General features: G+C 42.9%; 3 protein-coding genes across 4 annotated transcripts in view; 1 reads left to right on the top strand and 2 right to left on the bottom strand.

The window, feature by feature from the left end:
• Positions 1-9,464, bottom strand: part of LOC121441189 (phosphate-regulating neutral endopeptidase PHEX-like) — a gene marked incomplete at its 3' end in the record, with an annotated part of 11,004 nt that extends 1,540 nt beyond the window's left edge. Inside the window, exons 1-2 of the mRNA XM_041642323.1 lie at positions 9,064-9,464; positions 3,929-3,997 (exon numbers count right to left, since the gene is read on the bottom strand). Of these exons, the coding sequence (XP_041498257.1) occupies positions 3,929-3,997; positions 9,064-9,181 (187 nt within the window). The remainder of the gene's footprint in view (positions 1-3,928; positions 3,998-9,063) is intronic.
• A 9,065-nt stretch (positions 9,465-18,529) lies between these two features.
• LOC121441173 (mortality factor 4-like protein 2) lies at positions 18,530-19,700 on the top strand. Its single transcript, XM_041642289.1, has one exon. The coding sequence runs from the start codon at positions 18,804-18,806 to the stop codon at positions 19,668-19,670; it is 867 nt and encodes a 288-aa protein (XP_041498223.1). The 5' UTR covers positions 18,530-18,803; the 3' UTR covers positions 19,671-19,700.
• Positions 19,701-41,186: 21,486 nt separating this feature from the next.
• Positions 41,187-95,209, bottom strand: LOC121441196 (spermine synthase). 2 transcript variants are annotated; one of them, XM_041642340.1, is made up of 11 exons: positions 95,036-95,209; positions 71,371-71,491; positions 65,783-65,876; positions 65,200-65,264; positions 58,612-58,787; positions 57,798-57,952; positions 57,246-57,335; positions 52,330-52,444; positions 50,555-50,634; positions 42,948-43,063; positions 41,187-41,709 (listed from the first exon to the last, which is right to left on the bottom strand). In XM_041642340.1, the coding sequence occupies exons 1-11, from the start codon at positions 95,082-95,084 to the stop codon at positions 41,670-41,672; spliced, it is 1,101 nt and encodes a 366-aa protein (XP_041498274.1). In that variant the 5' UTR covers positions 95,085-95,209; the 3' UTR covers positions 41,187-41,669. The 2 variants fall into 2 exon arrangements, with proteins under 2 accessions (XP_041498274.1, XP_041498272.1); XM_041642338.1 differs by lacking the exon at positions 95,036-95,209 and adding an exon at positions 74,488-74,632.
• Positions 95,210-144,179: the final 48,970 nt, after the last annotated feature.

Here is a 144,179-nt window from a genome sequence, read left to right as displayed (position 1 = left end):
CCAATATTTTTAATATTCAAAAGTGCTAGAGCACACAAAAATCTTTCTTCTGGCTTGTAGTTGCCGTCAGTCTGTGCAGTCACAGATGGAATCTGCCATGTCACACCTCAGGGACATTGAACACGTGAGTCTCAGTTGCACACAATATTTACAGTCCCATGGGGAGCTCTCGCACGCACTTTGACTCACATAAGCTCACTGCTTTCTGGCTTCCTTCCCAGCCCCCCTGGCCCCAACTCTTAAATGCCTCTTTCCCTATCTCCTTGGGTTTTCTCACAGGTACTGAGGAAAACTGCAAACTCAGCTCTGACCTCGGGGCCCCGCTAGAAAAGCGAAAGACTACATCACTCACGCTGCGTTTGGAAAGGAGCCCGCGGAGCGAGAACACTCTTCCCTCAGCCTTGCAATCCATCATTCCCTGCTCACAGTTAGGAGCAGGGCTGCCCTCTCTGTGCAGAACTGGGACTTCAAATTGCAAGGGACCATCGTTGTCAAGACACCAAAACTCCATTTTCCTACTAGCCCCATAGAGAAAACTGAGACTCTCGTTTTAATAAACATATATATAAAAGCTGTGAAGGCGCTAGCTGCGAAGCTCTCAAGTGTTGCCCATGAGGCTAACGTTGGAAGGGCTCCCACTAGTCTATACGGTACAGGTGGAAGCGTTCCTCCACAGGGACCCTCAGAGGTGTTGGTTTCAATCCGGGTTCAAAGAAACGTTTTGTAAAGGCGTGCATATTAATATTTCTATGAAATAATCAAATCACTCACATTGAACATTTCCTCTGCGCCCAGAACTATATATGCTAAGCCCTTGTTTGAGCAATAAAGCTTTTTTTTCACAAACTCTAGCGTGTGAGGCTGCTTGGGTTGGAATGACAGTAACACTATGCAAGAGCGAAATAATTGTCCTAGTTCGGTTTCCACGACCAAAAGCAACTTTTGCAAGAAAGGGTTTATTTGGCTTTAAGTGACACAGTTCATCATGGGAAAAAGACAAGGCAGGAACTGAAGCAGAGACCACAGAGGAATGCTGCTTCCCAGCTTGTTACTCGGGCTCTTGCTCATCTTCCTTCCTTAAATCTGCCCAGGGGTACCACTCCACGAAATGGGCCGGACTCTCCCACATCAATCATTTATCAAGAAAATACTCCTGCAGACTTGCCTATAGGCCATGTGATGGAGGCATTTTCTCAACTGAGTTTGTGTACACAGAGATAGCTAAACCCGGAACTACTCACATGCATGTAAGCATTTTGAAAATAAAATTCTATAAATGGTCATCTAAAACTGATACTAGATTTCCAGAGCTGGCAGATTTTCAAATTTTGCAAAAGAACGTACACCATATATAACCACAGGTGACCGAATAGCTCAGCAATGGCTGAATTGGTACCACTAAAACAAGCACATTAATATTTCTACAGGGAAATAAATGCATACTCTCATAAATGGAGTGAATAAAGTCTAAAATGGCTTCACACTGGCTACTTTTGCTTATAAGCCCAGTTTTGCCAAAGGAACTGAGATGGGGTTTGATGCTACAAATTGGGGTTACATTGCTTTCAGGGATTGAGGGTTTTGATGCAGGGGTACTATTACAATTTTTCTTTTCTTTGATTTCCACAACTCATATGAATGTTCAAAAATTCTAGTCCCATTTCACAGGTAATGAGACTGCAGTTTGAGATCATGGGACCTAGAAGTATCTGGATTGTGTATATTCCAAATCCAAGCCACCCTATCTCCATTGTTTCTCCGTAGTCTTTCTGCCGTTTGCATTGCCAAAGAGGAGTTAGGAGAAGAGATCAGGAGGACAAGAAAGAAATGCCGAGTTTTAGAGAGGAGGCATCTCACAAATGACTGCCACTTGCTCAGAAAAAAAGCGAGAGTGGGTCAGACATTTCCATGCCCAGGCCTTTCACCACTGGCACCTGTGCCTATGCACCCTTTCCCCACCCGAACACAAGCTCTTGCATAAAGCCAGACTTGACTTTAGTTCTCAGGACACGTGGACTCAACAGCCATTCCACAGCTCCCTGACCAAGCTGGCCTTGAACTCACAGTGAACCACCTGTCTCCACCTCCTGAGTCCTGAGATTAAAGGTGTGCACCATCACAACCAGCAGGTTATGAAGCCTTTCCCAGCTCAATTAACGCTACTGCTTACCATCTAAATCCTGCCTTTTCCCACAATACATCTCAACCACATGGCTACCACAATGCCTTCAGGAAGCCTCCCAGCTCCTAGATCTTTGGCAATCTCCACCTCAAATTAAGCAACATCCTCTCTCGCCTGGCCTACTGACTGCAACCTCCTTTCTGATTGTGTTTTCTGCATTTCTCCCCAAAGCCAAGTTATCTACAGAAAGACAGCTGTTGCTACTTTGAGACAGTTTCTTTCCATGCATCTCAATGCTGTCCTTGAACTCACTAGGTAACCCTGGCTGGCTTCACCTCCCAAGTACTAGGACCAGGAGCACGTGCCACCACAGCTGGCTGTCATGATCTTAATTAAGAGCTCATATGTTTTCTCCCAAAACTCTCAAGAAACGCTAGAGAACACTAAAGAAAGTCCCAAACCCATGGCACCTAGGTCACCTACAGAACCCTTCCGCCTGCACGGTGCTCCTCACCCAGAAATTGCTGCCATCCTTCAAGCTCATTCCTCTATGGCACCTTTTGCCCAAAGGAAAGCCCTTGCCTCGGTCTTCACATCCCATTTCCCTTCTCATTATTCAATGTCTTTTTGAAGCTCCTACTCCCAGAACCTTCAATCTGGCCATTCTGTCACTTATTAGCACATGAGTCTGTTTGGATATTTTCATTTTCTGATCATATGTTTGTATACTGTGTGCCTTCTATGGATTTTGATTTTGGTTTGTTTTAGCATTGTTTTGAGACAGGGTCTCGTATAATGCACACTGGCCTCAAACTTACTAAGTAGCTATGGACGGCCATGAACTCTTGATCTTCCTGTCTTTCAGTCCAGAATACTGGGGTTGCAGCCATGTATCACCATGTCCAATTTTTGTGTGCTGAGAAGTGAACTCAGAGCTTCATAAATGATAGGCAACTATTCTACAAATTGAGCTACATTCCCAGACCTGTGTGTGTGTGTGTGTGTGTGTGTGTGTGTCTGTGTGTGTGTGTCTGTGTGTGTGGTTTTATTTTTTTCCTCTCTCTAGCTATTTGTTGTGATATAAGCCTAACCATATATAAACCAAAACCTAACTCAGTCCCTGGCATGAATAATAACTATTTGTTGAATTCACGCATTAATCTCTTCTTCTCCTGTCAAGAGGAAAAGCCTGCATGTTTAATTGTCCCATGAATTTCTCTTTGGAAAATGCCCTAGGGTCCTGCCCCCTTAAAGAACTTGGGGTGGGGCTGGAGGCAAGGATTTGGCTTCTTCAAATCTAGGCCCTAAATGAATTATGGGGACGCAAGCAGGATTTACTAACCCAGAAGCATAGACTGCCAGTGTCCCTGTTTAGAACCAAATGGGCCATGCTCATTGGCCCAGAGGATACACAAAGTCTGCTTAAGACAAAGAGGAATCTGAAAAAAAAAAAAAAAAAAAAAAAAAAAAAAAAAAAGACAAAGAGGAATCTGTCCAGCAGAGTCCTGGGAGGCCCATGATCCCTGTGTGATTTAAGGGAGGGTGTCCTGGTTTGCAAGCCCTTTCCAGAGTCCCTTATCATGAGGGCTGAAATGCCGTACAGCTCGGCTTTTACAAAGAAAACAGGAAACCTAATCTCCACTACTTCACACCAAACCTTGAAAGTAAACTTGAAATACCTTCAAAATTGCATTTTGTATTTGGTCAACCTCAAGCAAACAGAACACTAAAAATACTACCTGTTTTCTCTTCCACTCCCCAAGGTACCAAAATTATAACTCGACACAGGGTGGAAAACAGACTTACCGGCTTCTATGCACTCTGGCTTCAGACAGTACTCCTGTTTAGCTTGGAAGCTTAGGAGACCTTGACTCACTGCAAAAACAGACCAAAATAAATGATTGACTTGTAGCAGACCACCATCAAGTAAAACCCATCTGGGCACATATACAAGACATTTGCCATCAGTTCACGCTTCTCAGTATTGACATGGTAGTCAAAAAATCAAGTTGGCTCGAAACCAAGGAAACACCTTGATGAATATGTAAACAGCCTTGCTAGGACTCATGGTTGTTCTAAACTCCCTCCTATCCTATGAGGAAGGAGTGGGTAGAAGGGGTAGAAGGAGCTGTGTTGAGGAGTCAGGTCACCGGGGCCACAGCTGCACCTGGAAGCTTGGTAGAGTGCACATCCTTACTCCAAATCTCCAGGTTCAGAAACTCTAAGGGAGAGGCAGAGCCATTGTATGTGTTTATGATTTGGCTGGCAGAGACTGAACCCAGAGCCTCTCACAAACTGTGCAGGCTGCATTATGGACACACACACACAAACACACACTCCTGTACAATCGAAACAGTTTTCACCAGTGTTTAATATTCCCAACTGGCAACAACCTATCAGACATTTCCAGTCCTTTGACATGGCAGTGTCTTCTACAAAGTTCAGGCTTAAGAATCATGCTGCCAAGTCACAAAATGAAAACATGTTTTTAATCTCATAATGTCTTTAGGTAAGTTAAGATTTTCGTGTCAGGCCACATGCATAGCTGTCTTCGACTACATGCGGGATGCAGACACAGGCTGGACATGAGTGCTTTTGTAAAAGCATAGAAGAATGCACCACTGGTTTTGAACTCCAGGTAGAATCTGGACATTGGCAAATATGAGCCTTAAATCTAAAAGCTTTTCGAAATCCACGTTTTTTTCCTCCATAGCTGGAGAAATTGTGAGCCTTTCATTATTGCTGCACTCCGTGAACAAAAACAAGGGATCTTTGAAGAGCTGGCCATGAAGAAATGGACAAGGGGGCTGAGAAGCGCAATCAAGAAACCTTAGCGTGTTGATGCTTCTGCTCGAGATGCAGCCCTGCAGGTCACCTGTCAGTGTGGCATGTCTTATTATTTATGAACCCACATCCTAAGAGGAGTCTGCTTTGTCTTTGTTCTTTTCTCCACTCCCATCCTCCAAACAGTCTTTTTTATCTGTGCTCCATTATAGATTCAAGAAACCTGCCTACAGAATCTCTCGGGCTTATTTTCAAAAGAAGTCTTAAAACCTGAAAGGAGTGGGAGTTTTCCTGCAAGAAAAAAAAATAGGTAAAAATATATAAACAGTTTAAAGATCAGTACAGGACATTCTAATGTACCTTGATGGTAGATCTATGGGGAGTTCTTCCTTTTTGTCAATTTTTACATATTTACCAAAAGTTCTTTTAGGAGCAGGTGGTATTTTTATAAAGGAAATACAAATTTTACTATAAATATTAATAATTTTATTATTCTAGATAATATGTTCTTGTTAGTAGCTTTATTTTTTTTTAAATCTTATAAAATGGCTAAAAAGCTATCCTTTCTCAAAACTTTGCTGAAAGAGGTGGGGAAAATCGGGGATTCAAGGACAACCAGGAATCTCACTGCAACTTTCAAGCCAGTGTGGCTTGTAAGGACTTCAAGCTAATGTCAGTTCTTTTACCTGACAGTATATATGAGGAAGGTTTTGACTTTAATCAGTTGGGACACAGACAGAGACCATATCCCTCAAAAAGAGAACATTATGCCCACATGGATTAAAGTCCTGGAAACAGACAAGGATCAACAAGCCCAAATTAAAAATTAAATAAATGAAACGGAAATGAATGAGATAGAAAATAGTTTACTATAAAACAATCAGGCATTACTTTTAACTCTTTAGAAGCTTTTTGAAAAAGTCAAGCAGCTCAACTTAGAATCCCCCCAAAGATGCGCTGGGGATATCCACAGATCAAGAGAGTAAGAGTGAAGCCAGTAACACGTCTCAGTGATAGAATACTTACAACACATGCGCAATGTCCTGATTTCCACCCCCGACACGGATTAAAAAAAAAAAAAAAAAACAGAATGGAAAGCTTGAGAAAGACCATACAGCTGAGAGAATCATCACCCAAGTACTGACTAGAACCCACAAACCAGACTGAGGTCACTTCTTCCTATCTCTGTGAAAGGCCTTTTTTGATGGGGGAGGGATCCAATGAAGGATCATATAGCTTCAATATCGAGAAAACTTATCTTCCTGGCTCCCATTCGTGCCCGTTTTGTCTAGGGATGCTTTAGTGGTACGATGAAAAAGAGTCCTGCAACAAGGAATGTATGGCAATGGGGCCAGAAATATTTACTCTCATCTGGTCTTGACAGGAAAAGCTTGCAGAGCACTGCATCTGAGAAACAGATTTCAGGAAGGAAGGAGAAGGAAGGAAGAAGAGAACACTTGAAATGATGTGTGGCTCTATTGCTATACTTGATATTTTTAAATCCCCAGGTTCTCTGAAACCACCTCGGACCACTGGCAGCCATTCTTTCTGTATATGACAAAGCCAAAGGAGAGGTGAGGCAGGATGCTAGGCATCGTAGACATATGACTGAACATGGACATGCAGAGCGCATACTGCAATGTCAACAAAGAAGCGCCTTCCAAGGAAGATCATAACTAGACTGTTGTCATGAAGAACATGGTTTTTCAGGCATTTAGCAAGCAAGATGCAGAGTTTGGGTTCTTGGGGGCAGACCGTGGAGAAAGATGTGGGGGAAACCATTGTGCTGAAATAGTTGGCAAAAATATAAAAGTTCTTAGATAGGCATGGCAGTACAGTCATGTCATCCCAGCATTTGGGAGGCAGAGGCAGGAATATCACAGTTAGTCGTAATAGTCACAGCCTGATCTACATAGTAAGTTCCAGGCCAGACAGGGATACATAGTTGATGGAGGAAGGTCATTGGTTAAATAAAAAGAAACTGCTTGGCCCTCATTGGTTAGAAGATAGGTGGGAGGAGTAAACAGAACAGAACACTAGGAGGAAGAGGAAGTGAGGTCAGACTCCACAGCCCTCCTCTCGGGAGCAGACGCCTCAGAGAGACGCCATGCTCCCAGCTCCCAGGCAGACGCACGTGATGAAGCTCCAACCCAGGATGGACATAGGTTAGAATCTTCCCGGTAAGCGCACCTAGGGGCGCTACACAGATGATTAGAAATGGGCTAAATTAATATGAGAGAATTAGCCTAGAAGAGGCTAGATAGAAATGGGCCAAGCAGTGATTAAATGAATACAGTTTGTGTGTTGTTATTTCGGGCATGAGCTAGCCAGGCAGCCGGGGTGCTGGGGACGCAGCCCCGCCACTCTTATTACTACACATAGTGGGAACGTGTTATAAATAAATAAGTAAACAAACAAACAAATAAATAAATGGGTGAATGAATGAATGAATAAACATTCCTGACTGTAGACCCTCAGATAGATGCACTCTGAAACAATGTTTTCCAGACTTGCACATGCAAATGAATCCTCTAGTGTCTTGTGAAAATACAGACTGAATCAGTAGATCTGGGGGTAGAGGAGCTCAAACTCTCAAGTGATGCTGATGTTGCCGGTTAGAAGACCACGCGGAACAACAAAAGAAGAATGAGGTCACACCCTTAGCTGGTCCTGTTTATTGTCCATCATCATTAGATGTACTCCAGATGATTCAAGGTGAGAGTCAGGTTACTAGACATACTGAAAATTTATCTTTCTTAGCCAGGCCTCCTCCAGAGTAGCGATACTTGATTTAGTAAAGTTTACTTTACCTAAAAACTTTAATGTTTGTGTCAAAATTCATTTTCTCAAGAGCAACACAATTTTGCTCTAAATGATCATCTTCTGGAATGCTATGGTCTCAAAGTGCAATGATCATAAAAGCAGAATTGAAAAAAGTTGCAAAACGCTATTAACATCCCTAAAAGGATCGCATATTGACACTTCATGATGACCACTTGGAGTATGTGTAAACCTAGCCCCTTAATCACTTCCCACATCATGAGTAGTTCCTTGGCATGCCCATAAAATTTCTCCTCCAGTTTAAAATTTCAGAAAGTTGATTGTCTAAAGCCAAGTTTGGAGAAACCTCACAATAGTTTTTAAGACCCACAAATTCAGTCCCAGGAGTAGAAGGTCCAGCTTCACCAGAAAGCAATATACTGATCTAATTTCCTAACTCTTCAGCCATAGAAAACATGGAAAGGTGGTTTGCTCGTTTTAGCAGGGATCTCAACCACACAAGCCTAACTCTTTTAAAAGTTAATTACTGGTTTTCTCTTGCCAAAATAAACATGGCCTCCCGCATCCTGTATATGCCAAGGAATGTTTCCAGGCCTGCTTCATTTCAAGATACACCTAGAAGCTCTTAAATATAGGGCTTGTTTCTAGGTGACCTTCAAGCCAATGAAATACTAGGAGTTACATAAGAAAAAAAAATAGCCAGAGGTTTGGAAACTCTAAACTCTCGAGCATCCCCTGTCCCTTTCCAACAGGTTTCATGCTTTCCCCCTCCCTGGGAAAATGCTTTTGTCTACACATTCTCTCTGAGTACAGCATTCTCACAGGAGTTAGGAAAGTGATTGAATCTCACTGCCTTTCAAATCTTTCACCTTCATTTTGAACTCTATCAGGAAGGTGGCGTTAACCATTCTGCATCTATCAAAATCACCGGATTAACAAAGATTCGAAGAATCCCATGTAAGGACTGATTTATCTTTTGTGAATTGTACTTTGTAACTTGTTCAAGCGACCATGAACAAAAGTCAAACAAAAAGAAATTCTAGTGTGGCTGTTCCCTCACAAAACAAAGGCAAGTATATAACCATGAATTCATAAAACAATCTGGGAAATGTAATACATAATGTTCCCCCCCTCAGTGCAATCGAACCCACCAGCCATTCCAAACCACTTTCTAATCCACTTTGTCTCCTGGACTATATATTTGGTGCTTTAAAAAAGCCTCCTTTTTCACTGACATATCTGGCTGAAACTAAGGGTGCATCTTTATTTTTTAGCATACACAAACAGCCTGCATTATGACAAGGGTTTCTAGAATAAAGAATTAGAAAGTTTCTCCATAGATGCCCAGTTCCTCTGGCCTCTGGAGTTCTACTTACCTAGGAAGAGCAGTGTGCCCAGGACCAGGGTGCCAACAACAAACAGGGCCAGTGCAATTCGAACGCCTCGACTGGTGCCCTTTCCGGTCTCCATGGTGCTCCCCGTTTCTGCTTCCATCGGAAGGGCCGGAGAAAAGACTCAGAAAGAAAATCACTTTTCGTGGTTTGGTAGCTAGTCTCAAGAGTTTGTCAGGCGTTGACATCCAAGACTCTCCTGCTCGTCTGCTAATAGACAGCTTTAAAAATTCCTGTCAGGAAACTTCCCCTCGACACCCTTTCTTAAATAATCTTTCACAAACGAAATAAAAGAAACCCAAAATATTGGTTGCCTTGGCTCTCCCTTGACTAGACAAAACAAACAGCAGTTGCTTTATCTTGGTGCTCTCTCTCTCTCAGCAAAGTCCCTCTCAAGCGGTCGCTTGGCAGGCTTTCTGCTCAAGCGTTCCGAGTATACATGTTTTACTAGGTTGCGGCACAGATGTTTTAGCTATTTAAATGTATAGTCACTTGGGGAGGGGAGCGCACAATTGTCTTTATCAAAACGGAATTCGCAACCTCCCCCTAACCATGATAAGTTAGGTGGCAAGGACAGTCTGCAGCCACTTCAAGATCTCAATTAGTCATGTAATTCTGCCATGCCAGCCATTCTCCTTGTCTGAACTGTCGTCCTCAAAGGCTACTCTTTCAGTGTGCTAGTCCCCTTTTAAAGCCTTCTAAGAGTTCCTAGGATATCCTGGAGCATTTTATTTTAGGAACTCTGTGTATGATAGCATGTGCCAAAAATCAGTCAAAGTCCACTGCAGTGCAAAGTAGCAATTAAGACAACCTACAGAGGCTCTTGGTTTGGACTAGAGCTTTCTATTTTCTTTTCTTTTTTTTCTTTTTTTTTTTTTTTTTTAGGAAAAGGAAGAGTACTCTTTGTGGTGCCAGAATTGTTCAAAATGACAGGTAAGTATATGAATCAGACTCATTAGCAGCCACAAAAGATACAGGAAAAGATTTTCCCCGTGTGTTTTGATGAGCACAGGGCATCCGTGTATTTTGTTCTCTAGTTCCTCCCAGGCAGTCACTGTTTACGATGTTTTTTGTGTTTCCATAAAGTGTTTCTTTCAGCAGCTTCCCCAGAATGAATTCAGACTTATTTGGTTCCACTAGAAAGATCGGTTAATCACAGTCTTTGATCATGATCAAATTCAAATCATGAAAAGCTGCCTTTCTACATGGGGAAGGGCAGTGAACATTTCAATACTATTGAAATGATTTAAATTTTATCCCTTAATGATACAGAGATCATGAATTCGCAGCACAGTGAAATGCTGCTCACCTGTTCCTGTCCAGCCAGAGGTCATAAGATGGTGGAAGTGTAGGAGGAAGGTTCAGGAACAGCTGTAAACCAGATAAACACAGTTTGTGCACATAACTTTGGCAGCAACACCGGAATTCAGCAGATACCAATGAAGGAGGCACAGCATGACTGTATTGTATATTCATGTTCTTATCTGGCCAGGCTTGGTCAGTCCTTAATCCCACACCTTGAGATTCTCCCAGCTTTAAAAATATATCCCATAGAGGGCTCAGCAGTTAAGAGCACTGAAAGCTCCTCCAGAGGACCTGGGTTCAATTCCCAGCACCCACATGGTAGCTCACAGCTGTCTGTAACTCCAGTGTGCATGAAATAAAGTTAAATTACTATATATATATATATATATATATATATATATATATATCCCATAACAGATCTTAACCTTACTTTCTGCTTGCTACATGGCGCCCCAAACACAGGCAGGTTTTGAGCAATTTAACAACATCCTAGCATGTTGGAGCCCTTCTATGCTCATTGACTGTCAACAATACTTCATTGCAGATGGATTTTCCCCAAGAATGTTTGTTCTTAGTTGCATAATACATCTTAGGAATGTGAGCTTTGTGAGACCAAGGACAGTGTCTGATTTTCAGTGTTATAGCCCTAGCAGCAACAGTTCCTGGTGTAACACAGTGAAAGAGGGGAAAAACAAAAGCAAGGAAAATGCTTCCTTATTCCTAGTTAAAAAGCACTTTCAAGAACCAGTCTTGGGGCTGGAGAGATGGCTCAGAGGTTAAGAGCATTGCCTGCTCTCCCAAAGGTCCTGAGTTCAATTCCCAGCAACCATATGGTGGCTCACAACCATCTGTAATGGGGTCTGGTGCCCTCTTCTGGCCTGCACACATACATGGAAGGAATGCTGTATACATAATAAATAAATAAATATTAAAAAAAGAAAAAAAAGAACCAGTCTTATTGCGGCCTCATAAGGGGGCGGGGTTTCTAAACACGCCACTGATAATGGGACTTCCGGTGGGCAGTGCCTTTTTGTTTTAATCTCACAGCAAACAAAATCATGTGACAGCAAATGCCTTCGTAACTCCAAGATAAAAACACAGCTTTGGGTGGTCCAGGACTAGACTTGAGAAGGGGGTGACATGGGAATCATTGTGAGACACTGCCTATCAGCAGCTGAGGGTGTACGCAGTGCACAGGGGAGAGAAGAACGGCCCAAGGAGGCCCAAAGTGCAGGCCTCTTTCTTTCTCCCCACAATCTTCTTGAGCCTCATGGCTTCCGATCCATTTGGAACGGTGACAGTGGGTTGCCAGCTGGAGTCATAGCCTTCATCTGCCTCCAAAGGTCTACCCATACATCCTTCACAGAGCAGACTTCATTCTTGAACATTAAACATCTGAGAAAAAAAAAGCAAGCCCAAAAAACGAAACCTCCTTTCAATGATAGTAATAGAAAACTTGATGCTTTTCATTCCAAACTCAGACATGTGTAGGAAAGAATGCATGGATTCATGAAAATAAGTCGATGGAAGTAAAAACACAACTCTCGAGATGTTAAAAATAGTTTTCGGAATCTAATGTAATGTAATAAAGGTTCCTTTTACTCACCACAGAAATTAAAGGAACATTTGCGAGTGGGTGGGATTGATAGAGGAGAGAGGGTGGGTGGATCGTTCCTTATAAGGTGATTCTTCAATACGTGTCACCTGCCACATGAGGTTTCAGCCTTTGGGGAAAGAGTGATTATCTTGCTCTGAAAATAAAAAGCACTTAAAAACAAATTAGGATCAAAAAAAAAAACACTTTAGGCCAAAATAAATAAGTTCAAGGTCCAGATGAATAATGAGCACTCACAAAAAGGCCGAAGAAGAGGGCTGCAGAAGGAAATACATATGAGCCTAGTCGGCTCTATCTCCTGTTTTTGTAAATAAAGTTTTGCTGGAACACTTATGACTGCATTCATGCGACAAGGGCAAAGTTCTATACTTCTGTGACAGACATTTTTGTCTGTGAAACCTAGAATGTTTTACTCTCTGACCCACTGCAGACAAAAATTGTTACCGCTTCAAATGACACACGAGACACACCTTGACCTGCAACTCCGAAATGTTCCAATCTATGTTCTTGGAACAGAAAACGTTGTGTCAAAGGAACTGACAAGTGGATCTTTACCTGAAACTACAATATTGAGACTATAGCATTATTATCCTGTGTTTGGAAATGAAAAGCCATTATCCCCGGGGAAAGGAACTGTTCAAAAAGGCTACTCCTCCGGAGCTGTGAATATGAGTTCACTGGCAAGTCACTCTGCTGGGGACATTTGTTGATAGTGTGATATACAACCACTTAATTGTTTCAAATAAAAAACATTCCACACCAGGTTGGGCCTTAAATGCAATCAGTGAATCAAAAGAAGTTCCATGAGACTTTCTCGGGTGCCTGGCCAAGAGGTCAAACAAGAAATTCAAGAACGGTCAACTGGATTCAGGCAAGAAAATACTTGAAACCTTTGGCAACTTCACCACAAATCCCTCCCTACAGCACAAAGGCCTGGTGAGAACGGCAGTATTCAAGCAGAAATCTGAGTGAGATTTCTTTAAAAGGCTTCCAAAAGCAGGGCCTGCAAGAATTAGGAGCTTGGCAGCATAAAACAGTGGTTCTCAGCCTTCCTAGCGCTGCAACCCTTGAATAGAGCTGCTCAGGTTGAGGTGACCCCAGCCATAGTTATTTTCATTTCATAACTGTAATTTTGCTACTGTTATAAATTAGAGGTATTTTTGAATATAGAGGTTTGCCAAAGGGGCTGTGGCCCACAGGTTGAGAACAAGTGGCATAAAGGAAGGCTTCTAGATGAGCCAACGCCTTTCTCGGGGTTGGGACTTGAACATTTCCCCCAGTTGCCCTGTAGGATGCACATGTGACACTGTCTTAGCCAAGCATGATGATGATGTAATCCATCCCAGTACAAGAGAATCAGGGGTTCGAGTTCATTATTGGCTATATAATGAGTTTGAGACCAGCCTGGGCTACATGAGGCTGTCTAGATAGATAGATGGATAGATAGATAGATAGATAGATAGATAGATAGATAGATAGATAGATAGATAGATAGATAGATAGACTGACAGACAAGCATTTCTCCTGAGATTACTGAATCCAGGGAGCTGAGCCCAGTAGCCAAACTGGCTGGGCTACTGGCTGAAGCCGCTTTGTGCTAAACAGGAGTGACTGTATGTGTAGGGGTTTTGGTCTCAAGCTGTAAAATCTCACGTGGGCCATTAATTTCAGGGAGAAAGAAGGAAATGATTCAAATCCTGAGCAATATTTTCATATTGTGTATTCACAATATATTCATAGGGTGTAGGGGAGAAAGACAGAAGCTGGTCAGGAGAGTTAATTAGTGAAAGCGGCATCTAGAGACCTGGTTGTTTGTTGGCTAGGAGCTTCAGACCGGCCAGGTTCAGATTCCAGGCCCCCCTCTAATGAGATGCAGTCCTTACTTCACACCGCTCTCTTGGAGCATCTTTCCAAGATAGATATTCTTATCTCCTTCTTACAGATAAAGAAATTGAAGTTTGGAACTATTAAGTGATTTGCTGAAGGTCACAGAACCACATTTGTCTGAAGGCCAACACGGTTTCAAATTCCAAATTCTTGTTCTCTCCCCTATAGGCTGATAAGTTCGCTTATCAGGTAATTAGCAAAGGTAGGCACAGCGTGTCAAAATGCCACTCGAGCTGAGGAGAAGGGATAAACTATGCTCCCTTTAATTCTCTTGTTTACAAGACTAATTATCAGACTTTAGTCCCTTACCAGGGACCGCGGCCACCACTTATTAATGTGGAGGGGGGAAGGTTCTCAGTTGGAGAGCACACAGAGCAGTACAGGAAATGGCTCCTACTGTGTTACTGCTGCTAATTGAACATTAGGAAGGACTGATAAATCTGAACCGCCACTTATCTGTGTGATGCACTTGGTCATATTTGAGCCAAGGGAGCATTTTTATCCCTTGATTTTTCTTTGTACATTTTAACCAGCTTATGAAGTATTAGGTATCCTTATGACTCTTCCTGCATCTTTCATTTTGGTTATGGTGTCCTTCCTACCCCTCTTCTCTCCCATCTCCCTAACACCACCCCTGCTTAAACCTTTCCACCCCGAGTGCTACCCCTTCCTCATTCCTATCACATGTGTTCTACTTGGCCATACAACTGTGTCTTTCAGGTCTCATTCACTTTATGAATATTCTATTCATATTCAATATTTCTGTTCTGCTGTATTCTCTAGGTCTTGAAGCTGGCTGAGGAAAGGAAGGCCACATGATGAGTAAATCGCAGAGTGAAATGGAGACTCAACTCTGTCTTACATGCACTTGGGGTTTTTCCTACTAGAGTATGGTAAGATAACAGACACAGAGGCAGCCTTTGAAAGAAGTTTAATAGATTCCGTTGGGGGGGGGGGGGGCGGGCACAATAATGCTCCAGAGATACATGGGACTGGACCAGGCTAGCTAGCTGGTACACAGAAGAGGGGAGGAGAAACCGTTAAGCATCAGGTAGGTAAGGTCAGCAGCCGGACAGGCTTCAGAGTGGGAGGTTTGAATAATTTCAGGAGGCTTCAGTCAGCAGGAACAGTCTGAAGTGCACTGGGACCCAGCCCTCAGGTGACTGGGGACAGCAAAGCAGTGTGCCCAACTGTGGTGTCTTCACACAAGAAGACGGGGATATGAGTGTAGGATTCATTGGTTTATCGATCAAAGTACCGGACAAGTCTTTTAATCTCTCTGGAAATCAGCTGACTGTGGAAGTGGTAGCCCTTCTAGGGCTCTGAACCATCCCAACATGTCGAGAATCATAAGATACAGAAACTTTTAAAAAAAATATGATGGATGCAGAGCCCAACACATTCCATTTCCAATGCATCCCTCTACATAGTACTTTTAAAAAAAAATGTAGTAGCTTTTCAGCCAATTAGCATCCTCAGACTGAGCAAGCCCACCCTGTGCCCTCACTTACACCACTAACCTAAAGAAGATGGAAGGATTTTTGTTTTTCGTCCTTTGCCTTTGACTAATAAGAGCTAATCAGGAAAACAAGAAGCCCCAAGGAATGGATGACAAATTGGAGAGGACTGGTTAAAACACACACCACCAGGATATAGCCTCGAGGTTTCTAATGAAGCAGAGGATGGGCTGAAGTGTGTATTTCTAACCACTTTCCAGAAGCCGCTGCTGGTCTAGAGACCACATTTTTGGGAGCCACTGGCTTAGAACAGCCACTAATCTCTTTACAGTGCAATAAAATGGGCTGAAGAACCCACAAAACTAAACACAGATCTGGAGTAGTGAAACCAATGATGACGCTCAAAATGTTTAACAGCCAGAGTGCATGTCACTGACCAGGTTCTAGGTTTTGGGCAAGTGTCCCCCAAAGTACCAAAGTTAAAAGACTTAGCTCCGAGGCCATGACACTTTGTGGAGATGCAGAACCTTTAAGAGGTACATGCTAGTGGGGGTTTTTCCAACCCTTGGAGTGGGGGAAGTTCCTTGAAGATGATTTGGGATTCCAACCATTTTCTCACCCTCTTCTTGGCTTCCTAGGCACGAGATAGTTTCATCATCCACCACTGCCTCACCATAGGCTTAAAGTCCTGAAACTGGGAACCAAAATAAACCATTTTCTCTTTTCAAGTTTATTTTCTGAGATGGTTTTTGTGACATTTTGGAAATCCAATGAACATACCAAAGGACTGGGGCCAGTTTCAGTGGCCCCCACTGGACCTGCATCGCTTGTCAGTTGCTGGATCTGGAGAGTCACAGAATGACTGGCATGGATCAGGCTTTAGGAGCCAGAGCTCAATGTTTAACATAAGCTGCAGCCAAACTGGTAGGATCCAAACGAGCTCAAGTCCCGAGTCAAACTTCAAAAGGGTGGGTGAAAGCCTTCAGTAGCTGGCTCACACATACAGTACTCTGAGCTCCCTTCTGGAAGACTCAATTTGTATCCTACACACCAGCCACTCTAAATACCTCCATGTGTTCAAATGGGCTGGAGAGATGACTCAGTGGTTAAGAGCTTATGGACCAAGGTGTAAGCCCTCCGGCTACTGCTCCAGCACCACGCCTGCCTGCCTGCTGCCTTGCTCCAGGCCATGATAGTCACGAATTCTCATCCTCTGAAACCTAAGGCCCAAATAAACTCTTTTGTCTATAAGTTGCCTCGGTCAGGAGGTCTTAGCACAGCAATAGAAAAGTAACATACCACAGTCATGCTAAACTTAGGCATGCAGCTGTCTCTAAATATACTCAGTGGATGGTTTCCAGATCAAAGCCTACAAAAACTACATTTTCCAGGTACCCCTGCCAACTAAATTTCTAGCAGAGTCTATCAATGGGAGTCTTTGATGGGAGACTAGGAAACAGGAAGAATACAGAAGCCAGGTTTCGTTGTTGTTTCCTGTTCCTGGTTTTATCCAAGGATCTAGACAGTAAGTAGGAACACCTACAACAGCAGCGGCGACAAATGTGACTACGGTATCTGGAGCTCAACTCTGCAGCAGTGGCATTAGAGACAAGTGCTGTAGACTTTGGGTCACATCCCCTCCCTCATTGTGCCATCTCAACCTTAACAGCAGCAACAATATTAAAGGTCTTTACCCTCTAGGTAACCACATCATCCTTGGCTCTCCCGTCACCTCCTGTAACCAATTCCCCCCATTAAACATATTGTTTGAAATACTTAGAGTGGTTTCTTTATTTGTAACCCAACACAGATGACTATCGTTGCCTTTTCTTGAAATTCCTTCCTGTTCCATTCCACGCTGGTGCATGTTGCTACACCGTCAGGCAGAGTAGCAATGATGACGTAGCGAAGGACTTGGTATCTGAGTGCAAACTGGTTGATTTTTATCACTGTTACTGCTGTGTGACCTCAGTGGAATCACCCAGTCACTCACAGTCCCAATCTTGACAGAGGTAGACATTAATAATTTCTACTCGATAGGGAAGGACTAAACATAGTGCTTGAGAAAGTGCTTGATATTATAATTGCTTAATGTTTTATATCTTATCACTCGCAGACATACTTGTAAATATTTCCCAAACTTTGTTTTTTATTTTTATTCAGAACTATCTTTGCATATGAGAAGTATTCCATACAGGGAGAGCAAGGTCAAGTAACCAAGTCTGATGTCCTGAGTTCAATCCCTGGGGCCCACATGGCAGAAGGAGCAAACCAACTCCAATAAATTGTCTTTGGACCCACACATACAGAGACATGCATTTGTGTGTACACACAGAAAAAATAAACAGAATTTTAAAAAATTAAATGACTATTCAGTGCAGACCTTGATAAGGAAATGAGAAAGGGAAGAAGGAATGAAGAAGAAATGATGGCGGGAAAGGAATGAAGGAAAAGGGATGTTTTGTGACCACAAATTTGGTACAGAATATTTGGTTGGTTTTTGCTTTGTTTGTCTGCTTGTTTTTAAGAAAGAATCTCAATTCAAAGCTCATACTGGCCTCAAACATAGTGGCCAAAGTGGCCTCAGATTTGCTGGAATCCTCCTGCCTCTGTATTGTGAGTGTTGGGATTATATATGAAGCACCATACCTGGTCAGTTATTTTTTTTAATGTCACCTCATCTGTTACAGAGCCAGAAAAGCTGACTCTTGATTGCAGACACTGGTCACCCTCCACTCCCAGCTGGTAGTAAGGACAACTAGATGTGAATACCTGTCGGCTTCCTGCTCTACAAGCCGCTTGAGAGTTGGACCAATCATTTGGACATCTTGACAGTCCTGGGATCTGACAGGGAAGGTATGTAACTCTGTAGGATGAATGTACCAAAAATCCAAGGAGATTACAGAAATCAGCCTGAAAAGGCAAAGTTCACCATGTCAATTTTGTAGCCAAGAGAAAAAAAAGAAGTGATAACAGACTTTACTTTTTTTTTTTTTTAACCTAGAGCAGCTGCCACCATCAAGGACAAGAAATCACATGCCTTTTTCAAGGTGGTGGTCACCGATCGCTGTTGCTCATATGCTTCATGGCTCACCATAATAACTTGCCTTCAGAATACTTCCCAACAAATGCTCTCTGATGTACCAACTCTCGTCTTGTTTAAGATACCCCTCTTCGACTATGGCGGTTGGAGCAGCAGCGGTGAACACACGTCGGCTGCTGGAAAGAACTGGATTCTCGCTTCAGGTCATCATCAGAAAAGCTAAGTTTGCTACACAATAAGGATCAGGAGATCTGACCCTGGTTGCAGAACCATTCCTGTTTGCAGAATACAGGGTTGTATTCTCACTTCATCCTTCCAGACCATCCTAGGAGATCTCTAAGATTCCATCTGGGAAATTACTAGGAGTCCTTGGAAGGGAAAGAAGGAAGATTGTTGGTTGGAATAAAAACAGGGTTGAATGAGTTCCAGAAAGCAGACTTCTCAAACTCGTGGACAACAATCTGCTGAAGAAGACAACTTTAAGAAGCCAACTCGAGGCAACATGCAGAGAAGCAAGATGAGGGGAGCTGCCTCCGGAAAGAAGTCAGCTGGTTCCCAGCCAAAGAATCTTGAACCAGCCCTCCCAGGAAGATGGGGCGGTCGCTCTGCTGAGAACCCCCCTTCTGGTTCTGTGCGGAAGACACGCAAGAACAAGCAGAAAGCTCCTGGTAACGGTGATGGCGGCAGCACCAGCGAAATGCCCCAGCCCCCACGTAAGAAGAGGGCACGGGCTGACCCCACTGTGGAGAGTGAGGAGGCATTTAAGAATAGAATGGAGGTGAAAGTGAAGATTCCTGAAGAATTAAAACCATGGCTGGTGGAGGACTGGGACTTGGTTACTCGGCAGAAGCAGTTGTTCCAGCTCCCTGCTAAAAAGAATGTGGATGCCATTCTTGAGGAGTATGCCAATTGTAAGAGATCGCAGGGAAATGTTGATAATAAGGAGTATGCAGTGAATGAGGTGGTGGGAGGGATAAAGGAGTACTTCAATGTGATGCTGGGCACTCAGCTGCTCTACAAGTTTGAGAGGCCTCAGTATGCTGAGATCCTTCTGGCTCACCCCGATGCGCCAATGTCGCAGATCTATGGGGCACCACACCTACTGAGATTATTTGTGAGAATTGGGGCAATGTTGGCTTATACGCCCCTTGATGAGAAAAGCCTTGCATTACTGTTGGGCTATTTGCATGATTTCCTTAAGTATCTGGCAAAGAATTCTGCCTCTCTCTTTACTGCCAGTGATTACAAAGTGGCTTCTGCTGAGTATCATCGCAAAGCCCTGTGAAGGTCTGCTGACCGCTCACTATTGTCTGGTATCTGTAAACACTTCTGTTTAGTCCTTTCATTGTATAATTGATGTTCCTTAAAACTGTCAGTGTAAAACAGGGCTTATGTTTCAGTTTGTTTGCTGTTCTGTTGTAAACAGAAAATAAAAGGAGTGCTCGGCTCCTTTCCTCATTTCAGAGTTGCTACCAGTGTATGCAGTAATTAGACAAAGAAGAAATTCAGTAGAACATTTTATTGCCTAGTTGACAACATTGCTTGAATGCTGGTGGTCCTATCCCTTTGACACTACACAGTTTTCTAATATGTGTTAATGCTACGTGATAAGATGCCCTGGTTCCTAGTGCCAAAGGTTCAACTTAATGTATATACCCGCAAACCCATGCATTTGTGCTTCTTTTTTTTTGTGCTTGATGTAAACAGCCCATCCTCTGCAATCCATCTTTGTTGTTCCTTAGGCATTCATTCTCTCTTTGCTCAAATTGTGGAAGGATGGTGATTTGTTTTCTGGCTTTTGTGTTTGAGTCTAATGCACGTTCTAACATGATAGAGGCAATGCATTAGTGTGTAGCCACAGTTTTCTGAAAAGTTGATATTTTAGGAATTGTATTTCAGATCTTAAATAAACTTGTTTCTAAATTTCAAAGCAAAAAAAAAAAAAGATACCCCTCTTCTCTGCAACTTTCTTCTAATACAATACTTGGCCAAAAAAAAAAAGAACAAAAAGAATGGATGGGTATCTATAAAGTAAGGAATTATCTAAAACAAGTAACGGGAACTAATATTTCTACATTTTAATCGTTCATTTTCCATTTTGTAGTACATAAGAAAGTTTTCGGGTCTAAATGAGCTGGCTTACCACCAGGTACTAGTTGCCATTATTCTTCTAAGTATAGCTACACAAGTCTTCACTAGCCATATATGTTGGCAATATAGGAAATCAAATTCAATACTGTTCATATAATTTTAAAAGAGCACTATAATATAGCTCCTTAATCCAATCCCTACATTCTAGGTATGATACAGAAGAAACAAACAAAACCCAAATAGTAATTCAGTCCCCTGCCATTTGAGGCTGTAAATCATGCTGCTGGCTATAAAATAACATACATCCTCCTTCACTACACATTTATCTCACGGCCACCTGCCAGATCTCAATTCAGAATTCTCAAATTCCATGGAGTTCTGGGGAGAAAAAAAGTTAGTGAGCTGACACTGGCTAGCAGCCTACCCTTTCTCTAGCCACACTTACCCAGCAGCCTAGACAATGCGCACTACAATGATAAACTGGGAAAGAGAACTTATTGGCCACTAAAAGTACCAGTTGGCGGATATGACATTTTAAGTCCTGTAGATACATTTGTACATACAGTTTTGTGTTTTAGAAGGGGACATATGTGTTCCACATTAGCCATAAAGACCCTTTGCTCCATGGCAAGGGACATAGCTCAAGGATAGCCACCATGGAGCCCTGCTGAAGCTCAGGACTAGATCATAGCTCCCACCCAACATACCAAAAGAGATTGAAGCTACAAGATGATTTTCCAGCAGAGAAGTATAGATCTCAGGTGCCAGAAAAGAACTATCAAGGACCCTGAGAGCTGAAGAAGAAAGGAAGAGACTTCGGTTATGAGTTCTTCAAGTCATTTATGCAAGCTTGTTTCTTTAAGTCAACAATGTTTCTCAAATATGAAATTCTAGGAATATTTTATTATGGTACTCATATAGAGAGTACACCAGGTGCTGTATGAATCTCAGAAATGTAGTACATTAGGCAAGACAGAGAATAGCATTTGTCTTTGGAAGGAGGTGAGAAATAGTACAATCACACAATAAGCGGCTTTGCTCGGATTCGAGGCCACGGATTCCATCTGAAGTTTACTGTTGTTTCCAAAGCTTAGCATTACTTAGTGGCCATAATTCCCAGCCATGACCACTCAGATGATCGATCCTATCTAATCGCCGATGTTGGTGAGAAAGCTGTAGTATTTGTGTTTGAAGCCAACACACTAAGTCCCATGGCATACTATAATTAAGAACAACTGTTTACTTTTTCTTAAATACAATACCCCGCACCCCCACCTCAAAAGCTAGACATTAAAGTACTAAATATAATGATCTCGGTAAGCCAAATTGCTATGTTCCTGGCAGCCCTTCCCTACTGTTTCCCTTAAACATTTCTATCTGAAATGATCGAAAAAGAAGAAAATAGAAACCTGGAAAACATACAGTTATGTACTTTGACCGTATCTTCCACCTAACCACCAGCGTTTCCATCTGAACATTTAAAAAAAAAAAACAGTCACTGCTCTCTCTATGTCCTTTGTCCCAATTGAAGCATCTTTGTTTTGTTTTGCACTCATACTGCTTTAGATCCCCACGTGTATACCTTGCAGGACCATGAAACAAACAGCAGCCCTGATTTTCATGTCGGTGAAAGCAGTCTCCCTGAAAGATGGGCAAATGGTGAAAATTTGTTGACTTTAAGTCTTCTTTGCCCCCTTAGTAGACATACAGAAAGAATCAGAATATTACTGTATAAATGAATGGTCACTTCAGAATGGTCTCCATAAACTATGTAAGATAAATTATACATTCTGAATCCAAAAAGCTGAAATCTGGAATGCTGCAAAACATAAAATTGTGAGCAACATCAAACAAAATGGAAAATTCCAAGGTTGAAAGGGCACAGTCGGGATGCAGATGGGCTAAAAATCTTGTACAAAAGTTCCTTCAAGCTATGTGTATGGCATGTATATGAAGCATAACTTTTTAATACAGCTCATGGGACCTGGATTAACATATTTTATCAGTCTTTTTGAATGGCTATGACAAACTAGCTTTAGACAGGCTCAAGAATATGGTGCTGACTTTTGCTCAGTCCCGTTGAGGGCCTTCTGGCTATGGCACAGCGTGGCAAATGGCATCATGTATGCAATGGGAGAGATTAGATGGTAAGCCAGGAAGGCAAGAAATGAAGGCTCACTCTTTTATAGCAACCCCTTGTCTTCAGAACCAATTCATTCCAAAAGACGAACATATTAGTGTCTTTCAGAGGCAGCATAATTAATAACCTCATAACATCCCAGTAAGCCTGCCTCTTAAAGGATACCCCAACTCTACACGTCCAAGAACAAGCCCTTAGAGAAAAAAAAAAAAACACCATCCAAACCACAGCATTCATGTATCTATATTTACCTGTTTCTAGGGTACACTTCTTTTGGGGAGTGGATTTCATATGCTTAAGTATTCAGTCCACAAATCTAAGAACCTCAGATGTAACTGTAACATTTGATAAAATGTGTCGTTCACAGCCAAGATCAAAAACTCTGATGACAGCTTATGCTGGACACTCCTCCAATGCTGGTGGGAGTGAACACTGGTACAGCTGCTTTGGAAATCAGTATGATGATTTCTCAGAAAATTAGGAAACAAGCTTCCTCAAGATCCAGTAATACCACTTTTGAGTATATAGCCAAAGGATGCTCAATCATACCACAAGGACATGTACTCAACTATGTTCATAGCAGCATTGTTTGTCATAGCCAGAACCTGGAAACAACCTAAATGCCCCTTGACTGAAGAATGGATAAGGAAAATGTGGTACATTTACACAATGGAGTACTACACAGCAGAAAAAAATAACGATATCTTGAAATTTGTGGGCAAATGGATGGATCATATTGAGTGTGTAACCCTGACCCAGAAAGACAAATATCATATGTATTCACTCATAAGTGGCTTTTAGACATAAAGCAAAGAAAAAGCAGCCTACAATTCACAATCCCAGAGAACCTAGACAACAAAGAGGACCCTAAACATACTTGGATCTACATGGGAAGTAGAAAAAGACAAGATCCCTGAGTAAATTGGGAGCGTGGGGATCATGGGAGAGGGTAGATGGGGAAAGGGAGGAAAGGAAGCAGAGAAAAATATCTAGCTCAAGAAAAAAAACATCAACAATCCCTAAAACATAATAGTGTCATTCACAGCGTCTTCACTAATTTACTTCAATGTAAGCATTTAGCCTGAGTCCACATAATTTAGTAGTGACTTCATATTCAAAGCTAATGATTATGAAGAAACTTTGTAGTTTAGCTCAGTTTGAGAAATCTTTCCGAGTGGCATGCAGTGGTGGCCACTTGCAATCCCAGCACTTGGGAAATAGAGAATGATCAGGAATTCAAGGCCAGTCTTGGCTGCATAATAACTCTAAAGTCAGCCTAGGCTGTGTGAGATCTTTTTTAAAAAATAATTTATTTAGATTCATTTTATGTGCATTGGTGTGAGGGTGTCAGATCCCCTGGAACTGGAGTGATAGACAGTTGTGAGCTGCCATGTGGGTGCTGGGAATTGAACCCAGGTCCTCCGGAAGAGCAGTCAGTGCTCTTAACCACTGAGCCATCTCTCCAGCCCCGCTATGTGAGCTCTTGTCTCAAAGAAGGAATGGAAAGATGGAGGGAGAAAGGGAGGGAGGGAGGAAGGGAGGGGTGAAAGGAAGGCAGGAAAGAAGGCAGGCAGGAAGGAAGGAAGAAAGGAAAGAAGGAAATCATTCCAGCTATGCAATGGTCACCATCTTTTTCCTTTTTGAAGACATTTTAAGATAAAATATTAGCTGGGCAGTGGTGGCACATGCCTTTAATCCCACACTCAGGAAGTAGAGGCAGACAGATGTCTCTGAGTTTGAGGCCAGCCTGGTCTACAGAGTGAGATTCAAGACAGCCAGGGCTACACTACACAGTGAAAACCTGTCTCAAAAAATATATAAAAAAAGATAAAATATTATCCAGTAACATTTTGTTAATGTAGAAGCCCACTCCTATATATTTTAAAAGTATTTTTTACCCAGCACTCGGGAGGCAGAGGCAGGCAGATCCCTGTGAGTTCAAGACCAGCCTGGTCTACAGAGCTAGTTCCAGGACAGGCTCCAAAGCCACAGAGAAACCCTGTCTCGAAAAACCAAAAAAAAAAAAAAAAAGTATTTTTTAGTGCAAACTCATCAACTGTCACTTTCCTGAAGTTCAAAGCAACTGCTGGACCCAAATACATGTCCATAAAAAAAATGAGTGGTTTTGGTTTGGAGAGTTGTTTTCTTTTGTTTGCAGAGCTGGGAATGAAAGCCAGATTGTTGGGCATGCTGGGCAAGCATGGGCCTATATTCCCAGCCACAAATACAAACAAATGCACCTCAATCATGGAAAGATAACTTAATCAAACATTTTTGTAATGAGTGGTACGCTCGATAGAAAAAGAATGTTTTTACAGCTCAAAGCAACAATAAAAAGAGAGAAAGAACGAGCGGGTAAGCAAAAGCCCCAATTATCAAATGCAGAAACTTAAGACACTGAAAAAATACATATGGAAAATCAATCCAGGGAACGGTTTCTAAAATAGGACACAATAGACACAAACCACAAGAAACAGAGTGACAAGTTTGACTACATCAAAATTTTTTAAAATGTTGCATCCAAAAATATGGTAAAAAATGAAGACAACTACAGACTGAAAGAAGGCATGCCAAACTGTAAACAAGGAGTATTTGGGGCTAGGGAGATGGCTCAGTCAACAAAGTGAAGGGCTTGCTGCTAACAGGCGCAAGCGTTGCGAACGGGGGGCACCAGCAGATCTTGCCACCCCCTCCCCCTTCACTTCCCCTTGCCAAACCATTAGATTGCAGTCCTAAAGTTAGTCCCCAAGGTCTTTTCCCTTATTTGGCCACTCCCTTGCGCCTGACTAAAATTCCAAGGTACACCAGTCAAAATCCATTATTTGGCTACACAGACTAACACTTCCAATCAGGTCTTACCAACTCACCCTAGCACCTTTTCTCCTGAAGAACCAATTCTAGAAAGACACGTGATGATCCAGAGACACTCCCCCACCCTGTTGTCCCTGTTTGTCCCTTCGGGGGATAATAAAACCTCATTTGCTCGAGAATTTGGTGTCTGGGTGTGTTTTGGGTCAAATCCAACGCCCCTCACACTGAGCAAGCAAGAAGACCTAAGTTTGGATGCTCAGAACCCACATAAAAAGCTGGCATGGAAGAACTCCCAGTACTGGAAAGGTAGAGAAAGGAGGGTCCCTGGGACTTCCTACCCTGTTAGTCAAGCCTATTCAGTGACTAATCACTAAGACTCAAAAATTCGTGGGGGAGAGATCAAGAAGGACACCTGTTATAGCCTGTGACTCTACACACGTGAACGGACACCCATACACACTCACACAGATACAAACACACTTAATATAATCCCAAAGATCTCAAGAAAAACATATCAATAGAAAATAAAGCCAAGGCCGAATGATGACCTGTGACTTAGCTGAGGCAGAGGGAGCTTTGAGTTCTAGGCCAGGGAGATAAAAGGACACAATTGTAGGTCGCCTCTGGTGATTTTTGCCAAGTGCTGTGATCATTTCTGATGCTTATTGGCCCTTCTCATGAGATAACTGGTAGGATTTTTTTTAAGATTTGTTTTTATTTTTTAATTATATGTATGCATGTGGTCTGTGGGTTATGGACATATAAGTGCAGCTGCCTATAGGGAGGCCGGAAGAGGATGTTGGATCCCCTGGAGCTGGAGTTACAGGTCTGGTAGAATACTCTTTAGTGCATAACAAATCCCTGGTAATGTGACCATTCCCTAGCTTCTGGTTGTTAAAATTCCTTCCTGGGTGTGGAAGATGGGAGCGGGAATATAAATGTCTATCCTTACTCCTAATGACAAATCCAGGTCCAATTCCATCCAAGTTCACTCTGGGGAACCAGTGAATTTATTGAGTTTCCTTACAGCACGTTGGTGCCTCCCCAAGCAAAAGGCCGGCCACACTGGCAATTCTCCACCCAGCAGGGATGGTGGCTTGTCTATAACCACACAGCTGAGCTCTCCTCCCCTAGTATTCGCCAGCCTAAATACGCCAGTCCCTCCCTGATGTCAGATATAGTTAGGGCAGCACTGCATAAAGCAGGGGGCGGGGAGCCACCGGATCCTCCAGTAAGGGTCTCATTATCCTCCCTTCTTCTCTATGGGGAGGGAGGTAACAATCAACAATCAACAAACGTAACTGGGATGACCCTTTCCAAGTGGGCACAGTTCAACTCCCAAAGATGGCAATTGCTTGCCTCGGAGGATAGTTCTGCACAGCACCTCTTCACTGCTATTTTTCCAGTAGCGGGGTGGCAAACGCATTCTCCCATGAAGATGTCTGCATTCATCACCTGAGTTCAAATGCCTTTCTTTGCATTTAGGCTTGATGAAATGCCCTTGTTCAGCAAAGAGAGCGCCATCCATCCATTTGGTGGTTCCGTTCCTTCTTGATGCCAGTGCCCAACTGGAACTTAAATTGCTCATTATTCTTACTGCTAGCTTGAACTGCCTTCTAAGTCTTCGCATGCTCCTGAGTCGCCCATAGGCAAATCTCCAAACCTGTCACCTTTTGGATGGTTTCTATTTCATATTATCTCTTCGATCGTTTATTTTTTTTTCCGTTTCCTTGTTATAGAATACTAACTGTATGCCTATCAGCTCGAGATTGTGAAGCTCAACAGGGCACAGGCTTGACTACCCGAGAGCTCATACAGTTCTCACTATGTATAACTAACCTTAACCAATTGTAGCATACAAATGGAAGATTGCCCAACTCTCCCTTAAAGGAGCCCTTCTAGGATAGTCAAGAGTGTCTAACATCTTTACTGCTCTCATTTAATTATCTTTTAACAGCCAATTAACTCGGGGATGGAAGAAACTGAAGTGAAAATCCTGAGCATGTCGGAAGAATGGCAGTGGCAGCGATTGCGACATCTTTGGACACCGCCAGCAGTATTCTGCGGGCTCTACTGCTTGGTTTCTGCTAAATGACAGAATAGAGGAGGCAGTCATTGTAGCTGTGCCCTGGTACAAGTCCTGCCTCTGTGTAAGCAAGTTTTAAAATCTGATACTTGCTAATGATAACAGAAAATAATCTCTGAGCACTTGCTCCGTGCCAAGCACCAATCGAAGCTTGGGTTCTGTCACTGGGCTGGAAAACTGACAGAAGTGCCGCCAGTTTTCTTCCTCTGTGGATGCACACACAGGGGACTAAGGTGCAGCTCGGCAGGGCCAGGAATCCCATGTCCCCCCTCCCAACACTCACCAGTGGAAGGGGAAGTCAAGAGAGGGCAATGGGGGAGTGAAGAGAATGAAATCACATTATATTCATGAATTAAAAACATCACAGTGAACGGCAAACAAAACCCCCAAACAAAAGCACCTCATACCTATACTTGCTGTCATGCCAGCTACTCCTTCCAAGACTCCTTCCAAGGGGTTTAGGGTGTAAAAGTAGTTTTAAGCAAAGGGTCTTGGCCCAGACCATTGGCTCGATTCCTGGCCCTGCCGAGCTGCACCTTAGTCCCCTGTGTGTGCATCCACAGAGGAAGAACACTGTTGATGGGAACAAACTGAAAACAGAGAGAAATGCAAACTGATGCAGCCAATATGGAAATTGGTATGAAAGGTTAAAAAAAAAACCTGAAAGCCGGGCGGTGGTGGCGCATCCCTTTAATCCCAGCACTCGGTAGGCAGAGGCAGGCGGATCTCTGTGAGTTCGAGGCCAGCCTGGTCTACAAGAGCTAGTTCCAGGACAGGAACCAAAAGCTACGGAGAAACCCTGTCTCGAAAATCCAAAAAAAGAAAAAAAAAACCTGAAAGTATTATATAAATCCAGTTCTACCTACCACTTTGAGCAATATCCCAAAAGGACTCTAAGTCAGCATACTCCAAAGGCACCTGCACATTCACATTCATGTTTCGTTCATACTTACTGAGGCAATGCTCACAACAGCCAGGCTATGAAAGCAGCCAAGGTGCCCACAAACAGATGAAGGGATACAAAATGCTGTCTTACCTCCATTTGTCAAAGACAAGTTAGAGTACCAGTATCCCTGAAAGATAATTTTTCTTTATTCCCTTCAACGTCATTAGTTTTGAATTGAGGACATTAAGTAGTCCTTGTGAAAGACCCCCACAGTATAGACAAACAGCTAAGCAGCAGCAATGCCAGGCTTAAACTTTGGAGCAACACAAGTAACATTAGAGCAGGGAAGTTCGACTTGAGAACAAGGGCGGAGAAGCCAGGCAAGATATCTGCGGTCAGCCGGTCAGCCATCTGGCCCCAAGCGATAAGGAACCCGCAGCTGGCCTGCTCTAATGAGAACATCCCGTTTGCTTAGGGAAACGGGATGCCTATAGTCAGCACATGTGCCCCACTTAGAATATCAGTAATTCACAGAAGAGACAACTCCCCCTATGAAAGATCCCAGCTTAGCTGCTGTAACGTCATTTCACAAAGCTTTTGACGAACGACTGTAAGTGCAGAGTAAGGTCAGGGTCCCTGGCTGCAAAACAGGATATTTATATCCATAGATTCGGACAGGACATCAATTAACAGGATATCTGTTCCCATACATCTGTGCTGGGAGAGGAAAAACCACGTGTGCCCCTTGCCCCATTCCAACTGACCACTAACGATGCATTTGCTTCTGTAATCTGCTTCTGCTGCCCTCTTTCCTATAAAAAGACCTTCCCCCAGTCTGCAGGCGCGCTTTGTCTTTTGAGAGACTAAGTCGCCCCAGGTACCTGTGTACTGAATAAAGCCTCTTGCTGTTTGCATCCGAAGAGTGATCTCGCTGTTCCTTGGGAGGGTCTCCTTAGCCTGAAAGACTGCCCACCACTGGGGTCTTTCACTTGGATTTCAGATACAATTCTCACGTAAAACGTGGCTGAGTTCAATTCAGCTTCCCAACTCTTCCCTCCGCTACCATGCATCTCCCTGCTCTGACTTCATGATTGGCAGAGAATTCTGTTCCTTGACCTTGGGTTTGTCCAAACAATAGGCCAGTGGGACATTAGCATACATGGCACACATAAAGGACGGAGCTTAGCTTCTCCCGTGTGCTTGACCTCTTGCCCATCTGCCTGTCAGCAGATGTCTCAGGCAGCCACTGCTCTACGGGAAACGAGAGACACGTGGAGCAGACCTAGCTCCACTACACAGCTTAGAACAGCAGTCCGTCAGGCCCACCCTAGCTTAACCCCAGTCCACCCCATAGCGGGCTGAGAAGGAAACCAATACTTGCTTCTAGAAGCAGCTGGAATTTCAAGTTTGCTTCTTATGAAATAGTAAACCTTTGATAAATTAAATCTTCCATCGGCTATGTGTTAGTTCCCTTCATATTATTATAACAAAATACCCAATTAACTTCTGAGAAAGGTTTATTGGAGCACATGGTCCTGAAGGTTCTACTCCACGATCCGATCCAGTAACCACTTTGGGCTTCTAGAGAGAATGAGTCATCCCAGCAGGAGGGTGTTACAGGGCAAATCACTCATCTCATGAGCCAAAAAGCAGAGAACAGGATCATTAGGAGGGTCCCACAAGCCCTTTTGGGGACATGCCTCCATCACACAAGGGCCTCCAAGTAGGCACTACCTCTCAGAGGTTCGCAGCGCTTCCCAGCTGTGCCACTCTTAAGACCACACCTCCAACACAGAAAACCTTAGGATACACTCATTCAAAAACCACAGCAAGAATCTTAAAGGGCATTAGTATTGATTTCTTAGAGATATTCTAAGAATAGACCATAAACTGGGTCACTTCAGCAACGGAAAAATGATTTTCTCATAGTTGGGGAGGTTAGAAGTCTAAAATCGAAGTGACGGCAAGGTTGCTTCTTCTAGAAACTGTGAGGGGAAATCAGTTTGATGTGTTTCTTCAGGCATTCCTCGCCTTGCCAAAGAGCATTCTTCTCTTATCTTCACAGTGCGCAAACACCCCTTTTCCAATAGACCGTCAGCCAAATCGGTAAAAAGTCCACCCGAACATTTTCATCTCATCACCTACCGTGATACTAGTTCTAAACAACGCTGCATCTGTAGGCACTGTGGGCAAGGTGGGACTCCAACATCTTTAAGGAAGAACACAATTCACCCCAGAACACCATCCCTGATCTTTCAGAGGGTAGGAGGGAAAATAACACTGGAAGGGTCTGATAGCTTTCGGGCAGCAGGACATAGAAGCATCCATCTTTCTGTATAGTTATAGTGAGCTGTAAAACATGTTAGGTTTGCTATGGCTGCTAAACACTAAGCACTTAAAAATCGATGCCGTTTCCATTTAGTATGCTTGTATGCAGCTGTGCATGTGTGACAGCTGGAAAACAGCGCAACATGCAAGTGGAGGTCAGAGGACAAGCTGTGGGAGTTCCTTCCACCATGTGAGTCCTGAGGTTCAAACTGAGATTAGGCTTGGCAGAAAGCGGCTCCGCCGGCTGAGCCATCCCTCCCCCAGCCCCAACGTCAAACATTTTATCATGCACATGTAATAAATTCCCTTGGCCCTGCACATCCCTTAAACTGTAAGCTGTGCGCCGCCTTTCCAGCTCTCACCATATTAAGGCTACACTTCCCTTCGTGTGCCTGTTTCCCGCAGTCTCCTAATGCCCTCTTACTGTGGGCTGGTGGGTCACACTTCTTTTTCTTTTGCTGCTAAAGAGGCTGCCTACACGTTCTTTTCTTGCCATGTTCCCCCGGCTGCACTCAACACTTGTCTCCTCTGACCCCCTAGCCAGCTACTGCAGCCAGAGTGCTTTAATAAGTGCTGGGGAGAGCTGTTCTAGTATGCCAGAATAGAATTGTATGACCTCCAACCTTTCCCTTTAGGACTCTTTGTATCTTCAATAAACCTGCAAAAGACCGAAGCACAAATTGAAATTTGTTCCAGTTTTTACCCTTTACAGAAATAAGCATACCCACTAAAGCCGGAACATCAAAGCATGAGCCAGTCTTCAGTAAATTGCATGTTTAGTTGGGTCAAGAATACAGTCCCTTATCCTGTGTTTAGAACTCTCAGTGTGCAATGTCTGAACACAGAGCGGGCTGTCCAGTCCTTTCCAAATCAGACTCGAAAATGTCTGCACTACGCAGCTTTCATTAGTGGGACCCTACCCACCAGCACTGTCTGGGGATTTTCAAACGTTGGGGAGGACTCAATACTCTGGGGAGACCCCTTGGGCATTCACATAGGAGCATCAGGCTAGTGGTTTATCAGGCCGCCTTTCTGGTTTTAGTGTAGGGACTAAACCCAGGCCCTCATGCATGCTGGCTGCACTTCTAGGCCTGCATTCAAATACTATTCATGAGAACATTAGACATGAGTAGGAAGTCATGTGAGAAATTAGTACCTTTCAAGGATGCTTATAATAATGCATCAATATTTAAAACATTTACATTCAGCAGCAGGTTCAGGCCAGCACTTTCTTTCTTTCTTTTTTTGACCAATGTGACCTATCAGATCTTCCATCATTTATTCAGTAGTCAAAGTGCGGTTCAGTCTGACCTCATAAGCATCCACCCATTAGATGGTGAGGGATACAGGCTGTTGGGCTTAGGCTAAGACTTCACCTAATCAGATGTTATTCTAGTAAGACCACCTAGTGATGCTCATGGGCTTTCAATCATAGGTGCTACATCAGCTTTTCTCTCCCTATTTCTACACAAAGGGACAATTTCCTTTCCAGCGGAACTCGTCAAAGTCCTCAGCTGAGTACCTCAGAGAGAGAGTTGACATGTGTGTGGAATCTCCCTTTATCACTCTGAACTTTATGTATTGAGGCAGAGTCTCTAAGTCTCTTGGTCTTCCTAATATATCTCTCCCACAGATTTCACGGGCACAGTGATGCTCTTCCAAACTTTGTGATCTCTGGTGGGACACTTGTAGCTCCCTACAGTTGTTTCTCTGTGGAAGTACACAAGAAGCTTCAAAGATCTAATTTAGCCACTCAGATGTCTGTGGCCCCCAGGAGCATCCCATAGTCTTACCTTGTAGGCTACAACCTAAAGCTCCAGTATCCTTCTCTGAGAGCCACAGAATTACTCTTGTTCTTCCTGTTAGGTTTGTGGTTTCGTATGCCCTAAACTTGCCAATGTGCCTCTCAGGCAAACATCTTTGTTTTAAAGATTTTATCTTTATTTTTAAATTTTCTGAACACAGAACAGGGCTTCCAGTTCTCTCTCTCTCTCTCTCTCTCTCTCTCTCTCTCTCTCTCTCTCTCTCTCTCTCTCTCTCTCTCTCTCTCTCACACACACACACACACACACACACACACATCCGCGAACAAGCAAGCATGCACACACATGTACAGAGAAGGCCCAGGAAGGCCAGAAGAGGACACTGGATGCCCTAGAGCTGGATTTATAGGTAGTTTTTTATATGAGCAACCCGACATAGATGCTGGAAACAGAACTCAGGTCCTCTGTAAAAGCAGTACAAGCTCACCACCACTGAGCCTCTCTGTGGTAGTCTGAATGTAATTGGTGCCCATAATCTCATAGGGAGTGGCACTATTAGGAGGTGTGGTTTTGTTAAGTATGGCCTTGCTGGAGGAAGGGCGTCACTGTGGGGGCAGGTTTTGGGGTTTCCTATGCTCAAAATACTGTCCAGAGTCTCAGTCAACTTGTTGTTGCCTGCTACTCCAACACCATGCTGCCCTGCCCCCCACCATGATAAGGGACTGAACTGTAAGCAAATCACCCCAATAAATTTTTTTAAAACTTTTTTTGGGTTTTTTTTTGTTTTGTTTTGTTTTGTTTTTCAAGACAGAGTTTCTCTATGTAGCCTTAGAGCCTGTCCTGGAACTAGCACTGTAAACCAGACTGGCCTAGAACTCATAGAGATCTGCCTGTCTCTGCTTCCCGAGTGCTCGGATTAAAGGCGTGTGTCAGCACCATCTGGCTTAAATATTTTATGAGTTACCTCATAAAGGTCATGGTGTGCCTTCTTCACAGCAATAAAAACTGTTAAGACACTATCTCAACATTTTTTGTCTTTAATAACTTATGTGCAAAAATAATTTCAAACTTAAGAAGTAGCTTTATGTACTTTGGTAAACTCGGCAATGGGCACCTTTATTGATTCTACTACCTACATTCTAATGTATCAATTGACAACTTGGGAGCATTTCTCCTCCAATATATGGTCTAGTTTAGGTCAGAAATAACACTGTCTTACCTACTGAGACTCTTCAGATCTGTGGCCTTTCATAGCCTGATTATTTTAAAATCAATACTTTTAAGAGTTTTATGTATATGTGTGTCTGCATTTATGTGTACTGTGTGCATGCCTGAAGTCAGAGGCCAGAAGAGGAACTCAGCTCACCTGGAGCATCTGCTGCGGAATGAGTACTGGGAACCCGACTCAGGTCCTCTGAAATTGCAAGTACTCTTATCCACTGAGCCATCCCTCCTGCTCCACATCCTTACTTTTATTAAAGTGGCCAACACTGGGCGAGGCCAGAAGTAGCACTTGCTTAGCACACCCTACATTTGAGGAGTACATAGCCTGTAGGGTCAAGGGTTAAGGGTAGGTTTAGGTAATCCATTCTTAGCCAAGTATTGTATAGGTGACAACCCTTTTAAGACTGCAATTTCTGGAGGCACAGGATGTCCCCTTGCCACTTGGGCAAGTAGATTTGGGCCACCTGCACAGGGTTGTGTCCAATTCCCCCACTGTCAAGTTGCTTTCCCTTGCAATGTGCAATAGGACAAATACCCTGCCCTTGATCATGGTCATATCCTAATCCGCAGAACCTTGTACAGATGCTGCTTCACATGGCAAGGCAGCCTTAGCAGGTATGTAAGAAGTAGGGCTAGTGTCTGGATCGTCTGGGCGAAGCTTAGTGTAATTCCAAGAGGCCCTGCCTGAGGAACATAAAAGGAGCAACCTGACAACTGCTACTCTAAAGGTTTTGAAACTGGCAGGAGGAACTAAGAGCCAAGAAATGCAGACCCCCCCCCCCTCAGTCTTCAATGATTACCAAGAGTTAAATTTTCCCCTCCGATTCTACCACCTTAACACAATTCAGCACTCAAAGTAAGAACCTATTCATGCCCTTAACTTGTTCCTATATTGTTCAGACACACTCAAGATTTCAGGATTTTAAAGATTTTACGTGTGCATGTGTTTGGGTATGCATGTATGTGGGTGCCTGTGGAAGCCAAATGAGGGCATCGGATCCCTTGGCCGTGAAGTTAAAGGTGTCTGTGTGGGGGCTAGAAACTGAACTAGGGTCCTCTGCAAGAGCAATAATCATGAGGCCAGAGTCAGATACAAAGTACAGACAAAAAAATCAGGATGAGCTATATGACCCTATAGTTGGGTTTGTGGCCTGGCTGGCCTTGAAACCTGAGCCAAGGCAATCTTTCATGTGCTGGTCAGGGAACAAGGGGACACCGGGTGCAGAAAATCCACCCAGTAGCCGGGCAGTGGTGGCGCACGCCTTCAATCCCAGCACTTGGGAGGCAGAGGCAGGCAGATCTCTGTGAGTTCAAGACCAGCCTGGTCTACAAGAGCTAGTTCCAGGACATGCTCCAAAGCCACAGAGAAACCCTGTCTCGAAAAACCAAAAAAAGAAAAAAGAAAGAAAAAGAAAATCCACCCAGTGTGAGTGCAGGATGGAGATACCGAAGGATGAGGCCACTGATGTGAGAAATGGGGTGAAAAGATTTGGTCACAGAAGTGCCCACCTACAGATCCAAAATACCATTCCAGTTCCCTAGCTTATTTTTGTGCACCTTCCCAAGCTTCTGGCCCCCTTAGTTCCATGAAGGAACTAAGAAGGAAGCCAGCGAGGGAAGACTGGGCTTTCAAGTTTCCTGTCACCACATCGGGACTGCACCCTTGCTCAGAGCAGGATACTCTATCCACCTCACACGACAGGTTGTTTACTTGAAGCCCAAACCTGAGGAAGTTCTTCAAGTCAGCCTTCTTCTTCCGTGGTCTACTTAGAAAGAACTTACCCTTTAGAGTGAACACTAATGTCAAAATTATGTCCTATGTGCACTGACCTTTCATCCGCTTCCATCACACTTCTGAGAAAAATGCCCGTGATGAGCGGAATCGGAATCCAGTGCCTGGTGTGGCTATTCCTCCCCACTAAGACACTGTCTCTGCAGCCGTGAAGCACTCCAGCAGCTATGGACAACAGATGACTAGTGTAGACTGTTTAGCATGGTTGTGGCGACAACGTGAAATAAATACTGAATGTGACGGGACCAGGCGAAGCATGAAATACACTGACAGCTTCCCCTAACACTGGGAGCATACAGATGAGAGAGTCAGAGTAGCTAATTAAACTCAGACACACACAGATCAAGGTGATGTCTAAAACACAAAAGGATAATGGAGCTGGAGAGATGGATGAGCAGCTAAGGAATTACTGTCTTCCAGAGGACCTGGATTCCTGCATCCAGGTCAGGATGCTTATAACTGCCTGTAACTCCAATTCCACGGGGTCTGGATGACGCCCTCTGCTGGACCCCACAGGTGTAACACACACACACACACACACACACACACACACAAGAAAAGGAGAGGAAGGGAAGCAGGAAGAAAATGGCTGCTACAGGGATGCCTCAGCAGTTAAAAGCACTTGCTGCTCTTCCAGAAGACCCAAGTTTGGTTTCCAGCATTCACATTAATGAGCCTATAACTAGAGCTCCAGGCTATCTAATGTCTCTGGCCTCCATGGGCACAAATCTTTTTAAAAACAGAGGACATGAAATGTGCTAAAGTTATACATGTAGTCAGAATTACTCAAGCTACAAACATAGCCATTAGCCAAGATGTAAAAACATTATAGAAAAACTCAAAAAAAAAAATAATCCCTAATAAAATTAACTCTAGGGTCAAATCCAAGTCTTCACTCTGTGGGGCTTTCCATCTCTAGGGAAAGGGGTAGAGCAAGTTTCCTATACTCTTTTGGGACACAGGAGGCCTTCAATCAGCAGGCTGGACTGGTCTGCCTCCTTACCCAGGAGAGCCCTCAATTCACTTAGTCTCTTACATTTCTGAGCCAAGTGGCAGAGAGGGGGCCTATTCCCCAGTGCTTCATCATGAAGGCACTGCTCACCGCAATGATCACATAGCTGGTCAGTTTACAGAAAAGTGCCTGCATTAGTGAGCCAGCCTAAACATCCTCAGGACCTCCAGATATACGAGATAAGTATACCTGCCCAGCCACATTAATCATCTCATTTCCCAGTGAAATCACAACCAAGAGGATCCAAAAAGCTTTCCAAAAGCACCGGGCTGTTTTCTTGCTGGTGTTCTATTTCTCGTTTTTGAAATGAGTAAAGCAGATATCAGTGGAATGGCTGCATTAGGTAATTGAGATTTTAAATGGTTTTGGCTGAGGAAAACTGGACTGCCAGAGTTGATTTGCAGTTCTGAGAGAGGGACGAAGGAAGCATGAAGGACAGTGGTTCTTTAATTCTGTTTAATCAGAAATCTTCATGGGTAAACATCTGGATCTCCCTCTCCACTGGTTTCTCACTGAAATTTAGCCTCTCCCTTAAGCATGAATGTAGGTGAGAAACCATGCTATTACTGGTAATTTCTATGACATTGTCAACAAGAGAAATCAACACCTTATCACATTTCAGTACAGATCTTATGTTTATCCTTATTACATCAAAATTATATTACTCAATGCACCACTCTATCCAGCCATGTAACAAGCAATAAATCAACACAAATATCAAACTATAAATTTTTGAAAACTAATATAACCTATTTCCAGCTAATCTTATTTATTTAATATATTTTTCAAGTGTTTCTAAAAAGAGTCTCAGTTTTCACTAGGCAGCTCTCAAAGGAATCTAAGATACAAGAATATTAAGAAATCCTGGCTGGAGGTGGAGAGAGGACTCAGTGATCATGGAATCTGGCTGCTCTTTTAGAGGACTGGAAATTCAATTCCTAACACCCAAGGCAGCTCACAACCAACTTGTAACTGCAGTTCCAGAGGCCCCAACACCATCTTTCTAACCTCCAAGGACACCAAGCACACCAGTGGTGCAGACATATAAGCAGGCAAAATGCCCATATACATAAAAAAAATTAAATCAGTAAGCACTAAGAAAAGAAGCCAGGTGGTGGTGGCGGACACTTTAATCCCAGCACTCGAGAGGCAGAGGCAAGCAGATCTCTGTGAGCTTGAGGCCAGCTGGGTTTACACAGTGAGTTCCAGGACAGCCAGAACTGTAACACAGAGAAACCCTGTCTTAAGAAAAAAGGGAAAAGAGAGGGAGGGAGGGAGGGAGGGAGGGAGGGAGGGAGGGAGGGAGGGAGGGAGGGAGGGAGGGAGAAGGAAAGAAGGAGAGAGGGAAGGATAAAGGGAAGGAAGGGTAGGCAGGCAGAAAGGTCCTCAGAGAAGTCAGTAGTGGCACAGGTACTCAGAAAACTGGAGCAGGAGGTTCAGAAGTGCAGGGCCTCCCTGGGCCATTCAAGGTTCAGCCTGAAAGAACTTAGCAACCACCTTGTCTCAAAATAAAAAGAAAATTAAGGCTATAGCTCGGTGATAGAGTACTTGTCTAGCACACATGAGGACCTAGGTCTAATCACCAGTGCCAATACTAGAATGGGGCAAGGGAGGGGGACATTGTGAGGAATCTTCCACATATTGAGTCCTAAATTTATTATTGAACTCCTAAAAACAGGTCTGGAAGTACATGTCCATAATCCTAGCCCTCAAGAAGTAGAGGTGGAGAATTAGAAGTTTGAGGTTGTCCTCAGGCTACACAGAAAATTTGCCTGGGATATGTAAGACCTGATGCCTGGCTATGGAACCCTCAGGCACATTTTACCCTTGGACTGCTGGCTGGCCCATTAAGTGCTTATCAACATCTCATTCAAACATAGTTTTGAGACTTGGCAAGGTAACAGAAATGGGCATGGTTTATTTAAAAATGTATTAATGTTAGCTATTATTTGGAACAAAGACTCCAGACAGGAGCGATGGCTCATCAGTTAAGAGCACACTCGGTGCTCTTGTGGAGAACCGGGGTTTGGTTTCTAGCATCCATGACAGTACACGGCTACCTGTAACTCCGGGTTCAGAGGATCTGCCTCCCTCTTCTGGCTTCCTCAGGCACTAGGTACATACCTGGTGTACATACACGTAGGCAGGCACTCACATATGCACATGAAAATAAGTAAGGTTTTAAGAGAAGACACTAATGGGCCGGCCAGTAGTGGTGCATGCCTTTAATCCCAGCACTTGGGAGGCAGAGGCAGGCGGATCTCTGTGAGTTTGAGGCCAGCCTGATCTACAAGAACTAGTTCCAAGACAGGCTCCAAAGCTGCAGTGAAACCCTGTCACGAAAAACCAGAGAGAGAGAGGGAGAGAGGACACTGGGCAACTGGGTGATCAAAGGCCAGGTGTTTCTTCAAGGCTGCATAGCAACTCCTACACAATAATGAGGTATCAAACACTGCCAATCAACTGGCTTCTGGAACAGGGTGCACCAAAAAAAAAAAAAAAAAATGCTGTCCCAAGAGGGATGCTATGCCACAGTGAAAATCACCAACTACTGTTGCCTTGTCTGAGCAAGTCTTGCCAGAGAGAAACACTCAGTGGGAATAAAATGCTTAGAAAACAAAGCTGTTGGATGAACATGAGCAGCTCCACTTGTGAGAACAGGATAAAACCAATCCATTTATTGACAGGCAGAAATGCAAACTCGTGTGGCAGAGAAAGAAAGCAAGGACATGACTATTCCAACTACACAGGAAGGAACAGCGCATCTTTCTTATTTTGATATCAACAGTGCTCTAGCCCATTAAAAGCACCACCAACTCAGCTTTCCCCTGGCCCAGTTGGATCAGTTTTATAAATATTCAATCACATTTCCGAGAGAAAGCAGCATTTCATGTCTTAATAAATCAATTCCTATTATCTGCTGTGTTGAATAGAATTTTTAAACACTACCCATATTTGTCTGTCTTTATTAAAAAGCTAGGACATAATATATTCCACTGTTCAAAGAAACTTTTCATGCCACACAACACTAGAGTCGTTAAGAACAATAGCATTGCTGGCTCATCAGCATCTCTTTAAAAGGCAGCCAAAGCAAGGATGGGTTTTAGCTAGTGCACAGGGCTGGGGGTGGGGAGTGTTGCTTCAGTTTGTACGTTTCTCGGTTAAAATAATAAGGGTTCAAAACTGAGATCCTCCTTCAGCAAATACCAAGAAATTAGTCTGAATTCACTTTTATCGTGCAAGATAAATTCAACACTGCTTCCTTTATTTTCTCCCAAACGTATTTTCCAAGTAGCCTTGCATAACCTTATCCTCTTCATTCCTATCACTTGGCTTAGCAGGACCTGAGTCACCAGAAATATGAGTGCATCTGTGGTTGCAGCCTCAAGTTACTCCCCAAGTACCAACCAGGTCATGCTTCGCATTAAAAATATATCCCTGCAGCTGATACGCTTCTTTTCTTTACTCCAATGAAGCAAAAAAATTGAGCTGGGTATGGTGGTACAAGCTCAGTTCTCAGGAGAGTTCCAGGCAAGCTTGGGCTATATAACAAGCTCCAGGTTAGACCAGGCTACATACAGACTGTTACTTTGTCTCAAAAGGAACAGAGAAATGGGGGCAGGGACAATTGGCCCCAAGTAAAATTCTAACTGCAGCAGTACAACCAGTTTCAATCCTCCACAACATAAGTCTTTCCACAAATTACAGAAGCATTTGGGTGGAGAAGTGTCTACTTGTCTGTTTTTAACCTAGCCATGAACAAAAACTATTGTTAAACTCATCTAATTTGAACATGACTCGCAACTCCTTTTATTCTGTATTGTTTCTTCTTTCATAGCAATCCAAAGAACAGCAAAAGTCTGCACCCATTTTAAAGATCATTTGTTCCTGTCTTAGGAAGAACAATGAAGAACGTTCAGTGTTGGCCCTGAATCCATCTCACTAAACATTACATTTCCAATGTTTTACTTACTGTGAAAATACCACAAATGAACCAATTCCATTGATAGAGCATAAATCTTGTACACACAATACGAAAGACAATTCAAATTGGTTGGATTGTTATCCACAATACATACAATACCAAGTTGATATTCACATGCACTTTGGTTTTTTGTTTTGTTTTTGAGACAGGGTTTCCTTGTGTAGCCTTGGCTGTCCTGGAACTCATTCTGTAGACCAGGCTGGCCTCAAACTCAGAGATCCTCTGAGTCCCAGGTGCTGGGATTAAAGGCGTAAGAAACCAGCGCCTGGCCACATGCACTTTCTTAGCAGTTCCTAAATTGTTCTTTTAACCACAGGACTCCAGGAACTCTATCTACTGTGCATCTGCACATCCTGCAGTCTTCTCAGAGTCTCAGAGCAGCTACCCCAAATAAAGATGTTTGTATTTACATGGAATTCATCAGTTAAGAATGGTAACAGAAATAAGGTTTTGACTTCCAACTGTGCAGTCAGGCAAAATCTTCTGCTATTCTCAGGTCACCTTTATAAGGCAGGTGGTAAATAGGCTGTGGCTCACTCCCCACTGTGATACCTGAAGTCACTACTACAGTCCACACAGACATTGACATGCGCACAGTCTAGAATATCCCTTTGTCTAGGCCATCAGAAGTAAGGAAGAGGAGAATGGGCTGAAATAAAGGGACAAAACACATGATAGGTCTCTTTTGTAATTTTAATTGAAGCACTGCTAATCATGTCTTTTGAAAGCACCAAATTTTAAAATCTAAGTCAATTTGGGGGTGGGGGGGGAGAAACACTATCAGGAACTTCTCTCCAGAACAAACAATGATGTTCATTCCTCCACATGTCCAAGTTAAAGTCTACTGAAGCCAAAACTAAAACCCAAACCCCACACAGAGAAAAAAAGATAGATCCTAAAGTCACATTCTAGGGGGTCAGTGCATTCCGCAGTCTTCACTGGGCTGTCTAATTGTCCTTCGGATGACTTTCAAAAATTAACACCCTAGTCGTCAAAATATACATTTTTCCCATTGGCTTTTTTAAATTAAAAATAATAATTAAAAACAAACAAAAAAACACTTGAAGGAATTTATGACCAGTTGCCTGACTTGGTTGATGACATACAGAGCAAATGGAAGTCAGGAAGGCGGCTTGCAGCACACGACATTCAGGGGATGCTCATCTTTAAGGCTTAGCTTTCTTCCAAACAGTGTAAAATACCCACCTGGACCGGGAGTTAAGGAATAAGAAAGGCCATTCAAGCAAGAGCAGGTACCACTTAACATGTGTATATAGGCTGACAAATTGAAAGATGGACAGGGATTTATGGGCGTAGGTTGAACACTGTAGGGATGGGACAAAGGGCTTTTAAACAAGGCACTTTGCAGCATGGGCCAGCCACCATTTGGGACAAAGACTAAGGAGTATACTACTCAGTTCTACTGCTTCTGCTCTGGAGCTCTCCCAAAAGTCTGAAGCATCGGTGTGAGGAGAAGAATGAATAAGGGAAATTGGATGGGAGTAAAGGAAAGGAGAAAACAGCAGGGAAAGGTGGAAGAGTAGAAGAGCAGAAGGACATGGGACTCTAAGACCCAGAGCCTTCTCCCTTATCACCCCTATTCCTCAAAGCACTGAACAGGAAAAAGCCCTTCCTAAAGGGGCAAGGGAGAGTGAAGATGGAGATGCTAAATCTCCACAAGCCACTGAAGGACATGGCTACCCAGCAGAGTATCCCCTCTTTAGACATAGAGGACCTAGGGAAGAAAGTTCTTGCCTCTTACTAGGCATCCAGCTTCCTACCTGCCTGAGCTAAGCGCCACTCCCAGGGCCAGCAGCATTGCAGGGTCTCCCTGATAGCAACTGCCATCATGGAAAAACAAACCTGGACTCAGCTTGCAGCTATGGAAGCTACTGACTGTGGACTATAGTTTACTACAAATATGGCTAGTCTTGCTAGTCAGCTTACTCTGGGCATCCCCCATTTTCCCTTTCATATGCTGAGATTACAGGTGGCCCATTAAGCTTTTATGTGGGCTTCTGGGAAGTCAAACCATTTCTAGAGTTTTGGGTACACATCACTACCCTAGAGGACTGAGGAAGCTGGCCTTTGGGCTCCACCCCTACATTCTATTTGGGGTGATGACAGAAGAACTTGCATATCTAACTAATTCCCAGGTGATATGCCTGGCTACTGTCCGTCTTTGACAGCAATTGTTTCTGCTTTAGATCAGTGGGACTTAATGATTAAAGGCCCCCGGGAAACGATGACAAGGGACGCCCCAGTCTCTAAGATTCAGAAACAAAGCCTACTTTTTCAAGTTCCTAGGAAGAGCCCCCAGTTTGAAACTCAGAGTGTGTACACTACAGAGCTGATTCTGCTTGTTGTTATGATTAACAACAGCAGCACGTGATGGACTTGGATGTTCTGAAAAGGCAGCACATAATGTCTTGGTCAAAGGATACAATTCCAAGTATGAAGGGACACAGACAATCTCTTTTGAGAATTCCACAGGACAATACAGGCGCCCCAGCTGTTCTTCATAGAGTGACAGGGCTTCAGTCAAATTGACACAATTCCCCTAAATCAGAGAGAAAAGGAAACATTGGGATTGCTAAGTCATACTCACTTGAAGGTCTCTAATAAAGGAAGAACAATTGGAGCTTGAGATAAAAGTTCATCTTTAAAAAATGAGATAAGACCTCAATACTTCCACAAATTGCACTGGATTCTATTTATGGGTTCATTAGTCCATTCTCTTTCTACCTCATTTGCGGAGCTATTTCAAATTACTGAAGTATGAAGCAAAGAAAGCAGTGAAGCCAATTTCTCATTAGTGACACAGTTCATTGTATCCACACCACCAAATTTAGCATATTCATCCACATAACCCACTCAAAGTAAACTTTTTGTCAGTAATAGTCACAACTGCATTGAAACTGAATAATCAAAATAATGTTCTTGCTTTCCATGCTGATTTAAACAACAAAAGTCCTGACAGAGAATTGCAGTCATACCTCATCCTTTCCTCAAATTGTGATTTTGAAAGTGTATCATTGCGCGCCAACATGATGTGTGCTGTGTTACTGCATGAGTGTGACAGTCTCAAGATCACATGCTGGAATCAGTTCTCTCCTTCTACCTTTTTCGTGGCTTCTGGGCCTCAAACTCAGGCCGCCAGGTTTCTGTTGCAGGAACAACGTGAGATGAAAACTTCACAAAAGTGGCCTATGCTATCAGAACTTCTGAGAGCAGCCATCCAGCCATGAAAATGGGTTAGAACTATTCCAAGAGACAGCCTTGGTGGTTTTAACTTAGCACATTCACTTAGCACAACGTCATCCTTTAGTGGCAGCCTGTTTAATAACCCATCATCTAGGGTCCTGCAGTGGGATTTAGCCAAAGTGCCCTTCACCAGCATATAATTTGGTTTCAACATCAAGTTCACCATGAGAGCATATAAACACCACACATGTAATTTACAATTCGTAAATAGAAAACACTGTCCGGTTGTTTTTAGAACACATCACCACTGGGGAAGCTATATAGAACGGAAATGCCACCAAGGTGTACAGCTGACTGGTTGTCTGCCATCTTAAAATTGACACCCTGCTCTGTGTTTAAAGAGGACATATGGGAGGGCCGGACCTCCTTACTGAGAATGTGGTACAAAAATTGGAAAGTTTCAATTTGTTCTTTCCCAACATTGTCAAGAAGCAGTTTTTCAAAAGAAAAAGAGAAAGAAGAAACTCCACAAATAGAGACCTACCCAAAAAAGGAACATGATAAATTTCACTTTCCTGTCTACATAAATAGAACATTTTTTTTCTTTTCTTTTTAAGAAAGATACACTGGAGTTCCAAAACAAAACCCAACAGCAAAGAAATAACCATCCATTAGTTCAGTAGCTTTGGTTCTAGAAAATTCTCGATCTCTCATATTAGACTTAATTAACACTTGCTTTTTCAGTTTATAAACTTTTGTATTGTTTACATTTTTAAACTGAAATCAGTTTGTACTATTTTTGTAATATAAATCCTTATCTGAGTGTTTCTTATTAGGTTCAAAATTAAGCAAAACCAGCTGGGTGTGGCGGCACACACCTTAAATCCAAGTACTCAAGAGGCAAAGGCAGGGGATCTCTGAGTTAAAGGCCAGCTAGCCTGCTCCATACAACCAGTTCCAGGCCAGCCAAGGCTGCATAGTGAGGCTCTGGTCTCAAAAGGGGGGCAGTGGGACTAGGACAGTTGATGAGGTGGTTAAGAACACTCACCACTCTTGTACAGGACCCAAGTTCAGTTCTCAGCACCCATGTTTGACGGCTCACAACTGCCTATTAACTCTAGGTCTAGAGTGACCAGATACCTCTAGTTTTCAAGGTCATCTGCATATTCGCATGCACATAGCCCACACATATATACACATCATTAAAAATAACAAATCTTATGCAAGCAAAACTAAACAGTAAAAAAAAAATATCACACTCATGTGAACTACAAAATGTACAAAAATTTTTGAGAATTGACACTAAAGGACAAGAAAGAAAAGATGGCTCAGTGGTTAAGAATACTTACTGCCCATGCAGAGAACCTGAATTCAGATTCCAGTACCCATGTTGGGCAGGCCACAATCACAAGCAAATGTAGCTCCAGGGGATCTGATCTCAGTGGCCTGAGCGAGTATTTGTACTCACACGCACACACACTTTATTCAGTTTTTTTCGTTTTATGAGACAAAGTTTCTCTGTGTAGCACTGGCTATTCTGGAACTCTCTACAAAAACAGACTGGCCTCAGACTCAGAGAGATCGACCTGCTTCTGTCTCCTGAGTGCTGGGATAAAAGGCCTATGCCGGTATGCACAGCTTTAAAAAGTTACAAAGAAAAGCTTACAGTCAAGAGGCTGGAAAGACAACTCGGTGGTGGAAAGCACATAACGGGATTACAGACGTTCAAGAGGTTCAGTTTTCCACACTCGTGTCAGTGGGCTCACGAATTCTCGTGACTCCAACTCCAGGGAATCTTAACACTCTCTTCTGGACTCTGCAGGCACCCATACTTACACACATATAATTTGAAAGATAAAATAAAAATAAATGAAGAAATTTTTCAAATGATGCTAATGATGGATTACTTCGAGAAAGCAGTAAAGCTTTAGCATGGATTACAGATGTCTAAAGGGTGCTGATAATGAACAGTCCAAGCTATGGGAGTGCTCAGGAATTTGCTCCATTTTTCACTGTGGTTTCCATGTGTGTTACATATCCATTTTTATATGTAGCAGCCTGTTTTTTTTTTCTTTTTTGGCTTTTCAAGGCAGGGTTTTGCTGTAGTTTTACAGCCTGTCCTGGAACTAGCTCTTGTAGACCCGAACTCACAGAGATCCGCCTGCCTCTGCATCCCAAGTGCTGGGATTAAAGGCGCGCGCCATCATTTCCCAACTGCCTATTACTTTTTTAAGTAAGTGGTTGGAGACAGAAGATAGATGGTCAAGTCCCAGGGCCTAACTTCTACCCTCAAAAATGCACATTCCTAAGTTCTGTGGCAAGATAGTAAGGCTTCTTTCAAGCACCCAGGATGATGCCAGTGATGTCACAAATTTGCCACTGTGACACGAGCAATGTGTTGGTAGGAGTTTCTGAAAATCATTATATAAAATCCTCATCCCACCATTAACGTTCTCCAGTTTTCTGCTACACACTCCAGCTAAGGGCAGAATCAAGTGTTATCACCTGAGCATGTCAACAGGTAGAAAAAAAATAAGCAGAGTCTAAGGGTACAAGTCAATGGAGGAACTCCTGTCTGTCATTCACCCCAAAAAGAAATCGATGATGATGAGTGAATAAGTCAATGAATGAATGGTGGCGACCACAGCTTCCTGTAAGGCTTATGCCTCTTAAACCAGGTGAATCTTAGTGTGCGGCACATAGACCAACAGAAGAAACAAGCCCAGGACGGCACAAAATGGTATCACTATATTTCCACTCATACTGAATGGGAGGACAGAATGTATGCGGTGATGTCTTTGGGATAATCCTTGGCAAAGAACACAGCCTTGGACTTATAATCTGGAGGTTTAAAAGAGAAACAGTTCACAAAAGCAAGTCCTCAAAGTTACAGTCATTAATTAGTATTTGTACATGCTGCATTCTCGTGGGACATTTCTATTAGTTTCCCACACTAAAGCACCAGTTCCCCTTAGCAAGCAAGCACAAAACTACCATGATGGCGCCTTTTACCTACTCCAAGCTGACTGCTTCACAGAGGATCCATACTTAAATACCCTTCCTTCAGGCTCCCAGGCAGTTGGGATTATGGGCAGATGGCACCCATGACTAGCTTGTTCTCACTCTCTGTACTGGAGCAGAGGAAGCCCTATAGTGTAGTCCTGAAATAGTATTGTTGACATGGGCATGCCTCAGTGTTGGGACTAATGAGGCCTGGCCTTCAGATGCTCTTCCCTCCTAGAAGCTGTGCCTAGCTTAGAGGATCAGAGGATGGGATTTTCACCTGTTGGCCATTGACTGCAGTGTATTTAAGCCTACATGGTGCTAAAAAGGGGGGGTTTTTGGTATCAGTGTTAAAAGGTCTGCGTGTCGGTCGGTCTCTGAGTCTGTATTCTCAACCTCCAGCCCCTTGCCCGAAGCTCGCGAACTGAATTCTAGCGCACAGAGCGCAGACGGGGGGGGGGGGGGGGGGGGGGGGGGGGGCACGGTACACGGCACCTCAGTCCAATGGAATGGAAAAGTCTTCCCCAGCTGGGATTCAAAGAGATGGTAATACCTTCTTTGAGGGTTTTAATGCTATTGATTGATCAGTGTGTTCAAAACTAGCAACAACTTCTTCCCCATAGATGTTCACAACCTGAAACTGCTGGCCTATAGATACTCCTACCAAGACAAGCTAACTTCTTTTCCCTGTGCTGTACATAATAAAACACAGAGGTTCCAGGTTGCTTGTAGTAATTGGCTCAACTCTATCAGAGTGCACACAGCCTACCTGACCCCAGCTTCTCCACGCAGAGGTATCCTGTTCTTTCTTTTCATCATTTTTTTTTCACTACTCTTAGCCGGAGCTCCAGATCCAACCCATGCCGATCCTGGCAAGTCTCTGTTTGGTTATAAGATCCTAGAGCCTCATGTTTCCTCAATTAACCTGCTTGAGACTTTCTTCTAGTTGTGGAAATGTGGAGACAGGGGAATATGATAATCGTGCTCCCAAAAGTCCAACTAACTCAATCTGCATTGCTTTTACAGTACAATCCTTGTGTGAGTCAGTTTCACCATCAACAACCTACATAAAACAGAGGCCTACCAACTTCCTCCGTAAAGGGGCAGAGAGGTCACATTTTCGACAGCACACTGCTCCTGGAGCACAAAACAAATGGCATGGCTGTTTATCAAGAAACTCAAAAAGAGCAGGGAGCCACATCTGGCCTACAGTGTGTAGACACTGGCTTTAAGGTACCATGTGCCCACAGGCTTTACACGCAGTGGGAAGAGAAGGAAAACAGGACAAGCTGGAACTTTAGGTGTCTTGTGTATTCTAAGTTCTTTTATTTATTTATTTATTTATTTATTTATTTATTTATTTATTTATTATGTATACAGTATTGTCAGTATTCTGTTTGCATGTGTGCCTACAGGCCAGAAGAGGGCACCAGATTTCCTTACGGATGGTTGTGAGTCACCATGTGGTTGCTGGGAATTGAACTCAGGACCTTTGGAAGAGCAGTCAGTGCTCTTAACCACTGAGCCATTTCTCCAGCCCCCTCTAAGTTCTTTCCACAGCATTATTCTTCTCAGATCCCATGAAATAGAACAGACTAGAGTTTGCAGATAAGTGCTTTCAAGAAAAAAAAAAAGACTTCTAACTATTCTGGGTATTTAAATACACCAATAATCTTTAAAAGCAGTTCATCAATTGGTATTAACAGTTGTACAGGAATAAGAAGTTCTGCCACGCAATTACACAGTATAAGGTAACTATAGCTAATGATTGTTCCAAGAATCATTGTTCTTGAAAGTTCCAAGAAAGGAAGCTGAACGTTTTCTGCACAAACATGTGATATATGTTAAGAAGATACATGTGCTTAACCTGATTAAAAATTAGACAGTATATACATGCATGTAAACATCACATGGTAACTCTAAATGATCATTTTTATGTTTTTATAGATCAGTCAAAAATAAATTTATGTTAAAAATCTAAACCAGCCTAATTGATGCATCTACAATACAGCTCCTGAACCTAAGGCTCAGGGAGCATCACAGAAACGGTGCAGAAATATTTTAAGAGCCAGAGGAACAAAAAATCTATTGTGACATTGTGTCTGTTAGAAATGCTCTGGAAGGAGCTGGAGAGATGGCTCAGCGGTTAAGAGCATTGCCTGCTCTTCCCAAGGTCCTGAGTTCAATTCCCAGCAACCACATGGTGGCTCACAACCATCTGTAATGAGGTCTGGTGCCCTCTTCTGGCCTGCAAGCATACACGCAGACAGAATATTGTATACATAATAAATAAATATAAAAATTATTTAAAAAAAAGAAATGCTATGGAAGCTATGCCCGTGATACTACAATATTATGGCTGTCAAAATAACATCTGAATGAGGATGACACTAATATACATGTTTCATGGGACCCAACCCTACCTAGACAAAGAACTGCAGGCAACTATGGAATGCTGAAAGCAGGAGAAATAGTCTTCCCCAGGGAAGAGCACACCAGTTGGTTATCTCATACCACATGGTCAGCCCTGAAAACTGTGTGTGTGTGTGTGTGTGTAACATTATACAGACTAAGCAGGTTGTATTTACATATCTATGCACCAGTATATGTGTATCTGTGTGTATGTATGTATCTGACAATTAAAAAAAAGAAGCCATGAATGACAGAAAGCAAGGGGGGATATATGAAAGGGATTTGAAGAAAGGGAAGGGGGAAATGATGTAATTACAGTATGATTTCCAAAAAATATTTACAATAGAATGTACTGGGGCTGTAGAGATGGCTCAGCAGTTAAGCACACTTGCTGCTCTTCCAAGGGACTGGAGCTCAGCTCCCAGTACCTACCTGAGGAATCTTATAAGGCCCTGTAACTCTAGCTCCAGATCTGACACCTCCAGCCTCTACAGCCAGCTGTACTCACATGCATATACCCAGAGACACATGCACATAGATAAAAATAAATCTTTAAAAATAAAAGGAGCATACAGTATTCAGCAAAATTCAAAGATCCACTTTAATAAAATGAATTACTGAGAAATTAATACAATATAAAGTTGGTCACAAGGTCAAGTCTTTTTAGGGGATGGGAATTATGTACACAGGACAAAAGACATAATTCTGCTTAAGATAGTCCATATTAAAAATAATAAAAAATAAAAAGGGTTAGTTAGAGTTTACATGTAATAGGATGAGCAATACTCTCCAGTAAACTCAGAGAATTCCGAGACCAGAGTGCAAGGGTCGAACTTGGTTATTAACTATTTTGTGTACCAAGTAATGAGACTGGATTAACAAGTAGATGCCTTTGTTACTTTTTAGGAAGAAGTGTATTTTCCTATATATACCTATTTTATACAAAACCACAAATTCAAACCTTCTTTAAAGTTAAGAATACCCTCAAGAATGAAAGTTTAAAAAAAAAATTTAATTAAAAAAATTTTTAAATTTTTTTTTTTTAAAGAATGAAAGTAACTACAAAGAAAAAAATCTACTTCTATATGGTGTCTGCAGCTCACACTACAGGTAAAGCTGCTCATCAAGAAGGGTGTGCTGCTAAATGGGCTTTTCCCTAGAGATAGACCTAGAAGATGGGGGACGGGGAAGAAATTGTGGTCTGTGTCTCCACCTGCTGGCGACATTTCATACTACAGCCAGGGCCAACAAAATCAGGATAATATTGTCTTCTGTTAAGTAACATCTCAGGACGACAGATTTTGAACAAGTATAATTCAAATATATTGTTGCTCTCCTGACATATGTAAATTTCAAGAACATGCATTCAAATAGGTAAATATTGACTCTTCTTGAGAGTCACAGGAGTAAGGGTGGGGACTGAGTGGTCTACCTGTGTGAAGTATTTCCCATCCTGTTTCAGAACTTTCATTGACAGGTCAAGAATCAGTCTGAGAAACTCCCATGTGGAATCTGGATATAAAAAAAATAAGTTTTGTAAATATGTTCAAATATTTGTAAATATGTTATCAAATATTCAGTCATAGTTAATAAACAAAAAGGAAGAGACCCCTGTGTGCTGGCACATGCCCATCATCATCCTGGCACTTTGGAGGCAGAGGGAAGATCAGGAGTTAAAGAGCATCTTTGGCTACATAGTAGCTTTTAGGTCAGCCTGCACTACATGAGACTAATTTAAAGACACATATGCTTGAAAGTTTGTTCATGAACAATAATGTACAATCATATAGCTGGTCTGTACAAACACCTACACAAACACCGAGGTCAGGATCAAGTTTGCATCTATTTAAGACAGTCAGTACATCACAATAAAGACTTAGCATAGCATAGCATAGCATAGGGACTGAGAGTGTAGCACAGTAGCAGAGAGTTTGCTCATCCGCAGGAGATCCTGGGTTCCATCCCCAACACCGCTCTCAGATAAAGAACAAAGATTAGACACAAAGGCAGAGCTCAGTCTGAAAAAAAGCTGCTTAAAGAAGGAAGTCAGTAACATTCACTGAGAAGCTGAGGAAATTCCTGGTTGTGGAAGACACAGAATGCTGCAGCCTCCTTAACAGCAATTCATTGCCTACCTGTGTCAGACCTAACCTTGAGAATATTCCAGGAGACCTTTGTTCATAGGTATTAACTTAACAGAGCACACTAGCTTCCACCAATGCCTCACTCAACTAAGAATGTCTTCAGAAAGTTTGGAAACTTCCTCCAGCAGAGGTTACCCTGCTTTGCTGTAACCCACTTCATCTTGCCACCAATGTATTTGAAATATGCCTTGATTTGTGAATTTCTTTTGTTCCACAACTATAAAAACATGAAACTGTTACCACATTGGAACATACTACTTACACTAACCTGAATCCATGTTCCCCAACCATGGTCGCTCATATTTGGTTCCAGAACACTCTTACCCTTTGAGGTATAAGCTGTGTTTTCACATTAGGAAAAGGAAAAAAATGGGAGGCGGGGAGGAGGCGGAAATTTTTTTCAGTAATAATAATAAAAAATCCAGTCACCTTCCCACCATCAATGCTAGTTCAACTGCTTTTAACAACTAAGAGGAGCTAAGAAGATGGCTCAGTGGGAAACGTACTTGCCATACAAGTGTATGAATTTGAGTTTGTCCGCCAGTACCCACACATAAAATGAGCATGGTGGCATGTGCCTCTGCAGTCCCAGTGATGGGGAGAGACAGGATTCCTAGGGCTTGCTGGCCAGCCAGCATTTCCTACTTGATGAAAGTTCTAGGCTCAGCAAGAAACTCTCAAAAAAATAAAGTAGAATGCAATTCAAGAAGATATTCAGTGTTGAGCAATGGTCTTCACACGTGTGTGTGTATGTGTGTGTGTGTGTGTGTGTGTGTGTGCGCGCGCGCACGCGCGCGTCTGTCTGTCTGTCTGTGTGTTGGCATGCACACACGCATACATTTGTGAACATGTACATGTATATAGTTTGAAACACAGCCGTACGGTGGTGGCACACACCTTTAATCCCAGCACTCGGGAGGCAAAGACAGATGGATCTCTGAGTTTGAGGCCAGCCTGGTCTACAAGAGCTCACTCCAGGACAGGCTCCAAAGCTACAGAGAAACTCTGTCTCAAAAAAACAAAAACAAACAAACAAAAAACAAGAGTTCAAAACACAATCTACCTTCTTCTGGAGATGTAGAGATCGGGACAGCTGTCAAATCATTAATCACATAATCGAACTCTCTCCCTTCTTTGGCGTACCTCTTCAGTACTGGAATACAGTCTTCTATGAGGACCTTTCAGAATGAACAAGATTGGATGCATGAGTCAACACAAATGGGTGGCATTGAACACTTATAAATAGGAAATGAAAGCTGGGGATTAAATTCACAGCACCAGCACCAAAGAGACCTTTCATCCCTGTCTGTTAATAGAAAAACAAAGTGTCAACCATATGCCTATATCCTTTCTCATCTGAGTAAACAGTCCCTCTATGGATGCCATTGCTCCCTTCATTAACTGAAACACAATCTCATTTAAAAAGGTTTCTATAGGTTGCGCATAGACCCTTGATAAGAAAAGAGGACAATCAGATGTGGTAGCCCATCCCTTATTAATTCCAATTCTTGGAAGCTAAGACAGAACAAGTGCTACTCCACAGGTTTGAGGACAGCCTGAGTTTTATATTGAGTTCCTGGCAGGAAGGAGAAGGGAAGACTACAGTGTAAGAAGTTAAGTATGGAATTTGATATCTTTGAAGACTTTTACTGTCCTATTGTTTTATAAAACGTAATATACTGCAGAAGTTGCAGTAGGCAAAGGCAGAGAAAATGTGAACACCCAGCTACAGGGAGTTTGAGGCCAGCCTGGACTACGTGAGATTTTTGTCTCAACAAAGAAAAAAAAAAACACTTCAGCTAACTATAATCCACACATTCATCCCATCTGAGAACATGCCTACCATATGTATGAAAGTCAGGATTTGATCCCAGCACCACAAAAAAGTTCATTTGACATCCTCACAATCTGTTTTCTTTTTAAAAAATATTTTTTTATTTATTATGTATACAATATTCTGTCTGTGTGTGTGCCTGCAGACCAGAAGAGGGCACCAGACCTCATTACAGATGGCTGTGAGCCACCATGTGGTTGCTGGGAATTGAATCAGGACCTTTGGAAGAGCAGTCAGTGCTCTTAACCTCTGAGCCATCTCTCCAGCCCCTCTCAATCTGTTTTCTTCACTAAATTTTAACCCATGTAATCATCCCAAAGATAGACAATAAACTACTCTATCTAACTTCAAATGTTCTATTCTTGTCTTCAACAATCCTATATGAAGTCATATTAAACCCCTCACTTCCCAATTTAAAAGCTAAATTTTCCTTTGTATCTTAGTTTCCAAATCTAGGGACTAAGTTTACTGAATCTCTCTTTTCAATGGTTTCTAGGGTTAGCTGATTTAGTTCTCAAGCAAGTGGGTAGTCTAATATGTCAGCATCACTTACTAAATCTTTACCCAAATGAAATGAAATGTATTTTGGGCCTGGCGTGGTGGCACACATCTTTAAATCCCAGCATTATGCAGGAGGCAGAGGCAGGCAGATATATGTAAGTTTGAGACCAACCTAGTCTACATACAAAGCAAATTCCAGGGCTAGACTGTCTGAAAAAATTAAGAGAGAGAAGGAAGAAGGGAGGGAGGGGAAGGGGAAGGGGAAGGGGAAGGGGAAGGGGAAGGGGAAGGGGAAGGGGAAGGGGAAGGGGAAGGGGAAGGGGAAGGGGAAGGGGAAGGGGAAGGGGAAGGGGAAGGGGAAGGGGAAGGGGAAGGGGAAGGGGAAGGGGAAGGGGAAGGGGAAGGGGAAGGGGAAGGGGAAGGGGAAGGGGAAGGGGAAGGGGAAGGGGAAGGGGAAGGGGAAGGGGAAGGGGAAGGGAAGGGAAGGGAAGGGAAGGGAAGGGAAGGGAAGGGAAGGGAAGGGAAGGGAAGGAAAGGAAAGGAAAGGAAAGGAAAGGAAAGGAAAGGAAAGGAAAGGAAAGGAAAGGAAAGGAAAGGAAAGGAAAGGAAAGGAAAGGAAAGGAAAGGAAAGGAATCGAATCCATCTGGGATCATATGTTAGCAGGTTGTTACTTAACACATACTTCAAATAAGTTCAAGTTCCCATGATATCCCTCTTATCTGTCTACACAGTCTGTGTCCAACTTCCTACTTGATTATAGGACTACAGTAAATTAGCAATCAAAACAAGTCTCCTTCCACAATAATTGTTCTCATAAGTTTCCTTGGCTATTTTTAGACATTTACTTTAATAAGAGCAACTTTGAAAACATCAGTTAGCCTCACTCAATTGGTTCTGATGAGAATTAGAAGAACAAATGAGAAGCAATGGAAACTGTTCTGCTATCTATCACCAGGCACAAGATATCCCATGCCATTCCACAGACTCCATTTCATGTCTTTCAGTCAAATCACAAAGCTCACCACAGCCTCATAATACCTCTTGCTAAGTTCATTTAGCAGATTATTTTTACTAGGATTTCCTGCCACACACCTCCCAATTTCCTTTCAGTGTTTTGCATTCAGCAGAAAGAAAAAAATTAAACTTTCCTAAATCACTTAAATCTTTAATCACTGAACCAATTTCTCAGAAGCCCAAGTAATTGTCAAGGTAAATTTCTTGGATTTTTCTAATCATTTTTATTCCATAATTATTTGATTTTATTATTTTTATGACTTCCACCTTACTTATTAGTGGCTTCAAAAAGAAGCATAAACTCAGATACGCAGCATCCATAATTTGGTTCCTATTTCCAATGAAAATGAATTTTTGACACTATAATTTTTACATTATCATTTTCTTATTAAAATTAAATCTCTGATATTTTCTATTATGTTTTGGTGGAATCCCTCTAATGCAATATCTTTATGTGCGTGCATGAGTGCGTGTGTGTGTGTGTGTGTGTGTGTGTGTGTGTGTATCTGTGTGTGTGTGTAAACAAAGAAGACACCTTGTCTGAGTGAGTCCTAGGGATTAAATTGAGGTTGTCAGATTTGGAGACAAGTGACTTTACCCACTAAGCCATTTCAAACAGTCTAATAACAAATTTCTGAAAATTCTCATTTTTAAATTTTTAAAACTAAATTCTATTTCAGTATAACATAGAACTTTTTTAAAAGTCACTAAATTGAACTTTATTTTACTTGATAATTTTGTATGTGTGTACATAAACAGAATGTATACATACACATAGGTAATCCATCCTTAGTTTTCTAGGCATAGTACCTTTAGTTTAGTCAGTATTAAGATTACTGTCATTCTAAAAGAAGTATTTTTTGTTCCTGAAACAAATGTAAACCAGAGTAGTTGTTTAAACATATGTAAAAATCTCTGCCTTTCTGAAAACAGCATTTTAATGGATTGTTGCCTTTGGTAGTGTTCAGGTGGGTCTGTCTTTTCCCAGATAAGGCTCCCACCCTGCTTGAGAGCTTCAGAACCCTTTGCACCAAAAAAAGTCCAGACTCCTCCTAGTGTTCCTTCGGAGACACTGAATACTGCTACCCTAAAGAGCCACTGAATAGAAACAAGATGTGATAAGTGATTTATTAAGTTCCTATACCAGGTGGCTTTAACATTCTTTTGTCAAACAGTCTTTCGATATGTACCAACTAAACACAAAAAAATCCCACAAAGAACAGTCTTTTACCTTTGCTGCACAAATCTGACCACATCTGGCTTACCATCTGTGCCCCGAGGGTCAGATATCCCATTTCAGGGGAATATTGGTTAGTTTCCCATTTTCACCATACCACTACTAGATTGTGTTGTTGCTCTGTTTGTGCTTCTGGTCTTTCCTTAATTTTTACATACAATTCATACAACCAAAAGCAGGGTGACAGGATTCTGCACTCCCTGTACTCTGCACTGATCTAAAGTGACCTCCACAACCTTGAATAAATCCCTTTAAACTTTCTAAGGTTCGGCTCTTCCCAATATAATAGAACAACATCTACAAGTTATGGTGTAGGGATTAAATCCAGCAGGAAAGGGTCTGGTCCATTATTTGTCAGACACGGGTAACTTTGAATTCAGTGTGAAGCAGTTCAATGCTATGCAGAGCTGAATTCTACCATCCCTTTTGAATCTATCCAACAGGATAAGCTAACTGTACTATTTCGTGCCCTGCCCTTTGACCCACAAAACAATCATAACTGTGCTGGGTGGTGGTGACACACGCCTTTAATCTTAACCAGCACTCTGGAGGCAGAGGCAAGCAGATCTCTGTGTGTTTGAGGCCAGCCTGGTCTACAAGAGCTAGTTCCAGGACAGGCTCCAAAGCTACAGAGAAACCCTGTCTCGAAAAAAAAAAATCATAACTGCATTTTAAGGTAGAATTCCTGCCTCAAATTAGCATGCATGTAGTACAAATTCTAATTTAAATGTGCATACATTAGGGAGGGAAGAAGTGCTAGATAATTGACACCTGAAAGTACAGCGCTCATCCAAATTGCTTACCAATCTGGAGGTGCACATTTCAGATGCTATTCAATTAAGTATTTGCTTGGGCATCTTGCTCTAACAAGCCCTCGGGTCTGTGAGAATGAAATATATGCATCCCGACATATCAGAGTGGCTGCTCAACTTTCAAGCACAGTACAAGTTAAGACAGAAACTAATTGCTTATTTGCAACATGCTAATCAACTACACCTACCAATTAAAAATCTGAATTCCTTCTGAAACACCAAGACTTCAAGGTATTATTCAGAGTAGCGACAGAAGGTGGTAGATTTTAAAAGTACATGACATCTATGCCAGGATTAATGTGGGCTGGAGACATCTCTCAGTGGTAGTAGGGACCTAGCATACTGAAGGGCCAAGTTTAATCTCCAATAACATAAAGAAAAGTAACCTGATAGAGTCCACACTGCAGGCTTCTTTCAGTAACTGTACACTCTCTGCTCTCTAAGTATCAATAGATAATATATTTACACAAAGAAAGAAACTATCTTCTTAACCAATTATAATAAAAGGTGCAGGTCCAATTGATCTCTCATGTATTTTTAACTTTAACTTAAAAGTGCATTACCAAGGAAGCACAATTACCTGATAGCAGTCTCCTTTAAGATTGTCTAAGACATCTCCACATGTTCTTCGCATGAATTTCTTACATCCGTCAATCACCATTTGGTCAATGTCCGAAACAGGTTAAGGAGAATTCGAATATATCAAAGAATTCTGAAATAGTAAATCTTCTCTAAAACATAAAGGTTCAGACATCTAAGGATCACACGTTAAAAAGTAGGTATTGTGGTGACTTTATTTTCACACTAAGGAATTCAAGTCCAAAGATGCCAAAGGAAGGAGTCCCAAAAATCATTTACCTTGTTCTGTTTCTGTCTCTCTCATTCTCTCCCCCCTCACTAATTTTTTTATCTTTTAAAAAAATACGTATGAGTGTGCACAGCTGTTATAAACATGCACCACATACATGCCTGGTACCCGGAGGCCAAAAAAAGGCATCAGATATACTGGAACTGGAGTTACAGATAGTTGTTAGTCAGCAAATGGGTGCTTGGAACTGAACCCAGGTCCTCTGTAAGAGCGAGTCCTCTCTCTCCAGGCCCTGAAGTTGTTCTCTTATACAATAAAGGATATCTCTACCATAGTGACCATCTTTGGTTTCAGTTTCACAATTTCACATAATATGCCCCCATCTCCACCTCCCAGGATCAGCACATCTTTGCCAGTGTAATCTTCTTTACCACTGCCCATGATGGCTCGAGTATATGCCACATCACTCTCTGCCAAATCTAGGGAGGAGAAGAGACCCAAATGATCATTCTACCCAAATACACAAACCACCTGACCTGCTGAAATCTAGCTTGCAATGGAAATTTCCCAACTTTCAAAAACTGTCCATAATGTGCAAGTTTGATTTTTTTGATTGAGTAGTTTTCACAATCACATAGGATAAAGAGAACTAAGTTACTTAGACAGAAATACAATATTGAGAGTGAGCTGATATTCTGAGTAATTAAAAGAAATGATACCTTTAAAGATGATAAGATATGCCATCTGGGAGCTACTTTCAAGATAATATGCAGCAGGGCTAGATGAAACAACACTGGCTAACTCATTGGTATTCTCAAAGTTCCATGGAGAGTACCTGTCGGCTCAATGCATGAGTTTGTCTACTTAGATTGGAATTTTTTTCATAATAAAATGCTATTTTTACTCCAGCAACTTGTACTTTCTAACTACTCATCAAAGGAAAATCTATTTCAAGACAAAGTTTACACAAACATCCAGACAACCCATAGGTTCATACAATGTAAGTGAATCTTAAAAGATAGCAGTGTCAGAATTAAGTTCAGACAAATCCAAGACAATGGCATTTTTCAGGAAAGTAGTGGCCGCCCACACACATCAGAACTTTGTTATGCAACCAGGGGGGGAATGGGATACTTACTAACATCACCACTGAGGATGAGAATATTTCCAAACTGCTTTGAGTGTAGGATTTTAATGTTCTGATAAGGTGAATCTTCATCATACACCACTTCATCTATGTCGTACTCAACCAGGCGCCCATCAGCAGTAGGCCAGTATCTGTCAATGGCCCCTCCTCGAACTATGGGTGGTAAACTACAGAGGGAGAGACAGGAATGAGTCTTTGTAGAACACTGCCTTACAAAAGGACTTGGCATGGAGAATATACAAAAGACCATGAGAGACAAGAGAGATGACTTAGTGGTTAAGAGAACGTACAGCTCCTAAACAGACGACCCAAGTTTAGTTCCCAGCTAGTGGCTCCTCACAATTGCCTGGAACTCCAACTCCAGGGGACCTCTGACTGCTACCAGTACCTATACTCTCATGTGCATCCCCATAATTAAAAAGAAAATAAAAGGCAGTCATGTGTTTGTGGCAGACAGCCTCTTTAAAAGTGTAAAACAAATCCAAAGCTTGGATACTTACCTATTCACAATCACAAACTGTACCAAGTTGCAACAATTGCACAAAACTATTTCTTAAAAGAAAAAGAAAGGGAAACATTTCTGGCAGGTTTTAAATTTATTTTTCCTAATGAAAAATTGAAGCAGAAAGTGGGCATGGTAGATATTACACTTTTCAGTACATAACACCAAAGGTCTGCAAAACCACATGGCCATTACTGTAGTTACAAGTTCCATTATCTAGTACAGAATCCACCTTCAAGTATTCTGAGTTGTCCCAATTATGTCCATCATAGTTGTTATGCTTTTGAATAAAGTTTCAAACACTGCGTTTTCTTTTCTTTGTCCTTCTTTGTCTAACCCTCATTTCACTTAGGATATTCTTTCTTATTCTTCTTCTCTATTCCATTTGTCTCCAAAAAGTCCAGATCAAGTATCTGGAAGTCATCCTTCCTGTGGATTTAGCCTGAGATTCTCTTAAATGGAGTCAGGTTGGCAAAGAGCACCCAGGTTTCCAAGCAGGAAACCTGAGTTATAGTGATATCTGCTAAACCTCTCTCTATCTGCAAATGTACCTTTGACATGAGGCAGGTTACTCTGTGGTCTTCAGAAACTGAGTACTACACAATTATTTACCAGTGGCAATGGGATTAAGAAGTTTAAGACAAAATGAAAAGCTTCTCATTCTATGCTTTTGTAAATAATCAAGTGCTTCTGATACGGTGAATATACCAGAAACCACCAGCAGAGGACACTAAATGACAGGAGAAAACACCAAAAGGGGGATTAGTAAATGTAACCCAAACACAAAATAAGAATATACTGGAGACCCAAAAATGAAGTAGTACTCGGTACAGCTATGCAGGTCTGCAATGCTGGAACACACTATCTCTGCCTCACTTCCCAGTATCCTCTCACCTGCTTCAAACAGTCCAGGCACAACCTGATAACAAGTTAACAAGACTATCTTAGACACACACACACACACACACACACACACACACACACACACACACACCTGTAATCTGCTCCAAAACTAACAAAGTAATTTCTCACAACTCCTGCCTTAGCCATTTCATCTTTCCAGGGAATGAATTTATCTTTCCAAATATTAGGCAGACCTGAGGTATTTCTTTTGTTAGGTAATGGCCTAGTTAAGATAGCCCCCAGACAGGTAATGAACAGGACTGGAAGAAGTCCCTTCCTTAGATGAGTAAAGCAAGAGAGGGAACCTGTGGCAATAGGTGATTTTGATCAATCTCAATTACAAAACTATTTCTGCTGTGGGACAATGGTCTGTACCCTGTCGATTATATTTTAAATAAATGCTGATTGGCCAGTAGCCAGGCAGGAAGTATAGGCGCAGTGACCAGGCAGGAAGCAGAGGTGGGGCAACGATAATTCTGAGAAGAGGAAAGCTTGGTCTGCAGTCGTGACCCAGTCACAGAAGTAAGATGTGACTGCCTCGCTGAATAAGGTACCAAGCCTTGTGGCTAGTATAGACAAGAGTAACAGGCTAATATAAGTTATAAGAGGCTAATATAAGTTATAAGAGTTATAATATAAGTTATAAGCCTGAGCTAATGGGCCAATCAGTTTATAACTAATGTAGATCCCTGTGTGATTTCTTTGGAACTTAACAAGTGAGGGAACCGGGAAGGACAACATATTTCACATTAATAATAATAAAGATTGCTCAGTGAATAAGGTGCTTTCAACCATGTCTGACAAATTGAAATTGATCCATGAAAGTCATATAAAAGTGGCAGGATGGGGCTGAAGAGATGGTACAGCGGTTAAGAACACTGGCTGCTCTTCCAGAGGACCTGGGTTCAATTCCTAGCACACACATGGCAGCTCACACCTGTCCATGACTCTAGTTCCAGGGCTTCTGACATACAGAAATACATACAATACAGACACACACATGCAAGTAAAACACCAATGAACATAAAATAAAAATTAAAATTAAAAAAAAGTGGAAAGACTAACTCTGCCAAGTTGTCCCTCTGACCTTCACACCTACCCACAATGTGGTGATATTTTGTTTGTGAACTAACAAATAAAGCTTGCCTGAAGATGAACTTAGTTACCCATACAGGCCAGGCTATGGGTATATAATCCCAGCACTCAGGAGACAGACAGATGGACCAGTGAGTTCAAGGCCACCCTGGGCTACACAAGATTGATTCCTAAAAGAGAAACAGAGCTAGGTGGTGATGGCACACACCTTTAATCCCAGTACTTGAGAGTCACACTCCTTTAATCCCAGCACTCGGGAGGTGGAGACAGGAAGGGATATGGCTAGGTAAGGAGAGAAATATAAGATGGAAAGAGACAGGAGCACATTGCATTCAGTCTGAGGGATTCTGAGTCAGGACCTTGCCCCCTAGTATCAGACTCTGAATTTCTATTAAGACCAATTAGAATTTGAACTACACATATACATGCATAAAAACACTAAATAAATAAACGGCTTTTTAAAAAACTGTTCCCATATATGCTGAACACAAAGTAGAGGATTTCAGGGTAGAAAATCCACCCTAGTTGACAGCCAGCCAGTTCTAACCGGTTATGTATGTCTGCTCTCAACTGGTTTAACATTGCTTTGGTTAACTTGAAAGTCTCTCTTCTCTAGATTTCTAAAGCCTGGCAAGGAAACAAAGATCTCTATCAGGATGTGGCAGCCATTAGCTTAATATGAGTTCAAAGCATCATAAAGTGTGATGCCCTGCAGTGGGCTACCAGGAGATCCCCAACAGCCCCACAAAAATCAACCTTTCCAATCCCATGTCTTCCTGACCTCAACTACACTATACACATTACAAGAATTTTCCCCAAACTATAACTTCTCGTTCCTTTCCACTTCAAAACACAAGACAAACTGAACAGACCAAGAGGTGAATGATCGCCCAACTAGCGGGGCACCCCACTTTCTAGGCCTTCCATAACCTGGCAAAATCCTGGGGCCCCTCCCCCACCTGCAACAACTTCTGTAGTCAGCCAACAGGCAACTTTCCTCTAGGTAGGCTGCTCCAACACACCCATCCCATTGATTGGACCCTGTAAGCTACAAGTCCCACTTTGCCCCCAAACCCTCCTGTCCTATAACCCCCACTCCACCACAACCTCAGAGGAACTCTGAAAAACAAGATACAAATACACAGAGAGGACCAAGAGTTAGGCTGCTCCAACATCCTCACCCTATCCATCTGCCCCTATAAACTACAGGTCTCACTCCGCCTCAAAGGAACTCTAAAGCACAGGCTGCAACTGATGGAAGAATCAAGAGAGCAGACCAAAAGTGGGCCAAGAGAGACCTCAGCGGCTCCATGAGACACCAACAGCGACAATACAGAGCAGACCAAGAACAGCTCCCAAAGATCCAGACAGCAACTGCAAGGATTGGACCAAGAGGCAAAGACACTGCGGGCACCAAATGGAGGAAGAGATGGGTAGGCACCAATGCAAGACACCAATGCAAGAATTCATTCAACAAACTAAAAAGCAACATGGTAACACCAGAACCCAGTGATCATACAACAGGAAAACTTGATCATCCTAACACAGAAGAAGCTACATTTACACAAGGAGTACTGACAACTCAGTGGTTAAAAAAACAATGACATCTTGAAATTTGCATGCAAATGGATGGAACTAGAAAAAACCATCCTGAGTGAGGTAACCCAGACTCAGAATGATGAGTATGGTATGTACCCATAAGTGGATAGTAGCTGTAAAGCAAAGGATTAGGAGCCTATAGTTCATGACCCCAGAGAATCTGAGTAACAAGGAGAACACAAAGAGAAGCATATATAGATCAACCTGGGAAGGGGAAATAGACAACATCTCCTGACAAAACTGGGAACATGGGGGTGGGGGGAGAAGGGAGGGCAGAGGAGGAGGAGGGTGGGAGAAGAGGAAGAGGAGAACTTGAGGGAATGGGATAGTTGAGATGGGGGAAGGACAGAGACAGAGAGCAAGGAAAGAGATATCTTGATTGATGGAGCCATTATAGGCTAGCAAGAAACCTGGCACTAGAGAAATTCCCAGGAACCCACAAGGATGACCCCAGCTAAGACCCTAAGCAATAGTGGAGAGGCTGCCCAAACTGGCTTTGCCCTGTATTCAGATTGATGACTATCTTAAATCTCACCATAGAACCTTCATCCAGCAACTGATGGAAGCAGATGCAGAGAGCCACAGAGGAACGCACTGGGCTGAGCTTCCAAAGTTCAGTCGAAGAGTGGGAGGAGTGAGAATATGTGCAAAAAGGCCAAGACCATGATGGGTCTTACCTAAGCTAACAGGAACCCACCAACTCTGGCCAGACAAGGAAGGAAGCAGCATAGGACCAAACTAGGCCCTCTGAATGTGGGTGACAGTTGCATGGCTGGGGCAGATTGCAGGGCCACTGGCAGTGACACCAGGATTTATCCCTACTGCTTGTACTGGTTCTTTGAAACCCATTCTCTCTGGATGGATACCTTCCTCAGCCTAGATACAGAAGGGAGGATCTTGGACCTTCCCCAAAGCAATGTGCCTCACCCTATCTGAGGAGTGGATGGAGGGTGGTATGGGAGGATGGGAGGAGGGAGGAAGTAGGAACTTGGATTGGTATGTAAAATGAAAAGATAGTTTTTTTAAAATAAAATAAAATAAAATAGATAAAAAAGGAAAACACAAGACAAGTCTTTGTAGAAATCCCAAGGCTTCTCAGTTAAAACTTCTTATTCAATAACCACTACTGAAAAGGGAATAAGAATTTTAGATAACATTACCAAATTAACTGTTCTTAATTTCCTCTATCAGTGAGTGTCAATTCCACACAGAAAAGTGTAACTATCCTCTTCCGGTAATGGGGAGCGGGATAATGGCAAAGTGTTTACAACAAGGTAATCCCAACTTCACATTCTTTCCATCCTTATTTTATAAAAAAGATGTTAAAAACAATGACAAACAAAAGCAAGGTTTATGTTTTGATATAAAAATCTAAAACTTGTGACCAGTCTCACTTAGAAAACTTCACCAACCAGAGTTCTCATAAATACTGAAGGTCAGAAATACATTCTTTTGCTTAACATTTGTGTGTTTGAGTCTGTACACACAAAAAGTACATTTTTTCTAAACATTTGTGTGTTTGTGTCTGTACACATGATTGGGAAGGTCAGAAGAAAACTGTGGACAAGTCAGGTTTCTCCTTCTACCCAATGTTCTGAGGATTGAATTCAAACTTGGCAGCAAGTGCTTTTACTCACTTAGCCAGTTCCACAGCCCCAGAAGTATACTCTATTTACTCACACCGAGAAGCGGCAGTGGTAAAAATCAGAGTGCATTTTGGTGTGGGCCAATACATTTTCCTGGAGTCGGGCATGTTAAAATTCATATGGATGGAAAGGAAACTTGCAAGCAAGACAAAGATGAAGTCCGGAAAGTACTGTGGGTGTGGACAGAGTCAAGGATTACTCAACTGAACTTAGGTGGAATTTAAAATAATCTGTATCCTCAGATCTCAAATATGCACAAATTTTACATGGGGACTGGTTCTTTCAGTACTCTCACGCATCCCATTGCTCTTGCCCACCTAACCACCGGAGGCTAAATAATTACCTAGTTATCCTACATCTGCCCTGGAGCTTTCCTATGGGCTGATCAAACTCCACAGATTGAGTCATTAAGAACTTAAACATCCTACCTTTGCCAACAAGATTTTCCTACTCTGAATCGGCTGTGAGATAAAGAAAACAGTATTCTATATTCTGATCATCAGTGATCTGGGTAAATTCCCTCCATGGCTGTCTGTACCTGGCTTTCTGCTCTTATTGCAATTACTCAGTATCATCTTTCTGCCTCATTATTGGCACCACCACCACTACCACCAACAACACTACCACCCCACCCCCATCCTGTTTGTTTTTACATATTTTGTCCTGTTTGCGATGGGATGAGTGGATGGTTCAGTTCACGGTGTAAGACAGTAGCAGACATTTGACTTTGATCTTCTCCACATCTTCTGCAGACACTAAGATCAACACTGCCATTCTGATTATTTTGCCAATCAAACAAATATTAAAAGGACATGGATGAGCAGGTGGACTTACCGCTTCACCCGCCCAGTACTGTCCTGACTCAGTTCTTTCATTTTTTCTTCTATTTTGTTCAAAAGCTACAATTAAAAGAAATTAGTGAGCTGAGAATATAAAGTGCACAGAACAACTAAATTACAGAGCATGGGCATAAGGCTATGCTGAGCACAGTGTGATACTGGCCAATACACAAGCTCCCATATGCCTACCAGGACTTCCTGGCCCAATTCCACACTCCCACAGTAACTCTCCCTCATGATGCTGCCCTAACCACATTCTGAATATTCCCAAGAGAATAATGGGGCAGAACGCTAAAGAACACTGCAGGTGCAAAACTGTACGGGAAGGTTCTATATTCCCTCCAGCAGGAAGTGAAACCCATTCTTTGCATTCAGGAAGTTAAAAGGAAGGCTAAAAGCTAGATTTCCAAGTCATCTGAAGATTAATTCTTCTGTCAAACTACTTACATGGAGGCAAGTTTAAATTTCAGCTAACCTGAAAGTCAACATTCATGAAGCTAAGCAGACTTTAAGAATCTTAAATCTGGGAAAATAAAATGCGTCACATTTTGAAATGGGTAAGAAAATTGAAAACCAACCCTGTCGGTTTCTTGTTTGCCTTGTGTGTCAGTGTCGTAACTCTGAAGATCCAGCAGCACCAATCCATGGGGATAAATCCTCAAATTGGCAAAGCTACAAAAGAAAGTGTAGTTTTACTGTTAGAAACTGTTATCAGGGCACTTCAAAGAGAAAAGATGCAGTCCCAATCAAGACTAAAAGGCAGTTCTTTTTTCCTTCAATGTCAAAGTTAATTCTCTAGCCTTCTTTTCAATTCCAATTCAGAGGTGAAAAGTGGGACATGGTCACCTGTAGAAGATTTAGAGGACAGGGCCAAATACTAAGCTTTTCATTTTACTTCCTGGGCCTGAAATTGATCTAAGTCTATGACTGATTCATATTACCTAGCTCTATAAATTGATTCAGTCTATGAATCTGACTTTGTGCTTGTGTATGTGGGGGGAGAGATTGGCCAGGAGTCCTAGGTCACCTCCCAAACACTGAAATTACAAGCACATGCCACCCTGCCTTTGTACATGGGTTCTCAGGGGGAAACAGATCCTCATGAGGCAAACACTTAACCATCTGGGCTATCTCATCCTCTGTAAGCATGATGTGGGAGTGTCATATATCAACCTGTTGATTTCATTGGTTAAGCAATAAAGAAACTGATTGGCCCTCATAGGTTAAAACATAGGTGGGAGGAGTAAACAGAATAGGATGCTGGGAGAAAGAAGCTGAGTCAGGGAGTTGCCATGATTCTCCCACTCCAGGCAGACACAGGTTAAGATCATTCCTGGTAAGCCAGCTCGTGGGCTACATAGATTATAAGAAATGGGCTAGTCCAGGTGCGAGAGTTAGCTAAGAAAAGGCTAGATATAATGGGCCAAGCGGTGTTTAAAAGAATACAGTTTCCGTGTAATTATTTTGGGGCATAAGCTAGAGCTAGCCATGCAGGCGGCCGGGTGCTGGGAACATAGGCCACCGCTCCTAATTCAACAGAGTGGCGCCCAGACGTGATGAACTAAATCCACTTAAAAACCTGAGAAGGCTTTAAAATAAGGGAGAGAGAATTTCACACAGATTTTTGCTGTTTGTTGGTGGCTTGCTGTAGAGAGATTTCCTGATTCAGCAACAGCAGCAGAAAAAAAAACTGCGTCATTTTAAAGTGTGGCTTTCTGGGCTGTGCCGCCATTGCGATCTCTGTCTGGATCCTGCGGGAGACAGAGCTTTTGAATGGAGCATTTGGAGTAATGTGCTACGGCTTAGTTGATGGCAATGTAGACTGCTATGTGCCTGGAACTGTGTGTGGCTCAGGGGCACCAAATGGCTCTGAGGCAGGAGCTGCTAGGCTCTGCCATGATGAACTGTGCTGGTCTCAGGCAGGAACTACCGTAATTACCATAAAAACAGCACAGTTAAGGTTTAGACTGGGCAGGAAACAGGCTGTACCTTATTACCGTATTACCTGTACATGGTGCAACTTAAGTTTTTAAGAACTGCTTAACATTTTAAGAAATGCTCCTGGATAGTAAAAAAAATCTTACAGATTCACAATAAAACAGATTCAGACATAAAAGACCACACTGTTGGATGAATGTACGTAGGCTTGAGAGAAAGAAAAAGAATATAGAAAATAAAACTAATGGTTTTAAAAAAAAAGGTAAAGTCTTTAAAGAGACAGAGTACAGATAGTTATAGATTAAGAGAAATAAAGTAAAAATAAGCCACGTAAAAATGGAAAATTCACAGAGTCTGGATCCTTTGTATTATTGTGTTTTCTTTAAAAATTTTGTCTGTGAAGGAGCTAAGTACAGAGAGACATTTCATTACATGGGCTGCCAAGCTAAACCAGAATGGACATAAGGGTATTACGATTTCAAAATTTGGATCTTAGGATATGATGCTTTGGAGAGGGTCTTCTTTTGTTTTCACAGAGGACCAGACCCTGTGGATTGCATCTATCCCGATATGGTATGATTGATAGACCACGGCCTCCCAAAAAGTTCCTGTAAACACCCTCAAAAAATTACTTCACTCAACTGCCAACTGAGATAAACTTGGCACAGGTTACACCCTAAATGACCTAATTAACGATGCCCCCATTCAGCAGGAAGCAGTTTGGAGAGAAATAACTGCACCCATATTCCCAAATATTGTTTATAAATGTTCTTTTACATTTAAAGGGGGAAATGATGTAGGTATGAATAATTTGCATTGGTATGGATTTTAAGGTCAATTTTGTTATATGTATAGGTATTTCTTGATCTTGATTAAGGTATTGTGATTGTGTAGTTCATTTTTAAAATGTAATGTATAATTAGGAAATATAGGTTGTTGATGGATAATCATGAATAATAGTCAAGTTTGTAGTCATGTCACTTAGATTTTCTAGGTATATAGAAATATATTTCAGATAGGCATTCTTCATACCTCTCAAAGGCTGCAGAATATGGCATTTAAAATATTTTAATAACTTAGGACTTTTCATGACAATGAGACATGTCTGCTCCTGGCGGCACCAATCTACTTTGAGAGGAAGATGGGCATCGAAGAGGATCCTTATGGAGTTGGTTAGCCATTTGGGCAAGAAACTGCTCTTGCCTGGACTATTGCATAAACTGAACACAGAGAACCCGCAGAGAGAGGACTACTGAACTTGCCTAAAGGTGAGATGATCTTTCGGGGTTCTTGATTCATGAAAGAGTCTGCGAGACATTCTGCAGGACGCAGCAGATAGTGACTGAACTGACTTTGAAATTTCCTGCTTCATGAAAATGTCTGCTGGATACTATGGGCCTGAAGGCTGAAGATGGATGCCCCAACAGTACAAAAAAACTTTGGGTGACTGTCCAGGCTGCGGGATGTCTCTGTCATTTCTAGAGTTTTTTTATTTCTTGTTTACTTAGGTAGTATTATATCCTTCTGGAGTCTTTGATGGAGTTGAAGAATGAATAGAAGTTATAGTTTTCCTTAGTTATGATAAAAGATAAAATAGATATAAATATTGTAACTGTAATTCTTGCTTGATAACTGTTTTGTTATATGTAATTTTGCTATGTTAAAGTTAAAGCCTTCCTTTTTTTGTTTAAACAGAAAAAGGGGAAGTGATGTGGGAGTGTCATGTATCAACCTGTTGATTTCATTGGTTAAGCAATAAAGAAACTGCTTGGCCCTCATAGTTTAAAACATAAGTAGGAGGAGTAAACAGAATAGGATGCTGGGAGAAAGAAGCTGAGTCAGAGAATCGCCATGATTCTCCCACTCCAGGCAGACGCAGGTTAAGATCATTCCTGGTAAGCCAGCTCGTGGGCTACCCAGATTATTAGAAATGGGCTAGTCCAGGTGCGAGAGTTAGCCGAGAAAAGGCTAGATATAATGGGCCAAGCGGTGTTTAAAAGAATACAGTTTCCGTGTAATTATTTTGGGGCATAAGCTAGAGTTAGCCATGCGGGCGGCTGGGTGCCCGGGATGCAGCCCCACTGCCCTTATTCCAACATAATCATGTGATTTTTAGTTCTGTTTTTGGTTTTCCTGAGCATGAGGCCTGTCCTGGAGTATAGATAATATACCCAGTGTGATCCCATTGAAAGAAACCCTGTTTCCTTCTACCAGCAGGTATTAATTAAAATTAGCTTCTTGGCTAGCTAAGGTTAACACTTTGTGCCCACTTACCCTTCTCCAGTGCTGGAATTTTGTCTGGCTTGAACTGCCTCTGGTACTTGCTGGGCTCTCCCAACTAACCTACCATGTTCAGTGCTAGCTGGAAGGCTAAGAATGGTGTAACTTTTGAACAAATTGTTTACATACAAAAGGGAAGAATGTGTGACGAAACCATTACGAGTATTTTAATCTAAACACTTACTTTCTACCTGGTAATGCAGGCGCACGCCTTTAATTCCAGCATTTGGGAGACAGGGACTGGTGGAGCTCTGTGAGTTGGAGGCCACCCTGGACAGCCAGGGCTGTTACACAGAGAAAACCGTCTCGGAAAAAAAACAAAATAGTAACAACAACAACTTACTTTCTACATTGGTCTCCTTTTTTAGAATTGGCCTCAGGGACTCACCTGAAGGTATTATTTAGTCCTGAAATATATTTCCCCCATCCTCCCACACATTTCTGAACGATTCTTGACACTCAAAAGATCCCTTCTGAAGAAAGAATAATTCTAAGGGCTTTGTATACAAATGGAATTGTGACTGGAAAGATATAAAGAACACTGTTTGCTCTTCCAAAGGACCTGGGTTCAATTCTCAGCACCCACAAGGCAACTCAAAACTATATGGCTTCAGGCATTACATGCAAATGGTAGAAAGACATATATGTATGTAAAATATCCAAACGCAGAAAATAATTTTATTTATTTATTTATTTGTTTATTTAGGAGACAGGGTTTCCCTGTGTAACAGTTCTAGCTGTCCTGGAACTAGCTCTTGTAGACCAGGCTAGTCTCGAACTCACAGGGATTCACCTGCCTCTGCCTCCCAAGTGCTGGGATTAAAGGCATGTGCCACACAGCCCAGCTCTTAACTTTTTAAATAAAAAACAGATAGGTAAAGCTTTGTTACAGAGGCTTGGGAGATGGCTAAGACTGGAAACTTTTCACCTTTGTGTGAAGGAACCCATCAGGCAGCAGTGTTCAACATGCTCTAATCCACAAAAAAAAAAGAACCACAGCAAAAATAGAGTGAGGGTACATGACAAAGAGAGACTGAGTATAGGCCTACATGAAACACTGGGCTAGAGGAGAGCTGAAGGCCCTCTGTTTTTGGAAGCAGGGGACAAGAGAGAGCTGAGGAAGGCTAGTGGTTCTACTGAATATAGGACAGTCTAAAGGAAGAAGTTATCACTTTAGATATACCTGAGGCAACTGGTAAACACATACATGAAGACTGGCCACATAGGCACAATATGAGTCTGCGCTTGGCTTACCTTTGAGAAGCATCCCCCACCCCCTCACCCTCTACCCCATCAGTCCTCTCTTATGGTTTCTTGTAACCTTCCATTTCCAGCCTCCAGGATCTCTTCCTCCTTTTTCATGATACCCTTTCTAGTTTCATGACTGACAAACATAAACACACACACATGTAATTTTAAATGTAGTTTCCATGAGATAAAACACAGGATATTCACCTTCCTGAGCCAGACTTGTTTCCATCCTGTGTTTTACTATGGTCTTTAGTTAAAAATAGTCTCTTTTAACAATGGTCTAGCCAGCAGCTGTAGCAACAATGCAACCAGGGCCTTGTTGGAAATGCAACAGGCGAGGAGGGGACTCTGACCCAGAACCACTGGAGCAGAAAGTCTGAGGTGTGAGTGTGGCGGGGGGGTCCAGAAATCGGTTTTAACCAACTCCACATCATTGCCGGCCAAATATCACACTATTTCTGTTGCCAGGTGTCTTGTTTTGGTCCTAGTCACATAGAAGAATCACTAGGGCTTTAAAGAAATACAGAGGTCCAGGTCCAATGGCCTTCTGCTCTGGGGGAAATGCCTGGGCAGGAAAAGGTTGTAAAAGCACCAAATTTTAGGCCCCTCTAAAATTGTCAAATGACAAAAAAAAAGTTTGAATATCATCCCCTAACCCCAACTTTGTTTCCATCTAAAGCCCATGAGATCACCTTACCTGCCGTTTTTGTTCGTGTAGGTTGCTAAATAGCCATGGTCCTGCCAGGTGTGCACTGACTCTGTCATCCCCTGCTCCTGAAAAATGGACTGAAGGCCTTTCAGAATGGCCTCACCGTCAGCTGGAAGACAGGAAACATGGGGAGGTGATTATGAAAAAGGTATCCAGAAGAAAAGCTAAAGGCCGAAGTGTGAGTTCAGTAGTAGAGTACTAGCCAGTATGGCTGGGGCCCTAGGCTCCATCCCCAGCACCACAAACATTCAAATGAAATAAACTAAATACATTAATTAAATAAGTAAAATCAAATTTAAATAATTAAATTAATTAAATAAAAAGTAAGAAAAGCTAAAGTGAGTGACATGATCTGATGACTTACAAGAAAATCTAAACATTCTCCACCCTGTATGGAAAGGCTACAAAGAACACCCGGCTACCCAATAAGAACACAAGGAATGACCACAAATACCAAAAACACAGGGAAATAACCATTCAATGAAACTAAAGATTTCAAAAGAATGAGGTTCCATTTTCAGCTAAATATATTAGTGGGAACACATAGTCCTAACAAGGGGATGCATACCAATTATTGATGAGCTTCATTACCAATAGGAATTTTTGTTTAATTTTCTGGATGTTTACAAAAGGAAACTGTTGCTGATATAAACAAAAAATAGAAATTAAAAAATGACATCCAGTAACAAACTCGGAACCAGCAAAAACTGAACAATCCCAACAGAAGAAACTACTGGGTCGTGAGTATTTCCTCTCTCCATCCTGCCCCACCTCACAACTCGCCCCTCTGTAGAGCTTGGCACCATGAACTAACTGGCTGGACATGCATGGTGGCTCTGGAGGCTAAGACAGGAGAATTTGCCAAGAGTTCAATACCAGCCTGGCTACAGTGTGAGTTCCAGGTCAGTCTTGGCTACAGAGTGAAGCCCTGTCTCAACAAAACGAAAGAAAACAAATCAGCATTCATTAACCTCCAACAGGCTCATTTGGCAAAGTCAGAATCTCCAACAACATGGCAATACTTGAAAGAGCAAAATTCAGTTAATCCTGCAATTATATCTGCAAAGCAGCCATTCCCTGAAAAAGGTAAATGAAGAACCAATGTAGACTGGCTCCTCATGGGGAAAAAAAGAGAAGAAACAGGCCTTTACTAGGGAAAGTCTTTTGCAGATGTAATTGAATTACATATCACCAGATAAGGGCATCTAGACTGTCTAAGTGGGCTTTAAACCCAATAAGTGTCCTTTTAAGAGACAAAAGACACAGGGAAAATGAAGGGCAAGTGACTTGATAGCCAAACTGAAGGAGCTTAAGTCACCTCCAAAACAAAGCCTCAAATCAGACAGAAAGGCAGGACACAGAATCATGCCATACACCCATTCCAACAAAAGCAGCTGGGAATACAAGCGGCAGCCCAATGAATCACTGAATTCTCTTCCTAGCAAAACCGTACCTTTGGCAAACCCATTTGTCAGAAAATAATCCAGCTTGCTTTGCTCTTCTGTAACTGGTTTTAGGAAATTAAAACAGAAAGTCTGAACTGTATCTCCAGAACCACAGCATTTAAGACAACCCATCTCCCCTAAAATGTATTTCTGGGGGCTAGAGAGATGATTCCATCTGTGTAAAAGTACTGGCTGTTCTTCTAAAGGAGGAGTTTAACTCTCAGTACCAACATGGTGGCTCAAAACCATCTGTAACTCCAGTTCCAGTCGGGATCCAACATCCTTCTGGCCTCTCTAAGCACCGCATGCACCATAGTGCAGACACGTTGTGCTGGCACAATGTCAACTTAGGTCAATTGGACACACAAACCTGAGTTATCTGAAAGGAGGGGAACCTTAATTGAGAAAATGCCTCCATAAGAGGGGGCTGGAGAGATTGCTCAGTAATTACGTTGTTCTTCCTGAGGACCAGGGTTCAATTCTCAGCTTCTACATGGCGGCTCACAACTGTCTCTAACTCCAGTTCTAGGGAATCCAGCACCCTCACAAAGGTACACATGCAAGCGAAGCATCAATGCACATAAAGTACAAATAAATCATTAAAAATTTTAAAAGATTCGCCTGTAAGGCATTTTCTTGATTAGTAATTGGTGGGGAAGGCCCAGCCCACTGTGGGTGGGGCCATCCCTGGAATGGAGGTCCTGTGTTCTATTAGAATGTAGGCTGAGCAAGCCATAAGAAAGCCAGTATGCAGCAACCCTCCATGGCCTCTACATCAGCTCTGGCCTCCAAGTTCCTGTCCTACTACAATTCCTATCTTGGCCTCCTTTGATGGACTAGGATGTGGCAGCATAAGCTGAATAAACCCTTTCCTTTCCTCCACAAGTTGCTTTTTGGTCATGGTGTTTTATCTAGCAATAGAAATCCTAACTAAGACAAACATGCAGGCAAAACACCCATACACATAGAAAAATATAAAGGGGGAAAAACATTTGATTTGCAAACTTGATCACATGAATGAAACCTGTTTAAGTTCCGTTTACTTGGCATCATAACCTATTGGATCAGTACACTGTGCAGGTGATTGAGCCGAACACAGTGCAGGAAGGAAAAGAAAACCCAGACCAATAGAAGCTACCCTAAATGTGGAAATCACTGTGTCATTTTACAGTTCTCCTTGGCTAGACAGATGTTCTCTGTTTTGAGAGTGTATAAAACAAATAATCACTCCTGGTAAATGGCCTCAAGGCTGTGTTCTTGTTGGCATGCTACAAAACAAAACAAATGAAAGGGGGAAATCCAGCATTATCCTGGATGTGATGAACCAGGAACTGGAACCTGGTGTGGCGAGCTACTATAAACTCAGTTACCTGGGCCAAGGAAATGGGATGCTTCAGATGCCATGCAAAGTTCTTGATTTCTGCCAGCATGGTAGCCATCCCTTTTTCTGACTGGTACAACTAACCAAAAGGCATCATATGGACTAAAAGCACCCCTCTGGCCAGGCTAAAGATAAAAACCAAAGGGTTAAAAAAGAAATCCAATTTGAAGTGTTACTTGTTTCCACACTATGGGCATTACACCCCTCCACCCTAATTTAGTAAAACCAGGCATGTCTGAATGAAAGTGTTTGTGGAAGGCTAATTATTTACTTACTCACCTGCCCAGAGTGTTTTGTGGATCCTGGATCCTGTGGGTGTCTTGAGTGGGCCAGCCTTGCCAGGAAGGTGTCTGTAGGACATTGGGGTCATTTTATTTGCTTTACTGCCCACTTCACATCCATTTTTTTCCTGATCTGGGGCCTCTCTTGTTATCCCTGCTGTACTCAGGCCCTAAAGACTCTGGAGGGAAGAAAGGGGATGAATAGTCCCCTTTTACAAGAGTCAGGGTTTAATAGAAGACTGAAAGCCAGGGCTCTGAGCTCTGGTGGTGACTTACTTATCTTGATCTTAGGTGCTCAACAGATGTTTGTGCAGGTAAATGAAATTCATTTTCAATTAGCTAAATTCACAATCATTATTATTTTATCTCTACATAGTTTAGAAACCATCTAGATCAGTGGTGTTGAATCCTAAGTGCACATTATAAATCACCTGGAGAATGATTAAAAATTCCCATGCCATCTGCTTGACCAAAATAAAAACCTGAGTGTGGGACCCAGAAACCAATATTTTTAAAAACTCCCTGAGAATTTCCAATGTGCAGTTATCTAAACCATCCTGTGCAAAAAAAGAAAGAGCTGAAGGTATATCCCTTACCATGTGCAGTCCTGAGTTCCATGTCCAGGACTAAGAAATATGGACCCTCCACCCAGCATTTTCACACTAAATACACTCAAGTTCAAAAAGCTACAGAACATACTCAGGGTGTGTATTTGATAAAAACATATTATTTGCATCTGAAATTCTCAAGCAACAAAAATAAAGCCTAGCCAGGCATAGTGGTGCATGCCTTTAATCCCAGGGAACCAGAGGCTGATAGATCTCTGGAAGTTTGAAGCTGGTCAGAGCTATTGAAACTGTCTCAGATAGATTAGATAGATAGATGATAGATGGACAGACAGATAGTTTTCCTCAAGATAAAGTCTAAACTCTACTAATTAAAGTCATTAGTATTCCATGAAATGCTCCAGAAAATGCTTTGCAATACTGAAAACCTAACCTTCATACATGTATGGTACACAACATGAAACTTGACCCAAAAAACTGGGTTTGCTTTATCAGCATACCTCAATATTCAAATTGGGGGTGAGAGTAACAATTTATGAAGGACCAACTTGTCCCTTTCAGGACGTTAAAAACTCCAGTCATCTATCAAATGACAAGGATGCATCGCCCTTGACAAAAAAAAAAAAGTGCCCAAGTTCAGGAAACAGGAGAAAGAGTAGTAAATACTTTTGAGAACTACTAGATACCCTATACATGGTGAAATGAGAGTGAGACCGGAGTGAGACCGGAGTGAGACCGGAGGATATCCAAATTTGACAAAACAAGGTAGGACAGCGGCATCATAAATGCCTACAGATCAGGAGAAAATGTTAAGAAGATCCGAAGGCTAAGAGATGAATGTACTTTAAAGTAGACATAATAATCCAAAGTAGGCCAGTAAACTGCTGTTTGGAAGTTCTGAGAAAATTTATTACAATGGCCAAGAAAGTTGAGGTATAACATAACCTTTGAATTAGTACTAAGAATCTTCCAAAAGGCTCCAAACAGTGACCTCTCCCAAGGTAAACATATGTTCTTTTTCTAATGAACAACACAATGTTCCCATTTCTAGGATGCTACCTTTGTTTATTTGACAACAACTTATGATGATGTGGCATATATATATATATATACACACACATATCTCACCAATAGCAAAAACAAAAGAAAGGACAATAGGAATGGAAAAAAGAAAAGGAACTGAGACCCTAAATGTCAGGCTGGAGAGAGCGTTCAGTTGATAAAGTGTCTGCTATACAAAAATGAAGGCTTTAGTTCAATCCCCAGAACCCACGTTTAAAAATTAAAGCCAGGCATGGTGGAACACACTTATAGTCCCAGTGTTGTGGAGTTAAAGGTACAGCTAGGCAGATCCATGGGGCTCACTAGCCAGCCAGCATAACCTGAGCCTCAGGTCAGTGAGAGAGTCTGTCCCAAAAAGTAAGATGGAAAGAACCTGAGGAATGATACACAAGGTTGACCTCTAGCATTCATACATACTTGCACACATATTTCTCTTTCTCTCTCTCTCTCTCTCTCTCTCTCTCTCTCTCTCTCTCTCTCTCTCACACACACACACACACACACACACACACACACACACACACACGGGCGGGGGGCTAACTGTCATCTCTCCTACCAGGACTCTCTTTGAGAAACTCCTCCTCTGACCCCTCGCCCCAGATGGCTGAAGGCCAAACCTGTCTGTGCTGCTGGACTCCACCTGCTAGGCAGCTGTTCACACAGTTCCAATCTGAAATCACAATCCGGCTCATGGTGTCTCTTCTTCTAAGTATAGAGGATGAAGCTCTGTAATCTCAAACTCTAAAATTCACTTATAATATTCTATGAAATAGCAAATTCAGACTGTATATAAGTTATATCTGAAACATAAAGAAGTAGCTATAGAAACACATAAATGCTGTATTTAAACTTATATCCCATCACCAAACCTATAAATATTCAAAAATTAAGTAAAAAACATTTAATGTACAATCTAAAACACTTCTGGACTCAAGTATTTCTGGTGAGTGAAACTTTACCCGAACCATTGGCCACATTGGTTCTAAAAATGTACCTAAAATAGTACCCTCCTACCAACCTTTTCCTACAAACCCCCAACACAGTCTCTGCTCCACCCAAATTCCCTGGCTGGGACACATCTCACTTGGAGACCTAACTTCCTCAACCATAAAATAGATCAGCTGCATGTGCCGCCATAGGGTAAGCAACAGGTTAGCTGGAACGACCTTAGGAGCCCAAGGAGACATACTGACTAAAAACCCAAGATGCTGATAAAGACAGAAAACTTGTCGTGCCTTCAGTCCAGGTCCTTCTTCATTTTTAGGGAACAAAATACACCTTTATCAAGCCCAGTACATTAGAGGATGCCCTAGGGAATTTGGCAAATTCTAACACTTGGGACTTTGATGTATGGCTTTACATTTTTCAAATTAAAAAACTACTCTTAGGAAAACTATGGCCTGGACACACTGAATGTCTTGAGAAATTTCTAAAGCTGTAAACTCCAGCTGTGTCTTATGAACAGATGCCGTCTTTCATTCAGAGTCATGGGACTCCACAGCCAACTCAGCTGGTCATCCCATGGGCAGTCTTAAATCTCCTCTATAAGAGGAAGGAATTGGAACAATTTTTTTCTCTGCACTGTTTTTGGCTTTCACATTCACACAGCATCTGGCTTCTGAAATGGGAGGGTGTTGAATTTCTATTCTGGTCAAGCATACTTTTAATTGTAAAGCCTGGGAATTCCATACCTCATCATTAATCCCCCACCAAAACTACTCTCCCACAGTAGGGCTCAAGCCATTTAAACTCCATGGGATGTTTAAACAGTCTCATCATCACATGCTAAAAGTGATGAGCTAGAGACAGAAGGCCACTCCTACAGCAGCTGCAGACTAAGCCACTCCAACTTGGTCTTTCCAAAGCTCTGAAGCTTTTACATGGAAAGACATTCTGCAGCCGCCTGCAGGGAAACTACTAACACACCAAAGTTCTTTCTCCTAAACCCCAGACTCACATTAGCGCACATTCAAAGCTAAAGAACTTAGGCTTAAGCCATGTAGTTTCCTTCACACATAAACTAACTTTGGGGTTTTTTGTTTTTTGTTTTTTTCATAATCAATCCCAAAAGAGGAAGCAAGGAACACCAGAACACAATCCACTTTGAAGTCTTAGTCTCCTTAAAAATCCATTTGAGGGGGTGGTGGTGGTAGTAGTAGTAGTAGTAGCAGGAGCAGCAATGATGAGCACCCAACTGCAGGCATTAATTCAAACTTGTAACTGTACACTAAAATGCCTTCTATGTGAATTATGGCGATCCAAAAAGAACTGTGTGTTCAGGAATTACCAACCACTGGCATGATTCCTTTTGTAAAAGACTATAAAGCACCACTCACAGGCTTCCTCTCAACCAAGTATTCCCTAAAGTCTCCAGAAATTTGCTGGTCTTTTTGTTTGGTTTGGTTGGGCAGTGTCTGTTTGGGAGGTTGGGGGAGGTAGGGGCAGGTGTGATGGTTTTGTTTTTTTGTTTTTTTTTTTTTTGAGGGGATGCAGCATGAATAATAAAAACCCAAAGACAGATATTGGGGTTCAACCTGAAGATCAGAAAAGCAAAGAAGATCAGAAAAGCAAAGCAGCCAGCTACTACAGAGTTCTTACCTCTACACCAAAGCCGGGTAAGCCTATTCTCAGTATGACTGCAGACTGAGACCTTGAGCTCCTGTCTCCTCCTGTCTTCTATTCCTCTCTAGTGCTGGGATTAAAGGCATGCACCTCTACTGCCCAGCCTCTATGGCCAACTAGTATGGCTGCTGGATTAAAGGTGTATGCCACCACTGCCTGGCCTGTATAGCTGACTAGTGTGGCTAGCTTTGCACTCTGATCTTCAGGCAAGCTTTATTTATTAAAACACAAATAAAATATGACTATAAGGGAAGTGTTTAAATTTTTATTTATTTATGTACATTTGTAGTCTTTTGTCTAAATGCATGCATAAAATACATGCAGGTGCTGAGGAGGCCAGAAGACCGAATCAGATGCCCTGGAGCCAGTTACACCAGTTGCAGGCCACCCATCCAACATGAGCACTGAAAACTAGCTGAATTAGAGTGCCTTGGAAAGGCAGCAAGAGCAGCAAGGGTTGAGCCATCTCTCCAGTGCCTTGTTTTTTGTTTGCTTTTGTTTTGTGACAGTCTGACTATGTTGTTCAGGCTAAGCCCAAACTCCTGCACTCAAGCGATTCTCCTGCCTCAGCCTCCTTAGTAGATGAGACTACAGGCATGCATCGCTCTGTGTGTGTGTGTGTGTGTAACAAGTGTGTCTCATCTCAAACAACAGTTGCATGGCAATTAATCACCTCAAACAGAAGCAGATATGAATGTTTGGTGCAACGTGACTCATAACTCCCAAAAAGCAAAAGCAACCAAAATGTCCATCAAGGTATAAATGGATGAGCAATGTGTGTTATTATCCATCCTGTGGGCTGTTACTCAGCCACAAATGAAACAAAGTACAGATACATGCTACATTCAACATGGATGGATCTCGAAAACATAAAGAAGCCAAATATAAGGGACTAGAGAACACACAACTCTATCTCTATGTGATCATAAATGCTAACTCTGAAAGATAGCTGTTGCCAGAGCATGGGAGGAATCAATGATAAAGAAGTCAGAAGTGGGTCTGGAGAGATGGCTCAGGGACTAAGAGCACTGGCTGTTCTTCCAGAGGACCCGGTTCAATTCCCAGCACCCACATGACAGCTAAAACTGTCTGTAACTTCAGTTTCTGGGGATCTGATACCTCTGATACCTTCACACCAATCCACATAAAATAAAGTTAAATAAATTATTTTTTAAAGTCAGAAGGAACTAGGCTAACAACTAGGGAATAACAAGGTTTCTTTCCAAAGCAATGAAAATATTCTAAGACTGACTATGGTGGTAGTCACAGAACTCTGTGGATATTATACTGAAAACTATAATACAGCCAGGGAATCATATATCCAAGTTGCATATGGAGTTTTAAAACCTGGTCCCAGCAATTCTAACAGGCTATGCTTGACCTGCAAGGCCTTATTCTAGTAATCTAGGGTAACTGTGGGCTTAGATAAATGGCTCTTCTCAGCCTTAAAGGGGAATGAGATAGACATACTTTAGTACCTACTACATTAGGTAGACATACTTCTTAGTGATCACCAAGCTTTAGCAGAATCAAGCAGGAGTCTGACCTAAAGTAAAAAAGACAGGACACAAATGAAGACAGATGCCGGCTTTCATCTTGTTCTTAGTTATTTTGTGGGCCAATGTAAAGACTCAATACCTTTAAGAAAATACAGGTTTTCTGGGCTAAAAGCACTTGCTCTTCCAGAAGACCTGGGTTCAGTTCCCAACACCCACATCAAGCAACTCACTACTGATTATATAATTCCAGCTCCAAGGGATTCCTATGCCTCCTTCTGACCACTGCAGGCACCCAAACACACAGTTATGCACACATACACATAAATAAAATTTAAAAGCTTTTAGAAATTCAATTAGTGGTATCTGTTACAGTGTGGATCATAACTTAATAAAGAGGTCAGAATAAACTCAAAGAAATGAGCTGAGCCTTCCTATTCCTGTTTACTCAGAGATAACCAAGGAAAGACAAAGTCCCTCCAACACAAGTCTCTGCTAGGCTCAGGCACAGCTGCAAGACAGCAGGTAAAGACCACAGAGTAGGTAGGGAGTCTTTCTTTTTTTTTTCTTTCTTTTTTTTTTTTTTTTTGGTTTTTCGAGACAGGGTTTCTCTGTGGCTTAGGGAGTCTTTCCATCTCTTCTCATCACCCAACAGTAAAGGTCTAAAGAGCACTCTTAAGCTCTTAAGTATGAGACAACCACAGGACTCTTCCTGTGCAGTTATCCTGCTGCCAGAGCTCCTAATGCTCTTCAGTCACAGAAGAGAAGTATGGCTGCAAAATGCAGACCAGAACAACGATGAGTTAGCAATTTTAAGTCAGGCTTGCTCTAGACCACGGTTTTTGATGTTCATAAAGAGCAACCCAACCAAGAAACATTAACTTCAGAAAGAAATAAGAAAAAAAGGCCAACTGAAGTTAGATTAACAGCCATGTAGCACCAACACAGAAATAATAGCCAGACTCCTTGCATGCAAACACACATTAAGGCCAGCCAGATGGAAATGTTTATGAAGTACTAGCCACAATGACTATTCCTTAAAATTTACAACATACCAAGTTATAACATAATGGAAATGTGCTGCTAATTTCCCTGCACTGCCATCCCATTTCCACTGCAACAGAAAACAGTTAAAGGGACAGACATTTCTAAGGACACAATGGGGCCAATAATAGCTTCCCATAACATACCTACCCTAGATGGTGGGCAGATGCAGTTGTTTCACTTTAAAAATCAGTCATATCAACCTGTGCTCTATAAGCCTGGTAAGTGAAGAGGAGCTTACAAAAATGTAATTTAGCAAACAATTCTGAGTCTTCTTTGGTTTGGAAACAAAAATACCAATAAAAAATTATATCCCCTCTTTCCTTGTAAGACCATTTTCTTCACAAAACTAGGAGTCTAGAGAGGGAGACAAGCCCAGGTCTAGGCTTCACCCTCACAGCCTATGTTCACCTGGAGAGCAAACTCCAATCTTCCTTCTAATTTAACCTATGGGAGAATGTAATCAAGGTAGAGAAATAAAGCACAGTAGACTGGAATATGGCTCAGTGACTAAAGGTGCTTGCTGCCAAGTCACATGAACCTGATTTGATACCTAGAAGCCACATTGGAGGAAAACTAACTCCTCCCGGCTGTCCTCTGACCTCCATACGCACACTGTGGCTCAGGCACAGGAACCATGTGCCTTGGGACAGGAACCATGGTGCCAGTGCACATGCATGTACACATACACATAAACCAAACTAAAAATGTAAAATTGGTTTAATTTTTGTTTTTAAATTGTATTGAGATTATAATTATGCAATCTCCCTCTTTCTTCTCCCTAAGCCTTCCCATGAATACTTCCCCTGCCCCATTGCTCTTTCAAATTCATGACCTCTTATTTATTGTTACATACAGACACACACTCCTAAATAAATACGGCATGCTTGGTCTGTATGATGTTACTCGTATACAGATTTTCAGGGCTGATCATTTGGTATTGGATAACAAATACCAAACACTATTTCTCCTGCTCTCAGGATTCCTTAGTTGTGTATAGGTCTTTGTGTAGAGTTAAGTGTCTGAGCTTTTTTCCCATCCACATAAGCATATCTATGCATGTCATCCTTAAAATTGTTTAAATTTTTACAAAGCACAGAGGGGCTGGAGAGATGGCTCAGTGGGTTAAGAGCCCCTGCTGCTGTTCCAGAAATCTTGGAGTTTGGTTCCCAGCAACCATGTGGCAACTATAGCAGTCTGTATTTCCAGGTCCAGAGGATCCAGTGCCCTCATCTGGTTTCCGGGAGCACTGTAAACATATGATGCACAGATATAAAATGAAGGCAAAACAACCATATGCATAAAGCAAAAGTAAATGAGACTTTAAAAAACGCATAGGGATGGAGCCTTTGCTAAGGCCTGGCTTTTATTTTGGGGAAAGATAAATACTGTTAGTTGTTATGAGTTATTAGTGGTTCTCAACCTTCCTAATGCTGTGACCCTTTAATATAGTTTCTGTTGTGGTACCTCCCAACAATAAAATTTTTTCATTGCTACTTCATAGCTGCAATTTTGCTACTATTATGAGTCATAATGTAAATATTCACTATGCAATCCCTGTGTAAGGGTGATTCGACCACCAAAGGAGTTGCAACAGGTTGAGAACCACTAACTTAGGGAGTAAAAGATGTTTGCCGCCAAGCTTGACAAATTGAGTGGCATGCCTGGAACTCACGTGGTGGAAGGAGAGAGCAGACCCCTCCTCTGACCTGTGACATTACACATGTTCTGACACAAAACGCCAGCGCCACATAAAACAGAGAAATGAAATGGGTTTGGGAGTCTACCTGCTTCAGTCCTGGACCTACCACTTACTACCTGGTTTACCTTAGGAAAGCTGTTAAACTGTGTGCCTTGCTCACCTGGCTCTACTTCTTGGCTGGCTTACTGGCAGTGGTGAGAACAGATGTACCTTGTTACCCTTAGAGAGGGAAGCTGCTCACTGTTTGCTATTGTGTAAAGTAGACTTTGTAGACGCCCTTTATGGAATTAAGGAAATTAGGCTCAGTTCTCTTTTCCTTTATCTTGAAGAGGTGTTAGATTTTCTATTACTCTTTCTGTCCTAATTTAGAATAATGTGAAGTTTTTCTTTGGCCTATTAATATACTGGGTAGGTTTTTTCCTGATAGTTTTTTTAAACGATTGAAACATTCTTGTATACCAAGATGAAGCTATCACTTGGTCATTTATGTAATTATTCTTCTAAACTGTTGAATCCTATTCGCAAAGGATTTGTCCGCCAGCTTGCTATAGACTTTGTGTCTATGTTCACAAGGGATTCTTTTGAACTGCAGCTATCTGGTTTTGGACTATCTTTGTCGGGTTTTGGTATTCCAATATCTCTGACTTCATAAAATTGAGGCCTCTTCTCCTCTGCTGTCTTCTTCCGTTACAGCAAAATGGAGGTAATTTTTCTTTGAATGTTTGTTAGAATTATTTAGGAGTTCTTTGGAGTCCTTTTTAAAATTACAGTACTTATCTACATGTTTGTGTGAAACAGAGAGTGCAAGCACCTGTGGAGATCAGAAGACAAGGTGTGGGAATTGTTTCTCTCCTCTACCACGTGGATCCCAGGTATGGAACTTAGGTTGTCAGGCTTGGTGGTGCGAATCTTCACCTGCTGAGGTATCTCATCTACCCTGTCTTTAGAGTTTACACAATTAAAATTAAGGTGGTTTTTTTTTTTTTAGTTGTAAGGTTGTTAAGCTATTCCCCATTTCATATTGAATAAATTGTAGCATTCTGTGCTGTTGGAATTGGCCCATTTCTTTTGGAAGGTGTCAAGTGTTTCTGGGTCAGATTATTTGTAGTATTCTCCTAGCCTTCTGGTGCCTATGGGGTCTGCAATGGTAGCCCATTTTGCTGATATTTTGTTTTTTTCCTAGTATTGGCATGACTTCTCTTTTTTCCTTTGCCAGCCTTGCTGGTTTGTTATTTCCCTAATTTTTTTTTTAAATGAGACAGTTTTTCCTTGATGTCCTCCCAGCTTGTTTTTTTTTTTTTTCTTAAAGTGGGAACAAGATTGGTGATTTAAAACTTTAAAATGGAAACTGTTCCCCCTAAATATTCTCTATCATGGGATGGTTTTCACTAGTTGCCAGTGTTATTTCCAAATACTCCATCAAGGGCAGGCATCTTAGATAGACGATTGACAGTTTTCTCTAGCAGTTAATTAAGAAGTTGGTGACTTAACTGCAGGAAATAGTGCTTGTGTTATTTGTGGCTTAACTTCTAAGAAGCCACTTCGAAAATTTGGATTGTCAAATTAGAGCTAAATGTCCTTGTTGATTAAGACTTCAGAGCTAGAAAAGACCTTAGACCCAAGGGTCAGCAAATTAAAGTCCTTGGGCCAAATCCTGCTCAGAAGCCCTAGTCTAATCTGACCTTCCAGCTAAGCATTTTTAAAGAGTTGTAAATAACAGGTAAAGGCACTTTGAAAATCTGGGACTTGGAGCCTGACTGGCCTGCAGCACCTGATTACTCTACTATGTGGACCTTTCCAGAAAGTTTTCCTACTCCTCTGCCTTTTGATCACAGAAAGCCAGTGAGGTTGATTGCCCGCTTCTGAGTCATCTGGAAACATTTGGAAGTACAGGTTCCCAGGCCCCTCACATGGCTCTTTTCCCATCTGGAATTTGTCACAGCACATGGCTCTGTTTATGCTTGGATTGTTTGTCTTCTCTCTCTCTCTCCCATTCTACCATGGCATTTCTCTCACCATCTAGGCTCTGAATAAGATACTCAGGTCCATTTTGAAGGGCCTCACACAAATATGAAATTGATAGTGCTGTGGAGGAGGCTTCTTTTTGTTGTTGTTTGTTTTGTTTCTTTCAAGACAGGGTTTCTCTGTGAAACAGCCCTGGCTGTCCTGGAACTAGCTCTTGCAGACCAGGCTGGCCTTGAACTCACTGCCTCAGGGATTAAGGGCCACCACTACCCAGCAAGGAAGTTTGTTAGGAATAGTTCCCAAAAACATGATTTTTACAACCACAAAGTACATAATGTTTTAACTGTTTAATCTCTTTGAACATTATTTCATTGTTGACTCACAGTTGGGCACATATGATGAGACAAAAATCTATGAAACAGCAATATTAGGGACCTTACTTGTAAGGAATTCTGTCCACTTAGAGTTAGTGGGTAAAGAACGATCTTAGAAAGGATTTCTAGAAGTGCGAATCCCATTTTCTTCCTCTTGTGCTACGGAACCCACGGAACCCAGGACCTTTGTGCATGCTGTGGAAGTCCTATGACCCTGAGTTATGTCTCCAACAATTTGCGGGGGGGGGGGGTGGGGGTGCGTTTTATTTTAAGACAAGGTTGATTACCTCATCCTCCTAAGAAGCCAGGATTATAGGCATGCACCACCAGGCCTGGCCGATCCCACTTTTTACATGTTTTCTTTCTGGATGAAGCTAAAGGAAATTATTACCACTCTCCTATCTCGGGGCCAGTCTGAGACGTGCCCCAATGCTCTGGGAAGTGGTGGCTGGGGACCTTTTATACCTCACAAACATACCAATGTTGCCACTATAAAGGGAAGGGGTGGCTATTTAACTTTGGTCAGATGTTTTCTTTTAATGTTCTCTTCTGCTTTGGTTCTCTTCATAGTTGTAGCCTGAGTTTACTCTTTTCCCCTTCTGAATGCATGCTGCTTAAGCTGATGTATCACAGGATGACTTGTGATGCCTGACTGAGTCCTGCCTAGGGATGTCAGGTGGCTTCGTTATTCAGTGTCTAAATCAGTGGTTCTCAACCTGTGGGTTATAACCTCTTTGAGGTCGCATGTCAGATACTCTGTATTATCAGATATTTACATTATAATTCACAAAGTAGCAAAACTACAGTTATGAAGTAGCAATAAAAATATTATGATTGGGGTCACAACATGAGGAACTGTATTAAAGGGTCACAGAATTAGGAAGGTTAAGAACCACTGTTCTAGAAGTTCTAGATCAGACTGGTCTATGTAGGGAGTTCCAGAATAGCCAGGATCACACAGAGAAGAGCTATATCAAAATAAGGAAGGAAGGAAGGAAGGAAGGAAGGAAGGAAGGAAGGAAGGAAGGAAGGAAGGAAGGAAGGAAGGAAGGAAGGAAGGAAGGAAGGAAAGAAAGAAGGCAGGCTGACTCTATAAATGACTACTTCAGCAGTTTCTTTTTCTGCAGTCTCCTGAAGCCAAATTCTTTATTCAAAGAAAAACAAAGCATGTTGGGTTTTTTGCATTTGCTTTGTGTGTATGCCCACTTGTAGATGTCAAAGAACAACTTGACGGAGTTGGCTCTCTCCTCTATCATGTGGGTTCCAGGGATTATACCAGCTGGGTCACCTTGTCAGCCTAGTTATTTTTTGTTAAATCTTACCAAATTTTTATACCTCATACCAAAAGGACTTAAGCTGATGGCAAGTTCTTTCTTCTAACACCAAAGTCACCTGCTCCAAACTAGACAAACTAGAAATATCTGATATTTGTACAAGAAGGCCTAGGGTACCTCATTGCCAACACTTCCAAACAGAACTGAGGCACTTAGGCCTCAGTGTGATACTTTGAGCTTCGACATTAAGCACCAATATAAAACATGCCACTTTATAAAATGTACTTTCCCAGAGAGTGATCCAAGGCATTGATCCTAAAAATAATCTTTTTTCAAAGTTTTTTTTTTCATTTCAGAAACCTTCTACATTCAAGTCTATGTTCTACGCCAACAGAAAAATCTGGAAGGCCCTTGGGCATGCATATCACTTAGCCTTGTTTCAACACTATGATCTGTACTCCTGGAAAAGAGAATTCAGTATTGAATAAAGCAGCAACATAGACATTGCTCAGGATTCTTACTAAGTAAATTTCCATTCTTGGGTAAAAATAATCATGTCATACCAACACTTTCATCAATAACATGGGACAGGGGCTTTAAATAAGACCTGGGTTCAAATCATAAGCCATCTTATTATTTCCACCTCTCTTTTGCCAGAACTCTCCAAATCTGAGTAAGCTAATTTGTACCACTTTATCTATCTATCTGAGCATCGTTATTGGCTGGCTCAGTTTCAAAGCATTCGGCCCTAAATACTGTATGTAATTAGTGTTAAGTATTTTATATCTCATTTGACACTCTCCCAAGCATTTTATTGATTATCCCACCCAACGACACAATGTGTGTGATTTTGGTCTTATTAATGCCTTTATGGAGAAGGAATTAAGATGCATTTGTTAAACTATCCAGTTAAATCAGCTCAGGGAAGCAAGAAAAGCTATTGGTTCCTCCTAGCTCCTTTTAGTTTGGGGCTTAAAAACATCAATGCATTTGATTACTGGTATTGCCACTTCCTCAAAGGTTTCTCCAAGAACACAGATGACACTACCGATTTAATGAAACCCAGGCTCATCACACCGTAGGGCAGCAGAGCTGTTTTTCCTGAGGTCTGGAAAAGTGCCTAGTTGTTAAAGAGTTTAAAAGAGCATTTGTGCATGGTTTACATACTTGGTTTGCAGATTCAATTGAGGAGGTTTCTTCACTTTTCAAAAGAACCAAGCTTGTAATTAAACTACCATGAAATGGTTGGTTGGAGCTGCAGGGCTCACCAGCAGGTTTGGGTTACAATTGTAATGAGATGGTGGATTAAACAACCAGAATAATTATTAACTCTAAAAGTAAACTCACAAATAGCCATACTGGAGAAATTTTTAAATACTCAACCATAAGACAATTTTTTAATGTCTTGCTATGCAGCCCAGTCTTGACATGAACTTGTGATCATCCTACCTCAGTATCCACACTGTCTACAGATCACAGGTAAATACTACCATACCCTCGCAAATGTCCAGTAGTTTAATAAATGAATCCTTAGCTACAAGGGTTAGTGGAGATAGGTTATGGAGTTGCAATTAAATTAAAGAGTGGCAACTCTAATCTTTAAGATACCAAATCCAAAACCAGAGAGCACCAAGAATCAAAGCTATTAAAGGCCTCAGGGCTGTTAGTCTCAACTCTTTAAAGAAGGAGTTGCCAATTCAAATACAGCCAATTTAACTGTATGCAGGAGAGATGAGAAGATTCCAAACTGGTAATTCCTCCAACAGAAAAACCAAACTGGCTTTCTTTTCTCAAAACAAACAAAACAAATTGCCTACCAGTTATTCAACTGGAAACTCCTCTCTTTAATGGCTCACATAGGGTCAGTGGACTTGAAAAAGTGCCTCTCCTCTACTGGGAGGGGAGGAGGCGGCTGTCAGCGCCTTGGTTATAATGTTTTCAACAGCCACTGTCCCTCCCAAAGCATTTAAAACAAGAGAGAAGCATTCAGTGAAAGCTAGGAAAGACTACTTAATATAAAGTACAAATTAATTTTACCATATGCTTCCTCCAGCAGCTTAAGGAAATTGAGATCATGTAGAAAGTACTCTATATAGAAACACTATGGTTTATACATTTTTCATTATTTTTTGATTTTTATATAATAAATTTTGATCAAATTTTTAATGGTAGGCTCACAAAACAAATCTCCCAGCAATGGAAGATTATTTTGCCTGGAGTCATCTGGAGAATGATCAGTTCTACTAAGAATCTTCTACAAATCCAGAGGAAGAGAGGTTCATAAAAAAGAAACAAAATAAATAAAACTCACAACAAAGTAAACCAAACAGGCAAGCCAAAAGAAAGGCAGACTCTAACTGGGGCCCTCTTCCAAGCAGTCCATAAAACATTTCAAACACAATTCACTTATGGTAAAAAACCTAGCAAAGTAGAACCAATGTCTCCCTCCCAAGCTGTTCAATTCTGAGCCAACCCTCCAAGCAAAGCAAAAGACTGGGGGCAGGGGTTGTGCTAAGAGTTAAGAACTAGACAGGAATGGATCTTCTTCTGGGCTGATACTGATTTTGTTTTTCCACAAGGTACGGGCGACCCCGGAATCTTTTGAGAAAAGGGACCAAATGATCCAGCGCTTCTGCCAATGGAGACAAATGGTGAGGCTGTGGCCAAGAACTAGAAGCAGAGGAGCAGTGAGTTGAGTGCATTCTTCAGGTACATTCAGTAAGACTCTAGGACAGTCCTGAGGGGGTTCTTGGGATTAAGTATATCAAAGTAATCTGATACCATTGGGGGGATTGTCTTTTGTTTGATGTTTTTGGTTATGATTATTCTCCTGTGTCTTTGGAGATACTGGTGGAGGCCAGAAGAAAGCAGCAGATCCTCATAGAATTGAAGGTACAGGCAATTCTGAGCTGTGTGACTCTGGTCCTCTGAAAAAGCAGTGAGAACTCTTAAGCAGACTTGAGGTTTTTGGCTTTTTTTTAAGAGTCTAGTGCAGTGAACTTTATATTTTTATCAGCATCAGAATTAACCGAAGACATTTATGATGCAAATTTAAGACACTCATATAAGTTCAACATAGGGTGGGATCAAAGTTTTCATTCCTCACTCGCAGAATCCCAAGGCTCCATGACTAAAGCCAAAAGGCACAAGAAAATCCTTTGTGAAGGAGACAGTGTACTGAATAAAGGGATGAAAGCTCGTGAATCAAAACAAAAGGCTTAAATAGAATCAAAACTGGTTATAAAGCTTTACAATTCATTTTAGCTACTGAAGTCACATACAAAAAAGGATCCTTCCACCAGAAAATAGTTCACCAAGGGAAACTAGGAGAGCCACAGATTTCCACAGGCTGGGTAGGAGGTAATCCCTAGACCCTAACAACCAGCACCTTGGGGGAAGTGGTGCCTTCCATAACAATTGACATGCAAAACAGGTATTTCTAAAAAAGATCAAAGGAATTTACTGATAGTTTATCGTACTATTAATTGAAATGTCTAACCATACTTAAGCCAGAATTCTCTACGCGAGCACTACTGACATTTTGGGCTGTAGCAGGGCTTTGAAGGCACCTTTAACGTATTTATCAGACTAGCTGTGAGTAGCATATGTACAGTCTCAGATTTTTGTTTTACTTGCTCTGTTTTGTTTTTGAGACAGGGTCTCATGTATCCAGGGCTGCCTCGAACTCACTGTGCAGTTTAGGATGGCTTCAACTTCCGATCTTCATGCTCCCCCTAAATATTGGGATTACAGGCCTGTGGGAGTGATCAAAATAGGGCTTCATGTATGCTAGGTAAACGGACCTAAATTTCCAACCCTATTTCTCCAGAACCGCCAAATTCCTCCTCACAGTGTGGACCATGATAAAAACACCCCAACTGAGTCACTATCTTAAATTAAGGGGTTTTGAAATTAGGAAAGCAACAAACGCCTTGTAATCAAATAGGCTATAGCACATAAAGGTTGGAAATCTCAGGGAGGATAGAGGAGGCATCCTACTCATACCATCATTCAGTATGCAAGAGGATCTTGAGTTAAGGCCAGTTTGCACTGCACAAGCCACGCCTCTATCTGGAAACCTCAATGGGCCTAATTTATTAATATTTAAAATGTGGACTAGAGCTGCCAAAGATTCACAAGCATGCTTCAAAGGCAAACCTGGTCCCAGTAAAACTTACTCCAAGTAAAATAAAGTTGTGGGGCAATCCCAGTGCTCTCACTCCAGACTACATTCTATTCTTGGCATCGAGAGAAGCCCAAGGGACCAGTAAATCCAACCCAAGAGGCCTTTGGATTTGAATGTGGCAAAATACGCATCTGTATTTTTCACTAGTTGAAACTCTGCATCTTCTCCCCAACTACTCACTCTTAACCATTATCACCAATAAAATCTTTTTTTTTTTTTTTTTTTTTTTGGTTTTCCGAGACAGGGTTTCTCTGTGTAACCCTGGCTGTCCTATAACTCACTCTGTAGACCAGGCTGGCCTCAAACTCATAGGGATCCACTTGCCTCTGCCTCCCAAGTGCTGGGATTAAAGGCACATGCCTAGCCCAAAATCATATTTTTAAATTATATTTTTATGTCACATATTCTAGCTAAAACTAGTGATTTTGTTCTGCAGTAGTCTGAAATTCTACATTTTTACCAGTCCTGTTGCTCATGTTGGGCCTAGCTGGTGATCACATCTTTAATCTCAGCACTCAGGAGGCAGAAGCAGGAAGATCTCTGTTGATTTGAGGCCAGTCTAATCTACATAGCAAGTTCCAAAACAGCCAGGGCTACATAGGGAAATCTTGTATCCAAAAACCAAAAAGAAAGAGGGGTGGGTGGGGAGAAGCATGTTACTTTGGGAAGGGATGCTTTAATTCAATAAAGGAAAGGTGTACCTGGCTCACATAAGCATTTATCACACAACTAACATTTACCCACTATCTACAATGTACCATTTGTATCATCTACAATGATTCACAACATAGGTCACTTTAGAAACGGCTTCCTGAATATATCCAGCCCAAGAAAAGACAAAAAGAACCATAGTTAACCTAAGTTTTCAGAGCTGACTGGCTGGCAAGATACTGTTGCAACAAGCATGGAGAGGATATAAGGCCTCGCTCAGCTCTCCATAGCCAGCATCCTGACTAGGGGCTGGGACTAGAACAAAAAGAGTTGTGACCAATTTATTCTTATTAGCTTTGAGCTGAAAAAAGAGAATCTCATGTTTCCTGGAATCAATAGTCCTCAGAGTCTAACACTTTACTTACAGGATGACCCAAGATGAGCTTTGTTGAGCTGGAGAGATGGATCAGCGGTTAAAAGTACTGGCTGCTCTTCCAGAGGACCCAGGTTCAATTCCTAGCACCTACATGGCAGTTCACAACTGTCTGTAAGTCCAGTTCCAGGGAACCTGGCACCCTCACTCAGACACACAGGCAGATGAGAAACCAATGCACATAAAATGAAAATACACCTTAAATAAATAAATAAAACGAGCATTTGCTTTAGTGGAAACAACCTTCTGGGTTACTTCATCAGCCAGTGCGCTAAGGACTACGATCAGTGGTTGGGTGGGTTGGAATTAGCTTGCATTGGTAACCAGGTTAGACTGGAACGGAAACAGTAACAGTGCGAAGTAGTTCAAGTTTAACACCACTGAAATCACATCATAAAACTGCTCCCTTAGGAAGGATTACTGACAAATGGGAGGGGGGAGTACACACACCCAAGCTGTACAACCATTTGACTCACCCTTGAGTCACATCCAATACTTAAACTTCAACAATTAAATGTTGACCTCACACATAGATCTCTCACCAAGCACCCCTTGATTGAAAAGAAAAGGAATTTAGAAATCCTTATGATGTAGTCAAATCACCCCATTTTCCAAATGTGAATGTGGATAGCAAGGCCATGCCTTAGGCTTTATTTAGTGATGGATCATTTTAAGAATTCCAGATCTTACATACCTATAAACATACAGCTGAATATAGTTGACCTTTTTTTTCCTAAAATGCTCATCACCATATTGTCAAAGCTTTCTTTGCTATCATTAGGTTTTTGAGGTGGACTCTCTCTCCAGCCCAGGTTGGCCTTGAACTCTTGTATTTTTTTTGTTTTTTTTTTTTTTTGGTTTTTTTTTTTTTTTTATTGGTTTTTCGAGACAGGGTTTCTCTGTGGCTTTGGAGCCTGTCCTGGACCTAGCTCTTGTAGACCAGGCTGGCCTCGAACTCACAGAGATCCGCCTGCCTCTGCCTCCCGAGTGCTGGGATTAAAGGCGTGCGCCATCACCACCCGGCCGGGCTTGAACTCTTGCTTCATCACAAGGAGGAGACACGGCCTGCCCAATCCTTTTTTGTTTATTTGTTGTTTTGAGAAAGGATCTAACCAAGCTGGAAGGGATTTAGAGACCTAAGACCCACCTGAGTGCTGAGATTAAAAGTCTGCCAATGTGCCTGGCTTCAGTTTTCTTAGTTTTAATTAACAAAGTGCAAGTTAAAACATTAACAACTGATGTTTGACATTTCCCTCTTAAGCGCCTTTCACCCAGCTTTACACGTGTGCCCTTGTCCTTCATGCTCAACACTGAAACTAAGCAGAAGAGGGTTCTATTGTCTCTGGAAGGGCTAGAATTTCTTTGACCTCATGCTGAGCCCACTGTCCCTCCAGAAAGTCCATGAAGGATTAAGTGTTCCCCTGGGGATTACACGAGGGGACACATCCCCCAAATTCACCCCTTCTCAGTTGGGGGAGGCCTTTGCTCCGCTCACCAGGCTCTTCACTTTTCTCACCACCCAATTCACGGGGTGCTAGAATTCCCATTCGCCAGTCAGCCCTGAAAACGCCAGTCAGCCCTGAAAACGCCAGTCAGCCCTGAAAACGGTCAAGGTAACTAACTCTCAGGAAAGCCTTTGTGATCTTACACTCCCTTCCAGCCCCACCACCCAAGTAGTATCTTACCTATGGACGCTTTCCCAGTTGCCTCCCTTCCCACCAGCCTCCCCTAAGAAAAGTGGCAAGTGAGCGCTGCTACTTTTGTTTCAGCTCAGTTCTGACCACCCAAGCACAACGACCTACCTACCAAGCCTATAGGTCACAGGTACACAGTAAAAGCCCTGTGCCAGGTGCACTCTTCCTTCCTTTCCTCTTCCGCCCCTCCGGGAAAGATGAGGCTCAAAAATGGTAAGCGAGAAACCCACAGAACAAAACCAATTAGAAAAGGCAGACTAAAAGCCAGACTTTGCTCCAAATACCCAGATTTAATTTTTTTTGTCTTTAAATTAGTAATCTTGTGCTCTCTGAGATATTTTAGGATTGAAGGAAAAAGTACCAAGTGAGCGCTCAGAAGTTCAGAAAGCAACAAAGTCGATGTTAAAAATCCGAACAGAAAGGGTGTTCCATTAATCGAGAAAGCAGAGAAAAAGCAAGGTCTGAGCAGCACACTGCATGTGGGATGATCTGGGAAGTGCACATGCTAGTCGGCAGCAGTCGTTTAAAGGCCCCATCATTCCCGCCCCCTGCGCCCAGGCTGGATTCTCTCAAAGAAAAGAAGCCCGCACTGCATCCCTACCCTCCAAATTCCAGTCCGCGATAGATTCTCCCAGCCTTTTCTGGGAAGACCAGGCTCGGGTTTCTGAGCCTCGCGGATTAGTAGTGATGGTGGTGGCTATAATTCCCGCGCCCAAATCTCATCCTTCCCCCACCCCCAAGAATAATAATCGTTTCCTTTCTCTGTCCTCCGGGTCCCTTTTCGGAGGTTCGGTGTCCTACACAGTGGACTAAGAACCTTGCGTGCGCTAAGTGGCCCTGGTCCTCCTCCAGCCCTGGCTGCCCTCAAGGGGAAACCCCCACCCCACCCCCAAGAGGGAAATTCAGCAGCCTGCCAGCACAGGAAAAGGTGGCGTGGGCAGCAGTCCCGCGCCGCGCACACCCCCCGCCCAGGCCTGCCTCGCGGGTCGTGCCTCGAACCGGCCACAGCGCCCGGCACCCGCCCCCACCGGGGAGCCGCCGCGCCCCACAGCCTGAAAGGGATTTACCCTCCAGCGGGGCGTGGAGGGCAGCGAGCCCGCGTGGACCTACAATCCAGGCCCGGAAGGGCGGTGCGGCTGGCACACATCGCCGCAGCTCCCCCCCAGGCCCCGCAGTGCGGCCACCAGCGAGCTCGGCGAGGACCGAGCACTGAGCACAGCGGGGAGCGGAGCGGCGCGGCGCGGCGCGACGCGGCCTCCACCGATGCACGAGGGCCAGCAGCGGCGTGCTCAGCGCTGCAGCCGGGGGAGACGCAGGCGCCGCGCGGTCGCCCGCATTGTTCAGTCCGCGGCGCGCGCCCCAGAGCCTGGCCCTGGCCTCAGCACCGCAGGCGCGGAGGGGACGACCGCGCGGCCGCCACCGCCGCTGCCGCTGCCGCCACCGAGGCGCCGGTGCAGGTGGCGAGCGGCGCCCTCACCTTTGGCGCCGAGCGTGAAGTCGAGCGTGCTGTGCCTTGCTGCTGCCATAGTGCGGCGAGGCCCTGTGCCATGCCTGGGGAGGCGACCGCGGGAGACTGAGGGACCGCGCTGCGTGTCAGGCTGCGGGCCGGCGGGGAGTGCGCTGCGCCGGGGGAGGCCAGGAGTAGGAGGTGGGCGGGGCGGCGGGGAGCGACCCGGGGCGCAGGGGCGGGGCCGACCCGCCTCCTAGAGGAGGAAGCGGAGCAGGGACGCCTCCAGCCCCGAACTTGGAGAGCTGGGTGTGAGGCCTCGCTAATGGTGGAAATGTGGGCGCCGGCTCCCTGGCGTGCGTCACCAATGGCCGCGCCCTGCGCTAAAGCTCTGACCAGGCTCTCCCGCCATTCGCCATCCGTTAGGAGGTCACCTCAGGTTTAAATGGCTCAGCGCGACTTCCGGGGGGCCTCCCTATACACTTCCCTATATGCCTACCCCTCCTCCCCAAGCCAAGGCCCCAGTTACTTCCTGACCATGTGAAAAAAAAAATTAAATAAAATGCTAGGATCTACCCCTGTAGTCTCTAAAAGCCTGCCTTTTCTTAAAATGCACGTGGAACCCAATGGGATTATTAATTATATTTCTATTGGTAAGGGGCAAGTATTTGAGAACAGAATAGAATGTTCAGGGACATTCAAGTGACATTTTCATGCAAAATTGGAAAACAAAAAAGTCAAGGACTAAGGCTGAGCTGAGAAGTTGTGGACTTTAGAGTTTCTCCCACAGGACTTCCCCCTCCACGGTGCCTCTGTTCTCAATGGCCCTCCAGCCTCGGCCTCATTTTCGATCATTAGTATTCACCAAAAAGGAACAAAAGAAAACTAAAGTGCCTGTGGACTAAAACCATCCTTTATTGCAGGAGCAAAATCCCTGGGCAAAAGACTCCATCATTGTATGGGGTTCCTCTCCTGATTAGTGAATTCTCCAACTCCTCCGCAACAGCACAAAAAAAAAAAAAAACAAAAAAACATAGTAAGTTTAGTTTTCCCTTAGGCAGTTTAGAGGTGTGTTTCCTTTTGGTTTGGTTGGTTGATTTAATGTTTGTTTGTTTGTTTGTTTGTTTGTTTGTTTGTTTGTTTGTTTGTTTGTTTGTTTTAATGAGCCCTTCACTATCCTGCAAGAACCTAGCGCTGACTACTTCATAAACAGTTATTCTGCCTTTTTTCTAATTGGTTTTGTTCTGTGGGTGGCGATTTGGGTTTCTCTCTTACCGTTTTTGAGCCTCATCTTTCCCGGAGGGGCGGAAGAGGAAAGGAAGGAAGAGTGCACCCGGCACAGGGCTTTTACTGTGTACCTGTGACCTATAGGCTTGGTAGGTAGGTCGTTGTGCTTGGGTGGTCAGAACTGAGCTGAAACAAAAGTAGCAGCGCTCACTTGCCACTTTTCTTAGGGGAGGCTGGTGGGAAGGGAGGCGACTGGGAAATCGTCCATAGCTAAGATGCTACTTGGGGTGGTACCCTTTTCGGTGTGCTCCTATTTTGTTCCTATCAATAGCCACCTGTTTGTTGCCTCCTTCTCTGGAAACCAGGTCCTCAGTTTTGTGACTTCTTCTGCTCTCTGGTTCTTCGGCCTCCCTTTCTTCTGGAGTCAAGTCACTGGAACACAGTTGTCCTGTGTGTGACGAGGACAGCAGAAGTTCATGTGCGGGCCACACCCTTCATAACCTGCTCAGCACGGGGGTAAGCCACCTGCCTGCACTTAGCTTCACTATTCGCCAGCCCCTGCTTGGATGTCTACAGAATTTTTGAACAGAATGGTTGAGGTCGAGTGAAAAGGATGTAGCTGGTCCTGCTCAGCAGATTGTGGAGGGCCGTGCAGATGGCCATGGGCTGCGGACTGAAACAGTCCTCCCCCAGAAACTGTATTTCACCTTGCAAAATGTGAACTAAACAGAGATGAGGAACTTTAAGGTGCTTTGCCATTAATGATGGCAAAAGAGAGCCATGAAGAAAAGTGGAGTTTAACAAAAATGCCTCGGGAAGAAAATAAAATATCAGCAATAAATGGGTCTTGATATAGGATCAACGTTGTTGAGAAGATGTTGGCAGTTTACTACAAAGGTCTTCCAAAATCTACACAATCCTAGCAAGACTACAATTTTTTTTTTTTTTTTTTTGGTTTGGTTTTTCGAGACAGGATTTCTGTGAAGCTTTTGGAACCTGTCCTTGAACTAGCTCTTATAGACCAGGCTGGCCTCGAACTCACAGAGATCTTCCGGCCTCTGCCTCCCGAGTGCTGGGATTAAAGGCGTGCACCACCATCACCTGGCCATTCCTAGCAAGACTATTAAAGACAGGACATGGGAGCCAGGTAAGTAGTGGTAGCACATGCCTTTAATCTCAGCACTCGGGAGGAAGAGGCAGGTAGATCTTTGTGAGTTTGAGGCCAGCCTGGTCTACAGAGTGAGTTCCAGGACAGCTAGGACTACACAGAGAAACCCTGTCTTGGAAACACAAAACAAACAAATAAACAAAAACAAAAGTAAACAGAAACCAAAGGCCTCTATAAACGTCTCCAACCTATTTGGATTTTGGATTTGGAGCATGTTCTCCTTGCCTGAATTTTTGCAATCTAGGTCCCTAACTTCGAGGGCTGTTTCAAAACTAAGCATTTAGGCTGTGATTAGCAACTGTATTATAGTTGACCAGTTAAATGTAATTGGTTAGCTGTTATGACATCAAAGAGCTCTGCCACTCATCTTGCAACAAAAGTGCGAGGAATTCTCTAAAGTTACATTTTAGTCTTTGTGGTGGTTTGAATGAGAATGACCTCCACAGGATCATATGTTTAAATACTTGGTCTCCAGTCGGCAGAACAGTTTGGGAAGAATTAGGAGCTTGTGTCCTTGTGGGAGGAGACAGGTCACTGTGGGTGGGCTTTGAGGTTTCAAATGATGGCTCTGTCTCATGCTTGTGAATCAAGATGTGAGCCCTGAGCTACTTCTGCCGGCCTGCCTGCTGCCATTCTCCCAGCCAAGCTGGTCAGAGACTCACCCTCTGAAACTGTAAGCCCCAATGAACAGTTTCTACCTTGGTCATGGTGTCTTCGCACAGCAACAGAAAAGTAACAAACACAAATACGAAATGCCCCCCCCCCACACACACACACACATAAGTTGAAGGCCTGGTCCTCGGGTGGTGACACTCTTTGTCACCAAACGTAGTAGAAACTTTAGGAGGCCTACATAGCTAGCTGAAGGAAGTAGATCACTATGGGTGTGTCTTTGGGGGATATCTTTTGCCTGACCTCTTGCTGATTTTCTCTGGTCCCTAGATACCATGAGGAAAGCAATTTTGCTCCTAAAGCCCTTCTATCATGATGTTCATCTGCCTGATGGCCCCAAAACAATGGAGCAAGCTAACCATGATGGAGACCATAAGCCAAAAGAATCCTTTTACTCTCTTGAGTTGTTTATGTTAAGTACTGTGTCACAGCAATGAGAAATAACCCATTAACCATAGCCTAAGCTTTGAAACAGCTTCCTGGTTGACAATGTTTTCCACTGGCAAAATGTGGATAGTCTGAATTATTCATGCACACCAGGTTGGCCTTTTCTGCTCTTGACCAAAATGGAGGAATGAAAAAGAAAAAAAAAATGCCTTACTGTCCAGGACCTGGTCATGTGCTCACAGACAGATGTGTGCTATGAGAAACAACTCCCCAAACACTAAAATCCAGTAAAGCACTCTGCAAACAGCCAGGACAAGACACAAACAAAGCTACTCCATAATCATGTCTCCCCAGGGACAAAATGTGGACATTGTTCAAAGAACAAATACGACCAGACATCCCCCAATCTTGCTAATAGTGGTGCCTCCAGCTTCTCTACCAACCCCACGTTTATCCTGGCTCTTGTTTGCCCCCACTTTCCAGAGATATTTGCTAAATTCTCAGCCAGAGAACATCACCCTGGCAGCATCCAACCCTGACTCCCTGAAATGCTCCCCAAACCACCTGATGCAAATCCCCTGAGTCAGCCTCTCACTTTCTCACTGGCTCAGATGTCCCAAGGTCCCCAAGTTGTATGTTCTTCTAAAAGCATGGTGTAAACAGCTTGTTGAACTCCAGAGATATTCCTGAGAGAATGCTGCCGGAGAGTAGTGAGAATGTAGACAGTAGGATGACATTGTAGCTTAAAAGAAAGAAAAAAGGGGAAAAGAAGGAAGGGAGGGAGGGAGGGAGGGAGGGAGGGAGGGAGGGAGGGAGGGAGGGAGGGAGGGAGGGAGGGAGGGAGGGAGGGAGGGAGAAAAGAAGGAAGAAAAGAAAGATAAGAAACCTGTTTAGCAAAATGCTATTTAATGTCAGCCCTTAGTTCCACCAGAAAGTCACTTCCGCAATGGGCATGCTTGCTCATCAGCCTTTGAACCATGTTGGATATCAGCAGCAGAGTTTTCGTATAGTCCGAGGAAGCCATGCACTTTGCACGGTTAGCAACAGAAACTACTTGGAAGAAGAATGTCCACGATGGTGATGGTGGTGATAGCCACAGTGGGGAAAGGCTAAGGTGCTTAACTGGAAATACCCCTAAGCTGTAAGAGCCACTGGAAAGTCATCCATCCTACTGTTGTCCTAACCGGGCCTCAGGAAGGTGTGGGAGGGTGGGAATGGGAGTAAGTGGCAGCCCTAAGATGGTATGGGAAGTCCATCTGTCTGTGTGTTGCCGGGAAGAACAATCAGCCTCCTTCCGACACTAAGAAGCTGCCTGACTACCAAGGGCAGTAATTTGCCATTTACTGCTTATATTTCTGCTTTTAAACCATTTTGCATGGGACCCCTGGATACACACACACACACAAACACACACACATATGCCTCTCCTCCTGTGTACAACTGAGGTGAAATCACTTCCTTTCTTCAAAATTTGGCATTCACTATTAGGCTTAGAATGGCTATAAAAATCTGGATCACTCCCTCACCATTTTTCCAGATGAATATGGGACTCGCCCAGCTATTTAAACACAACAGTATTTAAAATGCTGATTGAAACCCATGGAAGTAAAAGAGAGGATTGGATCTTTGACACAGTGATTCACAATTTCAGCTGCACACAGGAACCACCGTGGGACTTTAAACACATAGCTGCTCCCTAGTACTTCATGGAATTAGTCTTAGGCATAGCCATTGCATTGGAATTATTTAAATATAAAGAAACAAAAGCCAAGGGAGTCCCATATAGAGTCAAGAGTACCACTGCCAAAACCTAAAGCAGTTTGTCATAATAGCTGTCACCCCAGTTCCCACTCACACAGATAGCCAGAATAAACACATGTGAAAAGACAGAAAGTAAGGAGTGTGGGGATGCAGGGAAACTCTTGTGGGTGTTTACTGTTGGGGATGTAACAAGATGCATCCATCCTCTGTGGAAAAGAGTTTGGCTTAGTGCTGTTGCTGAGTGGTAGATTGCTAGCTTAGCACTCAAAAGAGGAGGAGAGGGATGATGAGATAATTATCATATGATCCAATACTCCGCTCTTGGGATATTTACACAAAATAATTGAAACTAGGTGTTCGTGAGAATGAATGTTTATGGAAGAATTATTCACGATGTCCCAACGGTGGAAACAACTCAAATGTCCATCCATAGACGGAAAAACATTATATATTTATACAATGAGACTTTTACTATTTGATTGGAAAATAGGGAGTGGGGGTGTCCTGATATGAAGAAGAAACCAAAGCATCATGTTAAGTGAAAAAGCCACAGAAGATAATCTATTTAGGTGAAATATTTACAATAGGTAAGGCCATGGAGACAAGGGGGAGGGGATGTAAAATGGGTAAGTCTTTGCTATGTTATAGGTACAGATTTCCTTTTAGGCTGATGTCTTGAAACTAAATGGGGCCAGCAAAACAGCTCAGTAAGGAAAGAGTAAGGGTGCCTGCTGCCAAGACTGGCAACCCAGGACCCAAATGTTAGAAGGAGAGAAGTGACTCCCATAAGTTGTCCTCTGACCCCCACATCCATGCAATGGCATGGGTAGAAGCCCAGGTTGTTTTTTTTTTAAAGGTTTTTATTTATTATGTATACAGTGTTCTGTCTGCATATATGCCTACTCGTCAGAGAGAGCACCAGATCTCATTACATATGGTTGTGAGCCAAGATGCGGTTGCTGGGAATTGAACTCAGGACCTCAGGAAGAGCAGTCAGTGCTTTTAACCTCTGAGCCATCTCTCCAGCCCCCCCCCAGGTTGTTTGAACACACACACACAATACAATAAATACACACATTTACACACACCATATACATACATATTGCAAAGAATAAATAAAAATATGTAAATTATAAAATCTTTTTTTTAAATATTTATTTATTATGTATACAATGTTCTGTCTGTGTGTATGTCTGCAGGCCAGAAGAGGGCACCAGACATCATTACAGATGGTTGTAAGCCACCATATGGTTGCTGGGAATTGAACTCAGGACCTTTGGAAGAGCAGCAATGCTCTTAACCGCTGAGCCATCTCTCCAGCCCCCAAATTTTAAAATCTTAATAGAGCTGGGAATAATGGAGTAAGCCTTTTTTAAATTGAAGATAGTTTTTTATACAATATATTCTGATTATAGTTTCTTTTCCCCCAAAACTCCTCACATCCCCTCATCCTCCCCACCGCCCTACCTACCCAAATCCATGCCCCATTTTGCTCTCATTACAAAATGAATAAGCATCTAAAATAATAATAATGATAATAAGAAATTAAGATGAAATAAAAGCAAACAAACCTGAATAGGACAAAATGAACAAAAAAAAAGTCAAAAAAACAACACAAGAAACACATGTGGAGGCAGAGACACACACATTTGCACATACAGAAATCCCATAAAAACACAAAACTGGAAACCATAATATATAAACAAAACACGTATAATGTTTCAAAAATGCCCAGATAAAGCATTATTAAAAAAAAATAGCAGCCGGGCGATGGTGGTGCATGCCTTTAATCCCAGCACTCTGGGAGGCAGAGGCAGGCGGATCTCTGTGAGTTCAAGACCAGCCTGGTCTACAGAGCTAGTTCCAGGACAGGCTCCAAAGCCACAGAGAAACCCTGTCTCGAAAAACCAAAAAAAAAAAAAAAAAACAAACAAACAAACAAAAAAAAAATAGCAATGGCAAAATGCCCGACTCCACAAGTACCATTGAGTTGATTTTGTCTTGGCCATCTACTGCTGGGCATGGCGCTGCCCTTAAGTGTAACCATACTTGTTTGTATACCAGTGGCAGTCCCTTAGAGAATACTAACTTTTCCTTTGCAAGTGGTTATCAATTGGAGAGAGCTTCTAGGTTAGGGATGGGCCCATTTCTCCTGTCAGCCCTGGGACCCGTACAGGTCTCAGGCTGGAGCACAAGCATTTAACCTCAGTACTCAGGAGTAGAAACAAGCAGATCTCTATGAGTTGAAGGCCAACCTGGTCTTCTTATCAATTTCTAGGCTAGTCAGAGCTACACAATCAGATCTTGTCTCAAAATTTTTGATTACGATACCTAAATAGAGCTGGGTATGGTGGTGCATGCCTTTAGCCCCAGCACTCAGGAGGCAGAGACGGGTTGATCTCTGAGCTTGAGGCCCTACAGAGTGAGTTTCAGGGCAACCATGGCTACACAGAGAAACTCTGTTTCAAAAAAGAACCAATCCAAAACCTAAATAGACGTGACAGTTACACAGTATTGCAAAGCACACTAATCCTTCAGGAGACCGAGCTCCCATAGGCTAATTTTCTCTTTGAGGAGCCTGACCCCTCCCACACTGTTAGACAGTGGCCCACAACAGGGGTTTGGGCAGGGGAAAAACACATTCGACTGGCTGCACAGCTCCACCATGTAGAAATTTTAATCAATGAGCTTCTCCACCTGAAGCAAATTTTAAGAAGAGCAAATGACTGAGAGGTTGACTAACAACAACACGAGGACCGTAGGGTAGTCTGTCTAACACTTGCGAGCTTTTACAGGCGCACATGCGAAATTCCAGGGGCTAAGGATTTAAAAGCCCAATGGCAAAGTACATCCTCTGTGAGCATGAGGACCCTGGGCTGAATTCCCACCACCAAGAAAAGAGAAGCTAAATTATTTCATCTTTATAATAACTCTAACAGATTGGGATTATTATCCTCGTTTTGCGAGTGGGTTAACGGGTAGAGAAAGTTCCCCTTTCCGCTAAAGTGCTAAGAGCCAGGATACAAAGCCAGACAGAAGGCTGCAAGCTAGGGCTGTGAGCCTCCTAACTCTTCTAGTTCTGATTGCTTGGCCTCAGTTGTTCTAAACAGCCTCCCTTTTTAGTTCCCGAGCCACCCCTGCTCCTCTCCCCCGTGGGTTAGAGTCTGTCTCCCGGGCACCGTTAGGCACCTGCTGTCACTCAGGATGTGTATGTTCGGAAGAGATGCCCATCTAGCTCTTCTCTGGGGTTCAACCCCATGTCTGGGATGAAATTCCAACCTTACCTATTACTAGCTGAGTAACAGGGACAGTTCATCACCTTACCTATTACTAGCTGAGTAACAGGGAGAGTTCATCAGTACCTTGGTGCTTTCTTCCCCCCTCTCTAAAATGGAGCTAATAAAAGTACTTTGGGTCATAAGGTTGATATAAGAATTAAATTATGAGCCGGGCGATGGTGGCGCACGCCTTTAATCCCAGCACTCGGGAGGCAGAGGCAGGCGGATCTCTGTGAGTTCGAGACCAGCCTGGTCTACAGAGCTAGTTCCAGGACAGGCTCCAAAGCCACAGAGAAACCCTGTCTCGAAAAACCAAAAAAAAAAAAAAAAAAAAGAATTAAATTATGCACTTAGGAAGCAGAGGCTGGAGAATCTCTGAATTTGATGCTACTCTGGCCTACAGAGCGAGTTCCAGGACAGCCAGGGCTACATGGAGAAACCCGGTCATAAAATAGAATTTTTCAAAAAAAAAGGAATTAAATTTATAAATGTATGGCAGGCACTGAGGGCAATATCTGACACATGGACGTGTATCTGATAAATGGAGGACATTAAGGAGGACATCAGTGTTACTAAGGTGACATATTCCTTCACGACTCCATACATTTAACCCTGTGTTCAGAGGACTTGGCCTGGTACATGGCAGGGCCTCAATATCTGTGACTCTTGAAATGAACTGAGCATGCTCCTCTCTCAAAGGACCAAATTTTCTGTGGCAAGAACAGTGAGGGAGATAAGAATCTCAAGTAATCCATGTTCCCAACAGGAGGAGGTTTATGCACATGTTCCATTTGTATCCTTGATCCTCAAGATTTCTGGGCAGGCCAGAGCCCATTCAGAAAGTCACTAAGGTTTCCTTTTCACTACTTCAAGATAAGTGGTTCTCAACCTTCCCAATGCTGCGACCCCTTAATACAGTTCCTCACGTTGTGGGAACTCCCAGCCATAAAGTTATTTTTGTTGCTACTTTATAACCGTAATTTTGCTACTGTTAGGAATCGCAATGCAAATATCTGATATGCAGGATGGTCTTAGGCGACCCCAGTGCAAAGGTCATTATTGGACCCCAGAGGGTCATGGCCCACAGGTTGAAAACCTCTATTCTAAATTATTTTTTATTAAATAGAAGTTCATGAGACATTTTAAGGCAGCGATAATCTTCATTTGTGTTACCAGTGTCTTGTGCAGAATTCAAATACAAACCACAAAAGGGTGAGGAGTTGGTTCATGCTATTAACTTGTGGCCGTTGCCCAGGCCTGTGACCCCACTGTCCCTAAGGTATGTCTATCTGCCCTCGAAAGGTTCCTGCAGCATGAGAATGCCTGGAGAGCACCTTTCAGCTCTGAGGTAGGGCATCAAGTCAGAGAAAAACTAAAGCAACTTTTCTGAAGAGAATCTCTACTTGAGACTCTACTAAGTCCTTTTTTCTTCACATGAAATGACCTCCAAGTTACTGAGCTTCCTCCTTTCTCCTTACTTGAAGCAAAAAAAAAAAAAAAAAAAAATGGTACAGAGAGGGCAGAGGTTTGCTTGTTGGGCTACAGTACTATCATGACATACATGTGAAATAGTTCTCCACAAGTCCCTAGGTTGGAACACGGTTTCCAGTTGTTTGGGGAGATTGTGGGAGCTTAAGGAGGCAGTGTCTAGCTGGAGGAAGTGGGTTGCTGGCAGGGTGTGTCTTATAGGTTATAGCTACAGGGTATTGTCAGTTCCGGTTAGAACAATCTCTGCTTCCTGATCTTGTGAGATGCTACGGAGGAGGCAGCGAACGGCCCCACCCCCAGCCCCAGCAGTCATGCCTTCCCAGCCAGGGAAGCCTGGATCCCCTGAACAATATGCCAAAATAAATAAACAGCAATGAGAAAACTAACTAGATTACCTAAACACTTATGCCCAAGTAATGATGCAATAAAAAAATGTAACAAAGCAAATCAAGTGGAGAGTGTGATGGGCTAAAACTGAGCCTGCTGGCTTCTCATCTGAGGACGGCGTTTGATGCAGCTGTGCTTGAAGAGAAACCAAACTGCTTCGGCTCTAGCAAAAGAAAAAAGACATTGTGGTTGGGATCAACACCTTTCATTGGCCCTCTAGGGTCCAAATCCTGCTTCTTTCCCTGATTTTGGCGAGTGGCCTTGCCTTTCTAAACCTAGGACTCCTCACCTGAAAAGAAAAAGATAATGGTACTTCTTCACCTCCCGGTTTCGAGGACTAAGTAAATAAATGAACCAGGAGCACCCAGAACAGTGCCCAGGACAAAGAAATCCTAGGAAGGAGAGCTGATGTTATTAATAAGCAGAGGCTGATGCTTGACCGCTCGTTTCCTTTGCCACCATCCAGAAGATGAATTCCTGGCAGCTTACAGAGTAACTCGCATTTCATTTATCTTTTCCCTCCAGCAGAGCGGAGGGATTTAGGAGGGATTTTCTAAAGCCCATGGAGGCTCTCCTTATCTTCACTTGTCTTTGACACAATTCAATAGGCAAGCACAGTCCCAAGAGGTGACTGATATGTGATTCGCTGTGAGGCACCATTTTGCAGGGTGGCAGCACCCTGCCTTTTCCCCTGGTGTGGTCTCTCACATCCAGTGGCAAAACTCCACATGCAAACTTTTAAAGGCTCAACTCTAGTGCTATCCCCAACATAGATAAAGCCGAATGTTCGCCCCCTCAGTCACCCCTGGGGTTCAGCATGCCAATGAAGAACATTCACCATGGATTGGACGCTAATCCCCCAAGAACTTGAGCTGCTTCTTGCCAACACACTTCTATGGCGAGACTACAGACCTAAAAGTGTGAGAGACGAAACCAAAGTCAGCAGGGCTTTAGTTAAATAAAGGATCAAGAACTAAAACCTTAGCGACCCAAATTTCTAGACCAGGGCTCTTCATTAAAACTAACCCCCACTCCACCCTACCCCACCCCCCAGGGTTTCACTATGTAGCCTTGGCTGTCCTGGAACTCACGCTGTAGACCAGGCTGGCCTTGAACTCACAGAGATTCACTGGCATCTGCCTCCTGAGTGCTGGGATTAAATTTGTGCCCCACCACCATCCAGCTTAAACTAAACTTAGATCACATTGTTTTTTATGCCTTAACTTCCATCACTGAAAGACTAGAATGAGCCACAAAATTTATACAGTTCTGATCCTCTGAACCCAGCAAGGAATATTCCATACATAGATATGAGGGCTAAGTATTATAACTCAGTGATACAGTACTGGCCTAGTTTGTGCAATAGCCTGAATTCAATCGTCACTACTGAATGAATTAATGAATGAATGAATGAATGAACAAGTAAATAAATAAGTAAACAAACAAACAAACAAATGCCACTGAGACTGAGTGACTAGTTCAATGCACCATACCATTCTGCAGAAGAACTCTCTGGAGCAGAGAGAGCACGTGGGTCAGTACTGACTCAGTCAGTTAGCATTTATAGTCTGCCCTGTGACTGCTCAGACCCAGAAATGAAGGCAGGAAAAAAAGTGCTGAATGATTCATTTAATATTAAATATTCTTCTTCCTGTTCTTGGATCCCATTGCAGCTCCTTCAAAGCAAGGGAATTTATGCATGTTGACACAACTTTGTTTTAAAATCTTTCGCTCCAGTTTCAATGTCTTCCTTTTGGCACAATCACTCGAATGACTCTCCTCCGTCAGTCCCTTGAGGGCCCGTCTAAAATCCGGATGTAGCCATCACTGCTAGCATTCACTCTGCAAAAGACAAGTCACTCTCCTCTGAGCCCCAAGTCTCTTCTCACTATATGGCCTATTGCCGGAGCTGTTACCATGTTAAACGTATGCGTGCTGTGCTTTAAGGCTATGCTATCATTAATATTTAAAATGTATTCATAATACCTAGCACTTAGTCCTTTAAGCGCTAAAAGTCTCATTTTTCAAGCCCTTTAATAATGTATTCTTTTCTCACTTTTGTCTGAAAATAGAGTTTGTTTCAAAGAATAACTGTTGACATTAGCACTCGACAAGAAAAATACATGATATTGCTTTGAGCTCGCTTTGTAGAGAGGTGTGGTGGTGTATGCTTTGAATCCCAGTATGTGGGAGGCTGAAACAAGAGGACCTCTGGGAGTTCCAGGTCAGCCTGGTCTACATAGAGAGTTCCAGGCCACTCAGAGATTCATAGTGAGATCTTGTTTCAGATAAATAAATTAATTAAACTTGATCCCGTAAAAAAAATCTAGGTGGAGCTGGAGAAATGGCCTAATGGTTAAGAGCACATGCTACTTTTGCAGAGAACCTGGGTTCAGTTCCTAGCACCCAGATCACTGCTCAAAATGATATGTTATTCCAGTTCTATGGGACCCGATACTCTCTTCTGCCCTTTCTGAGCAGCAGACACACAAACGGTACACATACATACATGCAAGCACTCACGTATATCATATATAACATAAATAAATCCACTTTTAAAATCTAGATTGGATGCACATTAATTCTCTGTAACAAATTAAAATTAATATGAATGTGACGGCACATGCCTTTAGTACCAGCTACTTGGGAGGCCAACGCAGTTAACTTCCCTGAGTCTGGGACTGAGGCCAACCTGGGCAGCACAGAGAGATCCAGTCTCAAAATAAAAATAACTTTAATAATTATAACAATAATTTAGAAACTTCGGGTTGTCATGCTTAAACTAAAAGAAATGCTCCTTTAACGCAAAATACCTATGGAATGGGGGGGGGGGGAGTCTCAAACCTCAGCTATAATAAAGCAGCAATGTGACCAAATAGACATTGTGTACTTTCTGCTGGGATCATTAAAAACGAGCCATCCAGCTTCCTTTCTGTGCTCTTCTTGTCAAAAATGCACAGCCAGGCTGTGGAGATGACCCAGCAGATAAAGGTGCACGCTGCCAAGCCTGCCAATCTGAGTTGGAGCCCCAGGCCCCACAAGGTGGAAGAAGAGCTCTGACTGCCTGTAAGGTATGCTCAACTCTCCACACAGACTTTGGCACTTGCAGGCAATAAATAAGAAAATGTCAAATAACTTTTTAAATATACAACTTGATTCGAGGCATAATGTAACATCAGAAAAAAATGCAGATAAGTTATTGTCCATAAAAGGAATGGCCTTTACTCTTACAACATAAGTCAAGGTCAAGAAATTCAAAGAAAGGCTAAGGAACCATTTCCAGATGAAGAGATGAAAGAGCGATCCCAGCTCAATCGCAGCCTGTGGTTCAGAATTGCATCTTAGATCTAGAAAGCAAAAGAGCCATGAAAGTTATTATCAGGACATCTGAGCAAAGCAGAGCAAGGACTGTGGATTAGACAATTTGTGTCAGTGTTAAGTTCCCTGGCTTTGATCAGTACCCTCTGATTAGAGAGAAAAAAAATCCTTGTTTAGAAATCACACACCGAACCATTTCGGCAAAGGGACATAATGTCACTAATTTACTCTACACAAATCAAAGGTTATGTTGTCAAGTGTCACAGCGCACATCTGTAATCCCAGCACTTGGGAAACGGAGACAGCATCAGGAGTTCAGGGCCAACCTTGGCTATATGTTGAGTTCCAGGTCAGCCTTGACTGCATGAGACTGTCTCAAAAACAAAGTGAAGGTGGAGGCAGAACTATGGCTTAGCATTGGAGAAGACTGGCTTCTCTAGAAGAGCAGCCAGTTTCACTTTCCAGAACCTACATGGTGGTTCATGACCTCAGCTCAGGGGATCCAGAGCTTTGTGGCCTCCATGGGTATCCATACACAGGTGACACATACACACAAAGACAGATACACCTAAATAAAAAAAATCAAACAAAAACCAGTGAATATACACAATATAAGATATTACAACTGGGCATGGTGGTATGTGCCTTTAATCTCAGCCAGCACTAAGGAGGCAGAGGTAGTTAGGTCTCTGAGTTCAAGGCCAGCCTGGACTATATAATGAGTTCTAGGACAATGAAAGCTACACAGTGAGACCTTGTCTTTAAAAAAAGAATATCACAAAAGACTAATGCTCCTAAAGTGTATATAACAAAGCAGTTTCTAAGCTATGAAGACATGCTGAAATCTCTGTGCACAAGCAAACTAGACTTAGGGAGAGCATTTTTTTTTCTTAAGTACAACACTGGGGAAAAAGAACAGGAAAATTAAGATGCTATCAGAGCCTGTTCATTGATTTCATTGAAGAACTCAGCACCTCCTTCCTCAGGCAGTTCACCTCAGCTTACTCACGTCTTTTAAATGGACACTGCCACAGGCATGGCCTCGATACTTGCCCCAATTCTAGAATCTGGGCCTCTCTGAGAATCGTGCAGGCCAGCCCAACTCTGTGCCTTAGTTTTCTCAACTCCAGTCATTTTTGATACTTTGATGGCGCAGAGACAAAGGGAATAGGGGGAGAAGGCAGCTCGTGAAGGACCCCTCAGGATATGAGGCCATGCCCGTTATTGCTCCTTCAGACCGCTATTCATCGTGTGTGTGTGTGTGTGTGTGTGTGTGTGTGTGTGTGTGTGTGTGTGTGTGTGTGTGTGTTGCTGTGGGCTTGCACAAACTAGGCAAGGGCCCTACAATGAGCTACAAGTCCAGTTCCAGTCACCCCAAAGCTGAAACATTACCATGTTTGCAAATAGTAAATGAAAAGGGAGTTTGCCCCACTACCCATGTTGCCAACCACTACCAGACACTTTAGACTCTTCTTTGGCTCTTTCCTCTCACTTCCCACATTCTAACAGTCATTAAATCTTCATTAAGAACCCATTTTATAGCCCCAGTCCCTTCTTTTCACTTATCTAAATCTAAGCCTTTCTTCTTGATTTCTATCCTGCACAATAACAAATGCCTCCCTTTAATTGAAGGCCCACCTACCTGTTTCAATAGTTCCAGAATACAAATCTAATGATGCAACAGCTCTCTTGCTAAAACCCAAAGGCTGCCAACTGACTTCAGAACAAAGGCTGAATCCTATATATGGCTTAATGACTTTTTGTGGTCTGGCTTTAGGCTGCCTTTCCTCACTCAGTTAATATTATTGCTCTGAAGACATGGGGCTCTAACCTGCTTAGTTGCTACAAGTCTCAGACACAATGTGGTCTTTAATGAGCTTATAATGTAAGGAAAAACCACCACCCAACATTTAGAAATAAAATTGCTTATAAGTAGTAAAAAAGATAACTCCATGTTCTCTCCCTGTTTTATTGGAATGTTACGTAAGTACAACTGTGTTGTCTGAAGCAGAGCAGTGTGGTCCAGTAGAGCCATATCGCCAATTTAAAATTTCCCAGTGGACACATTAAAATATAAGTAAAGGGGCCGAGAGACGGCTCAGCAGTTAGAAGCACTTGTTCCCCTTGCAGAGGACCAGGGTTTCATTCTCAACACTCACATGGTGACTCGCAGACATCTGTAACTCCAGTTCCAGAGAATGCTGACATTTTATGTTAACTTGATACATGCTAGAATCATCTGAGAGGAGGGAATCTATTGAGAAAATGCCTCCATAAGATCAAACTGTAGGCAAGCCTATAGGGCATTTTCTTAGTGATTGATGGGGCTGGACCCAGCCCATTGTGGGTGGTGTTATCCCTGGGCTGGCAGTCCTGGGTTCTATAAGAAAGCAGGCTGAGCAAGCCATGAGGAGTAATACAGTAAGCAGCATCCCTCCATGGCTTCTACATCAGTTCCTGCCTCCAGGTTCCTGACTTTCTTGAGTTCCTGTCCTGACTGCCTTTGATGATGAACTGTGATTCAGAAATAAAAGTCAAATAAACTTTTTTCTTTCCAAGTTGCCTTTGGTCATATTTCTTCACAGAAATAGAAACTCTAAGTCACAGGGTATCTGATGCTCTTTTCTGATCTCTGTAGGCACTGCACACACATGTTGCACATGCATACATGCAGACAAAACATGCATACAGATAATGGCCTTTTATCCTGTCACTTGTATTATTTTAATAAAATGCTGAATGGCCAGTAGCCAGGCAGGAAGTATAGGTGGGGAGACCAGGCAGGAAATAGAGACAGGTTACACAAGAACAGGAGAGTTCTGGGAAGAGGAAAGAGTCAGTCTGCAGTCATCACCCAGATGCAGAGGACACAAGATGAGAATGCCTCGCTGATAAGGGTACCAAGAATTATGAGTTAAGATGTAGGATGTAAGAGTTAATAAGAAGCCTGAGCTACGAGGCCAACCAGTTTATAATTAATGTAGACCTCTGTGTGTTTCATTAGGACTGAATGGGTGGGACAGAAACTTCTGTCAACAACCATCCAGGCTCTGTCAGGTGTGGGCCTCAAGTTAGCTCGGTCACTGGTTGACCACTCCCACAAGTTCTGCACCACCTTTAGCACAGCACATTTTACAGGCAGGACAAAGAGTAGGTTGAAGGTTCTGTGGCTGGGTTGGTGGACAAAGAGTAGGTTGAAGGTTCTGTGGCTGGGTTGGTGTGCCAGTCCCCTCTGAGAAGCCTTGACTGGTTACAGAAGATGGCTGGCTTGGGCTCTGTATCCGCCATTACCAGGAGTCTTCATTAGGGTCACCCTTGTAGATTCCAGGGAGTTTCCACACTAGGTTTCCATACCACCAGGGTCCCATAAGAACAAGTTACACAAGTTACACAGCCATAACACATACGCAGAGGACCTAAGTCAGACCCAAGAAAGATCCATTTTTGTCACTTCGGTCTCTGTGAGCCCTTCTGAGCCCTGCTCAGTTCATTTTATGGGCTGTGTTCTCATGGTCTCCTCAACCCCTCAGGCTCCTACAATACTTCCTCCCCTTTTCTACTCTGGCTAATGTTTAGCTATGGGCTTCTGCATCTGTTTCTATCAGTTGCCAGAGGAAGCCTCTCTGATGATAGTTGGGCTAGGCTCCAATCTATGAGTATAGCAGAATGATATTAGGAATCATTTCATTGACTTTTTTTTCTGTCAGTCATATTTGATTCTATCCTGGGACTCTGGGCTGTCCAGACTCTGGTTCCAGCCAACTCTTTTTTTTTTTTTTAAGGGAAATGGAGAAGTGAATCTCAGGGATAGAGGATGTGTGGGGGAGGGATTGAAGTGGAGGAAGAGGAAACTTGGGTAGGGATGTAATGGATGAGAGAAGAGTAAAAAACAAATCTTTAAAAGCAATAAAATTGCGTCGTAGTCTCTTGACTAAGATCAAAAAGAAGTAAAAAGAAACCGAGAGGGTCAGTAGATGGTTCCGTGCTTAAAAGCCAGATGTGATGGCTTACGTCTGTAATCCTAGCACTCCTACACTGAGATGGAGGCAGAGAAGAATTGGCCAGGAACTCAAAGGCCAATTAGCCTGGAATGCACAGAGAAGGGACAGAAACTGTACAGGCCGAGCTCAAACAAGAAGAAAGGTGAAGCTCGCCTCCCAAGAGTTGTCCTCTAGCCTCACACACATTCCAGGGCAAGCACGTGCCCAAACACTCATGTATGCGCGCGCGCGCGCGCGCGCGCGCGCGCACACACACACACACACACACACACACACACACACACAGAGGGGGGGGGGAGGAGGAGAGACGTTAATGTTAATACCTATTATTCTACCTAACCTATTCAACATGCTGTTTATTTTGGGGTGGGGGTTCGATACAGGGTTTCTCTGTGTAGCCTTGGCCGGCTCTCCTGGAATTCACTCTGTAGATTCACCTGTCTCTGCCACCTGAGTGCTCGGATTAAAGGCGTGTGCAACCACCACCCAGCTATGTTAGCCTTTTAATATGCACAAAGAGTAACAAGATCTTTTTTGTTTGTTTGTTTTGTTTTGTTTTTCGAGACAGGGTTTCTCTGTAGCTTTGGAGCCTGTCCTGGAACTAGCTCTGTAGACCAGGCTGGTCTCAAACTCACAGAGATCCGCCTCCCGAGTGCTGGGATTAAAGGCGTGCGCCACCATCGCCTGGCTAAGTAACAAGATCTTTTAGATTTCTCTTTTCAGGGGGCTGGAGAGATGGCTCAGAAGCCTCTGAAATTCCATGTGTATGACCTCTAGAGCATCTTTGGATGTTGCATCTCCATGGCAAGGGTTTCATCTCTAGTTATGCTTTATGCAGTTTCCACTGGGGAAGAAAAATACAGGTTCACATGCTCAAGTTGATTTCATGTACCTACAATTTTCCAGAAACTAAACTGAGTAGCCAAAATAATTTTCTTTGAACATTTATATTCTGCACGACAAAACTTGATGTTTTTCAAAGGATTGATTTGACTTGGAAGCATAAGCATGTCCAATCCACTTTCTGTAAGGCAGCAAGAGGTGAATACTCGCTGGCCATTTTCCTGTCCATTATAAAGACTCGTGGTCACAGCTCTTGTGACAAGAGACAAATTAACAAGACAAATGTGGTGAATGAATTGGCTCCTAGATGAGCTTGAAGAACCAAAGGACAAGCTTGAATTGTCTAATTTCTTTGGTTTTTCAAGAAAGCGTATCATGTAACCCAGGCTGACTTCAAACTCGCTGTATAGCCAAGCATGACCTTGAACTTTTGATCCTCCTGCCTCTACCTCCCAAGTGCTGGGGTTACTACGTTTGTGCATCTATAAACCTGGTTTTATACAGTACTGGGGGGATCATGCATGCTAGGTGAATATCACCCACATTCTATCCCTTCCTTGAATTAGCAGAAATGTAGTTTGACAAAAAGGGTATAAGTTTTAAATAATAACTTATAATAATAAATACTGTGTATGTATTTAAAAATAGATTGAGATAGAAACCCACCAATGCTTGTTTCTCAAATTCTCTCTGGTCTATTAATTAAAGCATTTCTTTTTTTCTAGGTATGAGGCAGGGCCCATTTTAGAATTTGGTATCATGATTGACCATCACCCCGCCCCCAAAAAAAGTCAAAAAAATTCTCTATGGCCACCTCTTCAGAAGAAAGGTACGAGAACTTAAAGAAAAAAATAAGTTTCATGATTGGCTTTGAGGAAATGATATTCTAGCGTTTGTGACCTATCTTGAGCAAAAGGAAATAAAATCTCTATGGCTTGCTCCAAATAAAAATAAAGGATATGTCAGGCAGGTGGGAGGAGGTCAGAAAGAGAATTTACTTGTGAGGCTAATCCTGAGGTTTCACTTTGGGGTGTGGCTCCCGAGCATGGACACGTCAACTGTCATATCTGTTCAGATTCAACAGCACACTAATCTGGAGTAGCACACTATCATTCATTTTGTATTCACAGGAATATTTCGCGATTGGAGAGCAATTCCAAATTTATCACCTTTCTCTTCCTAGTCAGGGCAAACAATTCGATAATGGTGGTTATTATTTAAAACTTTCAGAATATTTTATTCTTGCTGGAAAAAAATGTACAAAACTATTAGTATTAATTTGTAGTGTCAAAAAATGTTGAAATTCACATAGATTCTTAGACCTGTCTAGTTACGTCAGGAATAAGCTTTATGTTTCATTAGCGCTTCAGACTATCTTGCTCATAAATCCTGTTGTTATATTTGCTTTGATTATTGGGTATTTATTTAGTGTACATTCTTTTTGTTTCAAGAAAATCTTGAATTGGAGTTAATAGCCCAGTAAAACCTTGTAAAACTCTTTGTGGCTCAACAAATAAGCATTGGCAATGAACACAGGATTAAATCCATTGTCTGTTTCTTTCAACAGTTCCATAAACCAGTGATGAGTCACATTATTTGCACATACGCTGGACAGTTTTAACAATGATGTCTATGATGTTCTTCACAGAGTCTACTGCAGGGAACTGAAGCCAAGTATTTTCAGTATGTATTACACAGTAGTATGACGTCACCAGAAAAATACCACCCACAATCAAAGTAGAATTGTCCACTTAATCTGGAACACCACCCATTTTCCATTATATCTAATGGAACATCTTCTTTGGCAGATGTAAAAGACTTTAGAATATCTGTGCTATAGAATTTTAAGGCTATGAGTTACCATTTCTTTGTGAATAGGGAACTTCTTTGGAGTCAAAACATATATTAACTCAACAATCTCATATACCACAAAAAATCATTTATAGCTCAAGAAAAGTACTTGAATTTTTAAAATTCATTTATTCATTATTTTATGTATATGAGTGTTTTATCTGTGTATGTGTGCTATGTGTATGCAGTGCCCTCAGATGTCAGAAGAGGGCATCAGCTCCCCTGAGACCGGAGTTACAGACATTTATTTGCCATCATGTGGGTGCTAGGAATTGAACCCTAGTCCTCTGGAAGAGCAGCTAGTATTGTGAACCACTGAGCCATCTATCCTGCCCAGGTATTGACAATTTTTAAAATGTTGAGTATATTTATCTTGGATCCTAGACATAGGGTCTGTAGGAAATTAATTTGAAGTTCAATTAAAGTTATTTTGTTTTTGCAAAATATTATGCAATTGGGGGCTGGAGAGATGGCTCAGAGGGGAAAAGCACTAGCTGTTCTTCCGGAGGTCCCGAGTTCAATTCCCAGCAACCACATAGTAGCTCACAACCATCTGTAATGAGACCTGGTGCCTTCCTTGCCAGCATTGTATGCTTAATAAATAAATAAATCTTAAAAAATATTATGCAATTATTAGAATGTTTAACCTGATGCAGTTTCTACTAAAACTAGAAGCAGTGTCCTTAGCAAACAGAGAGTCTCAGAATTCACCATTCTAACCCAACAAGAAAAACTGAAAGTTAAGACTGCACTCTTTGGGGGCTGGAGAGATGGCTCAGAGGTTAAGAGCATTGCCTCCTCTTTCAAAGGTCCTGAGTTCAATTCCCAGCAACCACATGGTGGCTCACAACCATCTGTAATGGGGTCTGGTGCCCTCTTCTGGCCTGCAGGCATACACACAGACAGAATATTGTATACATAATAAATATTTTTTTTAAAAAAAGACTGCACTCTTTTTTCTTCCTCTAAATCTTGCAATTTGATGTTTTTCTTTTTTCTTTTTTTTTGGTTTTTTGAGACAGGGTTTTTCTGCGGCTTTGGAGCCTGTCCTGGAACTAGCTCTTGTAGACCAGGCTGGTCTCAAACTCACAGAGATCCGCCTGCCTCTGCCTCCCGAGTGCTGGGATTAAAGGCACAATTTGATTTTTTTAAGATTTATTCATTCATTATGTATACAGTGTTCTGCCTGTATGTGTCCTTGAAGGCCAGAAGAGGGCACCAGGTCTCATGACAGATGGTTGTGAGACACAATGTGGTTGCTGGGAATTGAACTCAGGACCTCTGGAAGAGCAGCCAGTGCTCTTAATCGCTGAGCCATTTCCCTGGTCAAATCTTGCAGTTTGAGATCAGAATCTCAGGTTAGCAAACCTGTGTAAAATTTGTTTCATTCTATTTTAAAGCTAGACTCCACTGAACTACAAATAGAATCAAGTATTTTAATATTAATCTATTAAATGTATGTTTATTTTAAATCCCTCCTCTCCCATTCTTTTCTCCACCTCCCCTCCATGCCCCCCAATTCACCCCTCCTCTGCTTTTGTACAAAAAGGGCCAGGCCTTTCATGGGTGTCAACAAGAATCAAGTTTTTTTTTTTTAATTGCACTTAGATTCCCACCTTCTCTGCGAGCTGTGAAGTCCATCCTCTGATCAGTAAACACCGCCTTTTCTCTGTGTTTCTATCAAATCCAGGTGGGCACTTCCACAGAGAAGACATCACCTTGAAGCAGATCCTCCACTGTGATGGCCTTGCATTGCAATAGAAAGAAAGAGCAGAAAAATAAATCGGGGTCGGGAGAGAGGGTTCAGAGGTTAAGAGTACTTGTTTCTCTTGCAGAAGACCTGGGTTTGATTCCCAGGACCCACACGATGCCTCCAGTAGCTGCACTTCCAGGAGAGCTGATCCCCTCTTCGGACCTCCAGGGTCACTGGGTATATAAGTGTTACATGGACACGAATGCAGGGGAAACACATGCACATAAAATGAAACTAAGTACATAAATCTAAATTAATAGCGAAATGAGTTAGGTACTGTGACACATACCTATAATTTCCAACTATTCTGGTGTGGTGCCTGAGGCAGGAGGATCATTTGAGCTAAGAAATTTCAGACAAGTCTGAGTAATGTAGTGAGAGACCATGTGTCAAAAAAAACTGAAAACAGCAAAATAAGATGAGACATTGCACAGATTTCTTGCGAATTGTAATGGAGCCATCTGGTAAGTAGACCTAATCTGAGTGGTTTAACATCCACCACTAATAACTGACAATCATATACTTCTCCGTGTGACCAAAAGGTTGTCCATTACTTACTAACTTAAAGTAGTCATTGGCAAGCCCTTAAAACTGACCACAAAAAGATGCAAGTGAGCTGAAGCATTCCCAAACAAATATCCCAATCACCTTGGAGAGTCGACATCAAATACTTGACACTTGATTCAAACAAGATTCAAGGAGAAAAAAAGAACACTAAGTAAAGATTGATCTCCAGTTAGAAAAACTACTTTCTTTATTTTTGAAAGGCAATTTAAAATCCATAAAACTACTTTAATGCGTTCCAGGCTTTAAGTAAATAAGTAAATAAATATATTGCAGATTTGAGGGGTGTCCAAATTCAGAGAAAGCAGTTATATTACAAAAAGGTGAGTCAAGATAGCTGGGATATTGTATTCTCTATTCTTGCAGCTTCTCCCGAAGTCCAGAGCTGAGTCAATGAATTGTTTTGTCTTATTATGTCTTGCTGCTCTGTGGCCTGGCTGGGATCAGCTGAACCACCTGCTTAGGGCTTCTCAAGTCATGACAGTGTCTTCGACTAGACAGAATTGATTGGATTACACTTCTTTTTTTTTTCTCTGTAGTTTTGGAGCCTGTCCTGGAGCTAGCGCTTGTAGACCAGATTGGCCTTGAACTCACAGAGATCCACCTGCCTCTGCCACCCGAGTGCTAGGATTAAAGGTATGTGCCACCACCGCCTGGCCTTGGATTGCACTTCTACAATGGCACAGTAATTCCTATGGCAGGGCTCCTGTGTGTTTTGCATGACATTTCTTCCTTGGGTGCTGCAGACTTGGGGGGTTTTGTTTGGTTTGTTTTGTTGTTCTCAGACAGGATCTCTCATCGGGCCCTTGGGTTCCCTGTTTAGGCTAGGTTCCCCAGCCAGCAAGTCCCTAGAATCCTGTCTCTACCTCCCTGCACCGTGGTGATGAGTGTGCACCATCAAGTCTGGCTGGTTTTACAGCCTGCTGGGATTATTCGGTCCTCATGCTAAACTACCTTTCTAGCCTCTGCTCTTCTTTCTGAGACAGTGTCTCATGGAGTCCAGGCAAGCTTCAGACTTGCTGTGTAGATGAGAATGGCCGTGAACTTCTGCTTTTTCTACCTCCAGTTCCTGAGTGTTGAGATTACAGGTAATACCACCATGCCTAGGTTATATAGTGTTATGGGTTGAATCCAGAGAAAAAGAATCAAAATTATCTGTGGTATGTACTGGAGAGTTGGCTCGGTGGTTAAGAATGCATGCGTGTCTCAGTATTTCTATTGCTGTGAAGAGACATCGTGACCATGGCAACCCTTATAAAGGAAACCATTTAATTGAAGTGGCAGGTTCCAGTTGCAGAGGTTTAGTCCATTATCACCATGGCAGGCAGAGATGGTGCTGGATGGAGAAGGAGCTGCTACATGTTGATATGTTGGCAACAGGAAGAGGACTGAGACACTGGGTGGTATCTTGAGCATATATGAGACCTCCAAGCCTGACTCCACAGTGACACACTTCCTCCAAAAAGAGCTCACCTATTCCAACAAGGCCACACCTTCTAATAGTGCCACTCCCTTTGGGGAGCATTTTCTTTCAAACCACCACAATGTAGCACTTGTAGAAGACCTGCATTGCCTTCCTCACACAGGGTAGCTTACAACTGTTGTAACTACAGCTCCAGGAGATCCAATGTCCTATTCTGGCCACCATGGGCAGTTTGGTACACACACACACACACACACACACACACACACACACACACACACACCATTTTAAAAGCTTGTGATGTCAGGCGGTGGTGGCACACACCTTTAATCCCAGCACTCGGGAGGCAGAGGCAGGCGGATCTCTGAGAGTTCGAGGCCAGCCTGGTCTAGAAGAGCTAGTTCCAGGACAGGAACCAAAAAAGCTACGGAGAAACCCTGTCTTGAAAAATAAAAAAAAAAGATTTTTAAAGTTTAAACATTTCCTACAGCCATATAACAATCATGCTCTCACCTCCATACCATCTGGTCTCCACCCCACCCCCACACAAACTGGTCTCCTCTCTCTTTCCAAGTAACCCCACACTTCCACTTTTATGGATTGATTTATTTCTCCTTTTTTGATGATCCAGTGAGTTTAATCAGGGTTGCTTACATGAACATGGTCATGTACTGGAGCACAGGCAATTTGCCAGTGGCTACGTCACAATGTATGTTTTGAGAAGCCAATGGCAGGCACTTTCAACAGACTTTGATGGAAACTTTAAGAAAGAAGGTACCATCAGGCAAGGTACTTTCTTTCTTAAACTTAATCCCAGCACTTGAGAGGCAGATATCTGAGCGTTTGAGGTCAGTCTGTTCTACAGAGCTAGTTCCAGAACAGCCAACGCTACACAGAAAAACCCTGTTTCAAAAAAAGGAAGGAAGGAAGGAAGGAAGGAAGGAAGGAAGGAAGGAAGGACGGAAGGAAGGAAGGAAGGAAGGAAGGAAGAAAGGAAGGTAGAAAGGAAGGTAGAAAGGAAGGTAGGAAGGGAGAGAGAGAGAGACCTAAATTACCTTGATGCTCACATCCTTCATAAATGCAATTATGCACTAGTGCCCCAAAAAATTGACTCTGGTAGGCCTGCAATCTTTTATAAAAATTGATTCCGTGAAACCATATCTTATAGCAACAAGAAATATATTTCTCCCAATATTATTATTTTTTTAAAAAATAAGTTGTTAGCCGGGCGACGGTGGCGCACGCCTTTAATCCCAGCACTCGGGAGGCAGAGGTAGGCGGATCTCTGTGAGTTCGAGACCAGCCTGGTCTACAGAGCTAGTTCCAGGACAGGCTCCAAAGCCACAGAGAAACCCTGTCTCGAAAAACCAAAAAAAAAAAAAAAAAAAAAATAAGTTGTTAATAGCATGCTTGCCTTGAAATATATTTTGGCCGAGTGGTGGTGGCACATGCCTTTAATCCCAGCACTTGGGAGGCAGAGGCAGGTGGATCACTGTGAGATCAAAGCCAGCCTGGTCTACAGAGTGAGTTCCAGGACAGCCAGAGATACACAGAGAAACCCTGTCTCGATTTAAAAAAAAAAAAAAAATTGAGGTTGTGCAGGCCAAAGAAATCTGCAGCTCTCAGAATCACTGACTTGCGATTCCTCAAGCTACCTCCGATCCAAATATTTCAGAAAGCTTTTGGACTGCCTGTGAAAGTCTCTGCAAAGAGCAGGCGAATCTGCATTCCGCACCGTCAGGAGCATGATTAATTAGCTCTTTGGACTAGCCAGCAGAATGAGTGTTCTTGGCTTGCTGTGACACAGGTACTTGCGTTTCTGAGCTTTGGCCATGCTTCTTGAGTTGTTATGCTTCCCGAGATGTTTCTATGTGCCTTCTTGTGGGAAAGAAAGAAAGAGAGAGAGAGAGAGAGAGAGAGAGAGAGAGAGAGAGAGAGAGGAAAAGTTTTCTCATGGTCACACCATCACACCGTGCTTTAGAGTCCCCCCAACTTTTAAAAAGAGATATCTTTTAAAAAGAAAACCTTTGCATGTGCTCTTGTGTTTCCTTAGCTGAATACCCTTGATCTGGAAGTGCGCTCGAGTTACACACTATGTCTTTGACAGAAAGTTTCTGAGCATTTGAGCTTTTTAATCAGATGATCCTGCTTTGTACTGAGAGAATGGAATTCCATGGGCATCTTGCTTCAGAGCAGGCTTTGTTCTATTATAGCGTTTATTTGCTTTGATTTCTCTCTACCCAAGAAGAGAGACTTGGAAAAAATCCGAGTACAGAGAACAGCCTTACAATGAGCTGTTAAGAGATTTAAAAGAAAAAAAAAATTACATCAATTTTGAAAACTACTGTTGGGAGCTGAGCCAACTGAATATGTGCTGTCAGCGCAGTTACGTTTGCCATTTCAGTAATCTAATAGGCTAGCATTCGTTTCATGGGCTATGATAACCTGTATCACCATGGAAAAATAACAACCACGTGCTTTGCGATTTCGTTTAACCAGATGAACCTGCTTTGGTAATGGAACTGTTAGCCCAAGTTGCTTTATTTAATAATTCTAAAGAAATTGTACCATAAATATCCTTAACATCTGTAGGTTCAGAGCAAAGTCACAACTTTAGATTTTTACAGATAACAATTCACTTGTGTTTCTAAGGCAGCATTAGGGTATTTCTTTGTTTATTTGCAGTTCTGGGAGATCAACCCAGGGCCTCCCGCTTGTTAGGCAAACATTCTACGATAAGCCACACCTTCAACTAAGGAGTGGCTTTGGGGCTCCTTATTCCAATAGTGCTTACCCCACTGGGTTTGTGTATCTGAAAATGGGGAAGATGTATACGTATGTATTGCTTGACTATGTTAAGAGACTTGACACTTGGAGACAAGGGGGAAAGATGACTTCCTGTCCTTTTAAAAATCCTGACTGAAGCTTCTTCGAATGGCCTTTAACTCCAGATCCCATGCAAGGATTATTCAGGTCTCTGCAGAAATGAACTGTTGCTGGACTAAGGCCCAGTCACATTAACTTGGATGAGTTGGCCCAGAAGAGATGGGAATGATATCTGTGCAGGAGGTGATAGCCCTAAAGGGAACGACTTAATTATACAGTTTTTGCCTTTCATTTAGCAAACTTATTTCAGTATTCTGTTCCTTTTGAACTCTCTTTGGAACTAGATTTACTTTTACTGCTGTTTCTCTCATGAACACATAACGCCTCTAACATGTGTTCATTCTATATTGAGTCATATATCTATAGACGTATCTGTACATGTAGGTTGGTTGATTTTTGCTTTGTTTTGGTTATTTGAGACAGGATTTTATTTAGCCCAGGCTGGATTGGAGCTTGCTGTGTCGTCACGGACCCTTCAGCTTCCATTTCTCAAGTGCTGGAATCACTACCATGCAGGTTTGGGATCATGTTTTTAAAAATGATGTATTCTCTTCATGAAGGAAACTGGTTTCACAAGATCTCCTAAGTAATTTACCCTTGACTTAAGTTCATCTAATCTTACTTCTCTAGGGAATTAATTTGTAAGAACTGAACCAATGTGAGCTGAAGAGATGGCTCAGCTGTTAAGAGCTACTCTCCCAGAAGACCCAAGTTTGATCCCCCAACACCCACGTGGTAGCTCACAACCATCTATAACTCCAGTTCCAAGGGATCCAATGCCTCTTTGGGTGTTCATGGACACCAGGCATACATATGGTACACAGACATATAAGCAAGCAAAAAGTCATATATAAAAATTCATTAAAAATAATTAAAAAAGAATTTAACCAATGCATTACATGAGATCTCCAAATTATGAGACCCATTTCTGGAAGCATTCTCATAGCTTCATCAAGCTTATTGTCCCAGGAAATAAAGAACAGAGAGGTGCTGCCTAGAACACAGAGTTCATTCACTAGTTTTGAAATTCAAAGCTGATTTTCTTAATGTGTTTTCAGCATGACGCTGAACATAAAACCCAGCCTTTTTTTAAAAAGATTTTTATTTATTTATTATGTATATGGTGTCTTGTCTGCATGTGTGTCTACAGACCAGAAGAGGGCACCAGATCTCATTACAGATGGTTGTGAGCCACCATGTGGTTGCTGGAATTGAACTCAGGACCTCTGGAAGAATAGTCAGTGCTCTTAACCTCTGAGCCGTCTCCCCGGCCCCAAACCCAGCCTTTTTCAAATTAAGGCATTTCTAGATTACAAAATTTTCTTTGCAATACTACATGTCTTGTGGGTAGGCTAAAAAGGAGGTAGCCCTTGCTGTAAAGAGGAAAGAAAAGACACTCCTCACCCCTTTCTAGACTCAGTTGTAGGGAAAGAGAGCACAGTCTGGGAGACAAGTCTCAATTTCCAACTGTCCCAATCTCCCTGCTCTGGGTTGAAATCTCCCTGCTCCGGGTTGAAATCTCCCTGCTCCAGGCAAGAAGTATGACAGCTGCATTGCTGAGAAGGCATAGGACTGGAGGATGGAGATCTAGATCCTTCTCTTTGGGGAGGGGCGAAGGAGATTATCATCTGCAGTTTTCTACCAGGTCATGACCTACCTGATGCCATCTTGGACAGGTGCAGAGGAAGGAACAGAACTATTCCAGGGCTGAACGTTTAACTAAGCCATCCAATTAGACTATTTACCTACAAAGACGTTTTAAATCAAGGATCCAATTGAGGTTAATAAATTGGACTCCATCTTATCCACTCCATCCCTCCTTCAACACAGATGGCAGAAGCATATAAGGACATCAGAAGATAAGGAAAGGAAAAAGCAAGTTGTATTTTCTTCAGACAGCTGAGAGTGTGTCCTGAAGAAATTGAAAATACAGTTCACTGTGTGTGATATATGCTCCCCCATCCTCGTTCTGCCTCCGTAAAGGCACTGTTGGCTTCTGATTTCACAAAAATCCAAGTCCTAGTGTGTTTGTGACTTCTGATCTCCATTGGACACATCCATGTGCTTTCTACAATCCTTGCATCTACCCAGTTAAAGCTGGCCAAAGACTGGAGTAGCAAGAGCCAGGAATCTCTTTATAGTTCTTCTAATATTTGTTTACTGTGTTCTGAATGTCATTTGTTGTCATTCAACAGATACAGCCTGTTCTTTTCGCTTCCTGGCTCCCTTATGTTGGCGCTGTACCTAATTGTGGCCACTGTATCTAGCATAAGTTTAAACTTTAGTTGGAAGCATTTAATTGGTGATACATTATCTTTCCTGAGTTCATTTTCTTTCTAGTGCAGCAGCTGCGAAAATCTGACATAGAGGGTGAGCTACAGACTCAGGAATCACTATGGTGGGCAGGACTCCCAGATAAACTCTATAACAGACATACAGTATGAGTGGGGAAATCCATCTTTGTTCTTTCGGTTTGGTCTATCATATCTAGGAAAGGTGTTTTAAAGAAGTCAAGTGACTGACACAACAAGAATCCCCCTCTGTCTGTCTGTCTGTCTGCCTCTCTATCTCTGAAAGCTGGGTCTTACTATATAACCTTGGATAAAACCTGACACTCACTTCAAAGACCAGGCCGTCCTGAAACTCACAAGAGCTCAGCCTGGCCTGCCTCTGTTTCTCCAGTGCTGGAATTAAAGGCATGTACCAACATACCCAGCTGAATGGTGCTTTCTCTTAATCCAATGGCTCTCGACCTGTGGGTCTTGACCCCCTTGGTGGGGGTTCAAACAGTCTTTTCATGGGAGTTGCATATCGGATATCCTGAATCTAAGATATTTACATTATTATTCATAACAGCAACCAAATTAGTTATGAAGTATCAACGAAAATAATTTTATGGTTGGGGGTCACCACAACATGAGAAAGTGTATTGAAGGGGTGCAGTGTTAGGAAGTTTGAGAACTACTGTCTTACTAGTTCATTTTCTTTTTAAGGAAAAGAAGTAACTACAACTAGGAACATGAAGAAAACAAAATGTAAGAAAATTAGATTCAGGGAAGGCATTGTAAACATTTTCAAGTATTGTCAGTTTTAAGTCAAATGCCCCTCATTTTTCCTTAAGAAATATTTAAAAATATAAATAAGCAAAATCAAAATTAATCTAAAATCTTCCTATGATTCCACTACTTAAAGATAGTCACTTTGGAGGAAAAAAAATCCTTTCAAACTTACATGTACACATTATATTAATTACTTTTCCGGTTCTGTGATAAAAACACCAAAACCAAAAGCAATTTAAGGAAGTTTATTTCAGTTTACGGTTCTAATGGGATAAAAATCAGTCAAGGTAGGAAGACACGGCAGTAAGTTGCAGGCATAGCAACAGGAGCAGGAAGCTGAGAGGTCACATCTTCAACCACAAAAAAGCAGAGGAGTGAACTGGAAATGGGACCAGGATATGAACTCTGCAAGACCATCTGTAACGAGTCTTTCTCTGTCCTGCAAGCCAGTTCTCAAACAATGACACAGAGACTTGTTAATTATGAAAGCTCGGCCCTAGCTTAGCCTTGTTTCTAACTAGCTCTTACAGCTTGAATTAACCTGTTTCTATCAGTCTACATGCTGCTGTGTGACTTGTGGCTTTTATCTCTCCTTCTGCCTGTTCCTCTATGTCTGACTGACAACTCCTTCTTCTTCCCAGATTTCTCTCTCTGCCTTGAAGTCCCGCCTCCTGCCCAGCTATTGGCCATTCAGCTTTTATTACACCAAGTACAGCAATACATTTTCACACAGCATACAAATATACTACAACACCCAATGCAGTGATGCTTTCCTCCAGAAAGACTGTACCTTCCTGTAACCTTCCCCAAACACTAACAACAACTTGTAACAAAATGTTCAAATAACTGAGCCAATGGGAGACATTTCTATTCAATCTATCACATTCTCCTCCCTGGCTTCCACAGGGTTATGATTGTATCATAATGCAAATTGCATTTAATCCAACCTTAAAAACCCACATAGTCCTTTACAATCTCAATATTTTCCAAAAACCCAAATTCTCTTTTGAGACTCAAGATAATCTCTTAAGTGTAACACCCTGTAAAACCAAAAAAAAAAAAAAAAAAAAAAATAGAAAAGAAAAGAAAAAGAAAGAAGGAATTACTTACTTCCAATATACTATGACACAAAATATACAATAACATTCCAAAAAGGATGAATGGCGGCATAATGAGAAAATACTGGATCAAAGCAAAACTGAAACAGCAGGGCAAATACCAAGTCCTGTACCTTCATGTGTAGTATCTGGGATTTTGGTTTTGAAGCACTCAGATGATGGCTCTGCCCTTAAAGCTTCTAACATATAATTTTCTCCAGAACTGCTTGCACTCCCTAAATGCATCACAGTTCTGGCATCTCTATCTTGGTGTCTCCATTGCAAACCAGGCTCCACGTTCACAGGTCATACAATGGCCTCTCATGGCATCTGCCCTCTCAGGGCCTTCATGCAGGGATGCCCATGCCACTTGCTGCCTGGTCTCAGTGGGTCTCTGAAACCACAAAGGAAGAATCCATGATCTGTCGGGGACTAGCCTCAACAAAAATACCACTTGCCAGGGTAGGGGCATGGGAATTTAGAAATATTAATAAAGAATATGAAGATGCGTGTGAAAATAATAGAACAGAAAAACATACAATAGTACCGGGAGGGCATTCCAGTGAATACAAAAATCGCCCACATTTAATTTCCAATTGCTCAAAAGACCTTGACCCCAAAAGGTAGGAGTAATATAAAAAAAAAAAAACCTGCATTAACTTGAAACAAGGAATCGAACAGACCAGTTGAAGGTTGCGGGCTGCATTCAGAGTTAAACATTCTGTTGCTAGAACAAAACAAGTCAAGCTCGCACCCTAGACCAAAACATTCTGTAGGCAAACCACTCCCTGGGTGGAATCCAAAGTTATCTCTTTAAGGTAACTGGAACTTAGTTAGATCCTTAGACTTTTGTTTGAGGTAGAAACATCTACGCCTTTATTTACTGGAGTACAAGGTCTGGGTATTAGCCACACCTGTTGACAACAACCTTGAGAGAGCAGAACTCTCTGACCTGAATCTAGGTGGGACCTTTGTTTGAGGTAGAAACACAATACCCTTGAAGGAGTAGAGGTAAGTTCTAACTCTCTGACCTTTGGACAACGCACGGAAATAGGCTCACGTTTTTGGGGCTCCACAACAATCCTTTTACACAGGCATCCTTTGTTTCACTGCAGGAGGCCTCTAATTACCTGTGTTAGTTAATACCCTTAACAGTTACAGCCCCATTTGCAGCACTGCTTTTCTAGACCATTTCTACTCCTCTTTTTTCCCTCCAAATTGTATATTTTGCATTTTTCTGCCCCACTTGCTAATTCATTGCAGACTTGGATATGTATTATTACTAATTACACCACAGATTCAAACCACCACATATGTGTAGACAGTCTTTTTTTTTTGCTTTTTAAAACATTTTGAAAAATTCATTAGCCTTCCAAACCATTAAGTCTGTTTTTTATTATAACTTTTTTTTTGTTTTTTTTTTTTTTGTTTTTTGAGACAGGGTTTCTCTGTGGCTTTGGAGCCTGTCCTGGAACTAGCTCTTGTAGACCAGGCTGGTCTCGAACTCACAGAGATCCGCCTGCCTCTGCCTCCCGAGTGCTGGCATTAAAGGCGTGCGCCACCACTGCCCGGCTTTTATTAAACTTTTTAAATTTATTTTTTGTGTCTTTCACATAATGCATTCCCATTCATTTCCTGTCCCTTCAAATCTGCCCTTTGACCTTGCAACACTTCCCCCAAATAAAATAAAATAAAAAGAGAAAAAAGGAAAAAAAATCTCATCATGGAAGCTGTAGTGTGACATAGTGAGTCACACAGTAATCCTTTTGATCTTGCAAGTGTCCACTGCAGAAAGTCATTGAGACATTGGCCTGGTTTGGTGCATCTGGTTTCTGCTACACTATCGGTTTTGGGCCCTCAGGGTGACTCCTCTTGGATAACCTGTTGTTGCCCTGTGTCAGGATAATCCTGTAGTGATGATTAATAAAAACTTGGAAGGTCAGAAAAGCAAAACAGCCAGCCACTGGCCCTTACCTCTACTTCAATCTGATGACAATCCTGCCTTTAAGAATCTCAGAATGAGACTGTGTCTGAAAGCTGTTTCCTACTGTTTTATAATCCTCTCCAGGGCTAGGATTAAAGGGTTGCACCACTGGAATTAAAGGCATGCTCTGCCCAGTTTCTATGGCAACAAGTGTGGCTACTGGGATTAAAGATGTGTGTTACCACTGACAGGTCTGTAAGGCTGACCAGTGGGGCTGTATTACTCTTTGATCTTCAGGCAAGCTTTATTTATTAAAATACAAATGAAATTCCACTACACTACAGTTTTGGCTCTGCAGCACCAGCCCCTTCATGTGCTCCAGTATAGCATATAGATAGGGTGGATATTGGGGCGGGTGAACTCATAGCCCTGGTTCTGAGTCTGGATAGTTGCAGGGCATTGCCCTGGTTAGTTGAACCCTGGCAGCTTTGAGCCAGGGGAGGGGCCAGTTCTCCTGCTTTCATGCCCTCAGGGTCAGTTCTCTCACACTTACATCCTCAGGGCCAGCTTTCCTACGTTGCCCAGGTGAGGTGTAAGGGCCACTCTCTCGAGTTCTGCAGCTGGTGATGGGCAAGGGACAGCTCTTCCCCTTTTATGACCTCAAGACAGCTCTCCCATCTGCTATAGGTGGTGAGGGGTAGGGGTGGGATGAGAAGGGCATCTCTCCCCTGCCCACACCACCATAGGGCAGATGTGGGGCGGGGCCAAATCTTCCATGCTTGCATTTTCAGAGTAGTTCACCTGTACTCCCATCAATAAGGTCAGCTCTACTGTGCTACCCAGGCAAGGTACAGGGTCCACTTTCCCAAGTGCTGGTATGGGGGAGGGTCAGCTCCCTTGCCCACCACAGGAGGCAGGGTAAGGGGAGAGGGCATCTTTCCCTCACTCTCACCACCACATGACCAACGAGGGGGTGTGGCCAGCTCTCACACTCTCAGGGTCAGCTCACTCACTCCTCTGCCAACAGGGTCAGCTCTACTGTGTCAGGTAATGGGCAAAATGCAGGGCCTGCTCTCCCGAGTGCTGCAGCTGGTGAGGGGCCGGAGCAGGTCTCCTGTCCTGATGACCTCAGGGCCAGATCTCCCACCTGCCTCAGGCATACAGCTCAGCTGCCCCCAACCCCGGGCAATAGGGTAAGTTCCATTGTGCTGCCTGGAGGGGGTGCAGGGCCTGCTTTCCTGCATGTGGCAGCTGGTAAAGGGGAGGGTTAGCTACCTCGCCAGCTGCAAGAAAGAGGGGCAATGGGGAAGGGCATCTTTCCCTCACCCCAACCACCACATGAGGGAGGTGGTAGCAGCTATGCCCTTCCCATGCCCTCGGGAATGGCTCACCCTTACCCCTGACTGGTTAACTCCACTGTGCTGCCTAGGCAAGGAGCAGGGCTCATTTTCCCACATGCTGCAGCTAGTGAGGGGTTGGGTCAGGTCCCCCACCTGCTCCAGGTGTTGAGGGATGAGGGGAGGAGGGCGTCTTTCTCCCACCCATGCCACCACATGGCAGACTAAAGCGGTGCAACCCTCTCTCCCCTTTTCCCACCCTTAGGGCCAGTTCACCCTTGTCCCTGTGAACAGGGTCAGTTCCACTGTGCTGCCCAGGAGAGGTGTAGCACCCTCTCTCCTGAGTGCTTCAGCCGCTGAGGGCAAGACCAGTTCTCCCTAGTGTTGTAGCCAGTGAGGGGTGGGGCCAACTCGGTACAGCCCTATCTTTTTAGCCTTTGGTGGTATTAGTAGCCATGGATCAACACGTGACTGCATCAGGACCATGAACCCATACATGGGCCCCAGCAGCAGCCCAAACCGAGATGTCACCATGGCAACTCACCTCAGCCTGCTCCTTACCACTTTCACCTCTTTAGATATGCCTCTGTCCACGGGAAAGGAACCATTATGCTCTCCCATTCCATTGAAGCACAATTCTAATTAGTCTTAACAATAAAAACCTGGGATCAGATAGCAGGGTGAAAGCTGAAAGATCAGAGAAGCACAGCAGTCGGCCACTAGAGACCTTCCACCTCTGCTAAATCTCAGAGTGAATGCTGACTCCTGTCTATGAATCCTCAGACTAAATGGGGAGGATCTTGTCTCTATGAATCCCGAATGGGGCCCTGAGATTCTGTCTCCATGTACTTTATATTCCTGTCTTCCCCTCCCGATTGTGCTGGAATCAAAGGCATGATCCTCCCAAGTGGTGGGATTAAAGGTGAGCCTCCACCACCCACTCTGTCTCTCTTTTCAGTTGGTTCAATCTCAAGCCAAGGGTAGCCTTGAACTCCCGATCTTCCTGCTTCCTCCTCCCAAGTGTATTGGCGTAAATAAATGCAATGCAAATATTAAAGAATATTTACACTTTAATGATAAACTTACAGAACCGAAGTTCCCGCGTGGCACAGGAGGTAGGAAGGAAAAAGAGAAGGAGCCGCCTCCCGCACGCCCATTTATCTGTAGGCATTCGCCCGAGGCAAACCCCGCCCCCTCAAGGGGCTGTCTTAACCCTACATCTCCCCCTTTTGTCTAAATAAGACAGAACTAAACCAAATATAACTATAAACAATAATAACAAATGATAAATATAACAAACAATATTGAGAACAAAAGTTTTGCTAGGCATTCTATCTCAAGGAGTCTAAATAATGTAGAGAGTAACTACTATTAAATAATCTTCAACTCCATCAAAGATCTGAGAAGGGAATAAATATTACTTAACAAGTGAGAGATATCCAAAATGTGCAACAAATGACAGAGACAACTGACTACCTGGGCAATCACCCAAAGTCTCGTTTGTAATGTTGAGTTAACCAACTTTGGCTAAGGCCTAACATAACTGACATACCATTATCAAATGCAAGGAAATTTCTTAGAATTATCCTACCCTGTCTTGGCAAGATAAGACAATCCTGTTTCATATCTTAGTCAGTAGTTGAGGTATGGGTTTTTCTTAACCCAAAGACCAGTTCTGCCAAGAAGACAAGCTCCCAGTGGAGTGTCTTTGGTGCTCAACATTCTCTCGGGAGTAGAGTGGTGTTGCCAGGAGTAATTGTGTCTCGATGGCACAGAATTCTAGGTTAGATTAAAGGCCATTTTCTACAGCTCTTCAAAGAGGCTGAAGATTATACTATCTATACTAAAAATAATCTCTATGTATCTAAAAGACCTGATTAACCTAACAATAAATATGACAAACATATAATTCTTAATACCTATCTAATTTGAAAACTAAGAGAATAAACAACTGTGCAATATATGAAGACAATGATCTTCACCTGTAAACAATGTCATTACATATCAAAATGTAAACAATGTTATTACATAAATAGTACCAGAGGTAGAAATGTACATTGTGATATGATAGATGTATCCATACAATATAAGCATACTCTTATACAAAAATAGAGGTAGGAACACTCACATTCAATATTCAATATATCAATATACAAGAAACAGTACCAATATAATTTTCTAAAAACAGTAAGTCACAAATACCAATCATCCCATCAAACCAGTTAATTCCCCCCCTTTTTTGTATATACCCCTAATTCCATACAATATCTCCCCATCCCCTCAACCCTAAACCAACCACTAAAAGATGTCCCTAACCCTGTGGGAAAACTCTGTTGGGAGAGAGAACGTCGTCCTCTTAGATTGCTTCTAGCTGACATGGGGGCGACGTTCTTCTTAGGGGCCCCTGTGAAAGCAAATGATGGTAAAATTCCCAAATTAACCTTTGACTTAAGAAAATTATAACTAGTCTCTGAGCGTTTTGAGAAGGTCCGGCCAGAGTGTTGTCAAAAATGTGCATCATTAGAAATTGTCTCTTGCAGTTGGTACCAAAAAACAGGTCTAATATTAGCGCTTAAAAAAAAAATTCATGAAGTCATAAAAGCCAGATTGAGTTGATGTTGTGGGGCCCCATCTTCATCCTGGAAACTTCAAAGATTACTGTAGGAAAATATGTTGCTTGTTATGGGAAATTTAAACATTAACAACAAGGACATATACTGACATATAAAGAAAGACACAGATATGAGGAAAGGCAAAGAAAGTGCCACCACTGCCTGACCTCTATGGTAACTAGTGGCTAGCTCCGCTCTCTGATCTCCAGGCAAGCTTTATTTGTCAGAACACAAAATATCACACAACATACCACACCATACATTAACTCACCATAATCGTGCCTGTCTGTGCTGCATTGGAAGGTACTGGGCAGGCAGTTGTTTTCTTTACCCCAGGGACTGTGTGTGGGTCTCTTTGTTCCTTTGAGTCCGCCACAGCATTGGGCAGGAACACCATGTAGACAGTCTTAACACTTCCTTTTTCTTTTTCTCTTTCTTTCTTTCTCTTTCTTTCTTTCTTTCTTTCTTTCTTTCTTTCTTTCTTTCTTTCTTTCTTTCTTTCTTTCTTCCTTTCTTTTTTAAAGCAAGGCAGGGTTTCACTGTGTATCTCTGGCTGTCCTGGAACTCACTCTATAGACCAGGCTGGCCTTGAATTCACAGACATTTGCCTGCTTCTGCCTCCTTAGTGCTGGGATTAAAGATGTGTGCTGCCACCACCTGGCTCCTTTTCCCCCAATGGACTTCTTATTGTACCCACTTGCTTTTCTATTTTCTTGTAGTGCTGAAAATGCAAACCACGGTCACAGGCATGTTGAGCAAACACTGTAGCACTGAAGTACATTGCCAGCGCCAATCTGCATGTTTATTCTTTTTTCCTTTTTCCATTTTGATGTATGTGTACATCTGTGCATACATGTTTGCATGCATATGGGTGTGCTTGCATGTGTAGGCCCCGGGAGATGTTCGGAATCACCCGCCGTTTCTCTTCCACTGTATGTGCTGAAGGAGGTATCTCAATTCACTGCAGAGCTTGCTGATACAGCTACTCTTGTTAGCTAGATTATGCTGGGGAATCTCCTGTCTCTGAGGCTGGGCTTACAGGTGAGCTACTACACCCAACTGCCATTTACATGACTTCTGGGGATCTGAACTCCAGGCCTCACACTTTTGAGGGAAACACTTTCATGTCTTTCTGTGCTCAGGTCTGGGGCAAGTGGTCACCACAGCTGTGTTCATAATTGCAATAGTCATACCATACCTAGACGACAGCATTTCAAAGAACTGTTCCATCGCCTCCAACGTGTGCAGTCTTTCCCTGCTCTCTTCTAAGGTGTTCCCTGGGCCTTGGTGGGAGCAATATAGATGACCTATTTGGGGGCTCGGCACTCAACAGTCATTTATTGGGTTTTTGGTTTTTCAAGATAGCACTTTGACTTTTCTCTGCTTTAGCCATTTCCTACTGCAAAGAGAGACTTCTCTGACCAGGGCTGAGGGCAGCATTAGTCTATGAGCACAAATATAAATACTTACAATTCCATTTATTAAAACATCAGCATCAGATTCTTCCCTAGAGCCTGTGAGCTCCTCAGTTATAGGCTAGGTTTCCAGTGCCTGGCATTCATTCCTCCCTCAGAGCAGGCCTCAGATCCAAGAAAGTGATTAGTGCCGGACAGTGGTGGCACATACCTTTAATCCCAGCACTTGGGAGGCAGAGGCAGGCAAAATCTCTGAGAGTTTGAGGCCAGGCTGGTCTATAAAGCGAATTCCAGGAAAGCCAGGACTGTTACACAAGAAACCCTGTCTTGAAAAACATAACAATAAAACAAAACAAAAGAAAGTGATTGGTTACTGTAATGGCTATTCTTGGTTGTCAGCTTGACTAAATCTAATCTGGATCCTTTTAAAAAATTATTTATTTATTTTATGTGCACTAGTGTTTTGCCTGCATGTGTCTGTGTAAGGGTGTCATATCCCCAGGGACTTGAGTTAGACAGTTTGTAAGCTGCCATATGGGTGCCGGGAACTGAACCCAGGTCCTCTGGAAAAGCAGCCAGTGCTCTGAATAGCTGAGCCATCTGAGCCATCTCTCCAGTCCCTAAACCAGATCTTTTGAGCTAGAAAAAGACATGCCTTTTATTCCAGATCTTGACAAGGGAAGACACCTTTAATCCAGATGTAACCTGTGTAGTAATAAGGGCGGCGGGGCTGTGTCCCCAGCACCCCAGCCGCCCACACGGCTAGCTTAGCTTATGCCCCGAAATAACAACACACAAACTGTATTCATTTAAACACTGTTTGGCCCATTCTCTTCTAGGCTAATTCTCACATATTAATTTAGCCCATTTCTAATCATCTGTGTTGCACCCCTAGGTGTGCTTACCGGGAAGATTCTAGCCTATGTCCATCCTGGGTCGGAGCTTCATAGCATGCGTCTGCCCAGGAGCCAGGAGCATGGCGTCTCTCTGAGGCGTCTGCTCCCAAGAGAAGAGATGTGGAGTCTGAGCTCACTTCCTCTTCCTCCCAGCGTTCTGTTCTGTTTACTCCTCCCACCTATCCTCTAACCAATAAAATGGACCAAGGCAGTTCCTTTATTAGCCAATGACCTTCCTCCATCAAACCTGGCCCACAGCTTCTGCTATATAAGGACATGGAAGAAGGAAGTTTTTGTGCTGCCTGCTTGTTCTCACTTTGTTAGAAAGTCTACTCCTTTACCAGTGTTAGAATCTACTTCTGGATTCTGGTATACACTGAAGACAAGCTGAGACATCCAGACTCATAGACTGAACAACTACTGAATTCTTGGCCTTTGTTTGATTAATTGAACCAACCACAGCCTGTAAGTCATTCTAATAGATACCCTTCCTCTCTCTTAGAGAGATTCATTCTATAAACTGTAACTCTAGAGAACCCTGACTAACACAATTAACCACAGAACATTCTTGCCATTATTGCACTCGTGGGAGTCTCTTGCCTGGCAGCTCATACTATACTGAGGCTCCACAGCTGGGAAAGCCTGCTGATGACTTTCTCTCCAGAAGACTGCATAGCATCTTCCAGCACTACGAATGCTAGCCTTCAGGGAGGAATCTTTCACCTTGTTTTCCCTGTGTCCTACATCTAAAGTGTGTCCACCTTTTCTTTCTGAAACAGGAAGCTAGCGCTTACCTTTACCCCTAGCCTTGATAGCCATTGAGCCTCCAAAACCTGCCAGTCTCTGTCCCTCATTACAGATGGTTGTGAGCCACCATGTGGTGGCTGGGAATTGAACTCAGGACCTCTGGAAGAGCAGTCAGTGCTTTTAACCACTGAGCCATCTCTCCAACCGCTAAACTCAGGTTCTTAACACTCGTGTATCAAGCAAAGCTCTTGACTCACTAAGCCACCTCTCCAACACTCCCCTTGTACTTTTTACAGGAAGAATTTCTGCATATGTTATCTACTAAGAGACCCTTTATGTAAATATAATGGTGCTTTAAATGAACCAACTGAATCTTTTCATTCTGCTGTTTTGGTAGTTGGATAGATAGTTTCCAGTTACTCGTTTTGTAAAAATTCTAGTATAAATTTAGCATTATTGTGTTAGAATACATTATCACAAAAGAATTAACTTAAAATTGATTTGTATTCCAAATTAGTATTGTCAGCCCACGCTGTAATGTGTCAGACAAATTATTTTATTTTTACTTATGTGTATGTGTGTCTGTGTCTGTGTGATGGGCCCCTTGGACATCAGAAGTAGGCATTGGATCTGTCATTGTGATCCTCCTGATATGGATGCTGGGAACCAAACTTGGGTCCTCCGAAAGAGTTCTCAAGTGCTGAGCTATCTGTCTAGCTCCATGTGTAGCCCAGGCTGGCCTCAAACTCACAGAGATCCACTTGCCTCTGCCTTCTGAGTGTTGGGATTAAAGGTGTGTGCCACCACTGCCCAACTATATTACATTTTCTTTATGCAGAGGTGGAACTTAAATAAAACTTTCTTTACTGCCGCCCCTTCTCAGACATTATTTTTTGATCTGTTTTAAGGTGAACTTTAGCTTTATTGACATTGGCAAAAATCTTCCTCCACACCTGAGATATAGACATAAATTCGGTATAAATTATATAGCTAAAGGAAAGTCACTTTATAAAATTAGTTTGCTTGGTTAAGGAGAAGGCTCTGTGGGTAAAGTGTGCTGTAGGGAATGGAGAAAGCCATGACAAAGTTCCCAGAGCTTCAGATCCATGGAGAAATGGCAAAGCCTTCCTCTGGTCCAAGTGTGGTTGATAGTGTGTGCAGAAAATGCCCACCATTCCTCCTTAGATGTTTACAGCATGAAGACTGCTCCCCTACAGAGACTGCTGCCTAGATTAGCTAAACCCGAGTCCTCGATCCAGCTGTGAACCATAAACACTTCCTCCTTATTTATCTGTGTGTAACAATTCGGCCTCCTTGTCCAGTGGATGCAATAATCCTGCCTTTCTGTCCGACCGCATACAATGAATATGCTGAGGTTCTGGAACTCAACTGGATTCCCCAGAACCCATGTAAGAATCTGGCATTGTTAGCAATATCCTTCATCTCTGTCCATAAGTGGCTAAAGCACCACTACTTCCAAATTGTGACAAAAATATGAACCAAAGCCGGGCGGTGGTGGCGCAAGCCTTTAATCCCAGCACTTGGGAGGCAGAGGCAGGCGGATCTCTGTGAGTTCGAGACCAGCCTGGTCTACAAGAGCTAGTTCCAGGACAGGCTCCAAAGCCACAGAGAAACCCTGTCTTGAAAAACCAAAAAAAAAAAAAAAAAAAAAAAGAAAAAAAAATGAACCAAAAAGGGGATGATCCCTTTTGTGTCTAGCATAAAAATCAAGGATAATGCTCTTATAACCAAAGGGACTAATAAGAGGAAATCATTAACACATTGATTTTACCATAGTATCAAAATATGACACAGGAAGATCCAAAGACATTGGATGAACCATCCAATCTTCTGCTTAAATCTAATGAAGCAGGGACAGCCATGTAGAAATGTGATTAGACAAAAAAAAAAATGACTTAATGATTACACATGATGGGGGGCGGTACAGTGGGGGGCAGCATCTAGGCCTGTCCAGATTCTTCTTGGTTTCATAGTTGTATTATTTCTTTCTCCTGAGTATGAAGCAGCGCCCTTTCTGGAATGGGTCACAAGGGTTAGCAATAAACACCTTTATCCACTGAGCCATCAGTGGCTTTATTTTTAAAACACTGCACAAGGGGCAGAGGATGTTAGAGAAATGGCTCAGGAGTGCTTGCTGTACAATCAAACAAGACAAGCCATTTCTTTATGGTCAGCTCTTAACACAGGAAGACAATGCAGATTAGAGCAAGCCTTTAGCTATTATGGTTGGTTTTGCGGAAAATGGCTTCTGGTTTCTGCCACACTTTGGGGAAAATTGTACCTAATAATTTTAGCAATAAGTTTATTTTGTTTTATGTCACTATGTATCCCTGACTGTTCTGGAACTCAGTATGTAGAAAAGACTGGCCTCAAACTCAAGAGAGATTCCTCTGCCTCTAGCATCTGAGTGACAGGATAGAGGCAGGTGCCACCATATCCTGGTTTTTTGAGATGTTTTTTCTGTGTAGCTCTAACTGTCCTGGAAATTGCTCCATAGACCAGGATGGCCTTGAACTCACAGAGATCTGCCTTCCTCTGACTGCTGAATGCTGGGATTAAAGATGTGTACCACTACTGCCTGGCTTCAAAACAATTCTTCATATGTGTATTTTCACCTTTTGAAAGATTTATTTAAATTTTAACATCATTAAAATAGATTCATTTATATGTATGAATGTTTTGTTACATGTATGTACGTTTACCAGATGCATGCCTGGTGCCCATGGAGGTTAGGAGAGGGTATCAGATCCCCTGGAACTGGAGTTTAGGATGGCTGATGGGAACTGGTCCTGGTCCTGTGTAGTAATAAGAGCGGCGGGCTGCGTCCCCAGCACCCCAGCTGCCTGCTCGGCTAGTTTATGCCCCGAAATAATTACATGGACACTGTATTCTTTTACACACTGCTTGGCCCTTTAGCTCTAGCCCTTACTGGCTAATTCTGATATCCCGATCAACCCATCTCTAATAATCTGTGAGAACCGGTCTTACCGGGAAGATTCTAGCCTAGTCCATCCTGGGTCGGAGCTTCATGGCGTGCGTCTGCCCAGGAGCGAGGCATGGCGTCTCTCTCAGGCGTCTGCTCCCGAGAGGAGAGCTGTCGAGCTCACTTCCTCTTCCTCCTAGCGTTCTGTTCTGTTTACTCCTCCCACCTATCTTCTAACCAATAAAATGGGCCAAGGCAGTTCCTTTATTAGCCAATGACCTTCCTCCACCAGTCCTGTGAAAGTGTAACAAGTGCTCTACAGCACTGAACTCTTGCTCTAACTAACCCCTTTATTTTCACTCTTGCCCCATGTCTCTCCTCCCCACTATGATAACAATTCTTTGACTCTGCCACACCTGAGACTTGAAGAGAAATCCGGGGGGGGGGGGGGGCTAATCTGATACACTCCTTTCACCACAGAATTTTCTTATACACTTGGGTTTAAAAACACACTCTACCAACATATGAGGGAAAGTATGAAGACCTTGGGATGAAACCTTTTCCTCCTTTATTCTAGTTATTCAACTAGGATGCTTTCACCTGTGGAGTAACAATATCCAACTAAAAAGGGCACATGCAGCAAGTTCAGTTGTCTGATCTAAAAACAGTAGAAGCCCACAGTCCTAGGCTAAACAGTATCATCAGCCATTCAGGCTCTTTGCATCCCTGCATGTAGCCATCTTAAACAACTGTTTTTGTCTATTGGCTGATGGACGCAATATTTCTACTGTAGTTTCAGTTATATGAAATTCTTATGAAAAAACAAGGAGGAGGACTGGCATGTGGCTCACTTGATACAGTGCTTGCTGTGCATATCTCTCTGGACATCTCTCCCTTTCTCCCTCCTCCTCTCTCTCAGTCTTCCTATCTCCATGTGCCCGTGTACCCATGTGCCCGTGTATGTGTGTGTGTGTATGTGTGTGTATGCAAGGTACACACGTGACACAGTGTAAGTACAGAGGTCAGAGGACAACACTACATGCCAGATCTCACCTTCCCCCTTAGTAGAGACAACTGTTAGGTACTACATACACCAGGTTATCTGGTCAAAGGGTCCAGGGATTTTCCTGTTTCTTCTTCCTGTCTAGCTTTAAGAGTACTGGGATTACTGGTGAACTGTACTGCATACATCAACTTTACATGCATGCTGGGGATTCGAGTTCAGGTTCTCTTGCTTGCACTGCAAGTATTTTACCTACTGAGCCATCTCCCCAGCCCTGCCCTGAAAAAGTCGTGTTTTTATCAAGACAGAAAATCTTGTTCGAAGCCTCAGGGGAGAATGCTGCTAAAAAGCTCACTTGGCAAGATGGGCTACATGACTGTCCTACCTGCAGGGTTGCAAGGACAGAGAGTAGCTGGCATTTTAAATTTCTGTCACAGGAAGCACCTACTGAAGAAGAGAGAGATGACTCATTTTGCTATGTGCTGATCCATATTTTGACAGACTGTTTTACAGTTTTAAAAAACCTGTAAATTAGATCGGTTGCACATACCTGTAATTCCAGCAGCTGGGAGACTGAGGCAGAATGACTACTTTTTTTTTTTTGTTTTTTGAGACAGGGTTTCTCTGTAGCTTTGGTGCCTGTCCTGGAACTAGCTCTTGTAGCCCAGGCTGGCCTTGAACTCAGAGATCTGCCTGCCTCTGCCTCCTCAGTGCTGGGATTTAAGGCGTGCACCACCACCGCCTGGCAATCTAAATCTAGCCTTAAATCTAGCCAAGCTAGGCTACATAGGAGATAGTCTCCAAACAAAATAGAACCAAACCAAACCAAAACACAACAAAAACTACAATATAATATTATAAGAGTACTATAAGTTCAATGCAACTATTTCATCTGTAGATTTTCTGTTTTGAAATTTAAGAAACACAGCCCGGGGTTCAGGCTATAGTTCAGTGGTAGAGCACTTGCTCAGAATCCATGAGACCCCAAATCCTATCTGCACCATTGTGCATGTGCACATGCGCATGTGCGCGCGCGCACACACACACACACACACTTGCACACACACACTATGCGATGGTTCCTTGAGTGTTCTGCTACTGGTTTCAGGGTTTCAGTGAGATGATCGTTGCCAGGCCATATTCCTCAAGCCAGATTTCTCTGTGAATATAACTGTTTCCTGGAGGTGGAGGTGTGGCTGTGCTAATGAAAAGAAACCAAAGAGTCTTTAATTTTCAAATGTCATCAGTGGGTGACCACTAAAACCTGGACTCAAAATATGTCACTTTACTTTCCTCTTTTTATTTTTTTAAGATTTATTGATTTATTATGTATACAGCATTCTGTCTGCATGTATGCCTGCAGGCCAGAAGAGGGCACCAGATCTCATTACAGATGGTTGTGAGCCACCATGTGGTTGCTGGGATTGAACTCAGGAACTCTGGAAGAGCAGCCAGTGCTCTTAACCTCTGAGCCATTGTTGGACTCTGGCGTCCAAACACCGAGGAGGAGTCGCCCCCAGAGACCACCTCACACACCACAGCCAATGCAAAAGCATGAGGATTTTATTAATTCTGTCATGACAGGGTCCCCCAGCATTCGGGAAGCTGAGGGACCTCGAATAGCTGGTACAGTCTACTTTTAAAGGGGCCACAGAAGCAAGGGAGGTTGTTCTTTGACTATTTTGATCGGCTTATTCGAAAGGGCTATTACCAATAATTGACTGGAGAGCTGTTGCCAGATCAGAGGAGGTAAGAGGTCATTTTGACCCCGTTTCCCAGGGGACTGAACCAAAGCATACGTATATGGGTAATTGTTCAGGAACTGAGTACGTGTGAGTGTAGCTGTTAGGTCCTTGGTTCCCAGGGGAGGAGGGGAAGCACTATGGCACAAAGGCTGAGAGGATTCAGAATTGTCAAAAATGGCTTCAGGATTGTCTTAAAGTCTTACATTCCCTCCTCTTATTTGGTCAAATATCTCAATCTTGAGATATTAGTAAATTTGGAGGACCACTTGGATCTGTACCCAGAGATTAACAAACCAGTGCTGTTTCCTCAAATAGGGAGGTCCTGCTGACAAGCATAGCCAACAAGATTGTGTCAAGCTGGGGTCAGTACTATTTAGCAAAGAAAAGGCTCCTACTATCAGATTAAACAGTCACTGGCCTGTATTAGAGCTTGCCAGCAGTGAAGCAGGAGTTGCAGAAGGGTTTTTAGGACTAGGAGTGGAGCCCAGGGCCCTGGAAAGGGGGGCTACCTCAGCAGGAGCTAGCTGGCCCTGGTCAGGTAATACCAAGTTGGGCCCTAGTACTATGGTCATTGGAGGTGTTATAACAACTCACAGGGTGAACAGAATTCCTATGTCTTTCCTTCCTGGATCATATAACTATAAACCCCAAGTATTGCCTGTTAACTGGTTAGCTCTTTTTTTTTCTCAGTGAAAGTGATTGTGATTTTAGATTTTTTTTTTTCTGGTGTGGTATGGGTGAAAGAGACTAAGTCCTTTTTGTTAACCCTCAACCAGGAGACATTGACATTGGTTTTACATCCCCAGGCAGCACAATAAAATATTTTAGCCCCCCCCCCATATTGCAGAGTTTGTTTTCCCCTCCGGACAAATATATCATTCAGAATATTTGTATACAGGATAAAAGTTTCTGGGGTTTGCTCAGTATCCTCCCAAGAGTAATTTGCTAAAACACGCAGGTCAAAAGTTAGCTGGGGGAACTAGGCATCAAGGGCATGAACTGCAGTGGCTAGCCTTAAGGCTGGCCCAGTCTCAAAGTTAGTCAGGGTCCAGAGGTTAAGTCCTGAGGTATAAACATCAGGGCAAAGATCAGCAAGCCTGGCAGAATCAGGCCTCCTTGAGAGGATTTTGGGTACGCTGAAGCTTTTATTTGGATAGTCCTGGGTCATCCTGTGGAGGTGCAGGCTGGATGTGAGACACAGGCAGGCTGTAATACCGTCCACTTTGAGGGCAGTAGGTGTAGGGTCCCTTCCAGCGAAGTCCAAGATTCTGAGACCGATGTCTCCGAACGTACACAGAATTGCCAACCTGGAACGGGTGTGAGATTTCCGGGTGCCCGGGCTGGTGTTGGGAGGTGCCAAGCAGAGAAGCAGGGAAAGTAGCTTAGTCCAGCGGGCAGCAGCAGGGATAGCTAGGGTCCCTTTAGGGAGGGTCTAGTCTGGCCTGCAGCAGCAGGCTCTGGTCAGATAAATACCATTTTATGCCCCAAGTCCTTCCCGACACCCATGGAGACAGTCCCGCTTCTCGCCCCTGGGAGACAAGTGGGAGAGATGTCTGGACCTCCGTGCCCAAATATTTCCTCCAGGGGAAAATCTTCTGCCAGCCTCCAGGGGCAGCTGTGGGGGATCACAGGTAAAAGCAAGGACTTGAGGAGGCATGGATTGCAGGTATGAGCAGGCAGCTGCTGTTCTGGCTATGGGGTGCTACAGCTTTTCTCATGTCCCTCCGGATATACCCCAGGTGTCAATTCTGGAACGAATGTAAGATTTCCAGGTGTCAGGGTGGCCAGGGGTCTCTATGCCTGGGCTCAGAGATCTGGAGAGCCTTCAACCGCGCCTGCAGATGGGGTTTGTGAGCAAATGGGTCATGAGGGGCCTTAGGAAACTAAGAGGGGGGTCCCCCATATTGGATCTCATAGGGGGTTAGTCCAAGCTGAGACGGGGTGTTTCGCACACAGAACAGGGCTAGGGGAAGGAGCTGTACCCAGTCTCTAGTGCCAGATTCCAAAGGCTAATTTGGTAAGGGTCTTTATTTATCCTTTTTACCTGTCCTGAACTTTGGGGTCTGTATGCACAATGTAATTTTCCCCAGTCTTACCTATGCCCTGACTTTTCTGAGTAACAAGGCAGTTTTACCATCAACCTCGATTACCTTGAGCAGGCCAAACCTCGAGAAGATTTCTTCTTTGATCTTTTTAGTCCTGGTAAGAAAAAGCTTCTCTGCCATCCGGCCAATGTCCCTTTAAGTAGGCTGTTTAGGTCATTTACCATTGCTGCCCTGCCTTCTTCAGCAAATCCTACCAGCACACGCCACCAAAACCGGCTCTGCTTGGGCATTGCAGTACCCCAAGCTTCCCACAGCTGCGGTCTGGGAGCTGGGAGCAGTTGTTCTCTGTGAAACTTGCAAGCAGCTCAGGAAGGTTGTTTGGAATTGGGCTCCAGCATCTCCAGGGCCCCTCCTCTCTTCAGTCAGTTGCTGCCTGTGGAGGCAGGTGGCTGTAAGCAGAGTTCCCAGGCTTGGGCTGTGACCAAGGCAGCTGGGAGGATTCAGCTGGCAGTGGCTGCAGAGCCTTCTTCAGCGAGGTGGGCATGGCGAAGGCAGAGAGCAGCCTGCTTTTCTTTACAGCCCTGGAGAACAGTAGGGGAAGTCAAAGTCTCCAACAGGTCTTTTTCTAATAAAAGCGTGGGACACTCAGGAATAATCAGCAGTCCTTGTGTCCACAGTCAAATGCTTTAGACATAGCTGTTGAAATAAGAGCGGCGGGGCTGCGTCCCCGGCACCCGGCCGCCCACATGGCTAGCTCTAGCTTATGCCCCGAAATAATTACACGGAAACTGTATTCTTTTAAACACTGCCTGGCCCATTAGTTTCAGCCTCTTAACCCATTTCTAATAATCTATGTAGCACCACGAGGTGCGCTTACCAGGAAAGATCTTAACCTGCGTCTGTCTGGAGTGGGAGAACCATGGCGACTCACTGACTCAGCTTCTTTTCCCAGCATTCTGTTCTGTTTACTCCTCCAACCTATGTTTAACCTATGAGGGCCAAGCAGTTTCTTTATTGCTTAACCAATGAAATCAACAGATTGATATATGACACTCCCACATCATATAGCGAGGGGGAACCCCTCCCCTTTTTCCCGTACACCCCAGAATCAGACACCTGGGTGTACAGTGTAAACAAGGGGGGGAATTTCAGTACTGTCACTGTGGCTGCTGCATAGGCCTCTCAGGTGGGCAGAGCATTGCTTCAGTAGCCGGCTGTGCTCGGCACCGTTTTCTGACCTGCTTCTGCTCAGCAGCTGCTTTGGGAAGTGTCTTGAGCCCAAAGTCCTGTAGGGCCACTCCTCCTCACTGAAGTCTGCATTCGGCCACTCAGGGGCTGCTCTG

This window comes from Microtus oregoni, unplaced genomic scaffold, assembly GCF_018167655.1.
Source record: "Microtus oregoni isolate MIOR12 unplaced genomic scaffold, Mior012 000074F_000, whole genome shotgun sequence".
Taxonomy (NCBI): Eukaryota; Metazoa; Chordata; class Mammalia; order Rodentia; family Cricetidae; genus Microtus; species Microtus oregoni.
Note: the sequence above shows the minus strand (reverse complement) of the source record. Positions and strands in the feature narration are given on the sequence as shown.

Bases quoted from the DNA above. Each gene is read 5' to 3' on its own strand.
- LOC121441173 (XM_041642289.1), top strand. From the start codon at position 18,804: ATGAGTTCCAGAAAGCAGACTTCTCAAACTCGTGGACAACAATCTGCT.
- LOC121441196 (XM_041642338.1), bottom strand. From the start codon at position 74,578: ATGACCCCAATGTCCTACAGACACCTTCCTGGCAAGGCTGGCCCACTC. The intron at 57,336-57,797 runs ATATCCTTTATT...CCTGTTTCGGAC, and splicing joins AGATGGTCACTATGGTAGAG to ATTGACCAAATGGTGATTGA. The intron at 52,445-57,245 runs GTAATTGTGCTT...TCATTCTGAAAG, and splicing joins TTAAAGGAGACTGCTATCAG to GTCCTCATAGAAGACTGTAT.